The sequence below is a fragment of the Esox lucius genome, chromosome 3 (genome assembly GCF_011004845.1).
Source record: "Esox lucius isolate fEsoLuc1 chromosome 3, fEsoLuc1.pri, whole genome shotgun sequence".
NCBI classification, from domain to species: domain Eukaryota; kingdom Metazoa; phylum Chordata; class Actinopteri; order Esociformes; family Esocidae; genus Esox; species Esox lucius.
Window position 1 is genome coordinate 27,209,045 of NC_047571.1, and position 144,179 is coordinate 27,353,223.

Sequence of the window (144,179 nt, forward strand, 5' to 3'; positions counted from 1 at the left end):
GGCGTTCAGGACCTGGGTCAGGTTCTTCTTCTGCTGCTGGAGGATAAGGTTGTCCATGGAGACGCGGGTGAAGCTCTTCTCCATTTTCGCCATCTGGCCCTCCGTGGCTGCATCTGAAGACCTCCCGTAGACCAGAAAGAGAACCAGACTCACAATGATGAGCGACTGGATCAGGGAAGAGAAGAGGAAGACAAGCCTCATGTAGTAACCACAGCTCTTCCCTTGAGGCTTCTTAATGGTCCTCTTGGCTGCCAGGCCCAATGCTGGCTGGGAGTAGCTGCTCTTGTACATGGCTGCACAGCCACTGTGCATTGGAAAGCACCGTTACTGACTGGACAGAACTAAGATACTTCACGTCTTGAGTACCAAGTGGGAACAGTTATAAACCCCAAAGCAATGAACTGTTCTTTCCCAAATTCAACAGACACAAGATGAGATGTCTTAGGCAAACAGTCCCTGGTAGTGGAGATGTTATCCTGCTTCTGACCTGAAGCAGAACAAAGTAGTAGCCCCGAACAGTAAAGCTCCGGCCGTTTCCTCTCCTGCTCGCAGCGTTGTGTGAGAGTGAGAGGACAGGATTGTGTCTGAGGTGTAAACATTGTCAGGAGTTTATAAACCCTTGCCATACTTCCTATTCTGAGAAACCCTTCCTTCACCCGCCGCCCCCCCCCCCCGCGCCTGGACATCATGTCATAGGTTAGCACAACAGCACGCACACACACACGCACGCACGCACACACGTATGGAACACCAGTCACACACGGGGGGGGGGCTCAGACTAGACCTACACATTGCTTTCACACCTGCCCCGCTGCAATGACTTTGACTTTTGGATTGTTACCCATCATCACCCATCAGCCCGTAAGATGAGACACGGCGGTCCCAGAATGCCGTGCCCCAGTGACAGAGGCCCGAGGAAGCCTTCTGGTATATCAACCCAAAGTATGACTCACCACGGTGCTGAAGCTACACTGTAAGTGTGTAATGGGACTTATTTTACGTAGGTATGTAATGGTTTTTGTAAAATGTATATGTATTTTTATTTATTTTTGCTGTATTACAAACAGCAAGTTTTGGTTATTTGGTAATCCTGCGCTAATTAGATTTATGACATTCTGCTGTATTTTGTAGATTTTAGCATGGTGACATCCAGATGCACACCCCCAATTGTATTAAAAGTAATTTATTGTGTAAGCCAATACATTGAAATAAATGCATTGAATGGAGGTCCCCATGTTAGCTACCTGTCCCAGAAACGTATTTGGCTTCCCTGTAGGAAAATGAGTTTATAGAGTCTGACGCCACTTTGACAATAGCTGCATCTCTGGCTACGGCCGGTTTCAGCTTCAAGGCACTTACAAATCTTGTAATACTTTAAGTGACAGGACAATAGCTTACATTGTTCTCAGCAAGTGTTTGGAGTAAGTGGCTATGTGATGCTCTGCGTCTCAACATGCTGACGTGGGGTCGCTGACAGTTTCTCGCAAGACACCCCAAAACACAGTGGCAGAATGGAAGCCAGGGTTTTTCCTGCCAACCATTGTTACCGTGCTAACCCTGTCTTTAAAGGAAGCAGTAATTCACCAAGGTATTGCAATTGGCCTACTCCAAGTTGTTATCCTGGGGACAGATCTCAGATAAAACTTGGGAACAAAAGCAGGATATCAGGGACAAATACGAAAGTACACACAAATGTCTTCAATATTGAGAATGAATTGGACTGTTTACCAGGAGCATAAACAACCGCCATTCTGGTCCATGCCGTCCAAATAGAAGTTGGGTTTGGACCACGCACTGGAGGTTGTGCAATACCACTGTTGGGTGACAGGAATATGTCACTCCTTCACTCTAAACTTTGCCAACAGTCTTTTAGGAATATGAAAAAATGATGGCCCATTGTTCAACACCTATAATTACCTCCATATTTACCGTTTGCTGATGTCAGAGAGTGTCACTTAGAGCAGTATCAAAACAATGTTTAAACAGGAATATCTGTCGCTTTCAGGTGTCTGCCAATCATGTCAATAACACATACTGCCACCTAGAGGCGACTCCAAGTCCTTCAATCAACATTCTTTAAAACCAATCTATATTTGAGATATTTTTTAAAGGAATCATCACTGAAAGACTAAACTGAAGTAGTTGGTGGAAAATAAATATGCAATTATGGGATGAATTCAAACCCACAATAGAGCTCATGTCAAACGCAGATTTTATTGAATGTAGCTCTAAATATCAACAAAATTATTAAGATGGTAATACATTGAGACACAGAATGGCCAACTGTTATTTTTCTCTACTGTATCTTTCTATCATACAAAGCATTAAAATGCTCCAAAATAATGTGCATCATTAAAAATGAATATTCCTTCTCAGATTTGGCAATGGCAATTCTGGTAAAATAGCATACAGTATAGCAGATAGTTTCTACAAATATTTTTACATTTCAATGTGACATGAAAATGTTGTGCCATTGTTGAGTTTGGATTAATTATTAATCATTTGTTTGCATGGCAATATCAAAACAGGAGTGATTTGTTTTTAAAAGCTGAGTTTTTTTTTTTTTTTAATATGAACTTTTTCTTATTCAACTAGGAGGCAGCCACAAGCATTAATCTAGATAAACAACTGTTATAAAATAAATCACTTGCTATGGTAAGCTCAAGGCTTCTGTAGGCTTGTGATATGACTACTGTATTCTATATATTTACAAGGTCTGGAGGTATTCTGAATGCTGTATGACTACTGTATTCACAGAGTCTGGAGGTATTCTGAATGCTATATGCATATGCCAAACCATGTCTTTTAAGCCTTAGAACCAGAAACTCTAATCGATGGATTTTGGTTTCCTCCAAACATCTTAACTCTCAAAAGACTGATGAATGCCCAAGCTTAATCCATCCACAGTCAGCAGATGTTTTCCTTTGACTCAGACAAAGGACCTTGTTTTTGTTTCCAGGCTTGCCCATTCCTTTTGGGTCAAAGGGGAAGCATGTCTCGAAGACAGAAGCTTTCCCTGCAGGTCAAACTGCTTGATAATCATTGGTGCATGATGAAAATGTCCCTGTTGTGTAAACTGCAGTGGCGTCCATTATCAGTTCATGGCGAAAACCTGGTGCTACCTTCCATATGTCGATATGCTTGAATACACAGCCGCCAAACCCCTGGGTTTCCATTAAAACATTGATTATTGGGAGTGACTGGGGCAGGTCCAGAGTTGCGGGTTCTAATGATTACAGCGTTTTGTTGTGTTGTGGGAGTACTCAGCAACAACAACATATTTTGTGTGGAGGGTTTGTGATGTCAAATCATCAGAGTTAGCCTTAGATCAAACAGAGTAAACTTTTTCTGGAAGGGAACATCAGTGAGTTCTGTTGGCTGCTGTCGGCTAATGATCAGTTAACTGATTGAATCTGCACTAATGGAATGAAGGCGCCATGATAGCTACAGTACATCTCAAATTACAGAGATGTCATTCATGGCTTTCAGGGGCTGTATTTACCCAGGCAGTAATGCGTTGGTGACTAATATCAGCTTGCACTTTTGTATTTAGATACAAGTTTTACTATACTGTACACGTTGGGACCAGAAATCCCCAGAAAGATATTGAAACCTGACAATCGGTTCCCACAAGGTTTTTGTAGGGGGTTCCCACAAGGCAAAAAGGCTATTCTGGCTTAATAGTTTAGAGTAGTATTGTGAGGTCATACCTCCTGCGTTTATATTATTGAGGTTGAGGTTAGGGTTAGGATAACAGTTTTAGGGCTTTCTGGTCCCCACATGGACAGAAAAACAAACAAGGTTGTGTGTGTGGTGTTTGCACCTGGCTGTTGACTCATTGTCAACTGAGCTCGGCAGGCGTCGTTTGCGTCTGACCTCCCACAAGAGCCACCACATTCCTGACGGGCAGTTCAAAGGCCAAGGCACATCATCCTGCACGCACACAAACACACATACCCTAACAGTGTTGAACCAATGCAAACGTTTGAGACATCAAACTAAAGGTGAACATGCATCTCTTCGGGGTTGGTTTCTCGATCTCTAGCAGCTGTATGGGTGTAACGTTGTGAGTGGGAGCCATGTAAGTTACGTGCCGTGTAATGTGACTGTTGAACAAGCACTCTTAGGAATGTGCCAAACCCCTGCTACAGTGGCAGTCGGTCAGCGGCGCCTGTTGGCATGGCAACCAGCCGCTGTGGAAATCCAGGAGGAGTCATGGGTTCAAACGGTTTTAGCTAAAGCATCGTTATTTTGCAACGCAATTCGTGTATCTGCGTGTTTTTTGTGGAGGAGGGAGTATGTGGGTGCATGGGAAGAGTCAGCTTAGACTGCTAGACCACCCTAGGTCACAGATTTTGAAAACACACACACGCCCACACACACAAGGACTCTATTTGGGGAGGCTCCTCTTGACCAACAATAGAGGTCAGTCCACAGACACATTGACTTTATTGAAGGAACTTTCCTTCAGATTAACACACACCTCTGACGAGCCATTTTAGCCACACAATGCGCTGGACAATACAACGCTGTCCCTCGGACACAGTCAGGGAAAGGGTTTGGGATCGGGAATGTCATTGAATTATCTGTCTTATCTAGGTCTTGACATTCCCTAGACAAGGAAAGAAAGGAAAGTCGGTGTGTTGGGAAAATAGCTTTTTATAGTGACAGAAAAATTATTGTCTCGGTTCAAATCCATTCAATATACTACGACCGATATCATTCATTATATTTTTCATCACTCTTTGCCACGGTTATTCCCACCCCCTTCCCTTTATTTCTTAATACACGATGACCCTGGGCTTAGCAAGGCAAGGGTTGTGAAAGTCTTGGTGACCTTTGGGCTAACCTCAGACACAAATCACCATGTGCTGCACAAAGCGAAAGAGTGGGGGGACAGAGAGTCTTTGTGAAATGGCGACAAATTAAATGTGGCGTTTTCTTCAGCATAATAAGAGGGTTCTTAAGCTGTCTATTCATGGGCTACGAGCGGGATCAAAGCGCAAGCTATCATATGCAGGGCTAATGCAAGACAGGGAAAAGATACACTTCATGTCATTGTTATTATCAAGTCAAACTTTGTAGATTAATCAGTGTTGCGTTATCAGGGGGGATTCATCATACTTTTCAATTATTTTAAAGTCAAGTAGACTGTGGAAACAGAGCAAAGAAACAAATTCTGGTGAAAATCCTAAAGAGGCCACCCAATGTGGCCGGAGACCAGACATAACCACGCTAGCTGATAGGTATCTTGTGTATTTGTCATAGGCCTTAGAGTTGTTTGGCATGGTCCGCGTAAACTCCAGCAGTGTGCTAAGAGTCAGGCCTTCAGGTCGTGCCTCTATACAGGGGGAAAAAACGACGTTATTTTTCTGTTTGTGCGCGCGTGCATGTGTGCGTGCAGCCCAACAGCCCACTCTCTGCTCTTTGACTCCAATGTCCATATAAGGAAGCGGGTGCCATAGCAACCGTAGGGCTTGAATGGCAGTGTCAAATCCCTAACCACACACACATGCCCCTCCCCCTCCCCCTGCCTTGTTCCCCATTGCTTGCTCTCTCTCTCTCGCTTTCTCTCTCCCTCCCTCCCTCTCTCTGGTCTCACAGGCTGAGGAAAACGGAGGGAGAAGGAGAAAACACTACGAAAGAGAGGACAGTCTGTGTGGTTGCTCACAACAGCGAGTCTGTCGAGAGCAAAGCCTTCTTTTTTTTTTTTATTCAATTTGTGGACTGTGGAGCCAAAAGGAGGAGAGAAAGGCCCCATCCCATCCCCCTCGCCTCAGCCACGGGAAGCACCCACACGTTCGGAGCAAAGGGCTAGGCCGCAAGTCGTTTGTGGTCAAGCACTGACAAAAGACCGAAGGGTGAGACTAACGCAAGTTCATTGCCAGCCGCTCCTCTGACTTGAGAGGTGGAAAGAAGGCTTTTTCTACTTCTAATCTCATCTGTGCTGTTTATTTTTGGAGGAACTAAATCAGAGACTGATATAGCAACCACCAGAGAAGATATTGCTAGCTGTAGCATAGCCCTATTCAACAACAAACAAGGAAGAGAAGGGCACTTCCTTGAGCAAAATATCGTTTTGAAGAGAGCTACTGTAACTTGGGGCGGGGGGGGGGGGTAGACTGTCGCGGTCTGGACTCGATAGTCGTTATTTCTGTGCCTTGAGGATATAACTATACACTTAGCTACGAAACATTGTTTTGCTAGTGGTGACCTGGAAGGGAGCTCTTTGTCAACCAGAATGTGGTTGGTGCTCAAAGCAGAGGACTGCTGGAAAAGCGGTCTCTTGCCTCGCACTGTCTGTACCCTGACTCACATTTAACGTGGCAGCAAGGGCGATTTCTCATAAAGACGTTGTGACACTTTATGAATGTACCTCCAACGGTAAGCAAGCATGCAGGTTTGCTGTATTTTTTCTTTTTAATGGCGCCATTGAGGTCATTAAGATTACAGAGATAGCAGGACTACTGTAATGAACACATGAAAGCAAATGGCATGACTGTTTAACAAGGGTGGCCACTGCTTCATTTACATAAGTGTGTTACGGGTTACTGTACTCTAGCAAGGTTATTTTTCACACATTGTTGATAGCAAGGAATGAGAATTATATGCCAAGTGCCCGTCAATGGGTTGAGTTGTTTTTTTAGTATTTTTTTTTTATAGATGTTGATTTATTGTTTTTTGTTTAAGGGTCTTTTTCTTGGCTAAAGCGTGAAGCATTCTACTGAACAGCAAGCTCATCTAAAAGACTGCCATCTGAGCACTTGGGCCAAAGGGGAGAGAGGAAAAAGTAAATAATTGAAACCGGAGAAAGAACAAAATCAGGCCTTGGGGGCCAAACGCATGAAAAAACAAAGTTTAAGGTAAAACATGAAAACTATTTCCAGTTCATAGTGAAGGGGGAGGAGACAGAACAGCTGTTCTATTTAGACAAACATTCCCTACAGCACACTGTTTATAAACACCATTTATATTGTTGCATATATGCAATTAAGGTGTGTATTTTGACTATACCTTGTAATGTTTTAGGTTTCTTTTAAAGACCACAAGGCCAACATAATAAATGAAGACTCGGAACCAATATATGCTGACCTCTGAAGGGAGGACCGAAAAGGGAGCCGAGTGAAGTTCAAACGGCAGCAACCCAAAGCCTGCGGCTGTCTCCCATTCTTCCTCTGGTCTGTTGACCAAGCAATGGCCATGGTGAGCGGGGGCTGGGGAGATCCCAACGGGGGCACCAACGGGCTGGGGGAGAAGGGCTACCTGCGGGGCGAGGAGGAGGACGGTTCGCCCCAGGCCGGGGGCAGCGACATGGAGGCTGGGGACGACGACAAAGGGTGCGTGGTGGACTGTGTGGTGTGCGGGGACAAGTCCAGCGGGAAACACTACGGCGTGTTCACCTGTGAGGGCTGCAAGAGCTTCTTCAAGCGGAGCATCCGCCGCAACCTCAACTACACCTGCAGGTGAGAGGCCGGCACATTGTCGCGCCGGCGGTGTAAACAACCGGTCTTGGAGTTGGATGGACAGTTGTCGGAGAGCTCTAAGCCGTTACTATAGAGCACGGCAGTCTCGCAGGCAGTCTCGCAGGCAGTCTCGCAGGCAGTCTCGCAGGCAGTCTCGCAGGCAGTCTCGCAGGCAGTCTCGCAGGCAGTCTCGCAGGCAGTACCGGCGTAGGTTCTCGCCAAATGCCTGTCGTTGGCGGATGTTTACCATGGACGACAACGGACTGTGGCACAGACGTCTCTGTTGTGTGTCACTGTGTTGTTCCACTGTGTTCTGACCTTTTCTTTTGTGGTGCGATGTTCCTTGATTTTAGTTATTTCTCCTCCCAGGTGATGATGGTGACTATTTTAATATCTTCCCCCCTGCTATCTAGCCATCCTTACATCAGCCATTCTGCCCATATGAAAAATCGATGAGCAGTGATGCAATATTAATGCAATGGATCATCTCAGGAATGACTTGGATTTGGTCCTAAACACGATTGTATGGGTGAATCTCCTGAAACCAGTTTTAGTGTGACTAAACTCACTTTTCCGGGTGTTTTAAGCTTATTTAGTTGTTTCTTTCGTAAGCTATTTATTTTGTGAGGTAGAGGCACCTTGCGAAGATTTTCAAATAAAAATGGTATCCTTAAGATACTGTAACTCGACTTAATGGGAGGGGTTCACTCATTTTGTAGACATGCCAGGTGGTGCTGTTAAAGGCTGTGGTAGTTGGAGCGGTTTAGTGCCAAGCAAGTTACTTTGTCCAGCCAAGTTCTACTCACTTTAGCAAAACATGGTACTAACAGTTGATTGATTCAGAGGTGATTAGCTTGGCCCCTGCAAAGTGCTAAGCAAGTTAGCCTGCTAGCCTTTCCTCCAAGTGTTAGTTGGGCTGTCAGACTTCCAGTTTGGCACGCAGTGATGACGCAAGGTTGACATGCTAGTTGGAACTAAGAAACAGACATTTCTGACCTTCTAGTTTGTTGAAGATATGTCTTTGCGTTAACTAGTTAGCAAGACGGAAATCTGACTATTCTAGTTCCATGTTTCTGATGAGAAATGTTGTTTTTTTTCAGGTCGAATCGAGAGTGCCAGATCGACCAACATCACCGCAACCAGTGCCAGTTCTGCCGCCTGAAGAAGTGCTTTCGCGTAGGCATGCGCAAAGAAGGTACTTATCCTGTCCATACATAGTAGCATATTTTTACGTATATGATAGGGCTGTGAAATGCAATAAAGGGCATTTTTCTCTAGTTCTTGGTTTATACACTCCCAGTACAGGCTTTAAGTCACATAGATGTGAATGTGACCAGCATTAACTGGTGTGTTTATATCCCTTCAAACAAAACCGTTTCAGTTGCATATTGCCACCTGACAAGTTCAAGGAGTTTTTTCTATAATATATATCCGCGACCGCGACCCGGCCCCGGATAAGCGGAAGAAGATGGATGGATGGATGGATGGATGGATGGATGGATGGATATATATATATATATATATATATATTTATTTTTAAACGTTTAGCTGGTAATCGTTGTACAAGTTGTAATGAATACATCATATGTTGTGCTTCAGAGTCCTCTGTAGTCCCCTATGCAGAATATTGTTTTATACAGTTCAATCTGAGTCAATGGTTTATTTCCGCCCCTAAAAACAGACCTGTTTAGTTTACACTTTCACCATTAAATTGTTGTGCGCTTGTTGCATGACTGTCGTGGCCCTAGCACGGCTAAGCTCGCTACGCGTACCGGCGTGATGCAGTGTGATTTGTCATTCAATCTAGCGCCTGCCTGAGCAAGTGAGAGTGCTACTGCATGAGCCACCTGTATGCCCAAAAACCAGTCGTTCACACACACACACACACACACATCAGTCTACACCTGTCGGCTATTGTCCAGGCCCAGAGTAATATAACCCTGCACGGTTGGTTGTTTTTAGGGGGCGGCAGATAGCTTAGCGGTTAGAGCATCTGACCAGTAATGTAAAGGTTAAGCCTGTCCTCCTGCTTCTGTCGTTCTGTCCTTACGCTCAACCATTAACCCTCAATTGCCCTGTATGAGAGTGATGGATTGATTCTATATTTGGAAATAGTAATTGAGCAGACCCTTTTATCCAGCGTGATAGATTGTGATGTAAACGGTTTTAATATAAATATTGCATTGCATCTCTTGTGATTTGTTATACTGTTGGTCTGGTTGTATCATGTCGTCTTACACTAGCGTATTGAATCCCTGTACTAACACATTATCCCCTGACATGAGGCTTTATTAGAAGATGAACCGGCTGTGCCCGGGAGCTCAAAGTGATAGACGTTGTCGCCCACGGTGATTCGGCTGGGCTGTTGCACAAAGCAGAGTGGAACCGTGAATGCTGCCTCCTCTGTCTAACAGTGATGCCTTGAGTTACCTGTTCCCAACGTAGGAGCATGTTAGAGGAACTTCCATTTCCCTCTCAAGGTCAAATTACTCACCCAAATGGCTTGATATGTTAACAATGGCTCCGAGGATCCTAGCAGTGTTTGATATGGCCACGCTCCAGTTAATCCTAACAAAGAGACAAAATTATTTCCTTTTAATTTGAAAGCAATAAATCTGAAAACAAAGGCAATATTGTCATCTTTGATCCCCAGTTTTGGTAATACAAATCTTTACATAGAAAAAGATTAACTCTGCCAGCGGAGAATTAATCTTCATGGAAATTAAATTTTAATGGAGATTTTGCCTGTCTTTGTTTTATTCGGTGCGATAGCCTTCACTGTGAGGATTCTGAAAGTTTGAGCCCTCTGTCTCACCCTCTCTGACTAAGGACCCTGTCTTCACCCCATTGTGCCCTCTTTTTAATCTGGAATTATAATCTGGAATTAGATGGCCCTAATCTGGTCACGACGTCTGTTTATAATCTGCCGAGACCTCCTCCTGCCAGAGAGCATGCCAGACTCATTTTCAACTTCTGCCCCTGCCAACCCCAAATCCTAACCCCCCCCCCCCACCCCCCCCGTGTCCCTGCCACCTATTCCCCCCGACCCCCCCCCCTCCCCCTTTGTGCCCCCATCCCCACCCCAGCAGTTCAGCGCGGGCGCATCCCCCCCTCACACTCCAGCCTGAGCCCCACGGGCACCCCGGTGGGGGGCGTCGGCGGGGCGGAGTTCTACAACAACAGCAGCGGTGGCAACAACAACGGCGGTCAGCCGGTTTCGGAGCTCATCTCCCAGCTGCTGCGGGCCGAGCCCTACCCGAGCAGCCGCTACGGTCACCAGTACGGCCAGCAAGGCCAGGCGGCCGGCGCGGGCTCCGCCGTCATGGGCATTGACAACATCTGCGAGCTGGCCGCCAGGCTGCTGTTCAGCACCATCGAGTGGGCCCGGAACATCCCCTACTTCCCGGAGCTGCCCGTGTCGGAGCAGGTGGCTCTACTCCGGCTGAGCTGGAGCGAGCTGTTCATCCTGAATGCGGCCCAGTCCGCCCTACCCCTCCACATGGCCCCGCTGCTGGCCGCCGCCGGCTTCCACTCGTCGCCCATGTCCGCCGAGCGGGTGGTGTCCTTCATGGACCAGGTGAGGGTGTTCCAGGACCAGGTGGACAAGCTGACCCGGCTCCAGGTGGACTCGGCCGAGTACAGCTGCCTCAAGGCCATCGCCCTCTTCTCACCAGGTGAGCCCGTGTGGTCTGTTGGAGTGCGGGTGTGTGTTAAAACGTCTTCAGCGTGGATCTTGGACTTCTGTTTCATGGGGTTGACCTGCTACGTGCCGTGGCTGAAGCGCGGGCCGACGTACAAAGTGTGAACTCGAACGCGACGACCTTCACGCTGATACACGTTGCGTCGTTTTACCTACCCATCTGAAGGGAAACCGTATCTAACCAGGCACCTGTTGACTAAACTATGACAGCCCTGGTATACTGGTAGATTTGAGGTGTGGCACCCCCTAATGGCACAGCAAGGCATGTGCAGAGGACAGATCTTTCGTAGCAGTGTTGTCTTCAGTGGGTAATGTCATTTTTAAGTTTACCATTATTTAACCAGGCAAGTTGATTCAGAACCAATTCTTTCGGCAGTGACCCGGGTATGAATGTTATGGGGGAGGAGCATTTAGGGTGAACTGCCTTTCTCAGGGACAGAAGGACACGGCCTTCGCCTTCGGAGTTGCGGGTTTAGTTCCTTTCGGACGACCAACAGGCCACCTTGCGTCTCTTAAGGTCTGCCTGACGACTCGTCCTAAAACATGGACGCTGCTCGGTATCGATGGAGTCACACATTCAGTCAAACTGCCGCCTTAGAACGGCATTGTGGTGGGTTTCATGTTAAGCCGGCTCCAGTCCAACAGTTTCTGAGACCAATCAAAGTAGTGATGTGGTCACTTTCTAGAGGATATCATGCTGGAAAGCAGCTAGACCCATTTTGGGAAAGAAATGCTGATGGCCATGGTGTCCAGTTGGGCAATGTGCATCTGCATATAATGTATTTACGTTGCATGATCTACAACATTTGATCTACGTGACCTATAAAGTTTAGAGTATATCAACAAAACATACAGACGATGCCGTTTATACAACACGGAAAGGACAAACAACCTTGTTAATCGTCGGTTACAGTCTTGTGTGTGTGTGTGTGTGTGTGTGTGTGTGTGTGTGTGTGTTGGAGCCAGCCAAATGCAGCCATGTCCACTGACATGCTATCGCCCTCCCCCACAGATGCGTGCGGGCTGACCGACCCGGTCCACGTGGAGTCCCTGCAGGAGAAGGCCCAGGTGGCTCTGACGGAGTACGAGCGGATGCAGTACCCGGGCCAGCCGCAGCGCTTCGGCCGCCTGCTCCTCCGCCTGCCCGCCCTGCGCGCCGTGCCCGCCAACCTCATCTCCCAGCTCTTCTTCATGCGCCTGGTGGGCAAGACGCCGATCGAAACGCTCATCCGCGACATGCAGCTGTCCGGAAGCTCCATCAGCTGGCCCTACGTCCCCGGGCAGTAACCCGACCCCCGACGCCAGCGACAGGTTCCTCTGACTCATCCCGATCCATCTGTGTGATCCATGACTGGCGCCAGCTGGACGTCATGCGTACTGTACTCGTCTCCGTGGGCGGAGCTGTTCTCCGTGCCAGCCCGGTGCCAGCTGGGTTTTGGAGCCAGGACACCTACCACGCCCTGTCGTGGCAACTGGAGCCAGCCTGGCCATCTGCATGCCATAGGGATTACTTTACATACGTACAACACTGTCACGCCAGTTGAGGTCACTGGAACCATTTCTCATTTCCCACGTCTCCTCTGCGGTTTCGATACCATGACTTTCAACACCCACAAGGACAGATGGTCGGCTATTAAAAAAAAAAGCTGTGTTACGGAACTGTACTCAGTTGTTGTTGTTTTGGGCCTTTTGCTGAGGGGTCGTCACCTAACTTAGAGGGGTCTTTAGTTAACGTACAGCAAGTGGGAGGACGAAAGGTGTTAAGGGCTGAAATGGAACTAGACCAATGATTCCACCGAAATCTTAAATCGTCCACAAACATTTCACCACTTCAGAGGTTATGAATTTTATGTGTTGGAGTAGATCAGCCAGGGAGCTCAATTAGCAAGGCATATGGACTGACTCCTGACTACTATTTAGGGTGCACTTGAGTTGGGCAAAATTTTATACAGCTACAGTTACATATCTATGGATTGATACCTCACAAGACAACCGAATGCTATGGACTGGACTTCTTAAGGCAACCGCTCTCTCATTGGACGGTTGTTTACCGCAAACCGCCTTCTTTTCAGCGACTGCCTTCCCCGCATTCAGTATGAATGATCTCAAAGATCGATGTTGCTTTTTAAATATGGTCTGGTATTTCCACAAAACGGAAGACGTGTGCAGTCGAAGCGTGTGACGGGCTGATTGTTAAAATGGCTGTTTTCAAGTGACAAAAAAAAAAGTATGTAATCACAAAGGTTGTGGCCAAATGGTTCACCTATTATATGACAATGCTGAAAACAAAAAGCAGTTGGTATTTTTTTTAATGCCAAGAAATCACATTGAAGTCATTCTACATGACACGCTATAAGGAGTGTATATACCGTAAATGTGGAGAACCAAAGGCTTTTAAATGTTTTCATTTTTCCTGGTCAGGTTGACCTGCTGCATGTCACTATTTTGTTTTTGAACTGTTTAAAGCTGTACAAGGTGTTTCATCTTTGCGAAATGGGATTGTAAAGTAAAACAAATTTTATACGTTGACTTCACAGGGGTTCTTTTCAAACATTTACATTTTATGAGAAAATACCTCTACCATCCCTTGAGATGTGTCAAAAAGATGGCGGTGAAAAAGACACTATGCTGGTGCAGAACCAAAGGCTTCTCCAGAGCCGGTTGTGTTCTGAACAATACATCCCAGTTACTCACAGCACAACACTTAGGTTATATGGGAGTTTATTATCATGGCTGCCTGGAGTTGGGTTTGCGCTTAGATGATATGATGCAAAAACATCACACTACCTGTGAGTAACAGAATAGGTCCAATATCCTAGCCGTGACTAGGAATTACCTCATGCCCAGGCCTTCAAAAGATGGTAAATTGTTCTATCTCACACACCATGCCATCAAGAAGATTTACAAAAAGATACATGTACTATTGTTAATGTTTAAATGTTTTCCTGTGTTGCCAAGTTCAGTTTTGGAATTTTATGTGTTTGAAAGCATTATTAAAACGCCAAAATTACAGCATTTGGATTGCTACTGTCATGAGTTGTCAGGTAATACCTGGCGAGAAACATCCCCTACAAACTATAGCACGTGTAAGCTCACGTCACACCTAGGTTTGAATGCCATCTTGTTCTATAGCTCAAAATGTTGGATGTATAGACTGTCGGCAGCACTGTTATTTAGTGTCTGATTGCTGGATTGGCAGTTTGGGGGCTTAGGTTCATGGTTCGCCGCCCTAAAACAATGCATAAATCCATAGGAACATCTGTTGTATGACAAAGTACCACGAACATATTTCTACCGAAATCTAACTTGTAAATTCTGTTTCCTACATCGCAATACTGGTTGCGACGGTACGCCGCCGCTAAATCGCCTTATTCAAGTCTGTTTTACGTTGGTATTCACGTTAAATATATTTCGTAGTACGGAGCAACCTAGGTTTGATCTGCGTAGTTATTAAATGACGTATAAATATGCGGTTTGTTATTGAACGATACAAGATACCTTAAAGCAGCACCGTATGGCAATCTAGCTCGTCCTAGCTAGTTTTACAGACTAGTTTGCTGCGGTATTTTTCCATGAAGAGGACGACTAAGTAAAAAATAAAAAGCTATCGACGATGTATTTAAACCACACAGTGGCAGGAAAAAAATAATGAAATGCTGCAAGTAGAGAACTGTATGATTAATTTACTGTGCGAGATTAGATTTACCCCAGAATATCTGCGTGTTTCTTGGGTGTTTACTGTACATTATTTGGTCCACATGCTTGGTGGTTTTGGGTTTAATTTCATCTGCAACCGCTAGCGAAAATGTCAGATCGCTACTGTATGCTTCAAGCTAGCGAGTAGGAAGGAGGATAGGAATGTGTTAAAAGAACACGTGCTATTTTAGCTCCGTTTTCATGGTAACCCTCTGACCCTTAAAGGGGCAGCTAAAACATTAATCTCACCTGGAGTATTTATTTTAGACTCAGATCATAAAATGTTTGTGACATTTTGATAAAATCTCGCATTACTTGTTACTTGGAATGCATTGGGGAAAGCATACACGCCCCTCCCCCCAACAACATCTCGCTACAATGGAAGTGAAAGTTTTTGAGTCAAGCTTTTATTGCTGTACAAACCATAAAATGAAGAAAATAAACGTCCATTGACTCGGGGGACAATCGGTCCCACTAACATAAAATCCTTTAGGAAACAGTGAAAAGGCGTTGCATCGCCATATTGAAACAATTATAATTTATATTTCCTTACTATCAGTTATACCCTAATTGTTATGCTTCACTAAAACACTCAAGCTGGAACAATCAGAAGCAAAATAACATGCATAAATTAAGCTATAAGACATAACTTAAAATATTATATTGTTGGATACTAATAAGTAACAAATGTCTCAATGTCGGCCTGCAATATATTACCCATGTGTTTGTGTAATCCGTATTTTCCCACTGTAAATAATTCCTGATAAGAGCATTGAAAATGCCCCCGAAAAAGTATATACAAAAATGTTGCTTGTTTTTTCTTAGATCAAAAAGTGATTCCACCAACACTGAGACAATAGTTCCTGTGTTTACATTCTTAACCTGTTGTAGGCATGCTGTGCCTATTCAGACTGGATAGGTACCATAGCCATATGGCATGGTTATTGATGCTATGACCGTTGCTGAATGATCTAACAAAGGCTATTGTCATAGTTTTTCACCAGGTGCTTGATGTGAAATAGTTTCTGTCTCAGCTCCTTGCTCTGCTGCTGCTTTTCCTGATAGCTTGGGCTCTGTGGAGGAGAAATGCCACATTAGAAATATTTAACCATGACAAACAACCAAGCCCTCTAGATAAAGTCAGTGAATTATATGAATCCACAATATAAAAATTATATTTACAAATGACCGAACTGATACCTCAGAGAAGAAAATCAATGTTCCTAAAATAAATGGTGAAAGGAGTGCTAATTCGGTGACTAATAGTAACCTGAGTTAGGCCCCCCGGGGCCCTTTTCACTCACCCGCTTAAGGTCCTTTAGATGATTATATTCATCCGCCACGCCCTGAGATATAGAGAATCATGTGACTACTCAGTTACAGACTGTGGATAGGTTCCATCTAATGGCCAAAGGATGTTTGTGCAAATATAAATGAAATTTTGCTGCTGTTATGTTGATAACTAATTATATTTTCTTGCCTAAAAACTGTTGCATTAAATTACAATGGAAAATAGTGCCCAATCTGTAGTTGGTACTTGCTGTGTTCAAACGACAGCTGGCAGATACAGTGCTGATGACCTAATTTATAACAGCGGATAAGAGCCTAGGGGTTTAGGGCAGTGATTTAAGGGTTGCTGGTTTAAATCCCAAAGCCAAATGCCATGGCTACTGCTTGTTATTCCAATTTCAGTGCAACTGTCGTAACAGGGACATGACCAGAGAACCTAACAGCAGATGCTTTTTCATGCCCACCTGATACGTCGCTGAGCCTTCTGCCAGGCTGTCCAGCTCTCGGCTCAGCTTGTGAATCTGGTCGCTGATGTCATCCATCTCGGCACACAGACTCTTGTAGGTTGCCAGGTCCGAGTCAAACTCCCTCTTGTACTGTCGCCGCTGCCTATCTGATGATATCTCGGGGTACATTCTGAAGAGACATTACACGGGAGCAAACACATGGTCAGTGCTGTGGTCTTGTCTACTGCCAGCTTTACACGCAGATGTAGATAGTCTTGAACCAACAACATTTATTTTATCCTCTGATTTCCCTCGTCTCACAGGCTTAATGAACGACATACAAAGCTGGCTATGTAAGACAACATAAAATGTAGATATTGGATTTGGACTGTTTTGATCTGTGCCCACCCACCTTCCCATCGAACTAACGGCCCACCTGTGTAGACGGTAACTTCGGTCCCGGTCCATTTCGTTGCCAGTGTCACCGCCTGTGGTGTAGCCAGTCTCACACTGAGACTCCTGAGAACAGGGGACAGGGTCCCATTCCCTCTTCATGTGACCGGGGGTCTTCAGGCTCTCGGCCTCCATAGAGGGACTGTGGCTGCCCCTGGTGTCATGGCGCAGGACCCCAGGCATGTGCCCGTTGGTGTTGCCGTAGCAACTGGAGGTAATATCCAACTGTCAGCAAAGCTAATTTCACTTCTATTCATTAGCTGACGGTGGTGTTACAGAACCCTCTTTGATAAGGATAATTATTTCCCTATGTTGACCACAAAGCCCAGCAGGGTGGTCTGGGGTCGAAAACCCTACCCCAAGTACATTCATATCACTGTAGCATGGCTTTGAATACAGCCCACTGCCATTTTAAACACACATCTCCTCTCTCCTCTTTCAATGAAATGGACACAAATGCTTAAATAATGTGGAACGTGGCAAGTTGATAACCACCAAGCAGACAAAATCTTATTTTGATGCATTCATTTCGAAACAGATATATTAATTGGTTTCTTAGTTTTTAGGGTTTGAAAGGGTTTTTTCTGGTAATATAACTTACCAGTATGTATCATGGCTGTTTACGCTTACAAAGTATCTTTGGGTTGAGACATTTTACTCTGGTTCCAGACTATTAAGCCAGGCAAAAGACTATTCACTGTTGGTCAAAGCTATTTAGTATTTACTAAGGTCCCCATTATCTTCTACCTAGGCAGTGGCTACTCTTGTTGAGTTCCACAACCACAACAGTGGATTTAATCAAGACTTTCTCCTCTAGATTCAAGGCAATGAGAACTCACTCTCGGCAGAGGTTATTCCTTGGTCTGAGACTGTCCACTCAGGGTTTCTGTTGATATCCTACTCTCAGCCAAGACTATCTTGAACAGACTGTCAAGCTGGAATGTAATTATAATAATTGTATACTGCAAATGAACCACAACTAAGCCATATAGATCTATAACTTTCTTACAAGTACATAGTCTCTATTCTAATAACATTTTTAGTAAAATTGCTTGAAAATATTGTGTTGTTTCAGCTCAGTTTTAGCCAAATGTCTTGCAATTATATATCCAACCCCATCATGTAACCAACAGTGATGTTATCAAATAACCATGTTTCATTTTTAACAGGGGCTATGACAAATCTGTCAGAAATTGTTGCATGCGGATTAAAAATAATATATATGAAGAATGTATGATATAAAAATGCATCATAAATGCATCACACAAATATTTGATCATAAGGCAATTACTGTGTACGATCTTCTGTGTAGAGAAGAACATCGTTTATGCTTATTCTCCCTGTCTAGTTTAGTGCCTGGTTCTTTTTGTTGCAAAGATTATATAAGAGCTCCTCATTACAACCACATTTAGTGGCTCCTGAAGATATTCATATAGCCATGGCTCTTTGGAGGAAGAGAAAAATAAATAGATGGGTCAAAGACATAAAAAAACAACCTGTTGTTGGTTTCTGCTTTATGGACCTGACTATGCATTGTAGGTCTAAGTCACTCTGATTTCTAGACAATATCAGATCTTACATATAACTCACCCATTGCTGTTGTAGGTTCCTTCACTGTAAATGCTGACTGTTCCAGGCCTGTCTGATGTAACACTGTTCTCTGTCCGGAGACCAGGGACGGGTTTCTCTGAGAGGACCACAGTGGAGGCGTGTCGGGTGTTCTGTCCCGCTACAACATAATCCACCTGAAAGTACATAACATTGGTAATATTTTAAGTATTTCATACAAATCGTTTTTTTGCTACCTCCAAATGCAGTGCTGTGTTTTTCAACTAGAAGGCTGCAAAACAAAAGTTTCAGAAGACCCTCAAGAATCCACTGGAGAAACGTTCCTCGTCCAACTTGAGAGACCTTGAGAGGATCTGCGGAGAAGAATGGGAGGAATTTCCCAAATACATGTCTGCCAATCATGTAGCGTGGTACCCAAGAAGACTGAAGGCTGTAATTGCTGCCAAAGGTGCTTCATCACCTTTACTGAGTAAATGAGTAAGAATGCCTATGTAAAAAATCTGATAGTGTGCCAAGATAGGGGCCTAAAGTGTGCCAAGAAAACATCCCCCACACCATTACACCACCAGCACCAGCCTGCACAGTGGTAACAAGGCATGATGGATCCATGTTCTCATTCTGTTCACGCCAAATTCTGACACTACCATCTGAATGTCTCAACAGAAATCGAGACTCATCAGACCAGGCAACATTCTTCTAGTCTTCAACTGTCCAATTTTGGTGAGCTTGTGCAAATTGTAGCCTCTTTTTCCTATTTGTAGTGGAGATGAGTGGTACCCGGTGGGGTCTTCTGCTGTTGTAGCCCATCCGCCTCAAGGTTGTGCGTGTTGTGGCTTCACAAATGCTTTGCTGCATACCTCGGTTGTAACGAGTGGTTATTTCAGTCAAAGTTGCTCTTCTATCAGCTTGAATCAGTCGGCCCATTCTCCTCTGACCTCTAGCATCAACAAGGCATTTTCGCCCACAGGACTGCCGCATACTGGATGTTTTTCCCTTTTCACACCATTCTTTGTAAACCCTAGAAATGGTTGTGCGTGAAAATCCCAGTAACTGAGCAGATTGTGAAATACTCAGACCGGCCCGTCTGGCAACAACAACCATGCCACGCTCAACATTGCTTAAATCACCTTTCTTTCCCATTCTGACATTCAATTTGGAGTTCAGGAGATTGTCTTGACCAGGACCACACCCCTAAATGCACTGAAGCAACTGCCATGTGATTGGTTTATTAGATAATTGCATTAATGAGAAATTGAACAAGTGTTCCTAATAATCCTTTAGGTGAGTGTATATATGTTTTTAGTCAACATTTGCCAGAATTACCAAAATGTTTTTTGCTTGGCCTTTATGTATTATTATGTGTAGATTGATCAGGGGAAAAAAACGTAGTTCTATTTCAGAACCTAACAAAATGTAGAATAAGTGAAGGGGTCTGAATACTTCCCGAAACCACTTTATTTCTTCAGTGATTTCAGTCATGCTGCTGTATCTGCAATGTTGGTTTGAAATACCAACTTACCTCATTAATATTGTAAACAGACTGGAGTGTGGCAGCCCTATTTACAGCCTCAGTAGCAAATTGAGACACAAGTCAACCAAAATTCAGGTTAGGCGGCAGGGTGAGACATTTAGCTTCACGCCGTGATGTGAAAGCTACCTGTTGTTGTCCTCCTCAGTACATCCTGTTAAGGACATTGACAGTAGTAATTCTGAAGATTTTAAAAAATCTGCTAATTTCCAAAACAAAATAAAATCACCAACCTTTGAGCCTTTGAGCATGTACAACTGCTTATAGCAAGTTTCCAAAGAAGCACTTTCTATAATGCTGAATAAGCTGTTTTCACCAGTCGTTTTGTAGTTCATGAGATTAATTGGGCCAATTCCTCTGTGCACAGAGCTTCTGGAACCACACACATTGTTTTCCAACCTTGCTGTTGCTTTCTGCTCCTGATGATGCAGGAAAACACTCTCTCCTGCGTCACTCACACAGCCCTTTCATCCATGCGGAAAGCAGTTCAGGGGATTTCCAAGCCAGGTTTCTGCGGCTCGCCTACCCCTGAGTGCTTGTGAGTGTGCTTTTCCTTCTACAAATAGGAAGAGATAAAACCTGCCAGGCAAGACACTGATCATCCAAGACACCTGAAGGAAGGGACTTTTTGGCCCGTGTTTGATGAATTTGGGAGGCCTTTTCATTTTTATCCAGCGATTCTCATTAGGACTCAGGCTGTTATAGGACATTCTGTTTGTTTTCATTCAAAAGAGCTTGTGTGTTCAGTGTGTTGTTGAATTGCTGAACAACTGAAAAAACGCTTAGTCCTATGTTGCTTTCATTGGTTTGATCCCAGGGAACACCCAAATGTAAAAATCTATGTTTGTGTAAAGCTTAGCTAACGAGTGGCACAAATATTATCACTTAAAGCTAATGAGCCAGTTTCACATCTCAGTGAGCAGCTCCACCACTTTCTCCAGAGGAGACGGACTCTAAAGGGTGGGCAGTCCTCTTCTGGCAGTTGCCGGGTAAAGATTACAGTAGCATTTGACCTTTTTAGGCCATGTCAATGTTTTTGCATGTTCAGATGGCCAGTGAATCATCGACCAAGGCAGATGGGCTGTGTCTTTAGGCGGAATCCAGATCAGTTGCGCAACCGGGCGGACAAGGACAGGGACGACCAGGCAGGGCTGTGGGCTCTGACCGCAGGAATCATCAGGCAGGGCTTGGGTCCTCATAGTTTTTAACTGGACACCAGACAAATTTGAGAGAGCTTTCCTTGGATCCAAAAAGGGTACCTCAACATATAATTCAGACAGACTTTGGTCACCCGTCACATAATTCAGACCGACTCTAGCACCCCCCCGCCGCCACTTAAACTATTGACACAGAGTGGTCGGAAACACAGCGGCCCCGTCTGAAGATAACCCCTGACAGGGCCAACCAGGCAGGAAGTAACCCCACCCACATTGCCAAGGACCAGACCAAAGGAACACCAATCAGGGAAGGCTGGCTCATATAGGTCACGCCTGTCGATTGAGCTTTTTGGGGCGTCATGGCGCGACACGAGTAAGCCAGTGACTCTGCCCCCACATTGCAATGGAGAGAGAAGAGGCCGCTGGCAAAGACAGCAAGGACGGTTTATCAATCCAGTTCCTTGCCGTTCACCTTCACACCCCTTGGCCAGACTGCACTTCATCATACACACCGCTGAAGAGAACTTCAGACCAAATCCAATAACGCCACATCCACATGCACACCATGGTTACACAACCGTGGAAGACAGCAATGCCTGGAGAAGGACACTGAATGGAAAGAACACTACAAACAGAAGCCTACGCAAACAACAGTGACCAATGCTTTGGTCTCTATGGAGACACTTGGCCACAGTGAGACCGATGAGAGCCACAGGCACCACCATTTAAATCTAACGGAAAACACCACTACAGCTACACGGTAGGGAAAGTCATTCAGATTATGCTAATCGTAAAAGTGTTGCAGACCTGAACAGGCCTCTCATTCAGCCGTGTAACCATGGCTCCTCTGAGAGTGTTGACACGTGACTTGGAACCACACTATAGAACCAAAGCACACGGGGCAGGGCAACCCTGGAGATTCAGTGGCAACTGAAAGAAAAGAAGAATGTGATTCTTTCAGTTGCCACATAAGGTTACAGGGTGGTCTTGTGCGTTGGTTCCCAACCAGAGGTACTAGGACCCCTGGGGGTACTTGGCCAATCCACAGGGGGGCACCTGAGAAAATTCATGAGACCATAGGCTTAGGATTCATTTAATTCCCCCTAAAAGTTTGTGCATTGTCACCAGTTGTGTATGGTTTGCGTATATTTGGCTTTTTCCGGGGGCGGTCGTCATTTTGCGCACATTTATTTATTTTCTAGCTTTCTTTCATTTCACTTATAGTGGGGAGAACAAGTATTTGATACACTGCCGATTTTGCAGGTTGTCCTACTTACAAAGCATGCAGAGGTAATTTTTATCATAGGTACTCTTTAACTGTGAGAGAAGGAATCTAAAACAAAAATCCAGAAAATCACATTGTATGCTTTTTAAATAATTAATTTGCATTTTATTGCATGACATAAGTATTTGATCACCTACCAACCAGTAAGAATTCCGTCTCTCACAGACCTGGTAGTTTTTCTTTAAGAAGTCCTCCTGTTCTCCACTCATTACCTGTATTAACTGCACCTGTTTGAACTCGTTACCTGTCCACACACTCAATCAAACAGACTCCAGCCTCTCCACAATGGCCAAGACCAGAGAGCTGTGTAAGGACATCAGGGATAAAATTGTAGACCTGCACAAGGCTGGGATGGGCTAAAGGACAATATGCAAGCAGCTTGGTGAGAAGGCAACAACTGTTGGACCAATTATTAGAAAATGGAGGAAGTTCAAGATGACAATCAATCTCCCCGGTCTGGGGCTCCATGCAAGATCTCACCTCGTGGGGCATCAATGATCATGAGGAAGGTGAGGGATCAGCCCAGAACTACACGGCAGGACCTGGTCAATGATCTGAAGAGAGCTGGGACCACAGTCTCAAAGAAAACCATTAGTAACACACTACGCCATCATGGATTAAAATTCTGCAGCGCACGCAAGGTCCCCCTGCTCAAGCCAGCACATGTCCAGGCCCATCTGAAGTTTGCCAATGACCATCTGGATGATCCAGAGGAGCAATGGGAGAAGGTCATGTGGTCTGATGAGACAAAAATAGAGCTTTTTGATCTAAACTCCATTCGCCGTGTTTGGAGGAAGAAGAAGGATGAGTACAACCCAAAGAACACCATCCCAATCGTGAAGCGTGGAGGTGGAAACATCATTCTTTGGGGATGCTTTTCTGCAAAGGGGACAGGACGACTGCACCGTATTGAGGGGAGGATGGATGGGGCCATGTATTGCGAGATCTTGGCCAACAACCTCCTTCCCTCAGTAAGAGCATTGAAGATGGGTCGTGGCTGGGTCTTCCAGCATGACAACGACCTGAAACGCACAGCCAGGGCAACTAAGGAGTGGCTCCGTAAGAGGCATCTCAAGGTCCTGGAATGGCCTTGCCAGTCTCCAGACCTGAACCCAATAGAAAATCTTTGGAGGGAGCTGAAAGTCCGTATTGCCCAGCGATAGCCCAGAAAACTGAAGGATCTGGAGAAGGTCTGTATGGAGGAGTGGGCCAAAATCCCTGCTGCAGTGTGTGCATACCTGGTCAAGAACTACAGGAAACGTATGATCTCTGTAATTGCAAACAAAGGTTTCTGTACCAAATATTGAGTTCTGCTTTTCTGATGTATCAAATATTTACGTCATGCAGTAAAATCCTAATTAATTACTTAAAAATCCTACAATGTAATTTTCTGTGACTCACATTTGAAGAGTACCTATGATAAAAATTACAGACCTCTACATGCTTTTTGTAAGTGGGAAAACCTGCAGAATCGGCAGTGTATCAAATACAGTTCTCCCCACTGTACATGTGGATGCTGTGATTGGCCAGAGGATCACACACCTCCCTTTTTCCAAGGCTGATTACCATTCCCCCTTGTTCATTTTAAAGCAGAAGTCTAGAAGTATAGAAGCGCATCACATTTACTGGTAACATTCATATGAGGGGGGCTTCAGGGATACTCTGGGCAGATTAAAATGTAAGTGGTGATACAGTAATGGAAAAGGGTTGGGGACAAATGGCCTAATGGTTAGTTCCCCCGAGCCAGCAAGATTATAATATCTGTTCTTCTATGAGGAAGGTAATTACACACAGGCAAAAAAAAATAGACTTACAAATTTTTTTTTTTGTTCTGTCATTTTATGTTTGGCTCTTTTTGAATTAGAAATTATTTGTAATTGGGTCTGCATCACGCTGTAACCGTGACAGTCATTTTGTGGGTATACAAAAAATATTTAGAATTTTCTTATTACACGAAACATATATTTAAACTCCTTAATTTCTATGTATTTACCTGCAGACTATTATTGCAACCTGTACCAGAATTTAAATGGTTAAACCTGAGATGGCGTCAGCATAGTTTTTGCACCTGAATCAAAGAGGCCAGGGAGTTTGTATTCAGCCGTCCCTGAATGGGGACAGCGCATTGGAAGCATGCCTCTGAAACCATCTGAGGAAGTGGCTTTTCGCCCCAACACACTCCATGATTGTTAGAATATATGTACGCAAGTAAAAACTTAATGGTCCTGTGGAATAAAACCCTGCTTAGGGCAACACTTTTGAATTAATATGGCTTATTTTAATAAAATATTTGTTTACATGGGGCATATTTTATTCATGTAAAAATAATTCTAATCTCGGGCATGATGATTATTTCACCTACCAGACTGGGGTGGTGTTTTCCCATTCACAGGTTGAGCCTAGTCCATGACTGAAATGTCATACCGAGGGAGATTTTCCACTGAGCTTGATTTTTAGTCTTAATCTGTGACCGGAAAACCATGGGTGAATGATTTAGAGGTGTGTGCTGTAGAGGGTTGCCGCAACACAGAGGCAACTTGACACTATAATACATTATACATGACATGTACATTATACATGCTTCCCTGGAAGCCAAGCAGCAATGAGGGTGAACCGAGTTAGGACCACGCAACACAAAGCCACCATATACCGAGGATTTGATACAGACCCCCCTGTGGAGCCATTGACTGCGAATACGTTTCCTAAACGTTTGAGGTCTGTTGCCCGGGATGTAATACATTCTGCCGGATAAAATGGTGCACGTGGGGCCACCGCGGAGTAAATGAACCACTGCTATTCACGCTGGTAGCAGGGTGACGTGCACGGAGCCTATCACTCTGTTAGTGCTCTGGCTTACTCAGTGGGGCAACAGGCTCCCTGTCGGTAATAACTCAACATAATTAACTCTCCAGGCATCCAGACAGGTCACTTATGAAACCGGCTCCTCGGAAGAAGCCATTGCTTCTCTATGCTCCATTACTGGGTAATGGGATCTCAGTGAATTGTCAGTGCATGGGTAATATACTTTTTTAAATAAGGGAATAAGCACACATTTTTCCTCTGTTTTAATTTTTCATGTGGACTTGTGTTTTAAAAGCTTATCGTTGGCTCTTTCAGAGTTGTTTTAGTGATTGCCTAAACACTACCCCAGAAAAGCAAAATGTGTTCATATGGTCGGTGTGTGCCCTCAGCGTGTTTAAACAAACCTGTGCCTGAATTGGCGGAAACCATTTAGTGACCACACATCCGTGAAATGACGAATGCATTAAGTTGGGTCAAAAAACAAACATGGGAGGTTTTATGGGTCCTGACAAAGCCTGTTATCATCCGGCTGGTTAATGATCAGCAGGAGTGAAACCAGGAGTGCCACGGACAAACACCTGATGGCCACTGATAATGGGTACAGCCTCTAAATGTTCACAGTGCATGTGTCGTGGAAACGGACACAAACAATGAAGTCTGTATACTGAAATTGAACCTTTATTAATACAGCAATTGCAGGAAACAGTGTTTGCAGTCTCGTATGCAACACACTGCTTGTTGAATGATGTCCGGACCCTGGCTAAATAGGAGTTACCCAAGCCCCTCCCCCCCTTCCCCAGGACACTAAATTACATTATAAATGATCCTTTCAAGACAGATGGGCTATATACCTACAGAAAAAAGAACAGATACAACCAAGATCTCTTTAACAGATTAACAGAGGGCCCTATGATCTGCTAATGACTTTTACAGATGTGAGCCATAAACAAACGCCAAATTTCTTCTCCCACAATTTCCTCTCCCACACAGGTTTATTCCTCTGACCACAATCTAAAGAGCTGACATCACCTTCAAAGAGCCACTCCAGTCATGTGATCATCTATCTGAAATCTCTTTCAAGCTGAAAAGTCCTACCTTGCAACGCAACCATAGGTAGAGAAGATAAACATAAGACTTAATTATTCTAGCCAATTAAAATTGTTTTCATTTGTGGATATGTCTGATTGGTGGAGTTGTGTCTGAGATAGGGCGAGGTCACATTTAGACACGGTCAGTTTGGATTTTGAGAACAATTTCAAATAGGTGATCATGTGTCCAGAGTGCACCTTTAAAGGCATACTCTAGCATTCTTTTCAACTGATCTCTAAGCTGATTTACTTTATTTTGCTGACTAGGCACCTGAACTGTGTCCTGTGGTGAGGGTAGAGTGAGGTGCTAGCAACAGCAGGTTTACGCGTTCAATTCCCACAGGGGAACAGTACAAAATATTATGACCTTTGCACTCGCTGCTGTTAGTCACTCTGGGTAAGAACGTCCGCTGAAATTCAACGCACCTGGTTTTCGTGGTTGGTTAAAACATGAAGTGTCTGCAGCTCTCCAGTACCAGGATTTCCTGTCTGTGCTGCAGTCCTTGAAGTTTGCAGTTTTTTGAAAGATTTTGCCCAGAACACATCTGTGAATGTGCTGTAGTTCCACCTATTTCTATCTATCTACTAACAATTTCACGGGATGGGACCTTAAGAAAGTGTGTTGTTGAGCGTGTGGTCAAACTGGTGAATTGACTTTGGGGGAGACTACATAAATGGTAAGTACATGGTAATATCAGCCAGTAAAATTATGGATTTGTTTGGGCAAAGTGGTTAAGACAGGACTATTTCATGGTCTTTACCACAAAGTAAACGGTCCACTCACCCAGTTCTGAACGTCATTCCTTTCAGGTGGTCTGAGCAGTGGTCGGTCCCATATCAGGTTGGGTTTGCCGTGGCGCCAGATTTTGCTGCGGGTTTTGTAGGCGTAGTATGCAGCCACACACAGCGCCACCACAACACAGACCCCAAGCACCATGGCCACAGCCTGGAAGACAGGGAATATGAAATGGGTCGCTACAACTACAGACAGTAGACGACAGTATCTACAAACAACTTCTAGCCAAAAACCCATTTCCATTTATCAAAACAGCAATGCAACCGAGAATGCAAAGAAACCCGCCTGCACAGCACGCAGTAGGCAACTATTGAGGTATAGATGTGTATTGAAGCTTGGAGCCACCTCTTCGGGGTCCATGAAGCAGTAGTGTCGGAGGTACTGGTTGTAACCGGGGAATCCCCCGGGGAACCCGGCCCCCACGCTCCCGCTCAGACTGGGGCTTCCCTGGACGTTCCGGCACATCATCAGCACCGGGTTGTACAGTACGCTCTGAGAGCTCTGTGCCGTGGGGTTGACCCCGATCACAAACACAATGTCGATGACACCCTGCAGCACCGCCAGCGCCACGTCGCACACGAACACGCTCAGGTAAAACCTCCGACCCCGCACGGCAGGCGACCGGGAGAAGGTCCCCACGAGAATCCCGAGGGAAACCAGGAAGTTAATGGCCGCCATGGACATCATGGCCGACTTGGCGGAGTACGGCGTCATGTAGGAGCTTGAGTAGCCGTAGCTGCCCCCGTAGTAGCCACCGGTGCCACCGCCGACCCCCACGGACCCCGTTCCGTAGGCCACCATCCCGGCTCCGTGCAGGTCCCAGACCAACGTGGAGGCGACGATGGCAAAAATGAGGAAACACATGAGGACCGTGGCACCCTCCATGGTTTTGACGAGCCCCGGCGCCGAAAACCATTTGTAGAAATGCTGAGGACTCCCTTCTGTGTAGAAGGAGCCCGGGGGAGGTGGAGGGTACAAGTCGACGTTGCTTGCTGGGTACTGCGGGCTCCTGTGGGTGTAGGCTCCATTGGACGCGGCGGAGTAGGGCAGGGCGTAGACGGGCGGGCTGTCATAAAGCCGCGGGTCATGCATGACTTCCGACTGCGGACTCCTGCGAAACAAGAAAACACGTCTCGCGTCACATTAACGCACAGACCAGTGCGTACGTGCGATCCGTCGGCGTTCCCCCGGAACGGAGTGTTCACTTTCGCCTTGTAGCCGGCGACAACGCTCCCTCAGTGAACTGGACCTGAGTAATTCTGCTGTCAGGAGCAGTGGAGTGTTGTGTTTCCCCAGAAGGGCTTCCGCTCTGCTCTCTGCCTCTCAGCGGCTTACCTGTGGTCCAGGTGTCATGTGTCCTATCTACAGGCCTTGTGATTAATATCCAGGTGAACCTGCAATGCTAGCCGTGCACCGACCGATTGCTAATATGCCCTTTAAGGTGGCAGAGAATACTCAACTGCACTTTGCCAATTGGAGAGGAGCAGCGTTTAGTGTACCCTCCAAACGTACGTTCTGAACTTCCTGAAAAAAACCTCCCCAGCACAGTGGTGGCTAGATGCTTGCTTGTTCACCGAACGTCACACCAGGTTGTCATTGACTTATTGACAGAACGTAATCAGTGGGACATACAGTGTGGAAATATCATGAATGGACTTGGGGACTATTGTTTCTTGAACCAGGTTTTTTGTTATAGTAGATTATAGGGCCCTGTGTAACGCAGCTTGGTGCTTACAACACCTGACTTGTGGGTGTGATTTCCTTGGGTTCCAATGTTAAAATGTGTGGATGAGGGCATCTGCTAGGAGACTTCAATGTATAAAAATAGAGATAATAAAGATTAACTTTTTTCCATTCTTTACTTCTATTCAATAAGTTCAGAATACTCAAACATTTTGTGGAAACTGATTACATCAAAATATTTAAGTCAACAAACTTAATTTTGTTAAGTAAGTAATTACTTAAAAATTTAAATTTATTGGAACTTAATAGTTAAGATTATACATTTTTTTATTTCAAGTTCACTGTACATAGAAATTTAGAAGACATGTATTTCCCAATATGCATTGCCCTTTCAAGTGAACTCTAGAGTTACCACCCATGACTGTATTTGTTAATGACAGAGACATGGTTATTGAACACATTTGTTATCTGTTATTATAAAGTTCACTTTATTGACTGTTATGAAATAGTCAACTGTGAATACCTAACATATGCCATAAATCCTTATTTTGAATTGCAACCCACCTAGCTCATGGACTATTTATTTCAAATTTCTTTACTTCTCTTCAAACCTCCAGACCCTAGCAGCCACCCAACTGGACAATTGTTACTTTTTACTCAAAAAGTTTCTGCATGAATTTACTTCAAATCCAAGCTAAAACATTTTCAATTTGACCTTGTGTGTCAATCACGAAATTAGAATTATTGAATATTTTTCAAACTGGAAATAAGTCCAAGGTGGGTAAATATGCACAAGCACACATACATATACACATACACATAAGCACACACACACACACACATACATGTACATACACACACACACACACACACACATGTACATACACACATACACATACACATCTACATCAGGACACCAGAGTTGATTTTCTTTTCACAATGGTTTCCTTTTATTAATCTTAAAAGTATCCCTAAACCCAAAGCTTAACCTCAACATCAATAACCAAACATTTGTGCCTCAACTTGACCTATAGGCCCAAATACCAAACCTTAAATCTAACCACTAATGCCTAACCCTAATTCTGTCTCTAACCACGATTGTAAAGTTTGCCCAAAACCTAAACACTTATAAATATCAAATTAGAAATTTTTTATAAATGTAAACAGTTTGTGGACAATTTTGTCCCGTTTATACAGTTAAGTCAGAAAACACGCACAAACACACACACACACACACACACACACACACACACACACACACACACAACCACCTGCGTTCTATCTCTGATAAGCAGGATACGATAAATAATTCAAGAGCTGAACTGGGCAAACTCATGAAAGGCTGACACATCAAAGCAAGCAAGTTCAAGGCTTCAGTCCCCCAAACACACGATACCGCTATACTTGCTGTCCATTTGTTCAATTATTAATATGAAAAAGAATTATTCCAATTTATAATGAAATATAAAAAAAGGGATTCGCACTACAATAAAAAACACGAATGACTTTCCCAACAAACAGGCGGATGAAGCAAGACGGCAATCATGGAACAGATGTTCGGCTCAAACACAAACTTTTAACTTAGAATTATTACAATTATGTTCATAGATGCTGCTTTAATATCTGTCTTACCAAAACAGCCAATGAAAAACGTTTGTGCCCCTTTTAACTCATAATGTTCACTTACCCTGTAATTGAAGAACGGTCACATTCCCTATTGCAATTGTCTCATTTTGCAAAGTAAAAATTACAGTTGTATTGTAGTTTTGAAAATACAGTAGGCCTCCGTTCAGCATTTGTCTATTTCTCAAGCATGTCCAGAAACTATCAAAACACGACCTCCGGTGTCTGCTCCGATACGCACGCCTGCGCACGTGTATGACGCTCTTCAACGGTCTAACAGCAGTCAATCTAAAGTTAAAGTTGACGGTAGAGATAATGATCATTCTCATCAAATGTACGTTTGACAACAAGATTCGGAACGGGAAAAGTTCAGTAAATGTCCTCTTGTATCACTGAAATGATCAGTAGGCTACTTACCTTTACATTTTTTTTTTACTTTCTCATTATGTTCATATACAATAAAGTTATTAAAATATCAAGTAGGGCTACGTATGTTTTTCCTTCTAAATGTATTTCCTAACAATTAAGTACAGAGTTCAACATAAAACCTGAAACAAAATACAGTGGAGAGAACAAGTATTTGATACACTGCCGATTATGCAGCTTTTCCCACTTACAAAAAGCATATAGAAGTCTGTAATTTTTATCATAGGTACTCTTCAACTGTGAGTGACAGAATCTAAAACAGAAATCCAGAAAATCACATTGTATGATTTTTAAGTAATTAATTAGCATTTTATTGCATGACGTAAGTATTTGATACATCAGAAAAGCAGTAATTAATATTTGGTACAGAAACCTTTGTTTGCAATTACAGGGATAATACGTTTCCTGTAGTTCTTGACCAGGTTTGCACACACTGCAGCAGGGATTTTGGCCCACTCCTCCATACAGACCTTCTCCAGATCCTTCAGGTTTCGGGGCTGTTGCTGGGCAATACGGACTTTCAGCTCCCTCCAAAGATTTTCTATTGGGTTCAGGTCTGGAGACTGGCTAGGCCATTCCAGGACCTTGAGATGCTTCTTACAGAGCCACTCCTTAGTTGCCCTGGCTGTGTGTTATGGGTCGTTGTCATGCTGGAAGACCCAGCCACGACCCATCTTCAATGCTCTTACTGAGGGAAGTAGGTTGTTGGCCAAGATCTCTACATACATGGCCCCATCCATCCTCCCCTCAATATGGTGCAGTCGTCCTGTCCCCTTTGCAGAAAAGCATCCCCAAAGAATGATGTTTACACTTCCACACTTCACGGTTGGGATGGTGTTCTTGGGGTTGTACTCATCCTTCTTCTTCCTCCAAACACTGCGAGTGGAGTTTAGACCAAAAAGCCAAAGACCAAATTTTTGTCTCATCAGACCACATGACCTTCTCCCATTCCTCCTCTGGATCATCCAGATGGTCATTGGCAAACTTCAGACGGGCTTGGACATGCGCTGGCTTGAGCACAGGGACCTTGCGTGCGCTGCATGATTTTAATCCATGACGGCGTAGTGTGTTACTAATGGTTTTCTTTGAGACTGTGGTCCCAGCTCTCTTCAGGTCATTGACCAGGCTGTGTAGTTCTGGGCTGATCCCTCACCTTCCTCATGATCATTGATGCCCCACGAGGTGAGATCTTGCATGGAGCCCCAGACAGAGGGAGATTGACCGTCATCTTGAACTTCTTCCATTTTCTAATAATTGGTCCAACAGTTGTTGCCTTCTCACCAAGCTGCTTGCATATTGTCCTGTAGCCCATCCCAGCCTTGTGCAGGTCTACAATTTCATCCCTGATGTCCTTACACAGCTCTCTGGTCTTGGCCATTGTGGAGAGGTTGGAGTCTGTTTGATTGAGTGTGTGGACAGGTGTCTTTTATACAGGTAATGAGTTCAAACAGGTGCAGTTAATACAGGTAATGAGTGGAGAACAGGAGGGCTTCTTAAAGAAAAACTAACAGGTCTGTGAGAATCTTTGGAGGGAGCTGAAAGTCCGTATTGCCCAGCGACAGCACCGAAACCTGAATGATCTGGAGAAGGTCTGTATGGAGGAGTGGGCCAAAATCCCTGCTGCAGTGTGTGCAAACCTGGTCAAGAACTACAGGAAACGTATGATCTCTGTAATTGCAAACAAAGGTTTCTGTACAAAATATTGAGTTCTGCTTTTCTGATGTATCAAATACTTATGTCATGCAATTAAAATGCAAATTAATTATTAAAAAAATCATACAATGTGATTTTCTGGATTTTTGTTTTAGATTCCGTCTCTCACAGTTGAAGAGTACCTATGATAAAAATTACAGACCTCTACATGCTTTGTAAGTAGGAAAACCTGCAAAATCGGCAGTGTATCAAATACTTGTTCTCCCCACTGTATGTACAACTCAAACCATTTCCATTAAATGAAATCAAGCATTTTTCTCAATTTCTGTTGTTTTAGTTGTTGTTTCTTTTAGTTGTTGGAATAGTAACAATGCCAATTATAATGAAATTAATGTCTAAGCATTCTGAAGCCATGTAAATGAATACATTTACTTGTGTTCCTCTGAGGAATACTTTTCTCTAGGTGATACATCAAAGATATCTACAGCTTAAGTTAAGTGTTGCAGGAACTTGAAAAAGTGTTACAGCTATGAGACAGATCCACAGGTTGTATATTATAATACATGCAATAGTTTGATGTTAACATAATCTAGTATAACATTTTTATGGTTTGTAGGCAAACAACAGATACATATTTTGTAGTATGTTTTTCCCCCAAAACTTTTTTTTTTTATCTAAAAATTGCATTCAGATTTAAGGATGAGTCAGTCCTCAGAATGATACTTGACTTTTGCAGATGCTAAAGTCATGTTTTTTGAGAAACATCCACCTAATTATGCATTTATTTGATGTAAGACTGTACTGGAAAAATGTACACCTCCTGTAGGGAATCTTTGATGGGTTTAGGCATAAATTATTAACATTTATTTTTCAGAATAAAATATTTTTCAAATATATTACTCAAATACAATTATTTTAAATAAATGTTCATAGATTGATGTATATAAAACATAACAAATAACTATAGTATGACATGTCTTGACTAGGATATAGCTTCAGATTTATTGTTGGCACCCAACTGGCCTTTTAACATCTTATTTTAAAAGTAACTGCCAAGTAAAAATTGCGTTTACACATACACATACGTTTACACAACTTAAAACAATGTTTTAAGTTGCCATATATTGAAGTAAATTGGAGGGAAACAAAAACACTTCAAATCCCTGAAACGGAAACTTCTATTGTGAACAGAATGTTTGAAATTACTCAGAGGATTATGTCAAGTTTAATCTGGCCTGTTAAACAATCTAGAAAAGCATGTGCTAGTGGTTCGGGAAGTCTGTTTTTTGGATTGCTTAAACATATAGGAAAGGAAAACAATTGAATTAATAAAAATAGGTCATAATTATAGACAATTTTAAAACATTGGGCAGTTCCTTCTTACATTTCATATAACGATAATATTGTACCTGTTTCTCTAAATTAAGATGATACAAAAAACATTTTGTAAAGGAAAAACTGCAGCTGTTTATCATAAAAAAATAGGTCAAATTTAATAGACATTTTAAAACACTGGGCAGTAACATTTGACTTTTAATATAAAAATAATATTATACCTGTTTCTTCACACTAGGAAAATACAAAAATTTAATAAAAGCTCTCCAACAAATTGATAGTGTATATTCTTGTAAATACAGTTTTACCCAATGCAATGTGGAAGTCCAAAGGTATAACACAATTGCAATCTGTGTTGGTTTATGGGTGCATTCAATCCATGAGCAAAACTCACCTGCAGTATTTTGAGGCCAAGTATTCTACTGTGAAGAACTAGCAAAAAAACTAACAAACATTTACATCTTATCAAAATGTGTGTCCCAAGGATTCATTACAACTGCACAATCTTTTACAACAATATTGTAGCCTACAGTGTAGCAGCCCTGCAAACATAGGACCTCCAATATACATCCAGAGGATTATAACACAACCTTCTGACCTTCCAGGGACATCCTAACAATGAGCAACGACATGTTCTTTGCAGGGAAGTAAGGGGAATACACAATTACTGATTTATACAGACTTTATACAAAAATCTAAATCATCAACACACCCAAGACACAGTAAGTGCTGGCATAACAATCTCCCAGAGAAAGACAATCAAAGATGTGGCAGGAACAGAATACGAATGGCCCCCTTTTCCCTTTAAGCACTATTCCTTCACTTCCGACTCTTTGCCAAGCTCTCCAGGTCGAAATCCCGGATCCTGTTCTTGATATGGCTTAATTTTGCTTTCAGATAGTCACATCGTTCCTTCTTCTCCAGGAAGCCGGTGTCCTGCGAAGTCACACAGAAACAAACACTGTGATGACTGAAGCTCCGTCACCTCACATCTTTCCCAGCGTTGCCTGATTGTTGTAGTAATGTAGATGTGTTAAATTAGCCTTTCTGGAGGCCACATTTCAAAGTGGCAGCAACATTATTCGCATGAACGGACTGCTTTATTGAGAAAGAAAATATTTCCTGGGTGTTTACACAAAAGAAACATTTCTGAATACATCTCAGCTAAACGTTGTGATGATTGCTAAATCCGAGGGGCAAGGAAACGTGCGAGGACTTCAAGAGACATCACTTACATTCTTCTTCTGCTCATACTTCTTTAAAATTTGCTGGATTCTCTTCTGCTCCTACATAACAAAAAATAAATAAATACCCAAGATTAAATTAGTAAAAATATTGCAGGTATATATTACATTTTTATCTGAAGCCTTTTATGCTGGAAATGAAATTTGACACTCATTGATCTCAACAACACATTCTTATCCTTATTTTAAGTGGGGGCTTCTCTCCCAGTCTTGTGTTGTGTAGTGTCCTTGTGAGATCGAAACCTCATCAAGGCTCAAGCCTGGATTTACATCGTTAGAAATCACTCACCTCAAGACTGCCACCATCTTTGACGAGTTTACCCATCATGGCGTCCAGCTTGCTGAACTTCATGAGTGTGGCACCAATGTCTCTGTGAAGGTCCTTGTACTCCTGATACTGGTCATTAAAGACAGCTTTGTATTTCTCCCTGTCCTCGAAAGAGGTGATTTCTGGGTATTTCCTTTAGAAATAAAAGAAGGCAAAAGCCCATGATAGATAACATCACTTTTGAATTTGACATACAATATGATTATTTGACCTCATAGGAATTAACCTGATATGATCACTTCATGCCATTTTAGAATTCAGGTGGTGTAGCATGGCCTAGCGTGGTCTAGCATAGCCTAGCATCGCTAGGGTGGTTTAGCGTGGTCTAGTGTTGTTTAGGGTGGTGTAGCATGGCCTAGCGTGGTCTAGCATAGCCTAGCATCGCTAGGGTGGTTTAGCGTGGTCTAGTGTTGTTTAGGGTGGTGTAGTGTGGTCTAGCGTGGTTTGGTGTGGTCTAGCGTGGCCTAGGATGGCCTAATGTTGTTTAGCGTGGTGTAGTGTGGTCTAGCGTGGTTTGGTGTGGTCTAGTGGGGCCTAGGATGGCCTAGTGTTGTTTAGCGTGGTCTTGCGTGGCCCAGGTTGATCTAGTGTGGTCTAGCGTGGCCTAACGTGGTTTAGCGTGGTCTTGCACAGCCCAGGATGATCTGGCGTGATCTGACGTGGTCTAGCGTGGTCAAGCGTGGCCCAGGACGATCTGGTGTGGTCGAGCGTGGCTTTGCGTGCTGTTTCCGGTGCTTATATATTTGCAGCTTAGACTTAATTTAGCCCACTATTGTACTAAGCAAAACTCTAATTTTAATATTTCTATTAAAATAATTTAATCTAATAAAACATAAAAAATACTAAATATATACAGTATATATATATACTTATTAAATACTGTACATCCAGACAAGAGTCATGATGGTAGACATAGGTCTTCTCACTCACACTCACATGACATAATCTGCGATGACTCTGGGCCTCTGGGCGTACCCTGTGGGTATGGCTCTGTTCCGAGTGCCTGGCTCCTCTTGAGGAAACGCTGTGATGTGGATGGGTTTGGCTGCCCTCAGTGAGCTGTCCATCTCATCCTCAAACACAATTCTCTTTGTCTGTGGGTTGAGAGGTTTTCTCTGGGCCAAAGGGATGGGTCTCAGATGCTCCTGAAGCAAAAGTTGAAGAATTTGGCATCATAGAAACACCTCAGGTTTATTTAGCAACTATAGCGTCAAGTGCAGGGAAAGTAAAAACAACAAAAACAGAATTACAATATGAAAACCAAACAACTTTGCAATGGAGCGAAATCCAAACAATGTGACAACCTACACCAGGAATTCAAGATATGGGTGTACTCACTTTGTCTGTACTACTTTTTCTGTAATAATGCACTCTGCAAGGAAACTGGAACTGGGACAGAAGTTCCCATTTTACCATGACAATGACCCGTAACACAGTCAAAGTGACAGGGAACTAAGAAATAAAAAAGTGAATGTCCTTCAGTGGCCCAGTCAGTAGTAATCAAATGTATAGACTGATTGAAAGATTCCTGTTCATTGACACCCCCAAAGGAAGTTAAAGTTGGTGTAGGCCTTTTGTTGGCATTGAACAGTATAAAGCTCCGGAAAAAAGTAAGAGCACACTGCACCTTTTACATTCCTTTCCAAAAAAGTCGAAAAGGAAGGTTTTGAGTGAGGAACAGAAGGGTTAAAACTAAGAGACCACTGGAAATTGAACATTAAACTCAAAACGTTTTTGGAAAGGAAAGAAAAAGTAAATAAAAAAGGTTTTAAATCAGGAGCTGTATGTCCTTCTATGTGGTCTTCTGTTGTCCATCCATACATCCAAAACATCAAGAATAGTTTCACAGACATCATTTTGGGACCCTAGGCGTGGTTGACTAATTCCCAGATACAGTAACTCTTTCCATGACCTCTAAGAACTGCTTGATCTGACACCATTCCCACAGCAACTTCCTGGTGCCATTGAACAATACAGAAAGCCATGAGTCAGTCTCCTGCAGTAACAACTGTCAAATCTTGGACAGAGGAAAAAGGCAATAAGGAGAGTGTCAGAGTATTCATGGTCAGGGGTTTAGAATAACAACTCCTCCTTACAGAAAAGCTACACTAGACCTACTGAGCTTCAGGCATTGCCATCCACCCTCAGCCATTTAGGAATGTATGAGCAAACATTTAGAGTCAAGGGTCACAATATTATTTTGTTCATGCACATTTTGTTTTGAGGGCCAGAAAAAGCATTTATAAAAACATGTGTAGGTCCATTATAATTTCCACATAATTATAGTGTGGGCTGGAGTGTTTTTAATAACCGCAAAAAACAAATAATTGCTTTTATAATCCAAGCAAACATGGTCCGAATTGAATTGGCTCGCATGGTGCAGCTGGCCCCCCCGGGGCCTTCGTTTCCCCTCCTTGCATTAAGGCATGCCTCCTTTAAAATCAGTGACGGCTGCTATAGCGCTTCTGTCGCGCCCCGTTCAATGGCAGCATCCAAGCTTCACGTGGCCCCGAGGTTCGAATTCTCGAAGGCTAGCGTGCATTCATTCTGTCCAGTGAATGGAAATAAGGAGGGGGGAAGAAACACAGATTTCGGTGGGTTTCTGGTGTAGCTGGTTGAACTTATGCTGTCGATTGCGGGGCAACAGGACGCCTGTGGGGGGTAGGGACTTCAGTAGGATAGCAAGACAAAAGTGGATCAGGGGAACTTTTCAATTTAAGGCGGATCGCCTACCTGGTTCGGGAAGGCCTCCCTCTCCAGGCGGGCCGCCTCGTGCCTCCACATCTTCAAGCACACCACGAAGCCGATGAGGTAGATCAGCATGTTGATGAAGAGGAAGGCCGCGGCGGCCATCTGACCCCCGGCCACCCGACACAGGCTGGACATCATGGGGTTAATGCCGATGGTCATGTAACACAGTCCCCCGCGGTTGAGGTCGTTCAGGTACACGATGCCGGACGCCATGTAGAGGAGGAACAGGGCCACGTTGACGATGCCCTCGGTGAGGGGCCACCAGGGGGAATCCAGCAGGATGGTGCGGTAGTACATCGTCAGCCCCATCACCAGCAGGATGACGGTCACGATCCACGCCAGACCCACCACCGCCAAAACGAACAGAGTCATGGGTCCCTTGTAGGTGTAACCCGGTGTGCTCAGTCCACCGCCGTACAGCCCGAAGGCGTTCGACCACTCGCTGTCCTTGTAGATGTAGGCACAGACACAGGCAAGGACCAAACCACCGAAGAGGAGCTCGAGTCCAGCCAGGAGCCTGAGTAACCCCGGCCAGGATTTCAGGTAGGAGTACTTCAGCTTGTAGACCTCGAGCTTCTCTGCATAGTACTCCGCCGGGTGGATGCTGGTCAGCTCGGATTCCTCTGGGAGGTAAAGGAGCAGGTCGTTGTCCACGGGGCTGTCTCTCAACACGGGCTTGTGAGAACCCTTGCTGGAGGTCTCCAGGGAGTCCTGAGTGTCCCAGTGCCTCCTGTCCCATATGGGGCTGACGGGTGGACTCACCCTGGTCCCGTTGGGGACAATCGTGACCCCCGTGGAGCCCAGGTTCGAGTCTGCTCCACCTTTCCTCCATTTCCGGAGAATACTGCCCCACGATGGGGGGACAAGAGTCCTCAGCCTGTCCTTTAGAGTACCCTCCAACTCCCCTTGAGCACTGTTGACAGAGTTTGTCTTCGAAGAGGAGTCCCTATCCACATTCTCAGGGTCTCCTCTTTTGAATATCTTACTCCAGTTTTTCATACTACGGGCTGGAATACAGAGTGACAGGTCTGGGCTTAGTTAATCATTTCAAATCTAAGAAAGATAAGGTCCATTGTTTTGTGTTTCGGTGTTGTAAGGATGTAGCTTTTTTAAATACTAACGCTGTGTTTTCTCTAGCTTGAAATAAGGGATGACATTGGTAGTTATTTATTTACTCCAATTGGAAATGTTTCTGCTTACTCTCCTTTGTTATGATGATGATGTGACACAAATATGTTATATGTCAGCTATGAATAGCGGTCCACAAGAATGTTTGATCTTGAGAAAGAAAAGAGCCTTTTTTCTTTACAGGACTGAGAAAACAGCATACAACTGCCTCCGTGTCATTGGAGTATGAGGAAAACTAATTAATCACATTGTGCAGTCAATGTCAGAAACAGTTTAGGCTCTCTGTGTTAGCATGCTGTTTCCAGCTCCTCGGCCCCAATCTCAAAAAAGGCAAAAACCAAACTAGCCTTTTGGCGTAAATCCTGCATTTCTACAGAATGTTACTCAAATAACAAGACAAAAGAGGCTTAACATGCACCTTTGGCTCACCATGAACACTTAGCCTTAATGTTCAGACAAATGATCAAACTATAACTGTCATCACAGTAGTCCTAAAGTATTATTTGGTTCACAGTGAAAGTCAGATCCATACAACGTAGTGTGAAAGTTAAAAACACTTTAGAATGTAGACAGCTTACCTTGTTGTTGCTAAGGGCAAGCTTCACACTGGTTAGTTGTGAGTAGCAAAACTTTGAGTTCTGTGAGGCAGAACTGTTCTCAAAATGGCTGCCTAGAAACAGGCCTGACCAGCCCCTCTCAGGTGACTCAGCTATGTTATCGCAGGCAGTCAAACTGAGAGGATGCGCAGCTTAAACATTAAACCTGAACAGCCCTTGTGTTGGAGCTGGCACGGGTACGCTAATCTCTGTGGGAGAGCGTCTATAAATATTTACACTCAAAAGCTAGATGTAGTACAGATCAGACACCTCTGGCAGAAAATTGCTTAAACGTCCATGACAATGTGTTGCATCTCAATGGGCGTTCTGAATGTGTTTTTGGATTAGAACAGATTTCACATTTCCCTATTAAATAATTATTTACTTTCTGGAAAAAATATTAAAAAATGTGTTTATGTCTGGTTAATGCAAAATAATATCTTTAAACTCATAAGCCATCATTCTTACTATATTAATCACATTACAACCACTATCTAATATCTGCAAAATAGCTCATGCCATTATCTATAATTCAATTCTATTCTCAGATCATAAACTGAGCCCTAGGCTGACACTAGATGGCAGCATACTCCGGTACATGGATCCATCGACTTTTCTCCCTTTCAATTTCTTCCAGTTTCTCTCTCTCTCTCTCTCTGGCACTTACACCTTAATCTCTCTCTTTTTCTTTCTCTTCCCCCCACCATCTCCAGCTGCCTCTATCAGCCACTGTCTCACTCAGTCTGTCCTCAACTCTTTCTCCGTCACCCTTCTTCCTCTCTTTTTCCACTCCGTTTTTTCATGTCTTCTCCCATCGCCAGATGCACAGAGAGCACAACACCGGGAGCCATATTCCTGCTTCTCCTGACCGTGTTTCCTCAGAATAAGGGCTTTGGGCCGGATTACACAGCTGTCTTTACTTACTTTCAGCTTTGTCAGGTTCATGATGTGTTCCCCAAATCCCACTGTGCTTCGATCCAAACTGGCAGTCAGTAGCACCTCACCTGTTTCGATTTTTTACCCCCCCCCCCCGGGGATGTAGTGAGCTAGGCTGCTGACGCTGAGCTAACTAAAGCTTGCCTCCCCCAGGAATGCCTACAGTAACCTGATACAGAGAGTTCTGTAATCCTGTGCCTCGTGTTTGAATCTTCGTGGATGTTTTTTTACGAACCGTGACTGTAGAAAAACTCCGGCCGGAGCTGCCTGTGTAGGCCCACTGTGGTCATCCATCCATCAGTTAATCAACCGCAGAACCACTCACAGAGGTGGCTGACGTTCTCTTCCGCACCGTTTCCGTACGGAACACGGTTTCAGAACCCTATTGAAACAGCATGCTTTTCACAATGCACTTGGAGCACTTGAATTCTGTGGCTCTGGCTGACATTCCAGCGGACGTGGTTATCACTGTGGATGACAGAGTGCACTGCGCAGTTGCATTGTTTCATCATCCAGCCGGCTCTTCCTCCACGGTCCACTGTATTGTACATCTGCCCATTGATATGGAGAGAAACCTCCGGGCAAAGGCATTTGAAGTGAATATCCCCAAGCCCCCCCCGCCCCCCGACACCCACCACCTCCCGCCCCCTGAGTAAGCATTGGATTCCCCCGTGGCACCGCCCTCGGGCCTCCTGGTCTGGTCCTGTCCTCTGATGTCCTCTGAGCTGAGACCACAGGGGGCCTACACGGTTGTGCTGATGCGGTAATTATGTGCAAGGTCACAACTGCCCAGAACAATATAAAGAGCAGCGTACATAGAAATGTAACAAAGACGGAAAATGAACAAACGGGAAGTCTATTCCACACCACAGTCCTTCTAAACGTTGTTTGTCTGTAACTGACAGAAAATGTTTTGCTCTAAGTGACCTTCCCTGTTTATTAAATGGTATCGGGATTGCTGACTTTGATCACAGACTAGAGGTTGATGTATTGGATGACAAAACGCCAGACGGCTGCCAAGTGATGTGAGTGTTCGATGTTACTGTAGATGGACACGTTCTGAGAACCAATTTACAAAATTGCATGTGAGGATTTTTTAAAACGAGTAGTGAGATATGATCATGCGAATCTTTGGCCTTGGTTGAAGAGACTGAGTCATATGGAGGACACGCTCAACAGCGCGCGCACACACACACGCACACGCACACATGCACGCGCGCACGCACACACACGCACGCACACACACACACACCAACGTACGCACACACACACACAGTTTCCTGGTATGAGGTCCTGGTGTGGCTCAGGGCACCAGAACAGGCCTCTGTCTCCATAGCCAAATGAAGCAGAGGAGCCATGACAGACTGCTGCAGACAAGCTAATTTGGAATGTTTCATCCCGTTTCTCTGAGACGTTCTCTGGGTGAGCTGGATGATGAATACAGAAAACTGGGACACGCTTGCTCAGTGAAACACGCCCGCAGAAAGCCACTGGGCTCCACCCTCCTCTTGTCGCCACTGTTTGTAAAGAATAGACAGAACATGTGGCTCAAATCCCGTCCTGTTTGATATCCCCCCAGTGCATACCCAACCACATTAGCTAAAAGTGATTGGAGCAGCGTTCGGATATTGCAGCTGGTCGTAGCCTCCGAGTAAGGCGGGGCGAAAGCAGTGGCCACATAATTCAATAAACGACGTCCTCTGCCGATGTTGGCATCCTACAGAGACTTTTTTTCATAACCTTCTGTTGTTGGTGAGGGTTGAGTAATACCAAGGATCGGGGGGTGTGGGGGGCAGGGGGGTACAACATTTATTGGAAAAGAGAGCATGTCACCAACTCTCCAATGACTGACCACTCTGTGTAATCGGCGTCAGGGGACCGTTTTGTACATATAAATCCCGTCGTTAAGCCTGACCAGTGCATTCGTGACCACGGCTCACAGTCGACCTCAGAACCTGGGCTAAGCTGCTGGATAGGTTTTGTTTTATACCAATGTGGACTCAGGTAATGGTGTTTTAGGACTGTCGCCTCTGCATTGTTTGTTGGCGCACGTATCCTGTGACACAGCAACATTCGGCCATTCTGCTGGCTCTTGGCACGGCATGTCCCAGTTTCTCTGCTCGTGGTCGGCTCCTCTCGACAACCAAATCTGGTCATGACAAGTTGGAGGAACTGTCAAATACCGTGGAAGGATTTACAGTTTTCAGAAAATGTGCTGGAAACACAGTTACTTTCATCCACGTGAAGTTATTACATAATGTGTCGCAGTATTGGTTACTCAGAAGCAAAACGATGTTGGGCGTCCCAGAGAGATTCATTTTGTCATTACACCTTATTCTATACAGTCCAAAGACAGGGTGGCTTTTGGCTTAGTGATTAGAGAACTGGGCCTTTAACCAAAAGGTAACCGTCTCAAATTCACAAGTCAGAGGGACATACTGTATGTGGAAGTACAGTTGACCAAGGCAAAAAATAGAAAGAAAATGTAGTGTAGGTGGGATTGCAGATAGTCATTGATAACACACTAAAACTATATACAGTACATTTAAAACCTTATCAAATATTTCTCTTTTAAAATATCAGTAATCTGACTACTGACAAAAAACTAGTGTGAAATCAAAGCAGAAGATAATCTTTAATGACCAGATGTTCTCCTCTTTGTGGCACAACTGTCACCTGCAAACTGAAGAACAATATATATTATATGGAGAAAATACTATCACTGATCGCCATCCAATATAGTTGGTTTATTCTGCTACTACAAATGCATTATTTGGCAGTGTACACACATAACAATGGTATACATCACTTCTCGAGTTTTCATCTTGTTTTACCCAGTTTAAAAGCAGTTGCTAGCTTTGAGAAGCAGCCTGTTCTTTTTCTTGAATGATATAATAGATTATCTTCTTTCCCAGATATAATCATTAAATATATATCCAGTACCAATCAAAAGTTTGGATACACCTACTCATTCAACGGTATTTCTTCAGTTTAGCTGTTTTCCACATTGTTGGATAATAGTGAAGACATAAAACTATGAAATAAAACATGGAATCTTGTAGTAACCATAGTGTTAAATAGATCAAAATACATTTTATGTTATAGGTTCTTCAACGTATCCACACATTACCTTGATGACACCTTTGCACACTGCATTCTCTCAACCAGCTTCCTCATATAGTCACCTGGAATGCTTTCCCATAAACAGTGGTCTTGTTTATTTGTGAAAATTCCTTTCCTTCTTAATGCGTTTGAGCCAATCAGTTGTATTGTATATAGGGTTGCTATACAGAAGACCATCATTATATCTGTACTGTAGTAGTCCATATTATAGCAAGAATAGCTCACATAAGCAAAATGAAATGTCATTACTTTAAGACAAAGTAATTCCTTATGTGTTATTTCATAGTTGTGATGTCTGCTCTATAATTGTACAATGTGGGTGAATTGGTGTGTACCAACGTTTGACATGTATGTACTGAATATATATATATATATAAAAATTATATATATATATATCATTTCCCTTTTTTATTAAAATTAGGGCGTTTTTGGTGAGGACACTATTTTCATAAATCATGGATTCCACTGTATGTTGCTGTAACAGCTATTGGAACAACGTTTGGGCAGTTAGCTTGTAGAAAAAACCCTGGGGTCAGAAGGAACAATTATGTGTTGAAATGCAATTCTAGTATGACTTTAAACACAGATAGCAATACCCTGTCTAAACGTATATTTCTGTACTACTCCAGAACTTGGGCTTCTCTCCGTCGGCTCCTTCTTTGTCCCAGTTGTTCTGTGACATCTACAGTGAGGTCATGTTCACAGGACACCAACTCTTGCTGCTTCCAAAACCCCATGAGGCCCAACGGACATCTGTGGGTAAATGAGTTATGGCTGTAATCTCCCTCTTTGCCTCTCTCTCTGTCCCTCTGCCAGCTGATGTACCCCCACTCCCCGGAGAGGATGTGCAAGCACCTGTGAGGTCTGTGTACTGGTCCTATAACATCTGGACAGGGACATAGTGGGTCCCCCATCTGGAGACGGACACAAGGGTTCCCCAACCTTTCAACCGCACCCCCCCCCACAAAAAAATTTAAATAAAAAAAATAATATGTTTTTAGAGCAATGCAAAAAAGAAATCATAATATTTGTCTATGGAGATGTAGTTTTTCGTGAGGACCGAATGAGGTAATTCTCGAACATTTGAAGAGGTTAACCCTGGTGGGCCTACAACTAGTCAGAGCCCAACTGAGTAGCCCTCTAATCACCTGGAAGGTGTGGAAGCGGACTTCAAGAGAGAGTGTACGTAATGGAGTGATAACCCTCAATTGAAGTGGATGGTTTGAGTGTTGAAGGGCAGTGAAGAACCGTGCTTGATTAACTCAAGTTCAAAATAAAAAGATTCATGCTTGATTAGGTCCTATTCACAGAAAACCCGAACATGTTATTTAACCAAGAGCTCTCTGGACAGCCTGACCACTAGTGGATACTTAAAGATGCAGGCATGTTTGGCGATTAGAGAGATACAGACTATGACATTTTCAGCAGATTTTCTTTGAATGATTTGTTCTCCTTATCAAAATAATTTCGTTTTTACAGCGTTTTCTAGATTGATGATGTAACATTTTTAAATAGGAGGTCAAGATAATTATATTGGACACCTTGTGGTACTTTGCAGCAACTTACTGTCTATAACCATCCAAGTATTTATTTAGTACTTTATTTGTATTCTGTCAGGATTTATTTAAAACAGGGAATGCATTTGTTATACAGTAACACATTACTGCAACTCTAGATTTGCAACTCTAGAAATCCTAGGTTCCTAATAAAAAAAAAGAAATGTCAGTAAAAAAAACAAACCAACTAAAGTAGCATAAAATAAAAATGTAAATCATCAAGCCATCCAAAAGGTTTTGCTCCATCGTCATTTTTGCACAGAACCATGCAAGCAAGGGGTGGGGAGGGGCTGGTTTCTCAGTTCGGTCAGTATCGTGTGCCTTTCGCCATTTCCCAGAAGACAAACCATGCCGTTATCTGAAGACCCGTGGAAGCTCTGATTTGTAGTAAAGTAAAAGGTAGACTACATTTCATAGTTTTGTGTGTGTATGAATGTGCAGCATGGAGCTTGAAGTGAACTCTCAAACATATTCCGTCTTAAGTCTTCACCTTCTCACTAGCCTATTCAGTTGTAGTGGTTAGTACCAAAAGAAAAGAAAAAAAAGGATAAACATTTAGAGTGTGTAATGGAGGCAATGTTATGCATTACATTAAGACAATTTTTGAAGAGGAATGTATCTGAAAAAGGAATGCAATGCTTGTATTAAGTGTTAACATTGTAAAAAACTTGCTCTGAAATTAGTAATTAAATAACCCTCTACTATTTGTACATTCAGGCACTGAAAAATCACATGTCAATATGTAACTAAAAAAGATAGTCGCTCTCAACTTTCCCTTGGTAAGAACAGGGAAACAAAAACTTTGAAGTTGGCATTTGTGTAAATCTTCCTACTCAGTAGTAATGTCATGTGCATCTCCCTTGTTTCTCCTTTTGAGTGACCCCCCCCTCCCCCCCCACCACCCCTTAAGTGCGTTTCAACACTGAACCGACTCAGAGCTTTCAAAGGCCCTCTTGAACCATCACCTTAGCTAATGGATAAAAAACCATGACACTAGTCTTGTAAAAAGAAAAGTCCGCCGTTTTGACTTTTCCTTTCGACGTGGACGCGGGTATCTTCTGTCCTCCCCCCCCCCCCCCCCCCCCCTCGTAGACTGCTCTGACCTGGCAGGCCAGGCAAGCCCAGCCAAACCCCACCCACAGACGGAGATATCTCCCAGTCACCCCCCCCCCCCCCCCCCCCCCCCCCCCCCCCCCACTGGGTTAAGGACTCTGGTGTGATAGCCAGCTCTCACCCCAACAACCCTGAATTCAGTCGGTTTAACTATACAAGGGCTTTTACAAAAAAAGCTAACTTGAACAGCCATACAATGGCTAAAACATAAACCATTATCTCTACTTATTTCGGTTTAAGTCGTTAAGGTTGTCCTTTAGAGGATGTGTCGAAGTTTTCATTCATTCGCAGTGGAGTGGTTTCCGGTTCAGTCTTACCCCGGAAGTTCAGTCACAGCCGTGTTTGATTTGGATGTGACAGCACAGGGTGGGATTGGGGAAACTTTACGGGGCTCCAACAGAGAAGTCTTTATCGTCGGGTGGTGGTGCTGTTTAGGCCAGTTTGAGGCATCTCCAGGGCTAGCCGCTGTCAGAGGAGGTGTGCGGTGCCGTGGAGGGCGAGCGGCGCCGACGGGCGGTGGAGGTCCAGGAGCGCTCCGAACGTTCGGAGCGTTCAGAGCCGAGCGAGGCGGGCCGGAAGCGGTGCAGAAAGCCGTCCAGGAATTCCTGCTGCTGCTGGGTTATGGCTTGGGAGATGAGGCAGGGCAGCGCCTGTAGGCTACCCGTCACCGAGTCCAGCTTGTCTTCCAGCATGCCGATGCGCTTGTCCAGCTCCTCGCTACGCTCCTGCAGCTCCGACACCAGGTCGTACATCACGTTCTGGGTCTGCAAGCAGAGGGGAGCAGAGAGGCGGTTGTGGGACCTTTCATTTATTGTATTAACTAAAAGCATTAATATGACACTAGTCATGAATTTTACAGATTAACCATGACTCCTTAATAGGTAACAACAATGAATATTTACAGTACTGTGCAGAGGTCTTAGGCACCTGAAATTCAAAGTAAGGCCATTTGGGTAGTAAGTGTTTAGATAAAAAAATATAAAAACACATATAATATATAAATATATTCATATAGTATATCATTATTTTTTTGGTACAAATAAACAAGTACTATCCAAACAAATTACTTTAGTCTACCTCAGGATGTCATTTCTATGTCATTGTTCTACCTCAGGATGTAATTTCTATGTCATTGTTCTACCTCAGGAGGTCATGTCGACGTCACTGTTCTACCTCAGGAGGTTACGTCGACGTCACTGTTCTACCTCAGGAGGTCATGTCGACGTCACTGTTCTACCTCAGTATGTCATGTAGACGTCACTGTTCTACCTCAGGAGGTCATGTAGAAGTCACTGTTCTACCTCAGTATGTCATGTAGACGTCACTGTTCTACCTTAGTATGTCATGTAGACGTCACTGTTCTACCTCAGGAGGTCATGTAGACGTCACTGTTCTACCTCAGGAGGTCATGTAGACGTCACTGTTCTACCTCAGGAGGTCATGTCGACGTCACTGTTCTACCTCAGTATGTCATGTAGACGTCACTGTTCTACCTCAGGAGGTCATGTAGACGTCACTGTTCTACCTCAGTATGTCATGTAGACGTCACTGTTCTACCTCAGGAGGTCATGTAGACGTCACTGTTCTACCTCAGTATGTCATGTAGACGTCACTGTTCTACCTCAGGAGGTCATGTAGACGTCACTGTTCTACCTCAGTATGTTCCAGCTGTTCCTGTAGTTGGAGGGATGTCTAGTCACAGTGTTACTAATATGAAATTCCCTAGCCTGTCAATTACGTTAACGAGAGAACACATTTATCTGAGCTCACATGTCTGTCATTAGCTGAGTCATAAACTGTGAGAATTATCTACAAACGACTTCACAGGAAAAACAAAGCACTGCTGTCTTTTTTACGACACAGGGAAGTAATGACATCTGAGAAGGTGAATAACCAACATATAACAGCAGAGTTTAGTAAATGTTTTACATGGCTACCCAGTCCTCTATCCTCTCGGCCTAGACAGACTTCTGTAACCACAGGTCTATGGACAGCAGTGGGGGGCCTGGCAGTCCAAACACACATTAAAGCACCTGCTTCTAAACATTTTAAAATAGACACCTGGAGTGCAAATGCCATCCACATCAATGCGGCAGCCAGGGGCCACATACCGCCCTTTGAAAAGCCTTGCTGCCTGGCCTTTGTGAGCTAGGATCTGCCCTGGGTCTGCTTACCTTAGCCAGGTCCACTAATGTGTTGGCCTGATCGTTGAGTTTCCTCTGCTCCATCTTCACACTGCGCAGTCTGAAAGTGGGGACAGGGGACAGAGTTGGGAGAGGACAGAGTGGACACAGGGGACAGAGTGGGAACAGGACAGAGTGGGGACAGGGTTGGGAGAGGACAGAGTGGGGACAGGGGACAGAGTAGGGATAGAGGACAGAGTGGGGACAGAGTTGGGAGAGGACAGAGTGGGGACAGAGTTGGGAGAGGACAGAGTGGGGACAGGGTACAGAGTGGGGACAGAGTTGGTAGAGGACAGAGTGGGGACAGGGGTTGGGAGAGGACAGAGTGGGGACAGGGGACAGAGTTGGAAGAGGACAGCGTGGGGATAGGGGACAGAGTGGTGACAGGTTTTGGTAGAGGACAGAGTGGGGACAGGGGTTGGGAGATGACAGAATGGAGACAGGTTTTGGTAGAGGACAGAGTGGGGACAGGGGTAGGGAGATGACAGAGTGAGGACAGGGGTTGGGAGAGGACAGAGTGGAAAGGTGGTAGGTGAGTCATCAGGGTGGAAGAGGAAAGTGGGGGGTGGAGTGGGAGGAAAGTGGGGGGTGGAGTGGGAGGAAAGTGGGGGGTGGAGTGGGAGGAAGAGCAACACAGCTTGTCAGGAGAACTCTCTCTGGAAGAGTGTGGAGGAGAGAGCAGCCTGCATGCATATACAAGCATTCCCAGTCCTGGGCCAGTTTTTCAAAAGTTATTTATCTGGATTTTGCCCATTGGATAGGATTTGATGTATAGAAAGAGAATGAACAGAACAAGAGTCCTTATTCAGGCCAGTTATTAGTCAGTTTCATCATTCAATTTCTATGTATTTAATCCTATCCGACAGGTGAAAATCTGAATGGATAACTTTTGAAAAACTAGGCCCCGATCATCGCCATACCAACACATGCAAAAACAAAAATCTATGAGACAAAATAAAAGTCCAAAGCAAAACAGAAGCCCACCCCGATTTTTGTTTCTGTAGAGCCTTCGTTAAAGTTGACATGCCTCTGAGTGACCCCAGCGCACAGCCACAGCCTAAGCCAGGTTGCAGGCCATCATTGGGTGAGATTGCAGTTACTCGTGAGTGACACGTGCATTTATGATGTGGAGGGCGGGTGAGAGGCCGGAGCCACGTAAACGTGGCATATATTGTCCATCTACGCTGTGGCACTTCAAATGAATTCTAGGACACTGATAAAACACCAGAAAACAACTGAGGTTCGTTTGGTTACTTTGTTGTCTGATCTATGATGTTGACACACTAAACTCCCAAACGACCGACGCTGCCTCGCTGATCTGGTTGCTCTGGGAAACGGGATTCCTTATATCAGATTAGGTGAACAAAGGTTAACGAATTTTGTTTAACTTTCAATGAATACGGAAATGCCGTATTGTGGGAGGTTTGTGCGTCGGTTTGAAGTAATGACATCAGTGATGACGTCGCCACCAGTCAATCAAATGGATCAGTGTTGTGGTGACTTGATCTGGCTTTTTCTCAGGTGATGACATTCAAGGACATTCACTCATGTGCAAATGAGGAGATCTCCGTAAAGGCTACATCAAACGAGAGAGGCTTGTATCTTTGCACTGTCTTTGCCATATTCTGCCAGTAAAGGAAATATTATCTAAATTGGGACTTTAAAACATTTTCTCAGGCTACTTCCTGCTCTCTCTCTCTCTTCTTGTCAGGGAACGTGTACAAAACGTCAATGCGTCAGATTTAGTTTAATAGATCATTTTCATCTGTACTTCCTGTTGAGTGAAGATACCGGGCCACTTCTGCTCTTTTTTGTTAGTGTCAGAAACGACTGTGTGTTGAAGGCTATTAAAAATATAAAAATAAAAACACCCCAAAAACAAAAAAAACAGACTTTTCAAACTCTCAAGATACATGTTTACTACAAAATCAGGAGCAAGGATGGGTCTGCCAATGCAGGTTAATATAGACTACATATTGCAGCTATATTAATCATGGTAACATCATAGACAGCGACTTCATTGATGAATGGACTCTGGCCAAGCCAACAAGCCCCAACAAACTCATACTGCTAGATGCTTCTGACTTTCTTCAGACACCCCACTACCATGTTGTCACCAGTGGTTATGTAGATGCTTTTTTTTTTTATCATTCCATTCAGAAGATGGGGGTAAATGGAACAGTAAGAAGGAAACCAAAACAGTCGGCATCCAGCATTTTGAAGGTTCATGCATCTCAAACGCAGATATGGAGAGAGAAAATGTGGAGGAGGAACATAGAAGACTCAACTTACTTCTGAGCTCTGCAGTGATAGAGCAAAACAAAGACAGAACACAGTACAAAGTTTTAAACCCCACAACATCCACGAAACAAGTGAACCATTACACTTCTCCCTGGGTACAGGGTTTGGGATGGGGACAGGGAGGAGGGGTGGGAGGTTTAACACATACACCTGATGTAGTGTACTGTGCACGCACGCACACACACACACACACACACACACAGTTTCACGTTTCAATTGTCATATGAACATGATACACAAGACTAGTTAACTTTCATTGAATGGTCAACACATTGTGTTTCCTGTTCATATGACCATTCAAACTTAAACCTGTGTGTGTGGCCTACATCAGGTGTATGTGTGGGGTGTGTATATCGGTGCATGGGCAACTGTCAAGTGCTGGTGTGCTAGTCTTTCAGTAAACCACCGTAACACGACTAGCTAGCTGAACACACAGGATAACGTCACAGGTACTGGCAGAGACAAACACGGTGCTGTTAAGAGCACTCGACTAGAGCTAAACACCGGTAGAACAGTAGCAGTGCGACTAACGCCATTCCTACCTCCACTGCAGCCTCCACAACAAATAACAGTACAGACAGTAAGACGTATTTAACAACTCTGAACAGGCGGTAGAAAAAACCTTGTTGTGTGTTCGCGTAGGCTTCAGGCATGCGTACAATGGAGCTGTGTCCTCGGGGGAAACGATACTCACTGATGGATGGCCTGTAGAAACTTGCGCTGGTGTTTGCGCACCTTGGCGTGGTCTATCTTTTTCACCAGCTTGGTGTGTTTGTATATGAGCCATGTTTCCCTGAGTACATTGGCGGCTGTGTTCTTGACCTGCGGAACAACGTGGAGATGCTGGTGAGCCCTCGCGCCGAGGCCAGTTGTCCCGGGTAACCCCCCCCTCCCCCGAAATGTAACATTTGCCAAACCCCAAACCATGTACTTTGGGGAACTGACAGTGGTACATTAGGCAAGTTGAACTTTTAAAAATTACAAACGGCATGGCGAGTGGTAAACTAATGTAAACTGATACACGTTACCAGGGACATGTTTTCACTTATCAAAAAGTTTCTCTTTCTTTTTTTATTAGTATCCAGTTCCAAGAGGAACTACATTTCTTGGATTTTTTTATGACTTCCACCTGTACACTGAGAGAAGTATACCTTAACATAGTTCTCATTGGTGGATGATCAGTAAATCCAATAAGACAATAGAGTGGGTGACTCACTCGTTTGCAGAGTTGTGTGTCCATCATAAAGTTGTGGACATGCTTCTCAGCCTTGGTCAACTCCAACTTCCTGGCCACCACGGCTACCACCAGTGCAGTGCAGCCAGCTCCCTATTGGTCAGAAACATTGTCAGGTCCCTATTGGTCAGAAACATAGTCAGGTCCCTATTGATCAGAAACATAGTCAGGTCCCTGTAGGCCAGAAACATTGTCAAGTCCCTATTGGTCAGAAACATAGTCAGGTCCCTATTGGTCAGAAACATAGTCAGGTCCCTATTTGTCAGAAAGATAGTCAGGTCCCTGTTGATCAGAAACATTGTCAGATCCCTATTGGTCAGAAGCATAGTCAGGTCCCTATTGGTCAGAAACATAGTCAGGTCCCTATTTGTCAGAAACATAGTCAGGTCCCTATTGATCAGAAACATAGTCAGGTCCCTATTGGTCAGAAATATAGTCAGGTCCCTATTTGTCAGAAACATTGTCAGGTTGAGAAATGAATTAACCTAAAAGGTGACTGCTGATTCAGTCTGTTTATGAAAGGGTAACTCTGCGTTCTGTTCGATGGGGAGCTTGCTACAATTAAGATTTTTACTGAAATATGATCTTGAACAGACTTAGTTACTTATCCTCTTGTTGGGTAGGTGTGGTGACGTGTCTTAAAACAATGAGAGTTGTTTTAAAAGACAGTGGCCTGCATATATGACCTTTACAAGAAACTGTCAAAATAACGCCTGGAATTGACATACTTCACCACAACAGAGGCAAAAAAAATTTTTTTTTTTAACAATAGTATGTGAATAATGTTTCGGACCTGACCGCTTGGAGCTAAATAGTAAAAATATATTGAGCTCCCCTAGAATCCAGCAGCTTGCAGAAACACAGGACTTCAGATTCCAAACATATTGATCTTTCTTGGCAATAGCATGTCAGTGTAAAAACATGTGTGCAGAACACAAAAACAAAGGGCTAATTTCTAACGACAAGTGACATACCATGATCCCTGTAAGTAGACATACACCCTTCCCACAGTACGTGTTAGGAACCATGTCTCCATAGCCAATGGAGAGGAAGGTGATGGAGATGAGCCACATGGCTCCCAGGAAGTTACTGGTCACTTCCTGTGTGTCATGATACCTGTTGTGAAAAGAGAGAAGCAGAGGGAGACAGCCATAAGTGGAAATGGATACTGTAAATGGAACCTGAGCATGCTGGAGAGGCCGTGAACTAACAGAGGTGGTTGCTAGTGAAGAAGCTAGAAAATATGTGTGCACGGTGTTTCATGTTTCTTCATGCCTGCACTACACATTTAAAAAGCACCCAATAGATGTAAAACAAAATGGTCAGAGATTATGAAGTTGTGCTATCGCATTCCAATCTACCTAGGATTTCATATCAATGCTCTGTGGTCAATGAAGCCTCAATCATTCAATGAGCAGCCAAATTAAAACAATATGACAGGGAAAACCTAATTAGAGTTCAATAATCTGATTAAATGCAGATGGCAGTTTGAAAATCGTCCCGAACAAAACACTGTACATACATATGTATGTATGTGTCTATCAAACGATGTGAGAAAATGGGTGACCTCAATCCAGAAAATCACAATTGAGATGATGTCAATTGAAAGGAATGTAGATGAACCTGCTTCCAATTAGCATAGAAAGTACAACATTATGGGACATGATTGAAATGGTGTGACATACAGCAAGTTATGCAGCTATGGATTTACGTGTTAATCCGCAGGCAATTAACTTTTATGTTTATACTTGTCCAGCCCCGACCCTCCAGTCTAACGACTATGAAGCCAAACTAACTATGTCAATCTATGATACCATTACCATTTTGATTAAGAATAATCCCCAAAAAACACAAAATGAAATACACCTGAATAATTTGCCTTTACTCTATACGAGAGGAAAATATATGTGACCGCCATCATCTTTCTGTTTGAAGAAAGGAGAGTGTAAATTCTCGTTAGTTACAACATGATGGGGTGGGTGGGGGGACTTCAATGTGAGGACATGGAACTGCCCAAACATAGATTTGGTTATGAACATCACCATTACACTGTTTTTACACACATATTTTTTGGGTTGAAAATGGACAAATGCACACATGTTCCTACGCACAAACGCACACACACACATACAAACACACACACACAGTTTACAGTTTGAATGGTCATATGAACAGGAAACACAATGTATGGACCATTCAACAAACCCCCCCCCCCAAAAAACACAGTGTATAGATAAATACAGTGTTTGAGAGGATCAAAACTGCCATGTCTAATGAGTAATATGAGTCACCAAGTGACAAAATAAAAACTAGTTGTTGCTAAAGATGCAGGTGATTTGTAGATCGGTCTGTCGGCATTTGTTTTGATCCCCTTGAACACGGCCAATAACAACACCTCTAACTTCCATATTGATGATCACATTCCAAATCCCTTTGCATTGTTGAAGTTCCAAAATGTCCCTGCCCAGCCCAGCCATCACATCCTACTGCCCTGATTGGCTAAGGAGCTGTCCAGGAGGAGGTAATGTACTGAGGCTCATTGTTCAACAGCATCACCAACAGCCCTCAAATCTACACAGGATGACTGTGGAATATATAACGGATGACGTTTTCTGTTCTGAGAACATTTTCTTATACTAGGATCCCATGAAACACCAATTAGGAATATGCTAATTGTACGATTACTCCTTGGTGACCCAGCCAGTGAAATTAAGCTGGCTGGAAAATGTCTCATAATGAAGGCAGAAACAGTTTAGAACTCTAGGGGCAGATCAACTATGCTGAAACTTTAGATTTGTCTAAAAAGACAGATTTCATGAAAATCTCCTCCTAGACAGTTCACTTTCATTAACAAACTAACCATGCCTTGAGCAGCTGTTGAACTCTTATACGCTTAACTCAACTCTGTTTTCATGCTCAATGTCAGGAAAAACAACGTGTTCCTTTTTTCCTCAGAGTGAACAGTGTGGATTTAAACCACCGTATGGCATGCAAAAAAAGCAAGTCGATACAATATCATGCAGGAAATAAAAAGGTCTGCATCCTGCATGCTGAAAAGCTAGTATATTGAGAGCAAAGACGGCGACAACAGAAAGTCTATTTATAAATTAGAAATATCCTCTAATTTTATGGCAATATTTCTAAGTGGATAGAGGTTAAATATGTCCTCAGACAGTGTTTATCACAAAGGAAGAGAGAGAAAAGACTGTTGGGTTTTTGACTTGCCGTCTCTTATACCTGGGATACATAGACTTTAAGACCATGCTCTCTGACAATGCTTAGAGCAAAGGTATGGTATAGAGACAAATAGCTTATTATAGACTATCTACGACCACAGCTGGTAGACCTTGGTCACTAGAGATCACAAACTGTGTGGAAATCTTGGAGATTGTGTGTGTCAACCAGTTGCCCTGCTTTTTTAATCGCCTGATTAATGCGTTGAATGTGAAGCTGAGTTGTAAAGCGTAGCTGAAATATGTCCACAGAGTTATTTGCTTCTATGTTGCATTAATTGTTTAGTGGTTCATGATGAGTTCCACTCAATCAGCTCGGTTTATCATGGTTGGGTAGATATCTGGTTTACACACTGCAACTCTCAAATTGCAAATTGAATGGAGGCTCTTGGCTGCATCAATTACACCTTCGCAGGAGGAGTAGTTTGAGTTCCATAGTGTCCAAATTATTCTAGGCTGGCGGAAGTGATTTGAGCATGACACAGTACTAGATGTTAGGGTTCCATATCTGCAATGGTAAAGTGTTGCATTTACATAAAATATCTAAATATATATACACACCATGTATATATATATATATATATATATATATATATATATATATATATATACACACACACACCACACACACACACACACACACACACATATACATACAGCAGCTCTCAATATTATTCACCCCCATTGGATTTTAACACATTTTGTTGTGTTACAAGAAATACAAATTTACTTTATAAAGTTTTCTTTTATATGAAGCCACACTGGAGGGGGTTGAAAACAAAAAAGTCAATGTGGGACTGTCCAAATAAACCTTAACCTCCATTTAACGTATTAATAAAGTGTTCAGTGACCTTCGATGAAAGCTCAGACCAATTGAGAATATGTGGAAAGGGTTAGAAATTCCTGTTCACCAAAGTTCCCTATCCAACATGACAAAGCAACTTTGCAAATCATTTTTCAAAGAAGAATGGGCAAAAAGCACTGGGTCCAGATGTCTAAAGGCACCTCCACCAAATATTTACTGAAGGGGGTGACTATTTATGCAATAATTAGTTCTAATTATTCTATTTCACTCCTGTTCCATATCAATGGGTCAAGGGATGGACTGAAAGCAGGTGCAGAAGATTCAGACTGGTGTCTTTGTAATAAAAACAGATGAGATGAGGAATAAGACAGGCTAAGGAGCCTGAAACAAGGTTTAACTAGAAAGAAAAAGGGCACAAAGGCCCATATAAGCCACACAGGACAGCTAAAACACAAGTGACTGAACTAAAGAAAAGTCTTAAAGCAGGATCAACAGAAACAAGCAACAAACAGTGGATATAAAAAGTCTACACACCCCTTGTTAAAATGCCAGGTTCTTGTGATTTAAAGAATGAGACAAAGATAAATCATGTAGGAACTTTTTCCAAATTTAATGTGACCTATAACATAAACAATTCAATTGAAAAACAAACTGAAATCTTTGAGGGGGAAAATGTTTTAACTCACATTAACCTGGTTGCATAAGTGTGCACACCCTTAATCTAATACTTTGTTAAAGCACCTTTTGATTTTATTACAGCACTCAGTGTTTTTGGGTAGGAGTCTATTAGCATGGCACATCTTGACGTGGCAATTTTTACCCACACTTCTTTGCAAAAGCGTTCCAAATCTGTCAGATTGCGGGGACATCTCCTGTGCACAGCCCTCTTCAGATCACCCCACAGATGTTTAATTGGATTTAGGACTGGGCCATTCCAGATCATTAATCTTCTTCTGGTGAAGCCATGCTTTTGTGGATTTAGATGTGTGCTTTGGGTTGTTGTCGTGCTGAAAGGTGAACTTCCACTTCATCTTCAGCTTTCTAACGGACGCCTGAAGGTTTTGTGCCAAAATTGCCTGGTACTACTCATAATTCCCTCCACCCTGACTAGGGCCCCGGTTCGAGCTGAAGAAAAAAAGCCCCAAAGCATGATGCTGCCACCACCATACTTCACTGTGGGTATGGTGTTCTTTGGGTGATGTGCAGTGTTGTTTTTGCCCCAAACATACCTTTTGGAATTATGGCCAAAAAGTTCAACCTTGGTTTCATCAGATCATAACACATTTTCCCAAGTGCATTTGGGGGACTTGATGTTTGTTTTTGCAAACTTCATCCAGGCTTGGAGGTTTTTCTTTGTAAGAAAAGGCTTCCGTCTTGCCACCCTACACCATAGCCCATTCATATGAACAATATGGAAGATTGTTGTCACATGACGCACACAGCCAGTACTTGCCAGAAATTCTTGCAGTTCCTTTAATGTTGCTGTAGGCCTCTTGGAAGCCTCCCTGACCAGTCTTCTTGTCTTTTCATCAATTCTGGAGGGATGTCCAGTATTGTGCCATATTTTCTCCACTTGATGATGACTGTCTTCTCTGTGTTCCATTGTATATCTAATGCTTTGGAAATTATTTTGTACCCTTCTCCTGACTGATATATTATAACAATTAGATAACTCTGATGCTTTGGAAGCTCTCTGCAGACCATGGCAGGAAAATCCTACTAGAACAGCTGAACTTTATTTGTGATTAATCAGAGTCACTTTAAATGATGGCATTCCCAGTTATAAGAGGGTGGGCACACCAATGAAACCAGGTTATTGTAAGGGTTTAATTTTTCATTTTCCCCCTCGAAGATTTCAGTTTGTTTTTCAATTGAATTGTTCACATTATAAGTCACATTAAAAGTGTAAAAAGTTCTGACATGATTTATCTTCGTAAATCACAAAAACCTGGCATTTTCACAGGGGTGTGTATACTTTTTATATCCACTGTATGTAGCAAAATGGGAGACAGAAACGTTGCCAGAAGAGTCACACAAACCAACAGACTATAAAGAAAACTAAGGAAAAAACAGGTGTGCGTAATTATCTTGAGATGAACATTGAGTTGGGAATGTCCCAGGGGAATTGGGTGTGACACAATTGGGTGGCCGACTGGAGTGTTGAACAGAGAATGTCCGGGGGGTCCGAATGAAACAGCAGGATTGCAGATGATAGGAACAGGTGGCCGACAGTCCGGGCATTCGATCTCTGAAGCCGAAGTGAGGTGGCGTTGAACAGGACACAGTTGTGACATATCAATCAAATGTATTTATTTATAAAGCCCTTTTTACAACAGCAGTTGTCACAAAGTGCTTTACAGAGACACATATTCAATCGTTATTTCATGTTGGAACCCAGTAAAATGTGGAAAGGTCCAAGGGGGGGTGAAAACTTTTGAGAGACACTGTATACATCTAGTATATTCTTATGAATCTTCAAGACTGTATGTGTTTGTTGTGGAATGTGTTTCTTTGTCCTGCACTAGTCAGTATGTTTTCACACAAAAACAAACAGAAATAGAAAATAATTGACAAAATGTCCAAATACTACAGTTATATGGGCACTAGAGGGAGTGGATGAAGAACCAATGGTTGGCATCTTGAAGCTCTCAATATACTGTGTAAAGTTTTGGCATGGCATGGAGAAGAGCTGGCACCACTTTCGACCTAGTATGAGACAAGAGGAACCGTCTCCCACCCTTCCAGAACATTCCACAGAAGTAGATTTTTATAACAACCCTGAGTTGTGGACTTGTCATCACTCGTGAAGACTATTCCCTCGTAAGACTCTATTTCCTTACCCTGTCAGCGTCTCTGTTTGCAAATACCCGGAGATGAGAAAACTAGACATGAATTATACCTTTGGCAAAGAGGCTTTGATGAGAGTGGGAACGCCACATGAACCACACGACGGAGAACAACCTAGCATGCGACACATCGGCGTATAGCTACCAGATCAACCAACACTAAAGTGACCATTGTGGAATGTAAACATCGTAAACAATATCACTGCTCAGGCTAATCCTGAAGCACACAACTCACTATCCCAGATGGAAAAGGGTTAACAATGGATGCGGTCATGTGACCATGGGCTGGTTTTCCCTGTTTATTTAATGTGGTCTTTTAACCCTGGCCGTCTCCTCCATCATTCTTTATCTCCCTCCCTCATGGTGCGGATGAGTTCATGCAAGGGAGAGATGGTTGGTCCCGGGGTCATACGGTGGCAATGGCTGACAATGCGTCCAATCAGCCATTGGATGGATGACAAACAATCAGCCATTGGATGGATGAAAAACAAAGGGTCAAATCAAAGGGCCTATCTTAGTCATTAGTGGTCAATGGTCAGTTTACACTTTATTTGGATTGTCCAAAGGTACAAGGTTTGTAGATGTTCAGTAACTGTCAACAGCATTTAATCTAGCTACCTAGTAACCCTAACACCAGCTCTCATAACAGACCCTTACTCTTATCCTAACCTTATCCTAACCAAATAACCCCTTACACTAAAACCAGCACTAACCCTAACCTTTAACTTTAACCTTACCCTCACCCTTATTTCAATTCAAACCCATACCTCATAAAAAGTTTATTGGTTTGTTGATATTATAACCTGGGACTATCCAAGTAAACTGAAACCTCAGTTCAATGTATTACTGAAAAGTATGTTGCCAAAATAGAAATGCTTGAAAAGAGATGTCAAAACCTATTATATTAACAGACAACAATATACAGTGGACAAGGGTTTTTGCTTGTATTACATGCTGCATGCAAGAAGTAAAAATTCATAAAAACTGTTTAAACCAGAATTTGAAAATGCCATTCCATTAACAAAGCAGCGAGAATGGTTTTGATTTGTTTTACCCTGAACAAGCAAATTGTTGTACAGGAAAATTGGCTTCCAGTATAAGCCTCCACCCAAAATAAAGCAATAAAAGTTTTCGTATGCCTTCAATCATGTACAAACATCACTTTTTGACAGTGTGTTATATCAGGCAAACTCAACACATGAAACAAGATTTTAAACCCATAATTAGTTTTATATATATATAGTAATAATTAGTAGTTGATTTAAATGAGAATGTGAGCGGTGGCAAAGATCATTTGGGGGAAAATATGTTTTTTTCAGGGGGGGTGGGGCAAAAGTAAACATACGCAGAAAGGATAAAGTGAACTGGTGATGACCTTATTAAAAAAGTGCTAACTAACTGTTTGCACATACTGCAGAAATGCAAAGCAAAGGCACTCCAGATGGATTTGGAGAGCTAGATGAAAGTCTACATTTACCATTCACTGAACAAATTTTTTATAAAACCTATTTGAAACTATGTCTCAAACTAAGACTTAGCCAATGTAATAGAGATAAGAAAACCAAGTAATAACATCACATGGCATAATACATACTGCAACACAGCTTGTCAATACAAGACATTGTGGCTTAAAGGGATACTTCATTCAATTGACAAAATAACACATTGGTGTCCTTATCCTCTGTGACAATCGACAAGGTATGATATCAATTCACACATTGGTTTCATTTCCATGACATTGTTCCAAATGGTAATGTTTGAGAGTTAGAATTTTTGGCACATCACATACTTTGTAGTTTGTGTGAACTATCCCTTGAAAAGGATAAAACTTAAACACTTATTTTTAGCATTGTGGAAGTAATGTAGTGACTACAAAAGCTCTTGATCCTGGTCAGTCCTTGGATGGGAGACTAAATGCTGCTGGAAGTGATGTTGGAGGGCCAGTAGGGGGCACTATTCCCTCTGGTCTAAAGATAGAATCCCATTGCCCCAGGGCAATTATTGTAAGAAAACTTGTGTTAACCCTGGTGACATGGCTAAATTATCAACCTGGAAACCTAATCCTACCACTCATTCCTAATTAGCATATTATTATATTAGTTAGCTAACACTCCTCGCCTCTTTGCCAGACAGCTTACGTGCGAATTGGTTTCACCAACGACACCAGTGCCGTTTGAACCGGCACTGGTGTCTAGAAAAGCACTAAATAAGTCAAATCAATTACAGTATATACCTGGTCACTTCGTTTAGGTTTGCAGTGGTCCAAGCTGCCCGAGTGAGACACTAGAGCACAAAGACACCAGGAAATCTCTCCCCCTTTCCAGGCGATGCTGGCCAATTTGCATCACTCATGTTGCTTCTCAGCCACTTGTCATAGAGGGGGAAAGTCAAGGATTGAACCTTGGTGGTGCAAACCTTACGGACCGTTGCACTACCTGAGAGGCTTTGTAATCAATTACAGTTATTTATTACTATTGTTTTTTTTTTATTAACATTATTATTAGCAGTATTAGCAGTAGTGCTAGTATAAACCAAATAGTCTTGATTAACCAGAACTGTGTTCATGTCCATTGTCTTTAATAACTACAGCATGGGACATCAATGGTACATAAAACAGCACTGAGAGAAACCTTTCTTGAAGGTCTAAAACCCTCTAACACAACTTGGCTCCAATCCATTTATTTATTTCAACCCTCAAATCAGGGACTGACTTAGACCTGGAAAACCGGGTGGATGCAACTAACAGTGAGGTGGAACAAAAAACCAGCAGGCTCCAGACCTCGTGAGGTAAGAGCTGAGTTCCCCAGAAGGTCTATCTAGACCAGGGGTGGGCAATATTTTTCACTGGGGTGCCACACTGAAAATGCCAGAGAGCATTGTGGGCCCGATTACTCTTTTAACCAACATGCCTAAAAAACACACAACATAGCAAACTCTGTTAACTTGCATATTATATTTATGCATATTTATTTTCCATGCAACACCGTTTTCATAATTGAACTTAATTAACTTGAAAAATGTTTTTTTTTAATTATTTTCTGTTAACAACAAACATTTTGCAACACATATTTGCCTTAAAACCTAACTTTCAACTCAACAGAGTAAGCTACATTACATAAGGTATAGTATATAACAGTTATATAGGTATAATAGTTATTAGGGCAGACATAAGTCTATGAAATCACTTCTGAGGATTTTCACTCAAAGCAAATGTTGCTATAATTGCCGTCATCTAACTTCATACAGTATATTTTTTGTACTACGTGCATTTAACGACAACGATACCAGCAACCCAGACCAAAGAAATGAACTTTTAGGGCTACTCACTCAATTTGAACAGGAGAGCCTCGTATGGGCGTTGACAAGTGAGGTGAAGTCAGGAGTAATTTCTGTTGAAGCAGTGCGGTTCTGTTGAAGCAGTGTGCGTTTCTGTTGAAGAAGTGTGCGGTTCTGTTGAAGCAGTGTGCGGTACTGCTGCAAGATGTTCATCAGTGAGGCTGCATCTGCGCTTGGACTTGTTGAATTGTAGCATCGGGTGACAGTTTTTGTATTTCGCTGCATGCTTGCTCTGAAAGTGCCTCTGCAAATTGTACTCTTTAAAATCTGTGACGTTAGCTTAAAATATTAAGCAAGTTGCTTTACCTGCGACGTGCTAATAAATATTTTTTTAAATACCCTGCTTTCGTTATCAACTTTTCTTAGGCTAATTTCAAGAGATCGCTAGCCATCAATTGCGTATAGTAGGTACAAATGATAACTTCCGCGCGTGGATTCTGGTGCTGGTCCCTACGTACCATAGGTATTTATCATAGGTATTTAAAGGTATTTTAAACAGACAGTACAATACTACTGTACTTATTACTGGGAGTGCCACGGGACTTTTAATTTGAAAAATAAATAAATATGCAACAGTAAATAAAGTAACGTAATATGCGGACCTCGTCAAGTATTTTTTATTTTGTACGATTTAAAAAGTTTTGGATGTATCGCGGGCTGGATAGAATGACTCAACGGGCCGGATCCGGCCCTTGGGCCTTATCTTGCCCAGGTCTGATCTAGACCATCTGTCACACAGCAAGTACAGACTAAATTCACGCTGAGTAAGTTAAATTTTATATCCCAAATTAATGGTAAAAAACTTTTTGAGACATGAAAGTCAAATTTATCCATCAAGTAATTGTTTTGTGGAATATAAAGGTTTTCAAGGCACGGCTCTCCATACTGGTTTCTGAAAAAGCTACCACTCTGTAGCGCACCTGATTTAGAAAGTTACCCGACTGAATCAGTTTAAAAAAAAAATTGGTTGGGGTAAGAATCTGCTGGAGGGTATCACTCCAACAAAAAGGTTGCGAGAATATATCCTGTTGCCTACTTTATTAACCGCCAAATCTGAACTTGCACAATAAACACCAATACACCATTTACACAAATATTTCAGTTGGCATAAAAAGCTGAAACATGCACATACTCAAATTAGAATTCTGTTACTCGGCAAGTAACTGGATATCAGTGAATAGCTAGGTATTGGTGAGTAACTGGTCAGTAACTCAGTGAGTCCCACCTTAATGCTGGATTTTGGGCTTTTCTTTTTCATTTGTGTGTTTGGTCCGCAGATTTTGAGCTGTACCAATGGATTTCATATTCACCGGAAACATCTTTGAAGCTGTAATGCTGAGTTCTCTATGACGCGCTCATAAGTTACTCAAGAGTCTTTAGAATCTAAGAGGTTCTTCTACATAGAATATTGTGGGAAATTCCAAGACAAATGTTATGTTAAAAAAATACAAACAGTTGTGCACCTACAGCTTTCATTTAAATTAATTTGTATACATTTATATACATTCATATTTGTCAACAAAACTTGCAACTTTTGTGAAATTATAATTTGTTCTAGCGCTGGTTCAAACTAGTGCTGGACAGATAAAGAAACACATTTTTGCTGGGGTCTTGGGATACAGTCAATCTATACTGAAGGAAATGCCCCTAACTTTACAAAGTCTTTACAGAACCACAGTTCCTTAAAGAGAAACAACAGTTCGCATGTAGCCTCAAAAAGGTTTTTCTTTTCAGAGAGGGAGAGAAAGAGAGATAGAGGACAGAGAACTGGAGATGGGACAGGCAAGGCATGCAGGTGGATCTGAGATCTGCCTGGATTAGGCCTGCTGGTTATGGCGAAGAAAATCTACATAAATGGGGGAGTGGGAAGAAAAAACTGCAAGCATGCCAAGTTAGATATAGTAGGGCTTCAACAAAGAAATATGAGGTAAAAGGGAGGGAGTTTGAGAGGAAAGCCAAAAGACTAAGGATCTGATATAAATCACTAAGTTAAGGAGTTGTATTAAGGGGTGGGGGGGGCAGTGACCAGCATTGCTTCAATCGACTGTACCATCACAGTTCCTGCCAACTCCACCACCCAGCCAAGCACTCTGCACACTGTGTGTCTTCCACTACCCCCTGTCTAGGCTTATTCCAGACAGACTCCGTGCTCGTCCAACCTCACATTGCATTCTCCCCTTTGGCTCGGGAGCATGGTCGATGTAACAGCGCATCAGCAGATTCATTTCCAAACTCATACAGCACTTTGGAAAAAAAGCATCTCTTTTCTTTTGGTGTGCGTGTGTGTGTGTGTGGGGGGGGGGGGCTGGAGTGATGGGATCGAGAGTAGTAAACATGAAGACTCCCATGCTGTTTCACTGTTTACTACAGGTGAGCACTCAATCCATGTTATGAAAACCTCAAACTGGAGATACTGCATTTGCCTTGACAAAAACAAACTCCTCATAACTCCATTTTGGAAAGTGTGCTAGAATGGATAGCAACACCCTCGCTATTCACCGATACTAGATAAAGAGCTTCATATGTTGAATTTTTACAAGTTTGGGGCACTAGCATAATATTGTTAAAGGTTTGAACTTTGGTTAGAAAAACATTGTCGAAATCAAACCCAAATCCACATTAACGATTTTGTACCAGACAAATGAATTGACATTTCCTTTCTCCCAAAAATAAGCTTGGATGTCTTGTATGAATATGTATCTCAAATAAAATTCCTTTGCTATGTCTGGAGCAAACTGAATCAGCTGAGGAAGTAACAAAAGCCAGAAGAGTTCTTGAATACCTAACCATTATGACATCATTCAATCAATTCTGCGAGGAAACACATAATGGAATGGTAATGTGTGTGAACACAAAGGACTAAAAAGCTTTTGTTCTGATCAGCAAATCTTTGAAGTAGATGCTAAAAAGAGTGGGTACATTATGGATCTATAACAATTGCATAAGGAAAAATAATAAAAACAGAGAATTGCCCTCAGGCCTACTCGTGAAGGTGACTTGAAGGAGCTGCTCCATTTTAGCACAAACTCCCTCCTTCTTGTTGCCGCAAAACAGTTTAGAAAGAGACGCTTGATTCAAAGTGCTGCTCAAAAACCATAGGTCTGTCTTATACTCCTATAGCCACTAAAAGTCTGGATGCATATATATGTATATATTTATTATCTATTATTTTGAGGACGGGTGACATTCATGCCAACAGGGGGAAAATACCTAGTCTTCCTTTTCCATAAATCTTTTGGGAAAGGATGTTTTTTTTTCGGGGGGGGCTGCCCCTCCCCCCACACCCACCCCCTCCCTACCCCACTCAGGGCAGCAGTGGCGCCAGCTCGGTGCAAAATGATAGGTTTTCCGCGTCTAGAGAGCGAGGACTCACATGGTATCCCTATGGAGCAGCGTAGTTGGGAAATAGAAAGTACAACATAACATTATAGACACACGCACGCGCGCGCGCACACACGCACGCACGCACACACGCACACACGCACGCACACACAATACATGTAAACACATACACGCACAGCCATACACATTTGAATTGAAACCATAACTGGACTGCCTCATAAGACATGCACTGCCGCAGATCAGTCTGGCAGGGATTGAATGCAAGTCATATCCTTCTGACCCAGTTAACAACCCTGGATGCTTGTATCTGAGTCCGGACGTATTTTGGCTGCCGAGGGCCTGGTTACAATTACTCAGTGGCTCTATATGGTTTTCCATTCTAGCGGTTGATGATTAACAGGGGGGCAACATGGCATCAGCAATGACCTCCTGCTTTGCATTCAAGGTCTGTATATTGTCTGTATTTCGGCAGCACCCGGATCTGTTGTCGTTAAATCTAAGACAATTATGTCACATCGCTGATTTCAGTAGGCACTGTGCAGGCGACCTTGTTAAGACAAGAATCCTTCCTCTAACTTATAAGTAAAGGTGTTACTTCTGTTGAAAGTGTGCCAGCAACGTTTTTGGTTGAGTTGCACCACTCTCTCTACTGCCTTTCCTGTTTCAAGCGGAGTAGGACCCAAAGGTCAGACACTACTGCCTTTCCTGTTTCACGCGGAGTAGGACCCAAAGGTCAGACACTACTGTCTTTCCTGTTTCACGCGGAGTAGGACCCAAAGGTCAGACACTACTGTCTTTCCTGTTTCACGCGGAGTAGGACCCAAAGGTCAGACACTACTGTCTTTCCTGTTTCACGCGGAGTAGGACCCAAAGGTCAGACACTACTGTCTTTCCTGTTTCACGCGGAGTAGGACCCAAAGGTCAGACACTACTGTCTTTCCTGTTTCACGCGGAGTAGGACCCAAAGGTCAGACACTACTGTCTTTCCTGTTTCACGCGGAGTAGGACCCAAAGGTCAGACACTACTGTCTTTCCTGTTTCACGCGGCGTAGGACCCAAAGGTCAGACACTACTGTCTTTCCTGTTTCACGCGGCGTAGGACCCAAAGGTCAGACACTACTGTCTGTGCCGACCGGATGTGGTTACATGGTGCAGAGGAAGTGGTTAGTGAGGTGTTAACAGAGACAGGAAGTTGGAGGGTAAAGGAGAATGTGACAAGCAGGCAAGACGAAGAAGAGCGACAGACGGGCCAACAGACTGACTAACTGACCGAATGACTTATTGACTGACAGGCAGATTGGCAGCGGGCCTCCCTAATGACAGACGGCCTTCTTTGTGACTCCGTGACTTACAGAGCAGGCCTGTTGTCTTAATGAGCCTCAGAGGAGTTGACGTCAGCCCAGCCCACCGTCCCTGTGAGCTCAACAGACAACGCGGCATCAAAGCAGTGGTAAACTTGTAGTTTCCGCGATCTTGCCTGCCGCCTCCCCTTTTCTCTGAGATCTGTGAGAATCCCACACCAACCCCTTGAGGTGACGTCTAATGTGCAGTTTTGAAGGGAACGGGGTCCTTGGGGCTGCTCAGCATTATCAAAACAAACCATTCAGCTAACAAACAATTAGACACTCATGAATTATGGAAAAGCTGCTAAAATAGCATCAAAACAAGGAGGCGGAACTTGTGGTGATCACTGGGCTAATGAAACGCCTTTTATTCTCACTCAGGTAAGGGGGGTGTGTGTGTGTGTGAATGTGTATATCTGTGACACACGTGCCAGCGTGTGTGTCTTTGAGAGGGGAAGGAAAGACTGAGACATTCCTGTGGATTAGTGAAGATGAACAGAACCCGACAACACAACAGGACCCCAAGAACAAAAGGGAGAGAGAGAAGGGGGAGTGAACAGAACCCCGACGACACAACCGAAACCCCAAGAAAAAAAGGGAGAGAGAGCAGGGGTGGTGCCTTCACACGGTGCACAGTAGTGGGGCGCAGGCGCGCGCGTGCGCGTGTGTGCGCATGTGTGCGTGTGTGCGTGTCTACGCCGACCGGCTGTGGTTTTCCCTCTTCGGGGGAACTCCCTGGCCGCTGTTTACCTCTCGCAGACGCGCACCGTCCAGGCGGCGATGATCCAGGAGGAAATGCTGAAGACCAGCAGCACGGTGCCAGGGCAGATGGTCATCAGGGTCTTCATGACGAAGCGCGTGTTGAAGTTGATCTTGTTGAGCGCCCCGATGCTGCGCGACGACGCGTCCGTGAACAGCTTGCTGTGCAGCAGCATGACGCGGCCTATCAGGTACAGCCGCAGGAACATGGGGATGGAGAGGATGATGTCCACGTCGGCGTTGGCCGTCGACGGCGTGTAGGTGAAGGCGATCCGGGCGGTCCACGTGAAGCGATAGTGGCCCGGGATGGGGTGGATGGCGCAAACCAGGAGCTCCAGCACGATGAAGAAGATGCGCTCGTAGGTCATGGCTATCCTCCAGTCGTCCGCCCCATTGTCCACCATGAACAGCTGCGGGGGGGGGGGGGGGGGCAGAAAAGATCTCTCATGCTTCATTACAGGTTCAAGAGACTACTTAGGGTTTGGTGCCAAGATTTAGCCACAGGCTGACTTTTATCAAAGCTGACGGTCTGTGGGATGAAGTTCTCCGGGAGGGCCGAAACATTTCTTAATTTTTTTTTTACCTCTAAGAAAATATTAATTTAAACCTGAAATTTTGGGGTCTGGATGTGTAATATGTTGTTACATAACGTATAAGGAGAATCACTATCATACCTCAGTCAGTTTAAAAGTGGTTGTGAAGACATGTTCGTAACACAGTACACAATTTCAGGGACCTGTTCTGGCTTGAGAACGGCTATTTTACAATGAGTGGCCAAAAATTCCGGAATGCATCTTTAATTTCCCTCACCCGGTATCCTAGGTCTGAATCATTCCCTGATAACAAAGAAAAAGTGTTTCGGCCCTTCTGGACCAGAGTTGAATAACCCTGTTTCCCTGCATCCTAGTTCATGCATTTCAGGAAATCACCACGCCAATCCGGAAATGACAGAATTAGGAAATGGTTTTGGATCGTCACAAGCTTCCACAGCCACGGTCATAAACTGGCCTAGTTCGACAATTCGTCTTCGTAAAAGCAAATATCAAACCTACCCCTTAACTTTAACTCTGACCGTAATGAGACTGTTAACCTCACGCCCAAACCTAAAACTAAGATAAAGATTCGTTTCTGGCTGTGGAATCTGTGTGTGTTTCTGAACAATGGGAATTTGCGGCTACAGAATCTAGTACATACCACTCATCTACTCACCTGGATTTCCCGGGCATGGTACATAATTATCAGACCAAGGAGTATAACAGTGGAAAGGCTGATAAGGCATTTCAGTGCAAATGAGTACGAAGATTCCTGTGTTGAGAGACAGAGACATTGTTTAGAGACACAATAGCACTGAGGATAAAATATATAGCATACAAATATATTACGAGTACTATTTTGAATGACTAAATACCATGTAGAACCTGTGTGGACCTTCAGAGGAGCAGTTACACCTGTACTTCACCTCACCACCGTATGAGTGAGTTCATTAAAGCAAGCCTACACTGCCAAAGAAATCTTCAACTGAGATGAACTAAGACAGTCAAGAGGTCTTCGTGATTGGTAAAACATGTAGATTTTAGGATTCTAGCTGGAAGGAATGAAGAAGACCAAAACAAATCCAGCTAACTTCTATCATCCGGCAGGAATGCAAGTCACTGTAGTAGCTGAGAAAAAAACTGTCAGAACAGCTGAACGAAGGAAGACAGAGAGTGACAGCAAACTGGTGAAAACAGCAACTATTATTGAATGTCAAATCTAACTCTGAGAAAGGGAGTTCAAACCAAAACAAACTGTTCAACTGCACAACAAAGCGGCGTCTTAAGAGAGATCAGTGGCAGAAAGTAGAGCTGAAGCAGTGCCTCTATGCAGTATGCAAGCTTTTAATTCATCATTACCTTTCACAAAGTGGAGAGATATGTTCAATCTAGCAGTAGCCTAGACTCAGACATTTTGTGCATCTCTTAGCGTTAGCAGGAAACAACCCCTGAGTGATACCAGTGATGAATTGGTCGTTTGGATGTTAAAGCTGCAACGTGGATAAAAAGGTCATAGATCTTTGAAATGAGGACATTCACTACTTGAGATGCCTTCAGTGGGTAAAAGCAATTTGATAGATCAGCTGTAATAGCGGCAGGGAATAAAATGTGTTGTTATGGTAATGATGATCCCGAAAACGGCGAGGAAAAAACACCAGCAGATCATCGTTCATAATCGTCACAGGCGATTGGGAAAAGCTGCCATTACTCTGTTGTCAAGGCCTGCAGACGTCCAGGTTGTTGTTACTAGATATTGATATGGTCTCTTGGGGTGGGGTCAAATAAGCATGCATTAGAATATGAGCTATTACATTTAACAGGCCGCCAACTGACATAGTAACAGGCAAAGAGCCAATTAGTGAATGTATTTTTAGCAATCTACTAGATTGCTTTGCCCCTCTGTCTCTGGCATCTCTCCGGACACGCTGATGTCTGAAATCATTTTGAGACGTCCCCGGTGAAATAACACTGAGTAAACTAATTAATCCACCTGCCAGACATTCAAGGATGTTTAGTCCCAAAGCCTCACTCGCTTTAACACATTAAAGGTACGGAAAACCTTGACAGACTCACATGTCCATGTAATGTGACATGGTAGATTGAAATTGTCCTTATTGTGAATAGTTCTGCGATGGGGTCAGTTAGATTTTAACTCTGGTGAACACTACAATGAATCTAAATTACTTGAAAGTAAAAAAGAAATGTTTTAGAAAACTAGAGGCCTTATTAAATTGCTCAATTAAATTAATCCAATTTACTGATTTGGCTCTACTCCACTAAACTTTGCTACTTAATTTTACATTACCTCATGAAATATACAGTAGCTGTTCCAGCTATTACTTAGGACAATCAATGCTGGCTCGTAGAATTGACCATGTGGTGACACTAGCCAACAGTGTAGCCTTGTAAACATCGGGGCCAAATCTTTCCCTAAGTGCACTGTGACAAATTGTACAAAAAGCAATGCCCAAATCCAAATGGATTGGTTGATGGAGTGAGCGTATGATGGTTTAGGGAGTTGTGATCAGGCCAGGGAGATTGTGAAATGACAGCAGCCTGCCGATGTGTTGGGTTGTCCTGACACTCCCACAACTCTGAGATACGGTCAGATACTTTGAAGTCCCTTTCTCTGTCTTGATTACATTTGGGTAGCAATGCCTTCGGCTGCAGGGCAGGCTTTTGAGTGACTCTCAGAATACTAGCAACCACCTGGTGAATAAAGCCTTGTGGCCAAGCTCTGCCCACTGATTCGCCAGTGGTCCTCTTTTCCAGTGTAATCAAAGGATACAAAAAGGCCATCCTCATACTGTAATGTTCAGGCAGGTTTTTGTTTGAATCACAAGAATTGTCATCCCCAGTATGTCAATGTCTCTATAAAGTTCACTGTGTGCTCCCCATATCTAGCATGCCGACTCTACAAGGATTCAAGGAGCAAATACAGCATCTAAGAAAAATATGGGCACGCACAAAGAAACATTAGAGCAAAGGGAAAACTAGTGGCTATTAAAGGTAGAACATTTTTCCTGTTGTACTGGTGTGCCTGAAATAAAATTCCAGTTAGTAAGTTGGTGCACTCTGGTGGCCTATCTCTACACCTAGCATATTCTGAGTCCATATTCACTTCATAAACACCTACAGCCAATAATGGGGGAAAAACTGTCACTTAACCAAATTATTATTGTTTTAAAACAAACTTTTGCATACTTTTGATAACAGAATAAAAGCAATTATAAATTTCAGTCTTTTTTCTGCTTTGTTTCCCCCACAGTGAGAACGTTTTGCATATCGACTCAGAGTACTGGAGATATTCAACAACAAAAAAAGACACCCACACTAATTACCTTGCCGTAAACTCCCCAGGACAGTTCGGTCTCCGTCACCATTACAACAATCCCGAACATCCCGAAGATAAGGGCGTAGTCACTGAGTCTCTTCCGCTTCTCAAAGAGTGCCCTTCGGTGGCCGAGCCTATAGCCGATGTCTTTGTTCTTCTTCACAGGAGCACCATTCCCGTCCCTAACCAGGCTCTCGTTGGACGCCTTGCTGGGGTCCTCACCGTTGCCCTTGGACACCACCACCTCCAGGCCGGAGCTGTGCAGTGTCTGGAGGGGCTGTGTCTCGGAGTCAAGCTCTGCTAGGTTGCGCCGCGACGACGCCAGGCTGCCCAGTGGTCTCACTACGCCGCCATTGTACTTGCAGGTGTTCATGGCTATCTGAGGGAGTCGGCCGCTGCTCTCGGAGAGGGAGGGCTTGGATCCAGCATGGCTCAGCTTCTTCTGCTCAGTGACTGCCTGGTGGACAGAAAGGTAAGATGTTAGTGAAACAGAAACCGACCAACAAATCCATTCAGGTGTCAGGAAACCACTGCAGGGCTACTCCTCTACATTTTTGTCCGGGAACCGGAACCAGAAATCCTGCTTGGCACTGTTGGGGCCTAGGTTTGGCAACTGGATCACCGTGAAGTGTGTTCTTGTATACTACACTTTGACTACATACGTCTCAAGAAATATGTCTAGATCCACAGGGCAAAAACACATGAATAATAAATGGGAATAGATTTATGACTAAAGCCATACACTGTAACTAATAGTGGGCCCTCTTAAGTACGACATTATGTAATGCTTAAAAACAAAAAATACTATCAATATATTCAAAGATATTTGGCAGCAGAAGTGCACTTTAGTTCCAGTCCAAAAGATAATTATGTGAAAATTATACATGCACATACTGTAGGAATGAGTAAGCTGCTGTCAGTTGGATATCCTACCCAAGGTATAAAAGCAATATCTGGATAGTGGGAGTAACATGCCAACATTATAAAATCAACCACCATATGCTATATTTGTTTTAAAAATGAGGAAAAGACAGAGTTTGACAGTTTGTCAGGCCCCAAGTTGCCCTTCAATCTGGCACTGCACAAATGTCCATGAGACATATGTGCAGCGCCAATAGAATGACAGAGTAGCACCTCTTCAATCAAACAAGATAAACAGAATAATAAGTTAATGCAGGTGCAAAAAGCACATGCACTTGGGAAGCAGCACAGGTACTTGTCCAGGCATTTGTGATCTTACATCTGGATTACTGCAACTCACTCTTAGTCTGGCTCCCGTGGTGTGCAACCAAACCCCTGCAACGCATTCAGAATGCAGCGGCCCATCTGGTTTTCAACCTTCCCAACTTTACCCATGTCACCCCGCTTCTAAACTTGTTTCCAGTTGAAACTTGAATCCGCCTTCAAGGCGAAGCTTCTTGCCTCTGCCTACAGAGCAACAAGAGGAGATTCTCCTCCGTACCTTAAGGTAATGGTCAAACCCTACTTCACAACCCGGACTCTTTGTTCAGCCACCTCTGGGCTTTGGCTGTCCCTTCCGGGCAGTTCTCGATCCACACAGTCACAACTCTTCTCTGTCCTGGCACCTCAATGGTGGAACAAACTTCCCTTGGAGGCTAGCATAGCGGTGTCTCTTTCTTCAAAAAACATTTGTTCCAAAAGTTCCACTTCCACCACCTCTGTATGTTGTCTTTTGTCAACTTTTTATGTTTTATTTTTATTATTTGTATGGTCCAGCACTTCTATCTAGCACTGACCTTTACTGATAACGAATTAATTGATTAGAATGCACTTACTACTAAACTGTGAGGTTGTTTTAAAACCTACTGCAATTCTCTCTGGATAAGAGCATCTAAAAATTACTTATCCCATTTTGTTTGTCAAAATTGTGTCTAAACTGAAACCGACACATATGCAGACCATCTCCTTCCCATTGGTATAGTATTGCAGTGCTAGTTCAACAAGGCAAGAGTTAAACTGGAATGGAAATCAGAGAAAAGGTGTTGTGAGGATGTTGGAAATGCAGTGAAATATCTTGCCCAACACATAGCACTACATCGGCCTGCAATCCTGTGGCATCTCCAAAGCTCATCATGGATTTCACTCTGATTATCACAATGGCTTTTAAAACTTTTCCAGGAAAGTGGGGGTGTTTGACAATTCTGCCTTTTATCTGGCTTGAGTGAGCTCCCAAATGCCTCTAAATGTGTTTGCATATAAAGTCTGATTGCCTGTAATGGAAATGTACTAAGTCCGGACCGGTGACGCTATTCCGTAGCAAAGATGAGAATAAAGGTTAAGGATTACAGGGGGCCATAGTGTTCTAATCCCCTTACTGTATTAAATAGCTTCATCATCAGAGCCATTAACACTCCTCTTTGAAACATATCTCAGATAGTGGTACATTCCTATTATAAACCTAGCACCAATAACGGTTGCTGGACCCAAAACAGGAAGACATCAAACTTCATTAGATATTAGCACCCGCCCTTTTAGCAACTCATCTTTCGCACTGAAAGGTGGAAACCTTTTAGGGTCTATAGAAATGGCTAATTGTCATCCTTAATTTACCCAATAATATTACCATGAAGTATAAGAAACTAAAATGTAATGACAAAGTTTGCTCTGTTAAGCGATTAAATTGCAATTTATCTCAGAATGTGGGCATGATTTGTCTGCCATATCAAACCACAGGAAATAAGCAAAAAGCAGCCATGACAGGTTATTCCAGAAACATAATGAGGAGGATTGATGGAGACAGATGGAGAGATATGGCAGAAGATACTTCTCCCTTTGGCTTCAGTCACCATTTTGGATGATTATGCTACAGACTCTCTACACATACTGCTGACTGACTAACTGCAAGATGGGTGTGTTCATACTTTGCGGAGACAGTACAACAGAAACACAGAAGGGTCACATGGATATACAGTAATACATATTGTTTCTCATCAGGTCATCTGAAAATAACAAATACTGTAAACTGTCATAACTAACAACACATGATACTTTAACTCTGTTAACATACAGTAGCTGACATTTTAGCTAGGCCAACTATGAATACATTTCTGAATGAATGTATTTGCGATTTAGATGCATACCCAAAGGCAACAGCAAACATGTTCTACACCACAAACTATGCAACACCCCCCAGCCCAATCAGTGTAATTTTGGAAATGCTCAATGTCAATGACAAGACGCATCATTCACGTTTAGTCAACATCAAGCCACTGGTTTCTGAGATAGTGAATGAGTTAGTGTCCCTAAACATTTGTGCGAAATACCATCACTCAAACAGATCAAATGGCCTATCATTTTATTTGTTATTGACCCATAGTGTGGTCAATATTAATTTATATGCATATGCTGAAGATGCATTGGGTGATTTCTGAACACTGGTTGTAAAAATCACTTTTGCTAAATTTTATGAAGGGTGCCAGTACGTGTTAAGTTCACAGTAAATAATCTTAATTGCACTAATAATAAAAGTGTTCTGCAAACAAAATGTATCTCCTTAAATCAATTCTCATATAACTGAATTACGAACAGTAAACTGAAATTTAATTATCTTTGATATTTATTCCAAAGCACTGAAATTCAAACACAACTGTTGTAATGTGAAACTGGTTTTAAAGAGATAGTTTGTCCAAAATGTATATTTTTGTCAAAGTTCACTTCCCAAGAGATAGCCCAAAAGGCTCACAGAGTATTGTTTTTTCAAACAATCCATTATTCAGCTCTGTCCTAGTCTGTAATAAGCGTTATTAGCATTGTCCAATTTCATGAATGGAAACTTTTTGTACCATAATCGCAAAGTTGCATTGCAAGTGGAAAACTACTCCAAAACACTTCAAACTACATTCAGTAATCTGTAAAAGAGTTTTTTTAAACTGTACACTGACGAAACAGCTGGGGGAATTGGCTGAATTCAAACTGGCACTAGCGAACTATTTCCTATAGCCACCATACACAGCTTCCGTTCTTTGGCAGTTATGTCATCGAGGTGAGCATGAACTTTAATCTCAACAAGCTATGTGAAGAGCCATGTCACAATAATTTCATTGCGCAGGAGGATGCATTGTTATTCGGTGCATTTGATAAATAAACTTTGAACTTCTGGATTTCCTTTGTTTGTATTGATGTCGACTTCTGCCTGCTCGTTTGCCTGCTCGTGGATCTTGAGTTAATTAAATTCTACCCTCTCTGCAATTGGGACAATACCTCTGCCTCTCCCCAGTCATTTAGTGGGAGAATCAATGGAAAAACTTTGCCAATGAGACATGCAATTTTTGCAAGAAACATTTTAATACAGACCCACGTTCACTTAGAAGAGGACAAAGGCTAATGAAATTCCATCAAGTTACCCAGTTCAACCCGTGGAGACAAGACAGATTGTATGTAATACTTCTAATTGCCTTGTTATAATACACAAAGTACACATTGGCTCCGGATATTCTGGGCAAGGGTTGGGGATTAACGTGTTCACCATCGAAAATTTCTTCCTGCTCGTATTCAGAGTCAGACATAATATAAATGTCTTTTCCTTTCTCTCTCAAGCAAATAAAGCCTGACTGTCTGAGGGGAAAATCCAATATCAAACTTGCTTTCTAGCTAGCAAACACAAACTTTCGTTTACTGTGTATACACTTACTCTTCCCGAACAAACGCGCATAATGATACAATTGTGAACAAAACTGACCCGTAAACACAGGAACTCGTTTGAAATGAGAATTATATCATTACATTTTTAACTTTATTTCGAGGAATACAACATTGTCATGTTCTTTGAGGTAAACAACACCACTTGTCTTAGTTTGGACTGTGTTAGAATAGTTCAACTGAATAATTGATTGTTTTTAAAAAATGACTCTATGTGCCTGAAGGAACAACTGGGGGTAAGGGGACTGTCACCAAAATATGTTTTCTGGATGAACTATCCCTTTAATTTGGTAAATATTTGTAAGAAAAATGAAAACCTGAAATATTTTGCTTGCTTATTAAATATTCAACTCCCACACATTACATATTTGGCAGAGCTGCCTTTCACTGTAACAGCTGTGCCACAGATTCTCAGGGGGATTGAAATCAGGACTTGTCTGGGCCACTGCAGGACATTCACCTTTTTTTTCTTGAGAAAGTCCAATGTTGCTTTGGCCTTGTGCTTGGGATCGTTGGCTTCTCTCACAAGTCTTCTTCTTGTTTGACCACTGAGTTTTGAGGGGTGGCTTTACTTGGCAATACCCGGGTGGAGTGATACTGCATCCACTTCTTGATTATTGATCCAACTGGGGTCTCCAAACACTTGGATGTTATTTTGCATCTTTGCCTTAAACCATCAAATTATTTATATTTCTTTATCCCTAACATCTGTGAGATGTACTTCGGTCTTTATCTTCCTTGAGATTCACAGCCTGACCAATGAAAATGTGACAGCTAATTTTATGGTTTACAGGTGGAGGCCAATGGTAATGATATATTTCATTTACACATATGCAAGCAGCATATTTCAGTAAAAAAATTTCATTACGAAAAATGTCACCTTTAAATAATTGATTTTGAGATTATGTCTTGTAAAATATAATATCAAACTTAAAAGCATTATTAATTCAGTAATTTCAGAATTGTTCAGAGGTTTGAATACTTATAAAAAGAGCAATGCTTATAAAAGAACAGCAAAATCTAATACTATAAATTATAATTAATTTTATAATATCTTGCTCTAAAACGTGCCTAACTACAAACCCAATTCCCAAAAAGTTGGGACCCTGTACAATTGTGAATAAAAACAAAATGCAATGATGTGGAAGTTTCAAATTTCAATATTTTATTCAGAATACAACATAGATGACATATCAAATGTAATGAAAATGTATCACTTCAAGGGAAAAATAAGTTGATTTTAAATTTCATGGCATCAACACATCTCAAAAAAGTTGGGACAAGGCCATGTTTACCACTGTGTGGGATCCCCTCTTCTTTTTATAACAGACTGCAAACGTCTGGGGACTAAGGAGACAAGTTGCTCAAGTTTATTAATAGGAATGTTGTCCCATTCTTGTCTAATACAGGCTTCTAGTTGCTCAACTGTCTTAGGTCTTCTTTGTTGCACCTTCCTCTTTATGATGCACCAAATGTTTTCTATGGGTGAAAGATCTGGACTGCAGGCTGGCCATTTCAGTACCCGGATCCTTCTTCTATGCAGCCATGACATTGTAATTGATGCAGTATGTGGTCTGGCATTGTCATGTTGGACAATGCAAGGTCTTCCCTGAAAGAGACGACGTCTGGATGGGAGCATATGTTGTTCTAGAACTTGGATATAACTGTCAGCATTGATGGTGCCTTTCCAGATGTGTAGGCTGCCCATGCCACACACACCCATGCAACCCCAATACCCCATTAGACCGGATGACATGGCGTCCCAGTTTTCCAAAATGAACTTCAAATTTTGATTTGTCTGACCACAGAACACTTTTCCACTTTGCCACAGTCCATTTTAAATTATCCTTGGCCCAGAGAAAACGCCTGCGCTTCTGGATCCTGTTTAGATAAGGCTTCTTTTTTGACCTATAGAGTTTTAGCCGGCAACGGCGAATGGCACGGTGGATTGTGTTCATCGACAATGTTTTCTGGAAGTATTCCTGAGCCCATGTTGTAATTTCCATTACAGTACCATTCCTGTATGTGATGCAGTGCCGTCTGAGGGCCCGAGGATCACGGGCATCCAGTATGGTTTTCCGGCCTTGACCCTTACGCACAGAGATTGTTCCAGATTCTCTGAATATTTGGATGATATTATGCACTGTAGATGATGATAACTTCAAACTCTTTGCAATTTTTCTCAGAGAAACTCCTTTCTGATATTGCTCCACTATTTTTCGCCGCAGCATTGGGGGAATTGGTGATCCTCTGCCCATCTTGACTTCTGAGAGACACTGCCACTCTGAGAGGCTCTTTTTATACCCAATCATGTTGCCAATTGACATAATAAGTTGCAAATTGGTCCTCCAGCTGTTCATTATCTGTACATTTGACTTTTCCGGCCTCTTATTGCTACCTGTCCCAACTTTTTTGAAATGTGTAGCTCTCATGAAATCCAAAATGAGCCAATATTTGGCATGACATTACAAAATGACTCACTTTCAACATTTGATATTTTATCTATATTCTATTGTGAATTAAATATTAGTTTATGAGATTTGTAAATTATTCCATTCCTTTTTTACTCACAATTTGTACAGTGTCCCAACTTTTTTGGAATTGGGTTTGTAGGAACGTCTGCCAGCAAGAACTTTATCTACCGCTTTGCAACTCTCACCTGACCATTGCATTTCTTTGCCAGGGTCGCCTACTAACAGTTTCTTTGGTCTGGGATAAAAAAAAAATAGACAAGTTGAATGAATAGACAGCCGTGAAAACGACATGCAGGGTCAGACTAACCCTTGAGAGATGACTGGTGTGACAGCTTGTCAAAGAACTCTCCACACACTGACCAGTATTTCCAGCAACCAGGAGCACTCCTCACACTGAGTGAGCAGATAAACAAACAAGGAATGTAGGTTGGTAGCACAGGCAACAAGCAATGTCATTTGAATAAACATACTACAACATGCACTTCTGTAATACTTGCAGTGAAAATAAAAAGTCATGTCTAATGTAAGGGGGCCCTAAAATATTTTCATGGAGGCAAACAGGTTGAGAACCACTGGTTTAGATCACAGTGAGGCTCCCAACCATATCTGAGTACTAACCCCTAAAACCTGGATGCGGCTGGTCAATTGCACCACCCTTTGTTGGAGCCCCTGGGACTATCCACAATTAGGACTTAAACTCTAATCTTGCAATGACGCCGCAAATGTTATCGTGGCGCACAATACTAATATCCATGGCTGATTTACACACATTAACATACCATATCACAGCAAAAAAAATATATGACACGCAGACTTATCAGAGACTGTTCCACAGTTCCCTACAAAATGTTATCAAGGGGTAAAATAAAACAAGAAATGGGCCCAACATTGGATTGTGAGATTGACTGTGGTACTGATGTCTAAGACAGGGTGCGGGTGCCATAAGACAAGGTGAGATCACCTTTTTAAATGTTTTAAATTCTCGTATCACTTATAAACCAGACCAGGCCTAATGTAATAATGTCCACTTCAAACCAGACCCGGGCTCTATGTAATAATGCCCATCTGAAACCATTCCAGCTCTTTGCCATGCAGTGTGCTCTCTCCCATTTGCCAACCTAGACAAATAGTGCAGACCAATGCTTCCTCTGGAAAATATTCTTGCTATGGTCTGATTGTTGTTGAGCTTGGGGGGGGGGGGGGGGGGGGGGGTGAAAGAATAAAGTAATATTCCTACCGGTTCAGCTCCTTGATGGGGGGGCGTAGAGGGAGGGGCACATGCAAGTAGCTAGATTCCTACCTGTTTGCTCCATCTCTTATTTCCTTATTTACATAACACTATTGTCAGTCTTTCATCAGAATAGCAGAACTTACTTAACACTATATTGTGCCTGCTCCCCCTTTCTCTTTTGCTTTTTCAACGTAAGAAAGAAAAATCGAAAATTACTACTAACTAGCTTGGTAAAATACTACTGTTAGCTAGTAAAATGTACCTGGCCTCTCATTGTTTCTCAATTTAACTGGGGATACAATTGTGGCAGCAATATATCGCCACATCTAAACCGGGTGAGAATAATTTGTGTTTTAACTGAAAAGTTAGCTCATTAATGTAGTCAGGCAAACAAACGGCTGGTACCTTCGACGTGTTCCTATGGTGATCTCCTTCCTTCAGCGGAGGAGTAAACGGCAAAATAATGTTTTGCGCACCGCGCGAACAAAAGTATTTTCTCGCGCTGTGCTCACAGGTGGAAAGACTGTCGTTTCGAACGCGGTGAGGACGTCTATTCTTCTTACAGTTTGTCTGCGTAGAGCGTACGGCTATTACTATGACAGTGCAATCTGTGTTCCTCAAATCGCATGCAGAAAAAAAGCACAACAAAGCTAAATACACTTAAAATGTTGTACCCTGACAAATTATTTGGCCAACAAAATGTTTTGATTATTGTTTTTTTCTTGACGTGGCGGTAAAGATCTTGCCACGGTAAAATGAACGCAACGGAATCACTTGTGCAGGCTAAATGACACACTATTATTATAAAGGGGACTAGTGAAAATAGCCCTGATGGTGCACTATTTTTCCCCGAAATCCCAAATGGCCCTGGTCCAAAGTAACACTATATAAGGCATGGGAGAACACTGGTACACGCGCACACGGTGCTCAATGAGGACCACAACAGTCTGGTTGCCCTTGTCCACTGATTCTCCTTCAAGAGGAGACACGGGACGGCTGCCTGTCCCGGCGAACACTTCAATTTCATTCTGAACCGCACACAGCATTCAGCCCATATGAAATGGAGCCTCCTGATCAAATTGAAAAGCCACAGTGCAGAACAGTTTAAATGAAGCGCTGCAACACTGGCTATCTCCTCCACTAACTCGCTCTCCCTCCCACCCTCCCTCCCTCTCCGCTTCCCTCCCTCGTTACTCTCTCCATCCAGCCGGCTCCAATCCAATAGAATATCCTCCATGTTTTGGACCCGATGGAGCTGCTGCGCCGCAGTAGTTTTAAATGCCCACACAAAGCCCTGAAATTGAAATAGTGCATTGCACAGCCAACCGGCGTGTTTGTCCGTACGTGCTGTGTGTTTGTCCGTAGGCACTATGTGTTTGTCCGTACGAGCGGTCTGTTTGTCCATACGAGCTCTGAGTGTTTTTTCTGACGCGCAGTGTGTTTGTCCGTACGAGCTGTGTGTGTTTGTCCCTACCGCTGTGTGTTTGTCTGTACGTGCTGTGTGTTTGAGTGTTTGAGCGCGACTGCCTGTGATCACACAAGCATGCATGAACCAGAATAATATGTGTATTCTGAGATGTGGCCAGTGTGTGGAGGGAAAACTGAGGGAGGGGGGTGGGGTCGTAAATAAAGAGAGGACAGACCCCTGGGGATCTCCTCAGCTGGCCCCTGTTGAGATGGAGAGCTGTAGACTATAGCTGCTGATTTGTCACGTTGCACAGACGCTGTCATGTTTCTATGACAGGCCCATAGGCACCGGGGCCAGACCACCCAGAGCGCCAGCCCCGGGTCTCAGTGTGTCTGCCCAGTAGAGATGGACCACCACCTATTCAAACCATATGAAACAAAAACCATATGTTTAAAAAAAAAAAGTGAGGTTATCTGTGCCGGCATTTCAATCGATAGTCAATATTCACACATTCTGACCTCAAGCCACAAGGCACAGTGTTGAGCACCATTGTCGTCAGCCCTGGTGAATTGTCCATATACCACAAACCTTGAGATGACGTGTTTCTATTCCAAACTGTTACACACGCAATTAGAGCATGCTTTACACAGAAGCCAAGGGCGTATGAGTGAGTTTCATGATGGGGGGGCACATTTAAAATGTTTCCAAAATGTTGTTATTATTGTGAGGGGGATCAATTGATTGGCTTCTGTCCCCCCTGACCCCCAGCTCCTACTTCCTGGCAGATTCTCTCATCAACGCAGGTTTCTGCTAATCAGCATTCAGGGACATTTATACTGAATCCTGCTAAGAGAGTACAATTCTTAGTAAAACCATGCCTCTGGTACACAGGTACTGGTGCATCATGGGTTACATTCCGGGCCCAATGCTATTTCAGTACACTCCGCTATCGCTTTTCTCTATCCATAAGAAGCACAAAATCCACAAAAATGTATAAATAAAAGAAAAAGGAAAAAAGTGAGTGTAATGCTACTGTATGTACAACAGTCATTGTGCATTTCCCAGAAGAAAAGAGAACACAAGGGGAGTTTCCTCAGTGGAATCAGTTTGGCTTGTCCTTTGAGCCAGCCTGTGCTTACAATGACGGCAGTTTGATAACTGGCACAATTACAGGCTTTCTGAAGTGGCATTATCATCGTCTCTTTCCCCTTGGAGAAGGAAATGTGAATTATGGCTAAAACAAGACAAAGAGCCCACGAGTCGACAAGGGGGGTATATTGCCTGTGTTGACTGGTCATCGCTGGGGCCTAATAATGTTCAGCGGCGCCACTATTGTACACTAATTAGAACATGCAAGGTGTCCTTACAAAGAGGAGACACTGTACAGAGAGTCAAAATAAGAGTGTGATTAGAGTGTTCTAACTACGGATTCGTCACTCTCTCGGGGGAACCACGTATACAGTTAGACCTCATTAGCAGCATGGTTTACTCTTTCAGGGCTGGAAAACTCAGATAATGAATTGGAATTCAGTTCTTGGTTTTTTGAAAATTGTGCGTTGTTCTATTAGGTGTTCTCATGAACAGCAGAGCCTAGACATAAATTTTTCTGTATTTGATATTTAACTTGACACCCGAAATGTGTTCAGCACTTAAGATAACAATGCAATTTTATGCATAGTAATATATACAGTATATTAAATATAATATATAGGCTACTATATAAAAACATACAGCTGCAGCCCAAAATATTGCATTGTTAGCATTGTAATGAAATCATGGAACTGTAGTGAACTGCCGAGGAAATGCAGTTGACTTTCTCAGCCCGAACCCGACATGGCCTGACAGCCGGGTCCGACAATGAGTCGGCTGGGCCAGGCCAGGCCAGGCTTGCAACACAGTGATAAAAAAAAAAAAATACAACAATATTTATTTTAAAACAACAACCAGGAGGGCATGCAGTCAGAGAAGCCAGAATTCCCACCAATATCCCTGTGGAGTTGAAGAGCTGTTATTCAGTCACAGAAATGTTCACTTTGCAAAGTTTCCTTGCTCTATTTCATGTGACACTTGTGTGCTGCAAGAAATAAAACTAGTTTTATGTGCAACATTTACTAAACCTTGTCTTTATTTTATTATGATAAACATTTTGGTACACATGCCATTTAGCAGGGTTGTGCAATCTGGTGACACAAAGAAAATAAGCATGTAAAGTCCCCATTGACTGACCCCAACATACTCATGTTTGTCACAGGCTAAGTGAAATGATACGGTGAATCTACAGTTAGGTATCTACAGTTAGGAAATATTTGGACGGTAACACAATTTTAATAAGTTTGGCTCTGTACGCCACCGCAGTGGATTTGAAATGAAACAACCGAGCTGCTGTTGAAGTGCAGACTTTCAGCTTTAATTCAAGGGGTTGGACAAAAATATTGTAAGAAATATTATGGGGAACATGTATGGGGAAATATACAATATTTCCCCATACACTCCAGAATTAATCCGGCTGCTTCTGTCTTCTGTCACATCATCAGTAAACACTAGTGACCTAGTGCCATTGGAAGCCATGCATGCCCATGCCATCACACTGCCTCCACCATGTTTTACAGATGAAGTGGTATGCTTCGGATCATGAGCCGTTCCAAGCCTTCTCCATACTTTTAAATTCCCATAATTCTGGTACAGGTTGATCTTAGTCTCATCTGTACAAAGAATGCTGTTCTAAAACTGGGCTGGTTTTTTCGGATGTTTTTTGGCAAAATCTGACCTGTCTATTCTTGAGGCTTTTGAATGGTGTGCACCTTGTGATGAACCCTCTGTATTTGCTATCGTGAAGTCTTCTCTTTATGGTAGACTTGGATAATGATATGCCTACCTCCTGGAGAGTGTTCTTCACTTGGCTGGATGTTTTGAAGGGTTGTTTCTTTCCCATGGAAAGGATCCTACGATCATCCACCACTGTTGTCTTCCATGGACATCCAGGCCTTTTTATGTTGCAGAGCTCAACCGTGTGTTCTTTTTTTCTCAGAATGTACCAAACTGTTGATTTGGCCACTCTTAATGTTCCTGTAATTTCTCTGATGGATTTATTTTTTTGCAGCCTAAGTATGGCCTGTTTCACTTGCATAGAGAGCTCCTTTGACCACATGTTGAGTGTTCACGGCAACAGCTTCCAAATGCGAATGCAACACTTGGAATCAACTCCAGAACTTTTACCTGCTTAACTGATGAAGAAATAACAAAGGAATAGCCCAGACCTATCCATGAAACCTCTTTCGAGTCAATTGTTCAATTACTTTTGGTCCCTTGAAAAAGAGGGGGCTACATATTAAAGAGCTGTAATTCCTAAACTCTTCCTCCAATTTGGATGTGAATATCCTCAGATTTAAGCTGAGAGACTGCACTTTAAGATCATATCCATCATTTAACTGTAACTTAAATATATTTTGGTAAACAGCCAAAATAACAAAACCTGTGTCAGTGTCCAATTATTTCCTGAACTAACTGTATGTCGCTCTGCGCTTACAGTCAAAGCTAATAGTCAAAGGCACCTGGCTTTTCACTTTCTAACTTGCGGACAGACGCCACTTACTAAACAATGCATCGTCCGTTCAACCTTGTCCATTTTTTAAGATACAGTTGGTATCATAAAGAAATATAGAGCACTTGGAATTAGCAGTTCATTTGGAGCTGGCCACAGTCTTGGTGCCCTCGTGGCGTGCTTGGCCAGCTTGCCGAAAAGCAGAGGATGCACAGCGGTCTGGATGTCTCTGGAGGTGATGGTAATTGCCCACTAAATATAAAGTATAACTAAGGATAATGTGCAAAATAAGGATCATTACAATTTGTACTGTTAAAATGTTCACCTGGCAGAGCCGGAAGAGGACTGGCCAACCCTCAAAGCCTGGTTCCTCTCTAGGTTTCTTCCTAAGTTTCGGCCCTTTAATGGAGTTTTTCCTAGCCACTGTGCATCTGCCATGTTGTTGCTTGCTCTTTAGGGTCTTAGCCTGGGTGTTTTGTGAAAGCACTTTTTGACAACTCCTGATGTAAATAAAGCTTTATGAAATAAATTTGATTGATTAAATTCATTATTATTATCATTATTAATTTAATGGTTATTGACCTAAGTCAAATAACAGGATAACAGTGATTAGATTGGGGGCATATTTAGCATTGTGCATGTTATATTATGTGTAACAGCATGTGCTGTCACTATGTTACAGTAGCCTATTTATATTCTTCTAGCCATTTGGGAGAGTAAAAACAACCCTAGATAAAATGTATATAATATGAACGGTCTTAACAAAATAAATTGAACAGGTTTATTACAGGACTTTTCAAAAGGAGCAGAGCACAAATTAAAAAACAGGCCAGAGACCTACACGATGTGCATGAGTTCAAATTAATAAATATTAAATTAAATATGCAACAAAATTATAAAGCACAGCATATTTAACAGTTATCAAAATGTAGTTTTCATTTATTTTAATTTCCTGGTTTCCAGGGTTGCTGTCTCATTGTGTTCAACACCAGTGTACACAGTTAACTTTTTCATTATGTACACACTGTAACAATGTAATTATCTTTCTTTTTGTAGTCAGATTTTTTTGGGGGCCGGAATTATTTATTTTTTATAACATTGGACCAGGATTGGGCTCTGGCCTCATCTCAGCGGGCATGAATTTTCAGGCCTGTTGACAACTGAAGTGGTTGCAAGAAAATACTCAACAGCATGTATCGTCTATAGCTGATTTGAGCGGTTGACAAAGCAAACGTCCTGCAGAGTGATAAAACAAAATTGGACCTGTCTGACAAATTAGATCAGCGCCATGTTTAAAGACGACCAAATGATGCATTCAAAGAGAAGAACTTCCTGCCTACAGAGAGGTTTGACAGAGCTGTGTTTCCTGTGGTATCATAAACTCAGTTGATTATAAAGGTGTTTTAGAGCACAGTGTTACTGTAGATTATGCTAGCGCACAATGTGACATGGTATGATATTGCACATTATGCTAACACACAATATCTGGATATTAATAACGTTGGCTGGTTAGCAGATTTTACATTGGTCAGAATGTATAATATAAAAAAGACATGCCGGTGTTTAAAACCCCCGACAGAAAAAGTTCTGAATTCTCTCACTAAACACTGATGTGTGTCAAATCCTGTTGTGACTCAGTACCTCTGTTCCATGTGTAAACGGGGCCAGCATTATAATGTCCTTATCGTCTCCAACAGGTTCTTCTTTGTTTTGGCTCATGTGCGCTATTGGTCCATTTCCCTCCATCGACTCCAATTACCGCTTCATTGCTTGATTGATGCTTGATTAATGTAGATAAAATCTGGATTAGGTGTAATACATGTTGAACACTCACACACACATGCTGCCTCTCCCACTGTGAGTCAGACTCAGCCTCCATACACATACGCACACACACACACACACACACACACACAAATTCAGGAAAGGGACACACATTCCTGAGCTGGCACACAGAATTGCACTTATCCTCACACAAACACATCCTTCATAACAATAAAGGCTCCTCTGCTCTCACACGTACAAACACTTCGGAAGACTTCAGACTATCCTATTATGGAAGGTTCTCCCCATGTCACAGCATAGGACTATCACGTCCTGGCAGGCTTTCGATGCCAGCAAGATCCAATGCCCTCTCTCCCTCATTTGGAGCAAGCACACCTGTTTAGGTTCGTTTGTCCCCTCACCTGTGCTCCGGATCACTGGCCCTATTTAAATTCCTTCTTCCTTCTTGTATTCTGTATATCTTTTTGTAACCTTTTTGAGTTTTAGTTTCTGTTTTGTTACGTCCTCCCTGTGCCTATATCCTGCCTCCTGCTCTCAACGTTACTGAATGACAGACCATGGTAAAGGACACAGCTGTTCAACAGAGCACTCAGGAGAGAGAGCAAGTGACTGTTCAGTGGATAGCTCCCCCTTTTTTCGGTGGCGGTGGGGGGGGTCGCTATGGCGGTGGGTGCAATGCAATGACACCCCCATAGAGGCGAGGGACCCCCACGGAGACGAGGGACCCCAACGGAGGTGGATCCAAGAGTATGAAGATGGCTCCATGGGCTTCTCGCCTTCTCCTCCTTCCATGGCTCCATGGGCTTCTCGCCTTCTCACGGGGCTGGGAGACTGTCACGTCCTGAGACACCTGTTTGTTGTTATTGTTCTCACCTGTGCTCCTGATCAATGTCCCTGTTTAAATTCCTCCTTCCCTATTGTGCCTTGTTGGTCATTGTTTGCTTTCATCTTTATGCAACGATGTTCTGTTCTGTTTTCGTCTTGGTTATTTTTATTAAAAGTCCTCCATTCTCCCTGCGCCTGTGTCCTGCCTCTTGCTCACAGCGTTACACTGACAGTCATAAATTCTATTCTGAGATTATTGCAGCAGGCAACAGCCTTTCATTGGTATAATCTGACAACTTTTTCTCACAGCACAAAATTCACGGCCTCAGAATGCAACGGCAGGGCACAACGCCAGTCCAGCCGGCGTTGGTTTTGAAGGGTGTGAGTCACTCTTAGAACGAGCCTCTACTAAATCCTGTCAGAGGCCATTTCTTTCATTCCTGAGGCAGAAACATACATTACAGGGAGAGTGCCCAGTACCACCTATAGAATGGGACGGATCAATATCACAACAAACTCAGGAAATATTGACTTGAGAAGTCGTCGGACATGTCCAGCCTTGGATTTATAACACGAGGATGACAAAACAATAGTTACAGCTTGGCCAGTGAGTAAGACCGAAACGGACAGAGGAAACCGAGCGGGAGACGCACAGTGTGTGTGTGTGTGTGTGTTGGTGTGTGTGAACTCTGCTCTGTCCTGAGATGGAAGAGTCTAATTATAGAAACTGTCCCTTTCAAAGAGCAAGGCATTAATGTGGAGTGTAGACCCAGACCCAGACCCAGACCCAGAACTCAACGGTGGCTCTCATTTGTTTCTGGAGTAAAACTTACTCCAATGACTTCACAATCACAACACATTTGTTCTGCTTTTTTCGTATTCTATATTCAAGTATCATGCATGAAAAAAAACTGTTGCAATACCTTAATAGTCCAGGGAAATCCCAGAAACCCACCGACGAAACAAGATATCTGTCCTGCAGGCCTATTCTAGGAGAAAGCCCTTACAAAATGTCACGTAACAAGACTCTGACTCCGGCAGAGCCCTTTCCCCGTAGAAACTAATTGAATTTCCTTATCTGTTTTATAACCCTCTCTTTCTGCTAAATGAAACAGGAGCAGTTTGGAATCGTGGCACATTTGTATTCACTCTACCCCCCCCCCCCCCCCCACCCCCCCCCACCCCCCAGTCCACTAACACGATGTACTATTCATTCAACCCACCGCTGTTTCGAGGTTGGGAGGCCCACATAAAATAATACAAACGGCTATCCCTGGATGCTCTATAGAGTTCTGCCCATGCGTCTGACACAATAAAAGTTCAGGGAATTCTGCACACAGCCCCCAGCTACAGTTGCCTTCTATTATGTTTTTTATTTTTTCATTTTTATTAAGTGCTGCGGTTTTTAATGCACCCAGGGTCCATTAGTGTAAATTGATCCTATTAAAAAAAAAAAAAAAAAAAAAACGATTTTTCACTTGAGAAAAGAAAAGAGGTGACTAGGGAGAAAGCGAGAGGGAGACCAAAGGGAAGGGGGCCGTTAGAAAAAGGAAGCCGGAACTGGCGATGAAAGGGTTGATTAAGAAGCTCCTGCGGTGACAAAAGGAGCCTGGAGAGAGTGCGTGACTGGGTTAAGAATCAGATGGCCATAATGGAGGTCTATGCAGCTGTATGTACCACAGAGACGCGGAGTGGAACCACACCAGGGGGCTTTTGCTAGAGACACAGCCTGGGGTTTCCGTACTCGTCTCACCGCCACTTGGTCTGGTGTCGCACTTCACAACATGGCCTCAGAGACAGCAAGGTCTACAGTCAAACTGACCACCCTCACTGACTCATTGTTCATGATGTCTGTGTTATAAATAACAGCTTGCGTCCACCGCTAAAAGTATCTAACTTCATAGCTATGTACACCGTGGTGCCAGATTGTACGCTAGTGCCTTGTGTTTGTGTGTGGCGGTGCACATTCGTCTGCACGCGCATATGTGTCCAAGACAATGACACCGTTTTAGACCATATTGCTGTTAGCATCATGACGGATTCTGCTGTAAATCCCTCCCCTTTGTGAAAACATGCCCAGAGATGCATGTTGAGGTCTGGGAACTCTTCCCAAAGAGGAAATGCATCACAGTGTCACTGTGGAAAAAAACAGATGTTTCAAAACACTGCAGGGAGCAACATATTCCACATGACCACCAATGGAAGAGTGTGTCAGGAAGACCATAATGGTAAACAGAAACTAACACAATAAACACTCATCAACTAACTCATTCACTAACTCAATAACTGACCCATTAAATAACTTACTCATTAATTAACTCACTCACTTATTAGGTAACTCATTCACTAACTAATTAACTAACTAATTAAATAATTCTGCCACTCATTAAGTCATTCACTAACTCACTCATTGACAGATTCATCTAATCCCTCGCCAACTTATCTTACTCATTCAATCACTAACTTATTCACTCACTCTTTCACTCTCTCTTCCTCCCTCCCTCCCTCACTCACTCAGCCACCCACCCACCCACCCACTCCCTCCCTCCCTCCCTCCCTCCCTCCCTCCCTCCCTCACTCACTCACTCACCCACCCACCCACCCACCCACCCACCCACCCATCCACCCACTCCCCCCCCCCTCCCTCGCTTATTCACTCACTCACTCACTCGACACCACCCCATCCACTCAATAATGAATTCCCTCATTCACTCGCTAACTCACTCTCAAATACTAGGAACACAACTATTCTCAGTTATTCTCTTACTGCATCTGTCATGGACACAGATACACACACAGACACGCATATAACTGATGAGAGGTTTCCTGAGTGGCCCAGCGAATCAGTGGAGTTTTATGATAATGATGATGATATTTTTACTCGATTGCTGAGATTGTTTTAATAAAACTAGGGTACAGTTGATCTTCATTACAACCTAATGGGCAGAGCAGTATACATTTTCAGTTATTTGTCATTGCTTTTGCAACAATGTCAACACTACGCCCATTTTCTGCAAAACAGTAAACACAACTCTGTAAAAAGAAAACTCAGTTGAATAAATCTTGTCAAACAAAATGAAAAACGTTTGGTCACAGCTGACACAATTTACTCCCTTGAATGTGAACCTCTTCTGCACATAAACAAAATCTCTTAGCACAACAGTTCAATCAGCAATCAGTCCTTTTTCATGAACAGAAGAGGTCAACTATAAGTTCCTATTTGCACGAATGGACGACACAAGGGGGCGGGCAGATGGGTACAGATGGTGGCGGAGTGGCTCAAAGAGGAATACAAAGGACTACAGTTTTAGATGAAATGTGTGCCACAATGTTTTGACCATGTTGTCAATCACTGCCCAGCGTGAGTCTGGGTAGTGGGTCCAGCCCAAAGTCATTAAATCAGCTATAGCTAGAGGTACACTGCCTCTGAAATGTTTTCACCCCCCTTGGACTTGTCAACAATGCCGGCCCATTTTTTCTTAGCCAAATTGCTCAAGTTGGACGGGGACCTTTGGTGAACAACAATTTTCACATATTCTCAATTGGACTGAAGGCCTGGTTTTGACTCAACCACTCAAGGACCTTCAGTTGTTGTTGTTGTTGTCAGTGCACAGGACCCCAGGACCCCCATCTTCAGGTCCTGTGCACTGTGAATCAAGTGTCCTTCTAGGACCTCTCTGCATCGTTCTCCATTCATCCTTGCCTCAGTCCTGGCCAGTCTCCCAGGCTTCCACCGTGTGTTGTGGTGTTGGAGTTGCTGCTAGAACCATGTTTCACAGTGGGGATGGTGTTCTCAGTTGCCATTGGCCTCTTGGTGGCCACCTTGACTAGTGCCTTTCTCTACCCAGATACTCTGTTTTTTGAGACCTTTTCTATTCCGATTCACAGTTGGGCCATATTCTCTCCAAGTCTTAATAATACTTCACTGTGCTCCAGGAGAATAGTCACTGCCTTGGAAATGTTCCTATACCCTGAATAACCTTATTCCAGGTTTGCTTTGAATGTTCCTTTGTCATCATGATGTTGTTTTTGTTAGGAACTATAGAAACTAACTGTGGGAACTCCCTGAGACTGGAATGTTTAACTTGTAATAACATGAAACACCTGAATTGTAAGACCATGGTGGACTCCGTTCCACAAAAGACAACTGGTTGCACCACAGCTCGTTCGGGTGTGTCATAATAAAAAGGTTGAACACATACGCAATCAATTATTTCCTGTTTTATATTAGTAATTCATTTAGAACCTTTAGCAGATTTTATTTTTCACTTGATGTTGATCGGTGGCAAAACCTCCTAATAATATCCATTTTGTAACACAACACAATGTGGAAAGGTCCAAGGGTGGAGAATATTTTTCAGAGGCACAGTAAGAATATTTAGAAATGAGAATAGGTGGTTAGTTACAATGCTATACCACACTATGTTTCAGTATTGCTGTACTGTATACAGGACAGTATGTGTTTATAATACAGTTTTGACATTGCTTGGTTTTTGCAGTGATTTGTTAGCTTGGTGTAATTCAATTCTATTCTCTAAATATACAGCATGATTGAATTTTGTGGGGTCTGAATACTTTCCAGTTGCACAGTAAATGGCTCATAGACCATACAATGAACGTTTTACAATGTCCAACCCCATCCCATGACCTAAAACCACTTAAGTGTTTACTTGCCTTTTATGTTGCACACTGTAATTAAATAATCAACAAATGTCACCAACATAAAACAGAGGACTAACTATGTTAAGGTATATTGATAGCTGTGGTTAGTATTTATTGAGCCATTGTAAAATAATTTAATAAAATCATGTGCTTATGTACTTATGTAAAGTATTTCTGTTTTTTTATATGAATTTACCACACAGTAAATGGTTGCACAGTAAATGGCTCATAGACCATACAATGAACGTTTTACAATGTCCATCCCCATCCCATTACCTAAAACCACTGAAAACTTAAACTTCAAAAATGCTTAAAAATTGCTAAAATTCATCATATTGCAGAATTTCTGATCCCTTCAGGTAAGATTTACCTACATCTTGTAAATGTACCTGCATCTTGGTGTATTTTAAGTGATTGTCTGTTTTTGTTGGGAAAATATTTTGTTTCCCTAAAATTATTTCTCTAAAGATGACCAATGCAGAATGTCCAGTGAAGAGCATGAAAGTCCAGAAACAAGCTTTACAGTATTTTATCTTTGTCCTTTATAAATTATGTATATGCAGAGAATAAAACTAAAATGTCAAGCTAAGAAATCAGTGCAAAGCAATTTGTAAAATTTATTTTACACATGTGTAACACGTGTACACTCTACAGTGTGGTACAGCATTCTAACTTACCTATTCATATTTACTACTGATGCCACAGTTGAGCTGCTGAAATTGGGCTGAACCTTCTTCTTAGCCTCTATTGTGGGAAGGGCCACAATTGACAACAGGGTCAATAACTGTGGAGCCAATTTCAGCTATTTAAAAATGCATTACAATGTTTACAGCATAATGTGATGTGGATCTACGTAGAGCATTCAGTTGCAATGAAGTTGTCTCTGTATGGCAATTGTCTGCTTATGTTCAGTATTGTGTCTTGTTTCATGTTTTGTGTGGACCCTAGGAAGTGTGACCATAATAGAATCCTGAGTCACAAACTGAGACTGTTGATCAAGACCAATTTATATGACGTGCAAAGAAGAACCAGGCAAACAATGACTCAAAAACTAATATGTCTTATATTAACATATTCTTTAAGTTAAGCCTTCGATGGATACATAAATAGTACAGTATGTACAATTATTTGCAGACTAAGTTCTTCACCTTTGCTTTCTATGAGTAAATAAAAATATATAATAAACAACACCGAGACTGTATTCAAACTCCAGAATCATATCATACATATTCACTGTGTATAAGCAGTTCAAATATAACACAAAGACCGGAAAACCTGCTACTATCATACGTCTCGGTGAAAACAAATGTCACACATTCATATTTGTGTTGTTTATAAGCGGTTTTCACGCATTAAAATTACTCTCTTTCAGCCGACGGCAACTTTTGTTCTACACTGAATATTTATTAATCCGCCCCAAGGGATTTTCATGAGGTTGACCGAAGCAGCGTTGTGTTTAATACGGGAGAAAATAAAGTGGTGTGTCGACTTGAGAATTTCCATTGACACGCAGACCTCAGACTGCCAGGATCTTAGCTGGGGTTAGACCGTTAAACCATGGGGTGAAACACAGTGCCTGCATATACAGGGCAGTCAGAGAACCAGAAGGAGTCTGAAAAAGGTGAAGTATTCTGAAATACCTCGTACACAAACTGCAGTCCGCTATTGTCAGACCCTGTAGGATCTAAAGCGATGGCCCTAACAGGGTAGATTAAAGGTTCAACCAAGAACCTAAAAGGGGTTCTCCTTGGCACCAAAACAAAAGGTCCCCTCAAAGGGACACCCAATAAACCTTTATAGAAGCCTTCATTCCACTGTGTCTCTACTATTTGGTCAATTCTTACACTGTATGACATACATTACAGAGAATTGCAAATTGTTATAAACTACAATGGCATTAAAATAATTTTAAAGGAACAATTTTAAACTTGCGTGGTTCTACTATATAAAGTGCTGAGCAACGTATTCTACATACACTACCATTCAAAAGATTTGGGTCACTTAGAAATGTCTGATTAAAGAAGGAAAAAACTGGCCTTCTTTAGACTAGTTGAGTATCCGGAGCATCAGCAATTGAGGCTTCAAGTTAGAACGACTACTTTGAGAAACAGACACCTCATTGGTCCTCAACTGGCAGCTTCATTAAATAGTATCCCCAAAACACCAGTCTCAACATCAACAGTGAAGAGGCGACTCAGAGGTGCTGGCCTTCTAGGCAGAATTGCAAAGAAAAAGCCGTATCGCAGACTTAACAAAAAAAATAAAAGATTAAAATGGGCAAGACACTACACAGAGGAAGATTCGAAAAAAGTGTTATGGATAGACAAAGATTGAGGTAACATTTGTGACAACATTTGTGAGACACAGTCCAAATGAAAAGATGCTGGAGGAGTGCTCGACGCCAACTGTGAAGCATGGTGGAGGCAATGTAATGGTCAGGGGGTGCTTTGGTGGTGGTAAAGTGGGACATTTGTACAGGGTACAAGGGAACTTGAAGAAGGAAGGCTATCACTTCCTTTTGCAACCCCATGCCATACCCTGTGGATGGCGCTTAATTGGATCCAAATTTCTCCTACAAAAGGACAACGACCCAAAGCACAGCTCCATGTATAAGGCTGTGTCTAAGTGACCCCAAACCTTTCAACGTTAGTGTATGTAAAGAAACAAATCACAATGATTACACTTTAATGCCAATTACTAGTCTTTCCATTCTCAATATCACGATGAATGTTCAATATGGAACTGCAGTAGCATTATTAACAATATTCCGGTTCCGGTCATCAGACACAAAATATGGGCAAGATTCACAACATAATCAGCCACAAGTATATGTATGGCCTGTAATATGTTACATGGCTGACATAACCTGGATACGATCAAACAAAAATTACCCTATCACAAACACAGAGCCACTTGCTACGCAAAGCTCCACGTGTGGACATGGTAAAAAAAGATCAAGTGAAAAACCAGCGGAAGAGATCCAACATGTATGTGACAGACAACCAGTGCTGGTTCCAGGCGTAAGCGACATAAGAGGTAGCTTAGGGCCCCCGACCACGAAGGGAGAGGGGGCGCCAAATCAAATTTTGCCTAGTGCCCCCAAAAGGCTAGAGTCAGCACTGCAGACACATGGGTGACCGCTGCGATAACATGTCGAGGAACGAAGGGCTACAGCAGCACTGCTCTGAGCTACGGAGGAAACCCCCTGCTCTTTGTATTTAACTGGACTGCACGTAATTCAATGCACCTCTCCTTGTGCAAAATCACTCGACGAAGCGCAAGAGTACCTTGTCAACTGTGCAAGTGGAGAGGACAAGAAAGCCATCTCCTATTAGAAACACTGTAGCAGCTCCACAGTGTGTTGTGTGTGAGTGTGTGCGTATGTGTTATGTCTGTGTTTTGTGTGTGTGTGTGTGTGTGTGTGTGTGCGATGTGTGTACAATGTATGTCAAACCTTGTAGGCCATTTGTTCCCTTTATTCTTTGTACGTAGGCAATGTAGAGAAGCTATACAATGTCAGGTTTTCTTCTCCATAGCAACAAACACGGAACACTAATCTATTTCAGTGTGTGAGCGTGGAGTAGCAGCAGCTATTTTTTTATAAAACACCGATATATTATTGAAGGCCTTTAGTACTCACTCCGTTCTTTACGCCGAACACACTGGAAAATGATGGTTCTCATCCAGCCTCAGTACAAGGTGATATGAGCCTTCACACAGCACAAGGCTCACTCCAAGCCGGACGTGGCCCGGTTCCACCCAGCTAATGAATGAGGGCGAGTCACTGGTGTGTGTTTACCTTCAAGGTGTTGGCCACCCTGAGCCTAAGGACAGGGAGGTAACCAGTGGAAATATTTAGGGCACGGCTGCACGCCTGACTGGGCTAAAACAAATGTTGTGCAAGGGGACTGGCGATGGCCTACAGAGAAAGTTTAAATTAACAAATAGGTTTCTTCTGGCAACAAACGGGGGGCCTTGACAATCACCACTAATCATAACAACACCGGGAATCTGTCAACAACGTAGGGTCTTGGCTCACACAATAGCAATTACCTAAGTCTAATAGCACACCCAACAGAAACGCCAGCCTGGCAGTGACAGACTACTCTGGAAAAAACATGTTTTGATGAACCTTTGTTATTTTGTGAAACAGCACCTTAAGGAAAATAATAAACGCGTAAACAAAAAGAGAAAAACAAAGCCAACCGGTGTGCCCTCAGCTGCACAGCGTCGTGCTACACGCGTACATTCACGTGAAACGGCATCAGTCCAGTGTTGGTGGCACAGTGGTGCACGGTGGTGCACGGTGGTGCACGGTGGTGCACGGTGGTGCACGGGGGTGCACGGTGGTGCACGGGGGTGCACGGTGGTGCACGGGGGTGCACGGTGGTGCACGGGGGTGCACGGTGGTGCACGGGGGTGCACGGTGGTGCACGGGGGTGCACGGTGTGTCGACCTCCAAAAGCTCACGCAGGGGCGGTTGTCACTGAGTCTCATTCCAGTGGGGCACGACCAGCACCAAAGGCTTTACAGTGACCGTTTGATAGTTTCACCCTCCGTCTCGTCATCCATCCCTCTGATGATACATGCCACCCCACAATCCCGTTAGGTACACATACATACACATACACATTCACATACATACATATACACATACATACACACACACACACACACACATACACATATACATACATATAAATATACACATATACACACACACACACATACATATACACACACATACATATACATACACATACATATACATGTACACATACATATACATATACTGTTTCTCACAAAAGTGAGTACACCCCTCACATTGATGTAAATATTTGATTATCTGTTCATGTGACAACACTGATGAAATGACACTTTGCTACAATGTAAAGTAGTGAGTGTACAGCTTGTATAACAGCTTGTGTAAATTTGCTGTCCCCTCAAAATAACACACACCGCCATTAAAGTCTAAACCGCTGGCAACAAATGTGAGTACATCCCTAAGAGAAAATGTCCAAATTGGGCCCAAAGTGTCAATATTTTGTGTGGCCACCATTATTTCCCAGCACTGCCTTAACCCTCTTGGGCATGGAGTTCACCAGAGCTTCACAGGTTGCCACTGGAGTCCTCTTCCACTCCTCCAAGACGAGATCACGGAGCTGGTGGATGTTGGAGACCTTGCGTTCCTCCACCTTCCATTTGAGGATGCCCCACAGATGCTCAATAGGGTTTAGGTCTGGAGACATGCTTGGCCAGTCCATCACCTTTACCCCCAGCTTATTTAGCAAGGCAGTGGTCGTCTTGGAGGTGTGTTTGAGGTCGTTATTATGTTGGAATACTGCCCTGCGACCCAGTCTCCGAAGGGAGGGGATCATGCTCTGCTTCAGTATGTCACAGTATATGTTGGCATTCATGGTTCCCTCAATGAACTGTAGCTTCCCAGTGCCGGCAGCAATCATGCAGCCCCAGACCATGACACTCCCACCACCATGCTTGACTGTAGGCAAGACACACTTGTCTTTGTACTCCTCACCTGGTTGCCGCCACACACGCTTGACACCATCTGAACCAAATAAGTTTATCTTGGTCTCATCAGACCACAGGACATGGTTCCAGTAATCCATGTCCTTAGTCTGCTTGTCTTCAGCAAACTGTTTGCAGGCTTTCTTGTTCATCATCTTTAGAAGAGGCTTCCTTGGGACGACACCCATGCAGACCAATATGATTCAGTGTGTGGCGTATGATCTGAGCACTGACAGGCTGACCCCACACCCCTTCATCCTCTGCACCAATGCTGGCAGCACTCATACATCTATTTTCCAAAGACAACCTCTGGATATGACGCTGAGCATGTGCATTCAACTTCTTTGGTCTACCATGGTGAGGCCTGTTCTGTGTGGAACCTGTCTTGTTTAACCGCTGTATGGTCTTGGCCACCATGTTGCAGCTCAGTTTCAGGGTCTTGGCAATCTTCTTATAGCCTAGGCCATCTTTATGTAGAGCAATAATTGTTTTTTTCAGATCCTCAGAGAGTTCTTTGCCATGAGGTGCCATGTTGAACTTCCAGTGACCAGTATGAGGGAGTGTGAGAGCGATAACACCAAATTTAACACACCTGCTCACCATTCACACCTGAGACCTTGTAAAACTAACGAGTCACATGACACAGGGGAGGGAAAATGACTAATTGGGCACAATTTGGACATTTTCACTTAAGGGTGTACTCACTTTTGTTGCCAGCGGTTTAGACATTAATGGCTGTGTGTTGAGATATTTTGAGGGGACAGCAAATTTACACTGTTATAGAAGCTGCACACTCACTCCTTTACATTGTAGAAAAGTGTAATTTGATCAGTGTTGTCACATGAAAAGATATAATCAAATATTTACAAAAATGTGAGGGGTGTACTCAACTTTGTGAGATACTGTATATAGGCTGGGGACAAGAACCGGTCTGCAGCCGGAACCAATGAGGCCCATCTACACCAGTAAGTGGCAGGAATTAAAAGTACTTACACCAGCTTCACAATGGGGCCGACGAGGTGACTCTGAAAGCACCAGTGTTACTGAGGCTGGACAACAACACGACGCTGCTATCAACCAGGAGCAGCTATTGGGTTTCCGGGTGTGTGGCAGGATACTGTAATTGTATACACTTTATCAGTCTCGCGCTGTCACAATTGTTTTGTTTAAGGGACTTCAAATGGGGGGAGCCAGCCTCATTAAGGACAAGTCAATAAGATAGAACCATGTAGCTTGAGGGAAACATGAATAGATAATTGTGCGAGTGTGTATCAGAATTCTTGAAGTAGTTTGTTCACATGTCTAATAGACTATAGAAAGGGGTTTTACTATGGACACAATGTAATGTTAATAATCCAGTGATCATTACTACTTTGGTTCTGGGAACGTTATGATGAGGCAAGGTGCCTGCAGAATATGATAATTCCCAAATGTTCCAACATGTTTTGGGTTACCAACACATTTTAGCAGATATTGATGTGGGTGTAGCTAAACGCTGGGGTACCTGTGCTTGAACGATGCAGATGGTTTAAAACACATCTAACATTAAACGGAAAGAAAGTCCACACAAGTATAAATTACACATTTATATATATTACGTATGAACAATAAACATTTGATACTGTGTGAGCATGTCTGTCCAAGCAGCAATTTTCATAAACGCTTCCATACTCCTTTATTTTTGTCCAAGTGACTGTTGTTCACAGTGTACATGGGAGAGCAGTGTGCACTGCTTATGTGTATCGCTGTGTGCATGTGTGTGTGTGCGTGTGTGTGTGTGTGTGTGTGAGAGTGTGAGAGAGTAAGTGAGTGTGTGTTCATTGATTGAGAGCGTACACGAGAGAGGGAGAATGTGTGTGCATGGAGAGTCTGTGAGTTTGAGTGTGTGCATTATCAGTGCGTGTGAATGAGTTTGACTGGGTTTTGTGTGCTAGTGTCAGTGTGAAAAGAGCTCGGTGGTGCAGACAAAGCGATGCTATACACGTTCAAGAGGGGTATTATTTGAGATGTATTATAATTTACTGTTAGTCTATTATGTCATGAATTGACTTTGGCCCAGTATATGCATCCAAACCATTCATTCGTTTGTGCATTGCAGTAAACAGCATCCACCGAATATCTGTAATATTTTGCTTAAACACAAAACGTTGTGTCATAACTGTAGCAACAGAAGCATACTGTGAAGGTGCAACAGTTATCTCTGGCTGTGAGTGAATATATTTACATTTTTCAACACGCAGAAAATGACTTGTTCCTGCAATGTGGAACAGGTGTGCGTGCGTGTTTGTATGAGTGTGTGTGTGTGTGTGTGTGTGTGTGTGAGAGAGAGAGAGAGATAGCTTACTAGAAATGAGGGGGAGAGTATGAGAAAGAGAGCTCGTTCGTGCGTGTGTGCGTGGGGGGTGTCATAGGTTACATGAGTGCTTTGAAGAAGCAGTCGCAGTTATTTAGACCCTTTCGAATGTTACCTGGGAAACAACGTGCACTAACGCAAACCGATCCATCGAACCAAATATCCCATATATAGCGCTGTTATTACACACAGAAAATCATGTGACAGGCGTGGTCATGAAATGGAAACGTTGTATTGACAATTTAATCGCTTCACAGGTTTCAAGACCATCCAAATGCCAAACCGCGACGGCGCACGAGCAAACAGAAATGTAGGCTACCTGATGATGATCGATGAGTATCCTCTCTTCTCCCTTATGCGGGCTCTCGGGCCACAGGTGATAGCTGGAGCCGTAGTTAGCGCTGCTCTTGCTGCTACTGCCGGCTGCAGACGAGTTCCCCCCGTACGGCTGCGTCGGTGGGTTTACACGGGAGTCGCGGCGCGGGCGCTGCAGCTGCTCGGCTTGGTTTGTCCTCTCCGGCTTATTGCGGTCTTGGTCACAGTGCTGCGGACGCTGGGGACATAGCCCCAGTGCGTCTTGCTGCTGCTGATGCCGTCGCAGCAGTGGTGCCTGGTTATTCCTACATAGCTCTCCTGAGCCGTTGGCGCAGTAGTTGATGGGCAAACTGCTCCCCACCAGTAGCTGTTGTTGAGCTCGCAATTGCGGGAGTTGCTGTGGCAGGTCCTGAGCACCGGACTTGAAAGCTCGCCGATTAGCCTCGATTGACTCGCATGCATTTATAGTGTGCCCTTTCTGCGAGTTCGCTCGGATTGCTTGAGGGGAGGGGTCCCTATGTTGAAGTCCGCTGTGCAGCTGCTGTTGCTGCTGTTGCTGTTGCTGCAACAACTGCTTCTGGTCTCGGTGTCCTCCTCCTCCTCCCCTGCAGCGTTCCACGATGTTCGCCCGTTGGTAATTGGCACTGCTTTGGAAATGATCCCCGCGATTAGACTCTCGCAAAAACAGCAGAGAGGACGACGTCGGCGGCAAAGATGGGGAGGGCTGCGGCGGGTGAGCGAGGGGCTGGCGCTGATGAGGAAGGCTCGCCTCCTCGGAAAAACTGCAGTGGCAGCTCTGAAAAACAGGCTGCTCCGACTGCGGCTGCGAGCCGGCTGCGGCCCAAAGGTTCTGCTGCAGGTGCTCTGGCTGCCCGGCGGGTTCACAGACCAGGTGTGAAGGTCGCTGGGCGCTGTCGTAGCTTGTCAAAGGCGGGGGTTCGCCGTGTTGCGTCTGACAGGCATGCACACCTCTCCGCGAGGGCTGGTTTAAACAAGGCAATTGGTGGTGGTTCTGGTAGTGCGAGGTGGTAGCCGAACGCTCTCTGACAGACGGAGGAGGGGGCGGCAGACTGAAAACTGGAGCGACTAGGTTTGGGTCTGGGCTGTTCGCGCTGCCTCGCTCTTCGTCGGGGATTTGGTGCTGATAGACAGCTCCCGCGTATCGATGCCGCATCCCCTTAATAGCCGCGTCTTGCTGTGGTTGCTCCTTTGCCTTGTACAGCTCCGACACCCGTTCATTGCGATCACTCCCAGCAGAATAGAGCGGACTCGTCTCATTGGTAGGTTTGACCAGGACCTGCCTTATAACGTCACCGTACGGCCAAAACACCGCCTTCGTTAGAATATTGGTAGGCTTTAGCCAAATAGGCATACAGGTTAAGTATGTATACAGCTTTAAACACATCAGTGCGCTCAATAGATGAATCTGATAGCCTAGGCGATATAACTAACAAATAGAGATGAAAGTGTTAAAACCCTTTTCTGGCTTGATCTGTGCTATTTAGCCAATAATTTATAAATGCGTCTTGACTATCGACGTTTCACTTGAGTCAAAACCATCGGGCATATCATCAGACAATCACTTTTCCTCCAGCTGAATCTGCTTTTGCGGTCTCCACTCAGCGTGTAGCTCCTCATATATCATACGAGCTATGCGCATAGGCTGCCCATTGCGAAGGTTTATAGGTCTATTACGTTGTTCTATAAACCTCTCCGTTCATCCATTCAACATAAACATGAAATGAAAGAGCTCATTGAGAAGTAGTGCAATAAATCCTATAGCGTCTAACCGGACTTAACACAACATTATATCTATTCACACCTGGTCCACGTAATTAGTCCATTAAACAAAAATGTTTTCAATAATCGTCAAAAACCCTCCAATTACTTGAGACTTGCAGGTCTCTGTTTAATATTTAAATAGGAGTAGACATGGTTTTGGATTACCAGGCATAAAAATTCAGCATAATAGCGTGCACAACCTGCATAGTCGAGCAGAACCAAATGTGTAACCAGAGGTGATCACAAGGCCTATAGCGTCTGTAGTATTGTATTACACACAAGGCATAATTATGATATTTTGCCGTCTTGTAGTCTGGCAGCGTGGTATGATTTGTTGTTAAGGCCTATATCATTACAAGACAACCTGCTGGTAGATCCGAGGGAGAGAAAGAGGAAAGGAGAGAGAAAGTGTGTGTCTGTTTGTGTGTATGTGTGAGCGAGAAAGAGGAGTTGGGGGTGAGAGCGAGGACGCGCTGTCCATCGTTCTGAAAGTAAGCGAGCGATAGAAATTGGGAGTCAACTGCATGAAGGACAGCCCTCCAGGAGGGGGGAAAGAAGGGGGCGGGCTGAAACCCAAAATGATCTGGGAATGACCGATGGAACGACTGAAATGGGGGGGGGGGGGGGGGGGGGGGTTATTTCGAAGGGGGGAAAACACTTTTAAAAATAAAACAATAGCCTATAGGCCCATCTTTTCATAAAACAAAAAAATGACATTTTGACAGTTTCTGTTGGAGCGGGAGAGTGTGGGAAAGCAAAGAGGGAGGAAGCCAACCCTCTTTCAACATATATTAGAAGTACTTCTTAATAAGTAATACTTTCCAAAGCTGGCTCAGCCATTTTGAGTTTTGACAAGGCTTAGTCTGTAGATGCAGACTGCTTCCTCAACATTTGGTAGGAGGCTTGGGTACACTCTGTTTTACAGCTCCTGTAATAGACTGCAGGAGGAATTTGGAGTAGCCTTGGCCAGAGGCACATTAGAAACCGGATCATTTTCATTAAGTAATTGGTTGATGTGACCTGTGTGGGTTCCTTAGATTGAGTTTCATTTGCGGGTTTGGGAAGCAACGTTACCGCTATCTCATAAATAATTAAATTAAACTTAACAACTCTTACACGAACACTAATGCACAGGAGCACAAACATTCACATAAACACACATACACATGCTTGCTTAGCTATCTAAATGAGGACACCAAGGCACCCTAAAAATATACTACTCTCACTAATTCTAACCAAAACCCTAAACCTTACACCAGCCCTAACAACAAACTCCATCTAACTTTAACCTCAATAAACTAACAGTCATACCTAACTCCAAACCTTGCCCTTATGCCTAAACCTAATTCTAACTCTAACTTTTAACCTAACCCTAAACACATAAGCCCAAAAAAAAAGAAACATTTTCAACATGAGGACGAGAGAAAACTCCCAATTTTCTGATTTAACTTCCCCACATTATAAAGTTAAAGGGGCACTGTATAGAATCCTGCTCCTAACGGTTACAAGACTGAATCTCACAACTTGTCTCCGCCTCCTTTTCCCTTTCCAAACAAGATGTGACTAGTATTAGCTAGTCCAAGTTGGTTTAGGGTGGGGCGATAGTACCATGAGTGTCTAAAGCAAGTATGAGGCCAAGAAGTCAATGCAAACTGATAGACGGGCCGATGAGAAATATCGCAGGTACTCAAAACAATTTTGAAAAAATGATTACACTTTAGGTGAAAACATTAACTGCAGATGTCTTCTGGTCATTTATGCAAGTAGTATAGTAAAAATCTGACATTTGGCCCCTTTAAATCGGAAACATAAACACAACCAAATACCACTCCTCCCATTCTCTATAGCAAAACACAAAGGTCATGTATATACAGTTGCTCTGCTTCTTAGCTATGCAATAAGATGCATATTGTGTGCCTATCCCTGGTGACATCCTGTAAAAACAACAACAACATTAAAACCCAGAAGAAGCTAGTTGCACATAAATGGTTGTGTTGAGAATGTGCATGACAGGAGAGGGTTATACAGAACACAGGATGCAGATAACAGATCTGTTATTACCATGCAAGGCAGAAGGAACCGAGAAAACATCTCTTTTGCAGAGCAATGTAACATGGAAAACATTTTACTGAACAAAACTACGTTGTTTTTGCTGTGGTCAAAGTGGTGAACAGGCAAATGTTGTGCAATGCAGCTGTGAGGAGTCAGTTGGAAATATTAACATAAAATTCCACCAATGAATTTTCAGTATTCTCTTTTGTGTATGACAGGTGGGTATTCTGTAGGATTTCTATAATAAAGCAATTTGGTAGAAGAGGTTGTGGTATATGGACATTATACCAGAGATAAGCGCTATTAATCGTCACGATGCAATGCAGAGTGTCTTGATACAGCCATGGTTTATTGGCCAAATACCACAAACCCCTTGTGCACCCCTGTGCCTCATTGATTTTATAAAATGGTTAAGGAGAAAATTACAACAGTAAAAAGTATACAGTGGGGAGAACAAGTATTTAATACACTGCCGATTTTGCAGGTTTTCCTACTTGCAAAGCATGTGGATGTCTGTAACTTTTATCATACGTACACTTCAACTGTGAGAGATGGAATCTAAAACAAAAATCCCAAAAATCACATTGTAGGATTTTTAAATAATTAATTTGCATTTTATTGCATGACATAAGTATTTGATCACCTACCAACCAGAAAGAAATCCGTCTCTCACAGACATGTTCGTTTTTCTTTAAGAAGCCCTCCTGTTCTCCACTCATTACCTGTATTAACTGCACCTGTTTGAACTTGTTACCTGTATAAAAGACACCTGCCCACACACTCAATCAAACAGACTCCAACCTCTCCACAATGGCCAAGACCAGAGAGCTGTGTAAGGACATCAGGGATAAAATTGTAGACCTGCACAAGGCTGGGATGGGCTACAGGACAATAGGCAAGCAGCTTGGTGAGAAGGCAACAACTGTTGGCGCAGTTATTAGAAAATGGAAGAAGTTCAAGATGACGTCAATCTCCCTCAGTCTGCGGGTCCATGCAAGATCTCACCTCGTGGGGCATCAATGATCATATGGAAGGTGAGGGATCAGCCCAGAACTACACAACAGGACCTGGTCAATGACCTGAAGAGAGCTGGGACCACAGTCTCAAAGAAAATCATTAGTAACACACTACGCCGTCATGGATTAGGTCCCCCTGCTCAAGCCAGCGCATGTCCAGGCCCGTCTGAAGTTTGCCAATGACCATCTGGATGATCCAGAGGAGGAATGGGAGAAGGTCAATGTGGTCTGATGAGACAAAAATAGAGCTTTTTGGTCTAAACTCCACTCGCTGTGTTTGGAGGAAGAAGAAGGATAAGTACAACCCCGAGAACACCATCCCAACCGTGAAGCATGGAGGTGGAAACATAATTGTTTGGGGATGCTTTTCTTCTACATGCTTGGTAAGTGGAAAAACCTGCAGAATCGGCAGTGTATCAAATACTTATTCTCCCCACTGTATATATTTTCGTTATTCATGATATACATTACCAGTCAACAGCTGGACACACCTACTCATTTAAGTGAATTTCTTTGTTCTTACTATTTTCATCATTGTAGAATAGTAGTGAAGACAAAACTAGGAAATATAACATATGGAATGATGTAGCAACCAAAGGAGTCTTAAACAAATCAAAATACATTCATAGGTACATTTAATGTAGCCACCAGATTTACACACTTTGCATTCTCTCAACCAGCTTTATGGGGTAGCCTAGATCTCACAATAAATATCAGATAAATCACCTGGCTTAAAATGTTTAAGGTACCAATGTCTTTCTTTAACCACCAAGGTCATATTGATATTTCCATCTCTTTTCATCTCAAATAATCCCTGGCCAAGAAAGCGCCATATACAGCAAAACACAAGACAAAACAACCACAAACAGGACCTGTAATAAAGCAAGTACTCAGGAGAGTAAACAAAACAAAACAAGCAAGTAAACAGTTTTTTACCAAGTAAGTATTAAGAACATATTCATAATTTCCGCCACAACATGTTAGCAATCAGGGTTAATTGTCTTGCTAAGGGACAGAGTGATTTTTAAAATTTTATTTCACCTCTTTAGTTTGTGGATTTCAATCGACAACCATTTGTTTACTGGCAACTTTGCTCTCGACCACTAGGCTGTCCTGCCAGACTTTAGTCTGCACATGTCAGTAACAAGGGAGAGGGAAAAGGATGCTGTCTACATTCAAAGAAACACATCACATGATGGCTAACCTCTTTTAAGGTTTGGCCATCATGTGATTAACAGGAGTGACGGCAGTTTTGTGTTCCTCTGCTGGTTTAACGTTAACTTTGGACCACTTGCAATGACTTCTCTGTTGGGCAAAATGACTAACAACAGGGATTCTTGGGAGAAGGGGTGAGAGGTCCTGGGTGTAATTTTATGACACAAAGGCAAAGGGACATCCAGAAGAAGGAACACATTTCTACATACTTGGTGCCAGTAGCACAATGAATTGGCCCTAAACTCTGAGACGTGAAACTGTGACTCAAGCAGGCTTGCCTATCAAACCCCACACACCTGCAGCAAGAAAAGCACAGAGAGACTGATCAACAGAGAGACATGGAGTGACAAGGAAACAGAAGGAGAGAGAGATAACGGGAGAGAGAGGGAGTGAGAGATAAGCATAGAGATAAAGGGAGAGAAACAGAAAGAGACGGAGGCCTGACCACCAGGCAGGGAGGGGTAATGGCAGCCAACCGCCTCGTGATTGGATAGAATTTATCCCCGACAGCTAGGTCATCAGTTTGATTTGCTCTGGCTACTCAAATGACTAAGCAGCCAGTCATCATTCAGTGTGAGGCAGGTACATGGCAAGCTGCTGTTAAATATCCGCTCACGTGTTAGAATCCAAGCCCCTGTAAATTAATGGACCAGTGCAGGACTCCGATGCTGTTTTACTTTTATTACAGCCACAAACAAGTGGGCCACCGGGAGACAAAGTGCCTTGAGCAGGGCTCACAGCTGTAGGACACCACGCCAGCCCACCCGAGACCAGATCCTGTAATGGGATACACTGAGGAGCACTGTGGTTCATTCACCACCATGGAATTCAGTGACAGCTTTGTGAGAGAGGCGGCGGGTCCTGTGTGACACAAATTATGCCAGTGTAAAAATAAGGTACCAGTTAGACTCCATGGAAGAGGGGTCACGTCCTCACCGCTACACTACCTGAAGGGGTCATGACTTCTTGTTTGGCAGGGGTCACAACCTCACTGCTATACTACCTGACAGGGGTCATGACTTCTTGTTTGGCAGGGGTCACAACCTCACCGCTACACTACCTGACAGTAGTCATGACTTCTTGTTTGGCAGGGGTCACAACCTCACCGCTACACTACCTGACAGGGGTCATGACTTCTTGTTTGGCAGGGGTCACAACCTCACCGCTACACTACCTGACAGGGGTCATGTCTTCTTGTTTGGCAGGGGTCACAACCTCACTGCTACACTACCTGACAGGGGTCATGACTTCTTGTTTTGCAGGGGTCACAACCTCACCGCTACACTACCTGACAGGGGTCATGACTTCTTTTTTGGCAAGGGTCACAACCTCACTGCTACACTACCTGACAGTAGTCATGACTTCTTGTTTGGCAGGGGTCACAACCTCACCGCTACACTACCTGACAGGGGTCATGTCTTCTTGTTTGGCAGGGGTCACAACCTCACCGCTACACTACCTGACAGTTGTCAAGACTTCTTGTTTGGCAGGGGTCACTACCTCACCACTACACTACCTGAGAGGGGTCATGTCTTCTTGCTTGGCAGGGGTAACATCCTCACCCCTACACCACCTGATTGAGGTCATGTCTCCTTGTTGGGCAGGGGTCACGTCCTTAACGCTACACTGCCTGACAGAGGTCATGTCTTCTTGCTTGAGCAGGGGTCTTGGGTTGGTGTGCCCAGGAACAACATAAGTTGAGTTTTTGAATAAATGGATGGATGGAGGATGGTGAGAGTCAGATTATAACCTTGGCTCTAAAGCCCAAACCACGGAGACTGTAGACAATGCGACAACTAGGCGCTCGTCTTACCTCCGATCACTAACGCTCCTCATGCCTTGACCATCCACGGCTAGCGTCTAATGCTTAGCATTTCGTCTTGTTGAATCGTGGGTCGCTAAAAGCGAGAAGAAGAGGTTATTTGTAGCACATGCGCAAAACATATTGTCTACCTGCCTGAGAAGTAGTCAGTGGGAACGGGAAAATTGCTAATTGGGACGACGTGCAAATTGTTCTTGTGTGTGAATGCAGACCAACCGCCTGTGTGCCCAAGCCTTAGAGCAATGCAGTGGGATTCGTGTTGCCAGAGCAGAATGTACAGCACTCTAACTTGACCGTGAATAACGAAGAAGCTCCCTGATGGACATTGGATGATTTTCAGCCCCCCCACACCCCGGGCGGCCAAATCATCAAATTACCACAACTTGAGCCAATTTTGGTGGCAGAGGAGCCGTCCAGGACTGGAGAGTGGACATGTTGAATAGGGCAAGGACAATAAAAGACAAGGCCATTGTGGAGTGGGTCTAAGGCTGGTGATGTCAGAGATGGCCATGACTGAGCTCTGTACACAAGGCTGCTTTGTAAGTGTGTATTGGTGGAGAGTGTGTGGGTGGAGATGTCCGTGTGCAATAGAGGCTAGCTGGGTAAAATATGGAAATGAGAGGTAGAGGAGAAACTCATCATTCATGCTAGGTTCAAAGACATCCCAAGCCTCTCATCCCTGCCAAGCCAAAACACAAACACAAAAAGAAGAGAAGTGACCACAGCCAGCAAGCACTTAGAACTGTGGAACTCTATCGCCTGCTTGGCCATTGAGAGTAAATAACATCTTCTCGGCTCCAAGTGCTACACGTTCAGTCCCCAGTGCAAAATCATATGCCAAGCCTTGAGGGCAAAAACACTGACACTACTATCACACATGTCCATTCAGTATTTTCCCCTCAAATAAGGTGTGATTTGTCATGCATTTCCTTCATAACACATCTCTTTTATTTTAGTTAAAAGGCAATGTAATTTATCGCAGTAGATTGTTAAATAAATACAGCTTACCTGAATATTCTGTGCTTTGAGCAGGCTTTCCCTGGCGGAAGATACATCAACGGAGATTTTAAACGACTGGAAGAAAATCAATAGCCTACTTACCTAGATACTTTGGCGAATAGGCTCTCGCTGATAGTCTCTTGTCGCCTGTGCCAATGAGCTCTGGGGAAAGAACCCGGCAAAACAGTGCAGCCAAGAAGTAGGCTGTTTCCTTTCACTTCGTTGGACAGCGTTATTCTGAACATGGATGTTTCATTTTTTCTCTCTCCTTTATTTCCTGTCATTTACTGGTTGCGCCAAGTGCATGTTTGCGCTTAGATTACTACCCTTGTACGGCAAACGCTTGTTTTTCTTTAATTGTGGCGCGTGCGTGTGTCAGTTAAAAAACATAATTCCTAACGTCTTGACGTTAAATTCAATAAATGGGGCGTACTGTGTGATTAAAAGGAAGGTGTATATATATATATTTTTACCATTACAAGTTTATTTAAAATTCGACAGCTAAAAGCGTTCTCTTAAGGAACCGATGACAGTTGAGCTGACATGTCAAGAGACAGGAGGTTTTGCGACCTTGTGACGTTCCTCTTCTAAATTGATGCGGGGATTCCTGGTTCTATTTTTAGGTCTTGGCGATGGAGAGCGGTGCGTGGGCGGATGAAGAAGGGGGAGGGGCGCGGGGGTTCCCATGCAGGCAGACTCCAACTGCAGCACGAACACAAAGCTCTACCGTGAGGCTTTGAATCGTGACCAAGCAACCGGATCAAAATGGAAAAGCAGATAAGGGCGGAGTGTCAGTTTCCACACAGAGCATCTGCCTTGTTTGCCGCTGACATTGTTTCCATTTAGCTCGTTTCCATTTGTTAAAATGCTGAAATATTGTAGTTCATGCTAAATGTCGAAATGCATGCAATATCTAGGCTCGACAGAATTTTTATGATAGCTGTCTTCAAATATAATTGTGATTATTATTATTCTAGTTTGCAAGGCAGTAACATACCAATTACATACACTTTAGCTGGAAGATCAGATTGTTATTATGTACGCCTAAACCGCTGGAGTGAATGTAAAATTAAAATGATAGGAGATACAATTTTAATGTCTTTACTCATAATCACTATATTTAATTTAGGCTAAAATGTGAACGTTCCAAGTAGCATCATGGCAGTGATCACAGTATTTCACCCCTCATGTTTCTCTCCAACAATGCTGAACACACCTCAGGACTGTCTGGAAAGATGGCCATCGGGAATAAAAGACAGACAACAAGCTCAACACCAGAGCAGAAATACACACATTCCTCAGCGTAAAACTGCATTATATTCTGTATTTGCAAACGTCGTAGCTTTGGTAAAAATTAATGATTACAAATGTACAATTGGTGCTTTCTTTTTCATTAAATATATTTCCCTGTCTGCTTTGTTTGTACAGATTTGAAATAGGATAGAGAAAGTCGAACTCCAGAATTGCGTAAGTAAGCGAGGCATGAGTTTATTTGGCCGACATACCACGGCGGAGGTGCCATGGCTCATATAAGAGTGCCTGGGTATAGCTCATAGCCGTGGTATATTGGCAATATATCACAAACACCGGAGATGCCTTATTGCTGTTATAAACCGGTATTAGAGTAAAAAATGATGTGACGTCAGACCCGTGGTGTACAGTTACACATACTATCAGCTTTCAGAATTCAATATTCGGGGTTTGTAAAGTCTGATGTGTCACGGCTTTCAATCAGACGTAGTTTCAAGGTAAAGAGCCTAATAGGTAACTAAGGCTAGCAATACACACTGAATTGTTTTTTTTATTGTGCGTATGTATATGATATTATGTTATGTTGTATATGATATTATGTTGTTTATGATATTATTTTGTGTATATGATATTATGTTATGTTGTGTATATGATATTATGTTGTGTTTAGGTATATTGTGTATGTAATCGTGTATTAGCGCTTTGATTTATGTTGGGACTCCAGAAAGAGCAGCCATTCCTTCATCTACAACTGTAATGGGAATCTTAATGTAATACGTACTAAGAAAAGATTCAAGACCAAAAAAAAAAAAGATGCACTCTCGCTTCATTGCCACGTCCTGACTTAAAAAGCTGCACTAGACCCTGTGTGACAGACAGCCAAAGAGTAGGGTGAGTGGAGAGGTGATCTCACCAGCGGATTATGTTTTAGCTCAGCTGCCGTCTTGGCACCGAGGCTCTCCGGGCAGACTCGGGGCAGGTTTTCCCGTCGCCTGCGGAGCAGCACCGAGGGGGACTTCCCAGCATATTAGCAGTGGCGGGAGATAAGTAAACAGATTCTTTTTTTTAAATCAGAAGTCGTGTTACCTAATTACCAGGTAGAAACTGAAATCACGACTTTAGGAAATACATTGTGCGTGACTAGACCACAGCAGTAGGCCTATGAAGAAATACAAACGACGGAGTCCTGAAAGTGTGGTGTGTGTTGTCTTTGGAAGATGTGACGAGAGAAGGAAACGGGGTCAATTCGTCATCACATTATCAAGTTCATTTCTTTATTGCCCTGTGGTTCAGACGCCCTGTCATATTAAACCGTGTCACAATGCTATTGTATGAGTCACCTGAAAAGGGAATATAACGTGTATTAAATGAATGCATATCTAGAAGTCACATAATTCTTTCGATTGCATGGAAGTGGTTCGATAAGCCTAAATGAAAGTAGCAATTTGCACAGGTACAATGTATGTTACACAGGGGCTGGACTACCTCATTCGAGGTCCCAGTGGACCCACCAAAGACTTGGCCACTTACAATTTTTGGGTGGAAAACCGACAACTTCCTTCATTTCAACAAACGTTTCCATTGTGCAGGAAAAAAAGAAAGTAGCAATTTCCTGTAAAACGAAACTATTTTTGCATGGGGCATAAAAAAATATGTAGTGCTTTAGTAAAGCTCATCGATTGATGTCATTTGCCTTGTTCTATTGAGCTAAGAGACATGGCTGTTTCAAAGCAAATATCTTGCAATTCAAACATTTTTGCCGTCATATTGTATCGCGAGCCCGACTTCTTATTTTGGGGTCCCATGGAGGTTGAGGGAAATCTGGAGACCATACAAGTGCCCTGCTTGTCCTTTTGCCAGTCTTGCCCTGATTATACAGTGAATCGACTTTTTCTTTTAAGTAGCTCACGAACAGTTAAACTTTAATTTATCTTAATTTAACCAATATAATTGTATATTTATTCTACAAATATTTATAGTTTTCAATTGACTACCAATCCTTAAATGTGCAAAGGACACCTTTGCAAAAAGGTAACAACTTGAAATTCAGTAGCTAATTTCAAAATATACCTAAAGCAAAATATAAAAACTGATACACGAGAAAATCTTCAAGCTTCAGTTTCGGCAAAACATTAAAATAATACCTTCGACAGGGTTCAAGTGAGACACACTTTGGACAGAATGAAATGGAGGGAAAGAACAGGCCCAGTGAGTTAAGGAATAATAAAAAAACAAACAAGAGTTAGCCTGGTAGAGGAGAGAGGAAAAAACTGATTGTATCATAAACGAAGGAGGAGAACGATAGAAAGGAGGGGGTAAATTCAGATGTTGTGGCCGATAATGCTGCCTTACATCCTAATGAAAACCCCCAGATCCTATCTGGCCCCTGAATGCTTTTATCCTCTCCGTGTGGTAGGGGCTGCTGGGCGCTACTCCTGAAGGGTTTGGCTGAGTAATCACAGTGGAGGATTAGCAGGCTCTTTGCTTTAGTCTCGTCAAGCTAGTCTGCCGACTGCCTGTTTGCCTGAGAAACTGACTGCGCTGCTCGACGCTTCAGCCCTGCTACTCCGCAGCACCGCAATTAGAAGCACTCGCTGTTCTGTCCACAGGTTTAATGTTTGATTTTCTGCTTTTAAAGAAGAAGGGGTTGTGGTGGTAATTAGCGACTGGGGCTTAGGGTTTCGACAAGGTCTGATCATTTGATTACAGGACTTTAAGAACTGATAAGCAGGCACTGTTTCGTAGGGAGTGTCCCAATGGTTTGCACAAATTGACGACGGAATGGCCTGATCCATTGAGATCCCATTTGATCACTATTCTATTGCCTCGTCCATAATCTGTGTTATAGGGTCACTGTCAAGCCAGGCTGGCATTTGACAGCCTGTGTAGCATTATGGGTGATCAGTCAAGTATACTGCCAAACGAACTACAGTTTTGACTATATGGCAGGAGCATTAGCCTGTAAAGAGATAGCTAATGGACTAGTAAATGAGAAAAATGACGTTTAAATATGACAGTAATGATCATAACTAAACTGTAGGTGTGAGTGTACAGGCCCAACTGACATGTACCTAATCAAGCTCTCTCAACCTACAACATATTCATTTGCCATCTTTCGTTGAAACAGCCCTGTTTCCCTTTAAAAAAAAGGCGTGTTTCATCTTCATTTTTTCCAACCCTTTTCTCAGAGGAGTTAAATATGATTTCACAGGACATTAAGTGGCTGCGATCTGTGGGAAGGGGTTGATCTGGCCTAATTGTCGATGTTGGTGACTTTCTCCTGGAGTGTGAAGGGCAAAGGGAGTTCTGCTCAAATCACAATCCCCCTGACTTTGGAAGGAACAGGATTAGTCTAGCATTACCCGGAGCGTCCAAGCATCGACTCCCGCCGTGTCTGTTTAACCCCATCTCCACTCAAAATACTTTGACTGTAAAAGAGCATCAAGAGTGTCCTTCACTTAATGAGGCCAAAACCTAAGCCTGACTTAAATACTGTATAATGCAAATGAGTCAGATCGCCTCTGCGAGGGACCAAATATTTGCCCCTATTGTAGCTATATGGAAGAGATTTCAACCTATACTTCATAACGGAGACAACCCCATGTTTTCTTAATGGCTCTGAACCAAGTGTCATTGTACTGCTGAGTAAAGACTAGCCCAGCCGGCCATACACAGCCGTCCCTTCCACCTGACAAGCCCCAGAGACCAATTACCTCTCAACCCCTCTGATGCCGTCCCTCAGGCGGTGTGGGAGAGGCAACTTCCAACAAAGGTCAGAAGGAAAGACACGACGCCGAAAAAACAAACCATACCATTCAAGTGACGGATGGCGGTGAACGGACGCATCACCTCTGCTGAGGTACAGGGGTTGGCGCGAGGAGAAACCAGCTCACGCCCAGCGGAGGCGCTCGGAACCAACGCTTGATTGATGGCACAACATGGCAACCTCTCGTCGGGGGGGGGTGGTCACGCGGAGCAAGGGTGCCGCATGGCGCGATGGGCGGACGACCTCAGAGTGCCGCAGGAAAATTGACCGCGACGCGTGACACGTTGCCTCAGTCTTTTTCGAACCCTAATGCGGGTGAGAGAGATATGTTTCACGATGCATTCCAGCGCAGACAGTGATGGACGAGGGAGGGCTGGAGGGAGAGAAGGGGAGGAGGGAGCTTTGTTATTGTGCGTGGACGACCCAGGACAGACCGCGGGTATTTGAGTAAGGAGTCCCCTGTTGATTCACGCCACTCACCCCCCCCCCCCCCCCGCCCCCGCCACAACTTTACATCTCCGACAGACTCTCACTTTCTTGTAACGTGCATTGCTGTCTGTCTCTCAAACACCAATGTTACCAGGAGGTGACGTGAAATGTTAAACTCTCTGTTTCTCCGTGTGTGCAGGAGGGGCTTGGTTCACTTCTTATTTCATTTTTTAGTTTGTTCCTCAGAATTTAACTTTTCCTTTGAAACCATGTTTTCCCCATCGGGTCTCCTAAATCAACACAGAGTACGGGGCGATGTATGAGGCACCTGTCATGTCCGTGTGTCACAGTGACACCGGCGTTTACCGGTCTGCTCCGGGCCTTGGCGTCCGTTCGCACGCCCGAGTGAAAACACGAGGGGCGTTCATTACACAGGATTTATGCTAATGGGACTTGTTTACATCGAAATGGTCATACACTCAAGCACGCGCGCACACCCAAGAGCCAGCTACAGTACACACACACTGACTTTCACACGGAGAAGCGCACACACACACACACACACACAAATACAACGCCGGCCCTTGAGCATTGTTAGCCAATCAAATTGATTACTTGTCAGGAATATCCCAGCAGTTAATAAATATTAGATAGGAAGCGGATAAAGCCTCAACCAGGGGAGGCAACCCAGGAAGACAGGTGGTGATGCCCACTCAGCAGTGAAGCGTTGCCTGCTGGGAGATTCCCCGCCAGTTAAAAATCCCCTCGCAGTATGTCTCGTGATATAATTGTGGGTGGATGTCATGAGGCTGAAAGAGATGTATTCATCTGCATCTCCGTGAAAACTCCCATTGGATTTAACAGCAATTGCCTTCTCATTATCAGCTGTGAAGGATTTCATTGCAAAGCTTCAACTGTAAATAGGGATTTCAGGGCTTAAAATTAAGAAAAAAAAACTTCTGTAAGAAGAGGGAAGCAAACAGCAGAGATTCATACTGCGTTTATCTGAAAAAGGAAGAGTGAAACTGCGTTCGCATCTCAATTTATGATTCTCAATTTTATTAGGATCTCCATTTGTTACCTCAAAAAGCAGCAGCTACTCTTCCTGGACTCCACACAAAGAATACTATAAAAATACAAAATATTGAAAACCAAAGTAATTATGTCCTCATGGGCAGAGTCCAATCATTTCCACGTCACGGGTGTAATTCCAACTAGGCATAAATCATGCTATGATGTCAATAAGATATGAGTGTAAAAATTGGGAGATTACACATTAATCTCCAGTCAGCAGTCTGAGTGAGTATGCCAATGTTTAGTCCTAATCTCCAGCATGTCTCTGTAGATTTATATCCAATTTCAACCTGTAGAAACAGAGTTTGTATATACTGCATTAGCTTAGTATAAATCTGTGAATCCTTTGATCATGTCATGCTCCATAACTATCACTTCAATACGTCAGCAGTGATTCAAAAGCCTGATGTTGGCTAAAAGATTTGCGGAATACGAAAACAATACTTGAAAATTATCCCGCACCAGAAAGTTACCAGAGTTTTGAGTTCCTACCAATCCACAACCATTCATTTAATACACCATTGATATTCATAATGATAACTTTCAGTAGGACATTATTGTTCTGAATTTCAGCTTTTCAGAGTTTCTCAGTTTAAACTGGATGAGGTTTTATTTCATCCATGTGGCACAAGAGGGTGTTTTATATGGAGCTGTCCTTAGGCAACTACCCATCCACCCCAGGCAGCACTGAGCCAATCTGCCCCGCCCTCGGTCCGTGTGCCGTGACTGGGATTCCGACTCCTGGCCGCAGTGACGCAGCTACACAAGGATGCAGTGACTTACTCCGCAGCGCACCTCAGAGGGCCGCGGTTTACTGATCTAATTACATTGGTAAGCAGTTTATAATAGCAATAAGGCACCTCGGGGGTTTGTGGTATAAGGCTCATACACCACATCTGAAGGCTGCGTCCAGGCACTCTGTGATGCGCTGCACATAACATTAGCACTTAGCCTCTGTGTTCTGGCTGTATAACCATGCCGTTGTGCCTTATTGCTCACTATAATTCCTACAGTAATATCAACAGAATCTATTTTTTATATATTTTTTTAAAGCCACAGCCGCATGATGAATGGCTGAACTGATCGGCAGGGCCTTGCTGCGGTAGCCTGCCCAGCCCGGTCCTCCCGTCACCTGCCCAGCCCGGTCCTCCCGTCACCTGCCCAGCCCGGTCCTCCCGTCACCTGCCCAGCCCGGTCCTCCCGTCACCTGCCCAGCCCGGTCCTCCCGTCACCTGCCCAGCCCGGTCCTCCCGTCACCTGCCCAGCCCGGTCCTCCCGTCACCTGCCCAGCCCAGGTCCTACGTCACCTTCCCAGCCCAGGTCCTACGTCACCTGCCCACCCCGGGCCTCACGTCACCTGCCCACCGTGGTCCTCCAGTCACCCAGCGGTATTGGGTGGGGCTGTGTTTTAACATGATCGCTTAAGCAGGGAGGTCCGGCTCTACTGTACATATAGGGGAGGGGAGAGGTCTCATGGTTTTGCACTTGCTTCGATGGCAACCACCACCACTGCAGAGAGAGAGAGAAAGAGGAAGAGAGAGAGCGAGGGGAAGAGAGAGGGAGTGAGAGAGAGAGAGAGAGAGAGAGAGGGAGTGAGGAGGGGGAGGGGAAGAGAGAAAGAGAGCGCACCTCCACTGTAGCCTTAATTATGCATAGCAGTCGGAGTATGCAAGCATCCACCCACGCAGGAGAATGGGAGGGGTGGAGGGGAGACGAAGGGCTGGTATGGGGCAGGAGGGGAGAGGAGGGGTGGTAGGGGGCAGGAGGAGAGAGGAGGGGTGGTAGGGGGCAGGAGGGGAGAGGAGGGGTGGTAGGGGGCAGGAGGGGAGAGGAGGGGTGGTATGGGGCAGGAGGGGAGAGGAGGGGTGGTAGGGGGCAGGAGGAGAGAGGAGGGGTGGTAGGGGGCAGGAGGAGAGAGGAGGGGTGGTAGGGGGCAGGAGGGGAGAGGAGGGGTGGTATGGGGCAGGAGGGGAGAGGAGGGGTGGTAGGGGGCAGGAGGGGAGAGGAGGGGTGGTAGGGGGCAAGAGGGGAGAGGAGGGGTGGTATGGGGCAGGAGGGGAGAGGAGGGGTGGTAGGGGGCAGGAGGAGAGAGGAGGGGTGTTGGTTGGCATCTGAGGGTGGTGGTTGGCATCTGAGGGTGGTGGTTGGCATCTGAAGGTGGTGGTGAGTGCTGGACACATATAGATGTCTTGCAATGTAGCCATAGGTGATACAAGCCTTAACAGCATTGACTTCTAAAAGAATATATGAACACCAGAATCATAAATATGTTAATGGTGCCCATATTGCCCATTCATATAGGATTGAGGCATCCAGATTTCTCCCAATGCATTTTGCAGAGTTTACAAAACAGATGGTGTAAAACATTAACTCGGCTCCTCTGCAACGGCCCATTTTGATCAATCTGACAAACTTTGATTTTGGGCCCTACCCACCCGTCAGTGTTTGAACCCCCAAGGTTTAAGGGATCTCGCTTTTCTCGCACACCCTTGGGTCTCAGGTCGGGCTATATCAGCGGTACACTACCCTAAATGTGCTTCTGTTCCTGCTGCAGCACTGTTGGGCAATTAAACTGGCTGAGTTACACGAGGAGAGACTAATTAAATGGCACGTATAGAACGGACTGCTCATGTTTTAACGGTATGGTTTCTATGCTGAGGATGGAGCTGACAAGACAGACACGAATACTAGGCTCTCAGAACATAGTCATATACTGTATAGAAACTGTCAAAAAATGCTTTATATGGCAACATATAGAAAATACTAAATATATCAGACTTATTTCTTCATCTCAGACCGTTCGCGGAAGTAGTGCCGATATTACTTTTTTAGTAAGATAAACCGTGGCACTGAGTGTTTGTATTGCCACAGTGAGTGTCAGGTGTAGTTAGTGTTATGGTAATAAGACTGTCATTTCATTCCAGGTCTGCTTGTCATGCAAAAGAAGAAACCGACTAAAAATAGAAAAGTGACATCAACTAAGTGTTTGAAGGTTTGTATTCAAACGATTTCACTATTATGACACTAAAAGAGGCAGACAGACCAAATGAATATTAAACAGCAGCAGCTAAGCACCAGCATTCAGGAGGATTTTTCAACCCCCCTGTTGGCAGTAAACAGTTCATGTTACAGGAGAGACAGAGGGAGGAAGGTGCAGTGCTGCAATGGGAAGCAGCTGGGCTTTCTCTCATCCTTCTCCTCAATTTCTCCTCCCTCTCTCATCCATCTTCCTCATCTCTCTTAACCCTCTTTTATTTCTATGACTTTTATATCCTCTCTCTCATTACACTTACTCATCCCTCTCTCATCCATCTTCCTCATCTCTCTTAACCATCTTCTATTTCTATGACTTATTTATCCTCTCTCATTACCCTTACTCATCCCTCTCTCATCCATCTTCCTCATCTCTCTTAACCCTCTTTTATTTCTATGACTTTTATATCCTCTCTCTCATTACCCTTACTCATCCCTCTCATCCCTCTCTCATCCATCTTCCTCATCTCTCTTAACCCTCTTCTATTTCTATGACTTATTTATCGTCTCTCATTACCCTTACTCCCCCTCTCATCCCCCTCTCTCATCCATCTCTCTCATCCGGCTCTCTCATCCCTTGCTATATCTCTCTTGTATCCTCTTGTCCTTCCTACATGTCGTCTCTTTCTCCTTTCTCTCCTCTTACTCCTCTCCAGCCTCGCTTTCAACGTTCCTCTCTCATTCCTCTCCCCTCCTTATGTATCCACCCTTTCCTTCCTCTCCTCCCTCTCCATCATCCCTCCCGGATCCTTCCCCCTCCTTTTGCCGTCTCTCTCTCTCTCTCCGACCCCCCCCTCCTCCCCTCTGCCTCCCCCCTTCAGTCTGTGGCAGGTCACATCGTGTACTGGGAGGTGGAGGCATTTCCCTGGCCCGGGTGCCCGCCGTTGCATCCCAGGGCAGATATGTGGGCACAGCTGAGTCTGTGTGCCGGCACCAATCAGTATCAACGGCAGGCCCCTCGGAGAAGACACCCACCACGGCATGAGGCATTAGAGGCATGAGGCATTAGAGGCATGAGCCATGAGGCATTAGAGGGAGCATAGGGCCGGGCAGTAACTGCATCACGTTAAGAACTGGCGCTGCCTAGTAAAATGGCATCAAGTCTTGAGTTATCACAGCGTATGGCACAATAGCATCGCCGTATAGTAATCACAGAGACAAATACAGATGAGGGGAGGGGGAGGGAGGGAGGGACAGCAAGAGAGGGGGACAGGGAGAGACAGGAAGAACAAGAGATGAAGAGAGCGAGGGAGACGGAGTCTGAAAAAGTGACATGGAGATGAGAGAGACAGACAGAGAGACAAACGATGAGAATGAGATAGAGACAGAGATAGACAAGTTGAGAGAGACAGACAGAGAGACAAACGATGAGAATGAGATAGCGACAGAGATAGACAAGGAGAGAGAAAGACAGAGAATGAGATAACAGAACAATAATAGAGATAGCATCGGAATGATAGTTTGGATACAAAAGCAAGGCAAGAGTAGCAGTCTGTTTACCATGTCAGAGATTATAAAGATATATATATATAGTATATATTATTAGCTATCAGTTTACCATGTCAGAGGTTATAGAAATATATATATATATATATATACAGTATATATTATTAGCAGTCAGTTCACCATGTAAATAAAAAGCAGAGAGTGATAATGACAACATACTATGCTGTGTTCTAGTTGGAGTTGAAAAATTACTTTCAACAAATTCTCTACTTCTCCAGAAATCCTGGCTGGAGGCTTTGGATGTCTTTCTTATTCCCCCCCGAATCAGGGAATCCTCTGAAAAAGAGGAATTAATTGAACTTTTACAGAATTTCACAACTGTAGTTCCAGGACAGAATAGCCCTGGCTCAGCCTGTCCAGTATCAGAAACACCGGAGGATGAGTAGCAGCGGTAGATTGAAACCAAATTACAGCTCCTTATCGGCTAGTTTGTCACGAGAGGCCATGGAGAAGAATACACACGGAAGCTAATTACATAAAGATGATTAGAACACCGGCCTATTAGCATTACCCCAGTCCATAAGTCATTCAGGACACGAGTGTCAGCCAAGCAGCCGGATAGCGTACCCTCCCATGCCCTACAGTGGATTCAGCACAGGGCAACAGCATCACATGAGTCATGAGGCAGCAAGGTGCTTCAGCATCCTATTACAGACCCGGTCCAAAGCAAGCCTGCAGTTACAGGAGGCTCTCCTGCCGCTGCCACACACTGCCCTCTATCAGCTCCGGCTGTTATTTCAGCCTCGCCACCTCCCAAAGGTTGCCCCGAGGCACCGGGAATGTCTGTGTGTGTGTGTGTGTGTGTGTGTGTGTGAGTGCTCACACGTGCATGGGTTCCTGCGTGCGTGTGTGTCCCAGCACTGCACTGACCTGCTTCAGGAGTTTTAGTGACGTGAATATAGATGGACATACTTCTGGGAATGGAAGAGGGATTAAGGTAGTTCATTAATCTACTGTGGTGCATGTAGGGGCCTGCGTGGGGCGGCGTGTACGGTCTGGGAGTTAGTTAGACCGAGCCTCTTACACTCGTTGAACATTGAACCTCTGAGATCCATAGACGTCCACCAAAAAATAGGCAACCATTCTTTTTGGACTACACTGAGATGAATCCCTTTAATTTCTTCACTTGTGTTTAACCTGTATTGTGTGTGTGTGTGTGTGTGTGGGGGGGGGGGGGGGGCATATTTTTTGAAAGAATATTGCTTGTAAATTTCTTCTTGACTATGGCACAAATGAAGCAACCGTTCCTCCATCCTGGGCTTTTAGGATTGCTGATCAGGCAGAAATGTGGCCAGCTTGTCTCACTGAGACCCAACAAGGCCACTGGTGCCAGCCTGTTATCAACATGTTTGTGTTGGCCAAGGATGGTTCGTTGTTTTTCATTTTGGGGTGTCTTGTTTTATCATGTCTTAGTTTTTATGTGGATGTCTTTTTTTCCCATAAGTTAAAAAATTAAGCGTCCATTCCGTTTTTATTTGTTTATCTATTTTGTATTTTTTTTCAATAGGACATTTGAAACATGAAGTGTGTATTAGGAGTTCAAAACAGCGTTGTCAAATGGACGCAGATGACAGGATTCCTCCAGCCATCGGCGCCTATTAAAACGGCTTTAGACAGGGTTTGAAGCGACCCCATTCTGCTGTTCTCTGGCGGCTGCGGAGGACATTCCCATGGGAGACTAGATCACAGGATTGTTTTGACTGTTACCGGTCATGGCGTCTAACAGTCACTACAGAGCACAGAGCCTTGTTACAGACAGCAGAATTCTATATATGTTTAGCCTATATCTGTGCATGCAAATGCAAACACATTTATACACACGTACGCACGTTATCTAACATCTCTAAACCCAGACACTTTTACTGTTGGAAACCGGAGCCTCGTGAGCCATTTCATTTACATGCAAATTGACACCCACCAGCACAACGCTCTCCTGGCTGCGTGTTTTCGCCACAGACGGTGGGCACCGGGAGAAAGTGCTGTTCTCGCAAGCAGCTTTCCTCGTCTCAAAAAACTGGGACAACGTTATGTCTTTCGATTTAACAAGTTTAGTGTTAGATATCTTAACTGGGGTTAGATGTATTATGTACAGATAAGTCACAGAAGGCTCAATATCAGAGAATAAAAGGGTTATCGACCACTCACTATTTGTTAAGAACTATAGAAGTATCATGGTGAAATGCAGGGAACGATGTGTATCGTACAAAAGATAGCTAATGCCCTCTGCTGGAGGATAAAACTCAATGCTGAAGTCTTTCCTGTCAACAAACTGGGCTAGCTGAAATTCCATTTAACCTCAGTCATTTTATGACATGGAATATATCTAGAAAAAAATATTCATATTTCTCAAATCAAACTTAATGATTTTACAATGTTAGCAGAAATGCTGCTTAAGGGTTTAAATTACTAAAGTTCAAGATTTCTCCAGAGGCAACACCTCAATGTGTCCCCGTGGAAGACGTTGGTTTATCCCATAATTTATGGGGCACCTTCGAAAGTCAATGTGCAATTTGAGCAGCAACTATTGGCGAACCATTTGAACGGTGATAATTAGCTATTAGTCTGATTTAATTAATAAATTCAGCAAAATCAGTAACCTACTATAGGTAGTCAAAACCAACTATTTCCATGTAGCTGCTTCTAATGGACATTAAAATAAAGGTACTGTTTAAACTCCTTTCCTATTTAATACAAATTATAAAAAAAAAAAACTTTTTGGGGGATATTTTCTTATCGGGGAGCTTGGCCCCCAGCCCGCAATTCCCCAAGGCTGTTCAGAACAGCAGCATTGCAGTATAGTTCTAAAGTCTGTCACTACCAGCCGGTAAGCTGCAATTAGCATTTTAACTCCTGTTCACTGATCAGCTGAACTGCAAGGCAAGTGAATTTGGGAGCTCCTCTTTATTTGTTTTTCCCCACTCAAAAACCTGGTTATTGTGCTGTGTTCTCCACTCAGCGTTTTTTTTTTTTTACAAGTTATTACCAATCACAAACACTATTTCGGTACATTAACATGGTTGTACAGTGCTGAAGCAAAGTTTGTGGCCAACAAGCTCTATCAACCATGAAGTCAAAGTGAACACCTTGCTTTCTAGGAATAATGTTGCAGTTACCTGTTGTCAGAGTCAGAGGTCAACATGTGGGTGTGATCAGAGCTCAGTGGATTTGTGGAAATATCTGTCAGTTTGCGCACAAGGCCCAACCAAGATTTGGCTTCTGCATTTAACCTTAATCCTCCAGACTGGAGACGTGCAAAGAGCAATCATAGTGAACTACCTGAGTCAGGTACAGAATGACGGTGTCCATCTACAGCTTGTGGATTTTAACTAACAACCTAGCTGGACCCCGACTGTGGAGCCGAAGACTTGCAAGATATATTAGCATTATCATTTTATTATAGTCTGAGCTCTTGGTCGATGCCCTCAACCTGATTCTTCCTTATCAAAGCACCAGCCAACTGGATTCACTACTTAGATAGAGTGTGATTTGGGAAGCGTAATCTTGCTGCAGCCATATTGACTTTCATTTTTCAATTATGTACCCTGATGAAGATTGTGGTGAAAATGGACATTTCTTAGTGTGAAATGAGAGGACAGACTGAATTTGAATGGGATTTTATTCTAACTGGACAATGTATAACAACAATTTGTTTTTTGGTGATCGTTAATGATTTCAAATGTCACTAGTGACTGTTTTCGTATAAAAAAAAATTGTCATTTAGCTGGCTCTCATATACAGAGCAAGATTGTGCTAAATGCATACATTTTGTCCAACATACCCACAGTATCATGTTTTAAGCTGCTTTCAATATTAATTTAACAGAATATGAAGGTATTTCCTCCAGAACCCCAGTGAAGGGTGATTGTCTACTTGAAACCAACACTCACTCAAGGATCTTCAAAAGCTTTATTATAATGTGATTAAGATGAACAGAAAGAGTTCTTGACAACTATGCAATTCTTTGTTGTCCTTCATTGTGCAAGTGCAAGTGCGAATCAAGTATAATATGATTATACGATATATAAATTATAATTATAAATAAAAGTAATTTTGACAACACTCGATTTTGTAGATACACAAGTCATTCAACAACATTACCCTGACAACTAAATTCACGATTCATGATGTCAAGAAAACGACATGGACATTTGAGTACTAACATAAAGGATCGGCAATTGCAAACCTCAAACATCCAAACAAACGCTGCCAGTAGCTGACCATTCCAGTAGCTGACCAATCCCTCATCTGACGGTCCCTTGTGAAATGTGTCTCTGGCCTAGCATTAGTTTAGCCTTAGCTTCAGCTCAGCAGTACTGGACCAGCTCGCTCAAGGTGCAGCCGGACCTGCAGCACACCCCGGCAGGCCCCGCGTCTCGACGGGTACGAGAGGGCACGGTGTACACAAGGGGGATGGTGGAAGACTCCACATCCCCCTGTAACTGTTGAGGCATGCTGGGAAACCCTAGGTGGGTCAGCTGGTCTCCATTCAGACCGCCGGTGGTGTCCTGGTGGTCTCTCGGTGTTGCCACGTCTCTGACGACTTCTGTCTCTGAGGTCTTCATGTTGGCAAACTGGTCGCTGTTCAGCCAGTCTAGAATTGTCCCTGTAAATTGAAAAACAAAAATAAGACATAATTTACAGTTTAGGCTAATTCAAATCTGTCGGCCGTCAAATGTCTGAGAAGTGGATTCCATTCTCTCTCTGAACTCTACTCACATGCTTTTAATGTAAAAATATCCTGATGCATTTCAGATTCAAACTGAACTGAACTCAAGCACAGTGTCGTAAGAATGACATTGGAAACAAGCGTTATGCCCCTCGAGAGTTATACTCACGGTGCTGTCCGAGATCTGGAGTTGAGCGCTTCAGTCGTGAGCTCCCACAGGATGTGACCACCATACGGATGAACTCTCTGCCACACAGCTTCACCCTGGCGTCCTGCCCCTGGGTTGCATGCATCCCGAGCCCGACGACGACCACGAGTGACAGCAGACACTTAGCGTCCATGGCGTTGACGGTGGTTTGCTCCAAGCCGATGACACAACCGAACTGCAGGATGAGTTGTTTTGCAACGAGCGGAGGAGGGCTGCGATGTGTTGTTGGTTGTGGGAGCCTCCCGGGGCCTTATATCATGCCCCACCGTTTACGCACAGCCTGTCTCCCATTAGGAGCCTTACGGCCTTGGCGAAGGAAAAGGATGTCCTGATCTCGAGATCCCCACTGCAGTGTCAAATGAAGTTCTTCTCAAGGCTGGAACTCTCGTTTGAGATTAGTTGATGTCAAATGATGATCTATGGCATTTTCGGTTGATGGTGTGAATGTGGGGGGGGGGAATGTACTTTCAGATGAGCTGAAATGAGTTTCATTGTAAACATTTTGTTTACTGAACTATCAGAAAAGCCCCTTACCGTGAGACAATCCTTACATTGACCTCACGGATAATAGATCAGTTGTCATAGGTAGCCCAGCCGCTGAGGAGTTGGAGCTGTGGCCACACCTTGCTCTAATGCCAAGCCTGGTTTTGGGGAAACTAATGGTGGGTAGATCCAGCAACCAATAAAGTCTATTTCATGTATTATATTTAACATATTTCATATTTGCTAAATCTAACAATATTTTACAACTTAACCCTGACGAACATCCATGTCACAGCATGTAGTATATCTACGCATTTATGACCATTTTCGTAAAATGAGAATGTTGACATGAATAAATATTTTCTGTGTTCATATGGCATATTTCCTTGGAGACAAGTGTTATTTACTAACCGTGGCTAATGTGTCAGGACTTATCTTGAAGAATGGACACTAATAAAACTGGATGCATGTGCCAAACAGCGTCAAGGTTATGGATAACGACTTCACCAAACGTTTATTGAACACGCACATTGTGCCATATTTGGCATTCTGCTATTGGGATACATCAAATATTGTTCGCTTCAACGACTATCTTCAAACAATAAAACGGTGTCTACAATACAACATTCTGGTCACATGTAGAATAGAAATGCCAAGGAATTCCAAGGGGATATCAGCGTCGACACGCAGTGCACACGTGTGTGCGTAGCCTTGAGTCTCTCCTCTCTTCCATACTTGGCCCCAGGTTGACACTAGCAGCCAACGCCAGACGACTGTCAAAAGCTCTTGACTTCTCCCTGCTTTAGTTGACGTTGAACATAGAAACCATTGCCATCCATTGGGTTCCCTTATCCCTAAATCCTATTAGACAGCTAGTCAGCTTCTACAGCAATGTCTGAAGACTTGTGATCTTGGACTCTGGAGCAAGCTACACACATTTCAACCTTTAAAAGCCAAGCTCAGTCCTGTTTTTAATGATATGTTTCCACACATGGGGTCAAAATAACACTCTTAAATTGTGAAGGATGAAAACACTCTTTTTGTGTAAGGAGCTATTTAAAAAAAAACTGGTTGGAATGTCAGCCTGTTCAGGTGGCATGGAACTTTGGCACACTGTGAGGTCAGATATGTGATCTGATTATATCAGGCCAATAACTGTTCAACTGGGTATGGGGATAGGTTCTAGTCAGGACCATGGTTCCCAAGCAGGGGGACATGGCCCCTGGGGGCACCTGGACTATCCACAGGGTGTACTTGAAAAGAATAATGAGACCATAGGCTTCCTTATAAAATTCAGACAAGTGAAAATTTCCTTCAGTGGTCCTCCAGGCAGATCAACCTTTATTTTGTGGTACACATTTTTGGGGGGGAACCAATGCCCTACACTATTCTAGAACCTCTTATCAGCCAACAAGGGCTACGAACAGTATACATGAATATCTCCAGATTGGTTTGACCCCCAGAGTAATTATTTCATTGGCTAAGATAAATACTTTTATCTTAGCCCATGAAATACATTTATTAAACCAGGGTAGAAATAAATGTAATTATTTTTACCCTAGTAAACCAGTAGAAATACTTTTATTTCTACCCCTGGTTTACTGGCAAAGTTGAATGAGAACACATTTTCATAAACCACATTAACCCGGGAGCAATTTAGGGCTAACTGCCTAGATCAGGGCCAGAATGATAGGTTTTATGCCTTACCAGATCAGGAATTCAATCAGCAGACATGTGGTCACTGGCCAGATGTAATAAACAACATACACAGGGATTAGTTAGGCTATGGGGCTTTGAGAAATTAATCGCTCTAGATGAAAAGTATAACAGTTAAGATGGAAGAACTTGTATAATTGGATACTAATCACATGGTCCGTTAATTGAAAGTAGGTTCTGCATGCAGTAACATATAATACTGTCAAATTGTATACAATTTGACAGTTGGTTCAGTTTTTATAGTGTTAGCTTTAACTGACTACTGCTCTTAACATGTATGGTAGATATATAAGTACCTTGTAAGGTACTATGTCAAATTTGGTTTAAGTTCTCTTAATGAATTAAAGATACCCTACATTTTTCTCGAATGTGACATTAGTTGAATGTTGTTTTTCTGTCTGGAACTAGGAAATAACTGCCTACTGAAAGATTATTCAGTCTGCTATAGTGTTGTTTGTCACATTATAGTAAAATATGTATCTCTAATTGCATGTGTTGATTATAAAAGTGACAGCCTGCAAATGTTAAAGATATAGGCACACTAATCCCCTATTCATTGGAACAGTTAGAGGCCTATTTCCCAGTATCTTTTAGCTCCTGCCCAAGTCAAAAATAAATTTTTTAGAAAAAAAGGGCCTTATAAAACCTAAAAGGGTTGTTTAGATGTCTCCATAGAAGAATGCTTTGGAAAAATGTTTTGGGTCCATATAGAACTTTTTGCACAAAGGATTTTACATTAAACCATAAAGGGTTCTCCTATGAGGACAAGTGGAAATTTTTAAAATATTTTTATATAGTGGTTTCTACAACATAATGACAGTTCATTACTAACTCTGAGTCACCATGTCAAATCTTTAGCTAACTCTTGCAACAATTCATTTAGCCCATCAGTGTTCAGCCAAGCAGCATGAAGCTAGCTAGCTAGCCCAGCAAAGAGCTAGTTTGATAGTTTGCCGCACATAGCCTGGGGCATTTATTAAGGTCTCTGATATACCAAGCCTACCTTGCTGATATTTGTGACAAGTTACTGTGTTCACAAGTGAAAACATTCTAAAGGCAAACTTTGGAAACAATCCAAATGCAAATCTTGTTTTCTTGATCTGAATATTTAGCCCGCTGTTCACTAACATTCTACAACTAGCTAGTTTCACGCTGTCTTTTGGATCTGAACTAGGCTTTGGAAACCGATGTGTGATGAATCCCGTCCATCTGACAGAGTCGCCCTTTGCGTGCCACATCTAAAGCTAAAGCTTAGGGCTTACTCTCCGTCGGCTCAGCCGTAATTCTCCCCTCCGTTGCCCGATGTTTTCTTTCCTAAGTACGCAGGCTTGGAACACAGTCAGAGGCAGATTGGATCTTCCCAGCGCGAGGGTGAGAAAGGCATTTAAGGTTAGCACGGGGCGTTAGCATCAGAATCTCACTCATCGCTCACATGGTCCTGATTGCGGCTTGAATAGTACACAGTGTCACAGTTGTCCTCAGAGTCGTCCGACGGCTGGGGTTCGAAGCAGCCATCGCATTTGCGCCTCAGACGTTTCTTGAGCTGAAAAGTGCGCACCCCTGGCCCTATGGTCTGGGTGTACTCCTGGGCCTTGAGCTTGGCGTAGTAGTCGGAGAACTTGTTGAAGAGGATTGATATGGGCATGCCGTTGAGGATAATGCCAAAGGAGATGCAGCCAAATGCCACGCAGCGACCCATGTAGGAGATGGGCACCACATCACCATAGCCCACGGTGGAAATACTCACCTGCAGGACATATTGGAAAAGGAAACATTTCAGTCAGACCCACGTCCATACAGTAGACCCAGTTTCCTAGCTGACATAACTGGCAGCACATGCTGTATTGGATCTTGAATCAGAATCCAAGCAGGTGACTGAGACAAGGCAAAGGAACAAAGCTCACGATTAATCAAATCTTGCTGTATTTTATGGCATTGTATATGTTCAAAGCCCTTTTTAGATCTTCTAACCAAACACATATCACACACTTGGGAGAAAACGAATACTAATCTGGGTGAACATGCTTAGAAAAATAATGTCCTTAGGTTTTGTTTGTTTTTTGTAAATGGATATTGTTTTACTCCCCATAACTGTTTTGATCTTCAGGAGGCTTCTTTATGGTTTTGGAAGCTTTTCTGGAACCTGAAGTGTTCTCCTTAAAACCTTATAGTATGTGTCTTTCATTTAAAAGAAAATATGTACTGGCCCCCTGTGGGAACCAAATCCAATGGGAATCAAATCCAAGGGCTTTGCTCTACCAACTGAGTGACGCAGGACCATGTGCTCTAAGTAGAGTTACTGATGTATTTCATACTACACAATGATACACGTGATACATTTTCTAAAGAAACGTTTTCTAAAGAGAAAGTTTTCCAGTTTAGATGATTGGGTTTACACAGTCTTCCCCATTCTAAGCAGTCAGAATGGTGGTTAGCAGATGATTACCTGTAAACCTGGAGTTTATTTACTTCATCTTGTTAGGGTATACCTAGACTCTCAAGAAAGGCTTTGCAATGTATTGAAATAAATAATATAAGGCTAAAATGTACCGTACAGGGTAGAACCATTTAGTAGAGGTTCCATGAAAAACCTCTTCCCCAAACTAAAGAACCCTGGTTTGACCTTTTTTTTTTATAAGAATCAAGGTCATGACTATTGTTGATCATGATGTTAGTTAGATCAATTAGTTAGTTAGATAAAGAAACATTTCTGAGAATACCAAGTACCAATTGAATCCCAGAGAAGCAGGAACCAATCCAACTTTTCCAATCAAACTGAATAGCATGGCTAGAAACGAAAGGCATTACACGGTATTAGACGAGATTAGACACATACAAGTTAACAGCTGCAGTGGGATAATGCCTTTAATGTCCTCCAGCAAAGAGAAAGACACCACACAAACTGTGTTGCTATGATGCACTAACACAATGGCATGCCCAACATTGGAAGTAGTGAATAAATCAAATTAAATAAATCAAATTACATTCTATCAGTGAAAAATGCAACCAGTTAGAAAACCATTTTTGTTATGTCTCACAGTCGGGCTTGAAAAGTCTTGTGACACTTTCTTAATGATAAAAGTAAACAAAAAAACAGTAAAATATATTTTTGGTGAACTGTGAATGACAGATGTAATTAATAAATACAGCTTTATAAATGAAACTTAGATGGCAGAAGATGTCCACTCACCGCGGCCCACCACCAGGCGTCCGGTATGCTGCTGAACGGTGTTCCTGGCTGTTCCATCTCCACAGAGTGCATGAGAGCCGAGAAGGTGAAAATGCCCATGATAATGAACAGGAACAGGCAGCACACCTGCTCCGAGCACTGTCGGATGGTGAAGCCGAATGCCCTCATCCCGGTCGAGTGCTTGGCCAGTTTCAGGATGCGGAAGATGCGCATGAGCTTGACCACCTTGAGTACTTTGCTGACCTTGCTGACCCGGGCCATGGTCTTCAGGTCCTCCTGGGCAGCGGTGTCGTCAACATCTGTGAAAATCTCAAAAATGATCTGGATGAAGTAGGGCATGACAGCCAACAAGTCAACAAAGTTCAGGGCACTTTTCACAAAGTGTTTGATGTCGCAGGTGGTAAGCAGCCGCAGGAAGTACTCAAAGGTGAAGAAGACTATGGAGACGATCTCCACGCACTCCATGTAGGTCTTGCCGTAAAAGGTGTACTTTTTCAGCTCCTTCACCGTATTCAGGGTCATTGCCACGATGGAGATGAGTACGAAGAGGCTGGAGAACACGGCAAAAGCCTTGGCCGCTAACGAGGAGTAAGGGTTCTCCATCAGATCCCAGAGGGCCTTACGTATCCCTCCTAGAAACATGGTCTTGAACATGGCCTCCTCGTTCCCATGGGCTGGCTTGATCTCATCGATCAGCTCCTGGTTGACCTTCAATTGGTCTTTGATCTCGTCCACTTTCTCCTCAAATAAAATGCGGCAACACCTAGGAGTGTCCCCCATTCGCAGACCCCAGAAGTTCATCTCCTCCTCGAAATTGAGCGGGCACAAACTTTCCATCACCCACATGACATTGCTGCAGTAGAAGTGGAATATGTGGTGGAAAAAAGTGGGGTCCCGATCAAAGAAGAACTCATTTTTGCGGACTGAGTAATCATCGCAGAGTGTCAGCCTTTTCACAGGATCAGTACAGAGGGCTAGAGAGCCAATCCTGGTTTTAGGGTAGCGAAGAACCAAATGGACTGGTATGTGAAAAACCTTCCCACCCACATTGATGTTGACTATATTGGATTGTCTAGCGAGAGACTTTTTGACCACCTCCTTTTTCTTCTTGGGCCCTTTTGCTTTTGGGGCCACTTTCTGAGGGGTCGGACCATCCAGGTCATCCATAGACGTCCACGCTTTCACAGAGCTCTCCTGTGCAAAGGGAAAGGCAGCTTCCGGTTCCTCTTTGCTCTGGACAAAGCTGGTGTTCAGCTTCACACTTGCGAACAAACTGGAGCGCCGCTTTCTCAACTTTTTTAGGTGGTGCATGTTTTTTAAAGGCACTTCCATTGTGAGGATCCAGGGAGAAACAAGGAACCTGGTTCACCCAGTGAGGGTTATTTCAGTAAAGATGATTCCAACAGATCCAATGTTCCACAGGTTTTCCATACCTTAAAACAAAGAACAACAAGAACGTTTTCTTCCTTTTCCTTGTTTTACAAATTCAGCAGGGAGAGAAACAGCTACACTGTGTTTGTTTCAATGTGCAAGAAGATCATGAGTTGAGAATTCATCCTCCTCCCTGATTCTCTAATCCCATTGCTGTTCTTTCTGTCCCAACGGGAGTTAAAAATACTGTCCGCGAGGATTAGTGTTGTGATCTAAGGATTTGGTGCTGGGAGGAGGGAATGGCAGAGCAGAGACAGCAGTCATCCATTTGTGACAGGGCTATTAAAGGCTTACAGGTACATGCAGTTCAATCTGGACAGAATTTAATAGTAACAACATCATTATGCATACCTGAATATTTTCACATCTATTCCACATCTAATCACTACTATACTGTAATCAATCCACTTTTTCACAGGACTGGTAGCCATTTTATCCTGCAGATCACTTCCCTGTAATTTTCCATTAGTTACAGTGGACTATAGACAGTCTTTACCCATATTTACATATTACATTTTCTTCTTGATATACTCATATTTACATTTTCATCTACACATTGTGAGAAATACTTTCAATGAATTGGAAGAAGCACAGCTTTTAAAATTGCAGCTCCATTCTGAATAATGATACTTCGTTATAGTCAGGCAAGCTCTACTCTGACATCTAGCTGTCAGTATTTAGTGTTGTATTACCACAAGAACAAATGTATAGCTAGATATAGTGTAGAACATCTAGTTTTACATATAATTACATAAGTTTTACATTGGTTGATCTACATATTCCATCATACACAACGACTCAAAATAACTGGTAGATTAGTTATACAGACCAATTTTATTCATTATACATTGTCTTTATGATCTTCTCGGATACAGCTAATACTTCTACCAGAGCTGATAGATTGTAATGTTCCACCACTGGCCTTTTACCTTTTCAACCAAAAGAACACAACAATCTTTAGCAATAAACAAATACATTTAAAATATTTATTTTACATCACACCCCTAAAAGTAATGTTTAACCATAATAATATTAATAAAATAATATACTTATAATAAACGTATACAATAATATTTTTTTGCCATTTGGTAATTAGAAGGCCAAGTGTGTTTGAATCTTTTGAAGAATTTTAATGGAATGATTTGTGATCATCAAATGACTACTTCTCTAGATGATGCATAAGGGGTATTATAACAATTTACAAAAAAATTTGTGTTTACAAATAAAACGTTTTAAAATGATTGATTTATCTTCTTAAGCACAGAATAATATTAGAGTAGCAGATGTTTATGAGTAAGCTAAGGTAGAGAATTTAACCTTAAACTAGTATATCAAACAAACTACACTAACATATTATGTGTATTCGTTTAAAAAAAAAAACTATAAATTGAACCAAGGATTTAAGGTAGATGTATTTGGGGTGAAGATTTCTGGGTAAAACCGCACAGCCTTCGGGGGTGTTTTTTTAAATAATACCCTTTCCTAACAATTACTCTTCGGCGGGTTAGGGTTAGCACAATAAGTAAGTGTCCAATCCATCATAGTTTTGGAATTCAATTTGCTACAGAAATGTTCAAACCCGGGCGTAAAACATCATGTGCTACTTCCCAGTTTTCTATTTATGGCAAGCATGTGAAGCTAGTGTATTTTATGAGCTACACCGCTGCATAAATCATGTTGGAGAACATCATTACAAAAATGTTACATATTTTAATTATGCCGCAAAATTTTTAACGCAGAATGGATTACTATAAAACCAAAGATGCATTATCCTGGTTTTCCCACCCCGGAGTGAGATTAACCAGAACACCGGAACCGGAAACGTATTTGTTTTAAATAGTCGATCTTTTTTATTCAGGAAAGTAAATACTTTCATTAAAATCACGAATAATAAAAAGTAATAAAATGTAGATGGCGTAAATCCATTACAAGTGTAAAAATATTTTGGATTGCAGTTTACATATATATCCAACTCACACCACGTGACTTCCTTTCCGGTTTAACCTGACAATATGGATGCCAGCCGCGTGCAGCCGATCAAGCTTGCTAGAGTAAGAAAACTCTGTATTTTGTGAAATATTGTAAATAAAATGAATCTGTTCATTCATAAATATGCAGTCTGTAATTTGACCTCATTTACAAAAAAGTTATTGCCGTTGTTATTGTGTACGGAGCATGGGGCCTCATCTCTTGGTGTCCTGCGCGTGTTGGCACTGCTACTAGGGTTACAGCAGCCATTATTAGCTTGCTAGCCGACTCTTATTAACGTGTTAAAAACACGGTGGTATTTCACCACCTTGTAAAACCAATTTATAATTTGCTGTTAACATTTCTTTTCCAGGTCACCAAGGTGCTCGGGAGAACCGGTTCCCAGGGCCAGTGTACCCAGGTACAATTGTATAACGTATTTTATGAAAAAGCTAACGCGTTAAAGTAGCTACAGCGCTAACGCTGTGCCTCGTCAATATTGGTTAGCCAATTTACTAGTTAAAAATGTAGGTGGCTGGGTCGTGTTGATACTGTGTTAACGCATTTATGTTTTTACATTTGTCTATTTCATACTGACATGTATCCGATATAAGATTAGTTTGAGATGTGCGTTACGCATAGTTGACCACCAAGCATGCAGGCTCGATACACCCAGGTAATGACACATGGTAGCTTTAAAATTCTCTGGAATTTACTACTGTGGTCATTGTCAAAACTACTATTACTTGTTTAACTATTCGAATTTTTAGTATTTGCTGTTCTGTTTTTGCTAGTCACAAATGTTTTCAGTTTTTACATTTAACGATACAGGGCCCTACAGTTAAGGTCAAAAATATTTAAAGTTTAACAAACATGTTATAGTTACTAGTGCTTATTCATAATAGTGACATAATGGTAACTTGGACTATCTTATTTTTGAAGTCTCAATTGAAAACAGATGCAGTATACTTATACTAATATCTTTTGAAACTGCATGTTTCCTCACAGGTAGTCAGTCCAAAATAACCTGCAGTTAGCAGTCTGTCTCTTTGTAAGCTGGCTTAGCTTGTTCCTGAGTAGTTGAGTTTAACTTAGCTAACAAATCATATCCTTGGTTAAAATATACTGTTTAAAAGGACCTGTTTTGTTCCCTGAAAACGTTGATTAGAATGTCAATTGGCACTGACTTTTCAACCATTAGCCGAACGTTAGTGTAGGTAGCCACATGAGGTATACGTTCAATAGTCTGAAATGCCTTTCATAGGTTGTGATGCATCTGTTATTGAAACCACTCGCATGAGGTCTGCTTTAAGGACTATTTGGGTCCTTGTCTTTATTTGGGATGAGTCTGATTCCTGCTGGTCCCTCAGGTCCGTGTGGAGTTCATGGATGACAGCAACCGGTCCATCATCAGGAACGTGAAGGGGCCCGTGAGAGAGGGCGACGTGCTGACACTTCTTGAGTCTGAAAGAGAAGCCAGGAGGCTGCGATAGAAGGTGAATATAATGCTGTTCGTGGGGTGTGGTGTTTAATGTGCTCTTATAAAATGGTGTACCTGGTTTTCCTCAGGCCTAATCAGTCAGTTATTCAACATTTTGAAATGTGTAGTTGGTTAGGGCGAGTAAAAGATTCTTCACATTAATGTAATTAAGTAGTTCCTGACGTTTTCACACACTCCTCTGCAAATGTCGTGTAGCCAGGACTGTCAAAATGTTCCTGAGACTATTTGAATATTTGTCCATAAGTATGGACTATATGAATATCAATATTGTATGTGTTGAATGTATTTCAAACTGTTTGCGTGTGTTATCCTGTTTTAGTATAAGGTACATTACCCAACACATTAAAATCAGGGAAAAAAAGCTAGGTAATTCATGTAAGTTTTAGCCTTATAGGCATACGTGCTTAAAATATACTTCGTATCTGATGTTCCATTGGGTCGATCTGGACTTCCCAACCACTTGGCCAAATTTGCTTTATTGGTTCTGACAAGTATTAAAGTTGTCGATGGTGCTTTGCTGCTGTTTTAATTCAAACAAGGCTTTCACTTGTTGAAACAAACTTCAGATCTCGTTGTGCACATTACATTGACTCCAACCCAGTGGCTTTAATATCAGCTCACAGAAAATTTTTCAGACCAAATAGCCACTAAACCACATTCAGAGTTGATATGAAGAGCTGAACAATTAACACAATGCTTACAAGGCAGATTTTAGGACTGTTGCACATGAAACTCATAAATTGGACTGCTCTGCCAAAAGCTAAGGAAACTCCAAAGCACTGCTACTATGTGGTTTCTTCAGCAGAACTCAATACATCCATACAACCACTTGTAGCTATAGGTGAACTGATGTCTTTTCAACTCTTGATACCCTAGGGACACTGCAATACGACTTCTATACAATGATTGCCTCATCGCTGGTAGTGGTGTGTGTAAATTAACATTCCCACTTCTTTCCTTGCAGTGTACGGAGACGATGTGAGATGAACCCAATTTGTATGTTATCAAGCCAACGGCAAACACCCAAGATGACACCACATTTCACTTGTGCAAAGTTTTTGGAAATAAAATGTTGTTCAGGCTGAGTATTTGTCCCTTTACTGTTTAATTTCCTTTTGCAGTTCAGTGGTGTGTTGACATGGCAATATTTAAATATACTTAATTCCTAGGTCACTGTTGATGTCAACTAGGGCTGTCAAAATTACTCAAAAATAACATTTGAATATTCCCTCTAAAAAAACACTATTAGAACTATTCGAACCTGGTTGCGCATGCACATTTTGTCAATGACGCGCATTACGTCAATAACAGGACAAATTAATACAAAGAGACATAGACTACCTATACAAGTAGTTAAGTTTGAACCTATTTGACAACGTATTACCTACACAAAAACAAGTAAATAAAATGACCAAGACCGCAGACCTCACGCTCGCTCAAGCACTTTCTCTCGCCCTCACGCTCTCTGCGCAATAACTGTTTAAAATGAACAACAATAAACACATTTTGAATGCTGATCAAGAGTTTTGTGCAAGCAATATAAGGTCGTGACTATTGTCCCAAATATAGCAGGCTTCATTCAGTGATTAAAACAAATATTAACATTATTTGAAGTTTCACAGTTGTAGAGTATCCAGTAGAACCTAACCTTTGTTGAGCTGAAATGAAGACCGATTCAGCAACTGCATGACCTATTTCTCGCTTAAAACGTTTTCAGAAACACGTTTCAGTGAACGAATTTTGTAAAATACGAGATCGTATTCTCAACGAGCCGCCATGACACTGTTGAAATACTCGAGTAGCCAGACCCACATCACGCGTTCATCCAATCAGCTGCTGGTCAGGGGCGTGGAGCATCAACCATGGCTGTATGACGTCGCGACACCATGCTTCATTTGTGTCGGACACATGGATCTGTACCTTATTTATACAGTCTATGATCTGTACCGTCAGGCGCGCTAGCGCGCCCACTCGCAAAGCAGACAACCTCTGCTACCGCGAATGTTTTTTTTCCAAATAAAAATAATTCGAATATTAATTTTCACCTTCGAAATTCGTTTTTTTAAAACTATTCGAACATATATTCAAATTTAGAATATTCGTTGATAGCCCTAATGTCAACCATTTTGCCATGTGCTAGACATGTAGAAAGAAATGCAGCTTATGAGCAAATGTTTTCATTCAACCATTGCTTGCAGCACAGCCAGATTTCTAATATTCATGCTCATCCACAGGATTGTGTAGCAAATGGGGATATCCAAGGGTTACCTTTAGTGGGGCTCCACCTGTTGGGACATTGAGGCGTCTCGAGCTATTGATGTCTGCAATTGTCCCTAAACTAGCCTGTTTTGAACAAGCTCTAAGATGTGATGTTGACAATCATTGGCATACAAAAAAGGCATGTTGTGATACCATGCAATTTTAGGGCTGCAGATCAACTGATGGTCCAGTTTTGTGTAAAAGCACATTGTATGAGGGAATGTGTAGTCTATCAAAGCACTGGCAACCAACCAGTTCCTCCCTGTTTTCTGTCCTGTTTTTGCTATTGACTTTCACCAGCCCAGATGTTCTATTTTTGGAGTTGGCCTTCATTGCCTTAAAAACCCTTTCTGCTTTAGAGCTCTTTCACTGATCCAGAATTTTAGGTAAAACGTTTCATGGTCAAATCTTTTTGATCTTACTACACTCAGGTCTCCTGATTCTCATGGGGGGACCCATTTGAAATTGTATCCAAATTATGGGGCAAATTTGTTTGTTCAGGCTGTATGATGCAATAACATTTTGTTGCTCATGTCCAGTAGAGGGAGGCATTGTTCCTCCTTTTCTCATGGTGACATCATTCAAAATGGAACATTCAAGCTGCTCCACAAAAGTGGTTTTTGATCAAAACACATGCAATATAGATTTGGGTAATTTCCCCCACTGAACTGCTTCGAAAATACTGCACATTTGGAAATTATTCATATTCCACATTTTATTACAGCCTTATAAAATGTGTTCAATTTATTTTTGGGGGTCCCTATACATACAGTACACTATAAGGACCAGGCAAAATGAACATTTATAAAACAAATGCACTCTAGTGTGGTTTAACTAACGATATATTTATGCATGGTAGGGTGGAATCCCAACCTCAACAGGAATGTGTAAACAATATTTTAGACTATAAATATCTGATCACAAAAGGTCAGGTCGGCATGAGTGGTGTACTGGTGTAAGCTGCAGGGTCTGGCATGCATGGATGAGTCAGCATTTGTTTTGAATCAGGCTCCTGCCATTTAAATTCTGAACTACCCCCCCCCCCCTTAAATACCTACTAATAAAAAAGGCAGGTCAAATATAGTTGAAATCCACTGGGTGATGTCAAATTATACCTTTTACAGCTTGTGCCTTCAGAAACCTGTTGTAATTCCATAATGCAAGTTGTTGTGTAAGTTTATCACCGTTGTTTCTTCAGAAGAGGCTGTTTTAATAATGTGGAAACATTAAAAGGTAGGTTAAAGCATTGCCTGAGAGGATGCTTGAAAGTGTGCTGCTGTCTAACTGATCAACAACAATGACTCATAGAAATCCAGTGTTCTGTTTCAACTCTGCACTCAAAACGACAACCATTTACTTGCAAGAAAATACAGTCTCTTACTGGCATCCGTTTTCAAATGGACTGAATCAACCTTTCCTCCGTTATGCATGAACTTTGAATTGGGTAAAGCACAAGCTTTTGCGTGATTTGTGCTGTCATGGGATTCTCATGACTGGATGAAATGCCAAGTTCAGGGTTGTCTTACTCAACAATCACAACCACATTTATTATGTTAGGTTATGATACCATGTTTAAAAAGGAAAAAGGAACCAGAACAGTGCTGTTGTACTGAGTCATTTGGACAATTGTACTATTCGGTTGGCAGCATTCAATGTTGTTGTCCTCATAACAACAGGGTTTGAAGACATTAAATCTTAATGTCCTCTGATACACTGTACTGGACTATTGATTTTACTGTGTACTATCACGTAATGTAATCTGCTGTTTTTTTATTGCGCTGTGCTGTCTGAACTTGTAATAACATGAAAGCAAGGCCGATCCAGAACCCCCCCCCACAAACTTAGTGAACATTATCTCATGAACCGAATGATATTGTTGGACTCGTGAGGCGTGATCTGATAAGCGATAGACCTTATTTAGACCTAAACATGTCACAATCAACTTTGACATTTGGCGAACAGGACTAGATCTCCAAACTCCCCTCCCTTTTTCCCCACTGTCCCTGGGGGATCTGTCCATCTGGGGCCTCTGCGCTACAGCCCAGGTTAGCTTGTCCATTTCAACGATTCGTTGGCCCTTGGAAGCGATGAAATGGAGATGTAGGACTTGCTTCATCAGGCCAATTCATCTTAATGAGATCTTTCCAAACACAGCTGGTGTAGTCATACTCGGTTCTCACAATGCAGACACTTGGAATAAGGTTCCGTTAGATTGCAATAATCAGCACGGTATAATAAAGAGGCACCCACAAGTCATTGCAGAAGAACAAATACAAAGGCTGCTGTGAGGGCATTTTGAAAGGGACAAATGGCATGACAACCAGGCTGGCTTTGGGACTAAAATTAGACCTTGTGCAAATGTCCCATGCCGTCTCAGTGACCCTGTGGACAAAAAGGGAAGCCTTGAGACATTTGCCTCAGAGGTAACTAGAGGCCGTTCACTGGTTCTCTGAGCTTCAGTGCACAGTTGACGCTAGAAAAAGGCCCTGTGAGTCAGTTTGACGCTAAATTTAAATTGGTACTACCTCTTCCATTTCTAAAGTAATCCTGCCCTATTTTTCACTAACTAAATTTTAACACACATGTAGTTGGACTGTTACAACCAGTCACTCTTCAACCAGGTTGACGAAACCCGACATCCCAAATCCTCCATTAGTCTCATATTGACTGTGCATATTAGGACAGACCATGGGTTTTTAATGACCACTGTTTGAACTAGGCATGCTTAGTCAGATAGCCAACCCTAACAAAATAATCAAAAGGCTATTGTTTTATTATTTTTTTTATCCAATGTTACCCGAGAGTAATAAACACTGTCAGAACTGTTAGAATTACTGTTGGTCAAAATGTCTCCTCATGACCGAAATAGGGTTCTGCTTCTAACGCATCCTGGCCTTTACTAGAACATCCATTTCCGGACACTAATTGCAGTCCAACCAGGGGAAATTAAGCTTGGGCGCTTTAGCAAAGCACATTGTCCAGCTGAAACGACACCAGGAACCAAAATAAAAGCAGGAACATTTGCACTGACACCATGCACCCAGGCACTTCCTCATTGGAATATGCTGAACGTGCGCTAACTCCATTACCTGTAAACAACATCAGCCTAAAGTTTCCGACTTCTGTCCTGCGCTGAACACGAACAACAGTGTGACCATGGGAAGGACACGAGGAATTGGAAGAAGAAAGGGAGAACGCCCTTGAACGTGTGTGAGTTTGGAAGACAATTTGGAATGAGGAAGAGTGCGAGAACAACCTCAGCCGCTAGACATGGAAACAAACAAACCTATTTCCTCAAAGCATTCAAACTTTTTGTTTTCATCAGAGCATACGAATAATAAAATGGCCTTTTTTGAAGGCTATTTAATGTTTAAGTTGTCATCTCCCACATCATATATCAGTTGTTTTACAGTATCTCACAAAAGTGAGTACATCCCTCACATTTTTGTAAATATTTGATTATATCTTTTCATGTGACAACACTGAAGAATTGACACTTTGCTAAAATGGAAAGTATAACAGTGTAAACTTACTGTCCCCTCAAAATAACTCAACACACAGCCATTAATATCTAAACCACTGGCAACAAAAGTGAGTACACCCCTAAATGAAAATGTCCAAATTGGGCCCAATTAGACATTTTCCCTCCCCGGTGTCATGTGACTCGTTAGTGTTACAAGGTCTCAGGTGTGAATGGGGAGCAGGTGTGTTAAATTTGGTGTCATCGCTCTCACACTAACTCATACTGGACACTGGAAGTTCAACATGGCACCTCATGGCAAAAAACTCTATGAAGATCTGAAAAAAAGAATTGTTGCTCTACATCAAAATGACCTAGGCTATAAGAAGATTGCCAAGACCCTGAAACTGAGCTGCAGCACAGTGGCCAAGACCATATAGCCGTTTAACAGGACAGGTTCAACTCAGAACAGGCCTCGATCAAAGAAGTTGAGTGCACGTGCTCAGCATTATAGCCAGAGGTTGTCTTTGGGAAATAGATGTATGAGTGCTGACAGCATTGCTGCAGAGGTTGAAGGGGTACGCCGCACACTGCCTCAAATTGGTCTGCATGGCTGTCATCCCAGAAGGAAGCTTCTTCTAAAGATGATGCACGAGAAAGGCCGCAAACAGTTTTCTGAAGACCTTATTTGGTTCAGATGGTGTCAAGCGTGTGTGACGGCAACCAGGTGAGGAGTACAAAGACAAGTGTGTCTTGCTCTACAGTCAAGCATGGTGATGGGAGTGTCATGGTCTGGGGCTGCATGAGTGCTGCCGGCACTGGGGAGCTACAGTTCATTGAGGGAACTACGAATGCCAACAGGTAATGTGACATACTGAAGCAGAGCATGATCCCCACCTTCGGAGACTGGGCTGCAGGGCAGTATTCCAACATGATAATGACCCCAAACACACCTCCAAGACGACCACTGCCTTGCCAAAGAAGCTGAGGGTAAAGGTGATGGACTGGACAAGCATGTCTCCAGACCTAAACCCTATTGAGCATCTGTGGGGCATCCTCAAACGAAAGGTGGGGGAGTGCAAGGTCTCTAACATCCACCAGCTCTGTGATGTCGTCATGGAGGAATGGAAGAGGACTCCAGTCGCAACCTGTGAAGCTCTGGTGAACTCCATGCCCAAGAGAGTTAAGGCAGTCCTGGAAAATGATGGTGGCCACACAAAATATTGACACTTTGGGCCCAATTTGGACATTTTCTCTTTTTGTTCTCACTTTTGTTGCCAGCGTTTTAGACATTAATGGCTGTGTGTTGTGTTATTTTGAGGGAACAGCAAATGTACACTGTTATACAAGCTGTACACTCATTACTTTGTAGAAAATTTCATTTATTCAGTGTTGGAAAGATGGAAAGATATAATGAAATATTTACATAAATGCTCACTTTTGTGAGATACTGTATGTCATTGATTCCCACAATTTCCACTCCTCAACAAAGCAGCAACACTAGCAGGTGCAAAGAGTTGACACAAGTCAAGGTCAGATACATGCTGTTGTTGTTAGCCCTGTTTTTGAGCGATCAGGGGGTGGTGGGGGGGTCAATGAAAAAGAGCTAGGACCTCCCTTTTTATGTAAACAGTGCTATAATGAAGCTAAACTATGTTCTCTGCTGTAATGAAGCTAAAGTGTGTCCTCTGCTGTAATGAAGCTAAAGTGTGTCCTGTGCTGTAATGAAGCTAAACTATGTCTTCTGCCATGGTAATACTAAACAATGTCCTCTGCCATGGTGAAGCTGAACTATGTCCTCTGCCATGATGAAGCTGAACTATGTCCTCTGCCATGGTGATTCTGAACTATGCCCTCTGGCATGATGAAGCTGTATTATATCCTCTGCCGTGATGAAGCTGAACTATGTCCTCTGCCATGATGAAGCTGAACAATGTCCTCTGCCGTGGTGAAGCTGACCTATGTACTCTGCCATGATTGATGCTGAACTATGCCCTCTGCCGTGATGAAGCTGAATTATGTCCTCTGCTGTGATGAAGCTGAACTACATCCTCTGCCATGGCGATACATATTATGTCCTATGCTGTGATGAAGCTGAACTATGCCCTCTGCCGTGATGAAGCTGAACTACGTCCTCTGCCATGAGGATACAGAACTATGTCCTCTGCTGTGGTGAAGCTGAACTATGTCCTCTGCAGTGGTGAAGCTGAACTGTGACCTCTAGAGTGTCGGAACCCAACCCAGCTCCACCACCATAACAGCAATTTGGAAGTTAAAAACAAGGACTCTCTTGGTTTGGCATTCCAGTGACTGTGAAAATACTTTTTCCAGACATATTTTAGACATACTTTTGGTGGGATTGGTTTGAGTGTCGCTGAAGAGACATAACTCTGTGTCTGGGAACCTTGTTTTTTCTCTCAGTTGCAGTGTTCCTGACTGACGGCCATGCAGTACAGAGAACAATTGTAAATGAAACAAAAGAAAGCAATGGAAATGCATTAGCTAAATATTTGGGGTGTTAAGTTCTCAATGTTGGACTAATACAGCGATTGCATG

The 144,179-nt window shown here is 43.1% G+C and overlaps 8 protein-coding genes across 18 annotated transcripts in view; 2 read left to right on the forward strand and 6 right to left on the reverse strand.

Moving 5' to 3' along the window:
- The window catches only part of plvapa (plasmalemma vesicle associated protein a), a 7,978-nt gene extending 7,409 nt beyond the window's left edge, over positions 1-569 (reverse strand). Inside the window, exon 1 of the mRNA XM_010894030.3 lies at positions 1-569. This exon is cut by the window's left edge and continues 99 nt beyond it. Coding sequence (XP_010892332.2) covers positions 1-312 — 312 coding nt within the window. The 5' untranslated portion in view covers positions 313-569.
- A 4,992-nt stretch (positions 570-5,561) lies between these two features.
- Positions 5,562-14,178, forward strand: nr2f6a (nuclear receptor subfamily 2, group F, member 6a). Of its 3 annotated transcripts, none has more exons than XM_013133009.3 (6): positions 5,562-6,384; positions 6,691-6,863; positions 7,030-7,463; positions 8,564-8,658; positions 10,550-11,137; positions 12,176-14,178. In XM_013133009.3, the coding sequence occupies exons 3-6, from the start codon at positions 7,195-7,197 to the stop codon at positions 12,448-12,450; spliced, it is 1,227 nt and encodes a 408-aa protein (XP_012988463.2). In that variant the 5' UTR covers positions 5,562-6,384; positions 6,691-6,863; positions 7,030-7,194; the 3' UTR covers positions 12,451-14,178. The 3 variants fall into 3 exon arrangements, with proteins under 3 accessions (XP_012988463.2, XP_012988462.2, XP_010892352.2); XM_013133008.3 differs by having other exon boundaries at positions 5,562-5,861; XM_010894050.3 differs by having other exon boundaries at positions 5,562-5,861; positions 10,553-11,137.
- A 60-nt stretch (positions 14,179-14,238) lies between these two features.
- zgc:154006 (Occludin_ELL domain-containing protein) lies at positions 14,239-30,817 on the reverse strand. Of its 2 annotated transcripts, none has more exons than XM_010894073.3 (8): positions 30,644-30,817; positions 27,619-28,384; positions 27,262-27,423; positions 18,639-18,793; positions 17,032-17,256; positions 16,614-16,785; positions 16,164-16,205; positions 14,239-15,932 (listed from the first exon to the last, which is right to left on the reverse strand). In XM_010894073.3, the coding sequence occupies exons 2-8, from the start codon at positions 28,363-28,365 to the stop codon at positions 15,831-15,833; spliced, it is 1,605 nt and encodes a 534-aa protein (XP_010892375.2). In that variant the 5' UTR covers positions 28,366-28,384; positions 30,644-30,817; the 3' UTR covers positions 14,239-15,830. The 2 variants fall into 2 exon arrangements, with proteins under 2 accessions (XP_010892375.2, XP_010892365.2); XM_010894063.3 differs by having other exon boundaries at positions 17,008-17,256.
- A 3,359-nt stretch (positions 30,818-34,176) lies between these two features.
- ocel1 (occludin/ELL domain containing 1) lies at positions 34,177-40,132 on the reverse strand. The gene is made up of 6 exons (XM_010894084.3): positions 40,023-40,132; positions 38,299-39,323; positions 36,502-36,710; positions 35,527-35,698; positions 35,229-35,279; positions 34,177-34,929 (listed from the first exon to the last, which is right to left on the reverse strand). Exons 2-6 carry the CDS (start codon positions 39,313-39,315, stop codon positions 34,813-34,815), a joined length of 1,566 nt encoding a protein of 521 aa, XP_010892386.2. The 5' UTR covers positions 39,316-39,323; positions 40,023-40,132; the 3' UTR covers positions 34,177-34,812.
- A 6,702-nt stretch (positions 40,133-46,834) lies between these two features.
- On the reverse strand, positions 46,835-102,038 carry kcnn1a (potassium intermediate/small conductance calcium-activated channel, subfamily N, member 1a). Of its 8 annotated transcripts, none has more exons than XM_034291441.1 (11): positions 100,801-102,038; positions 72,025-72,474; positions 69,360-69,455; positions 68,142-68,560; positions 66,080-66,088; positions 53,461-53,602; positions 52,469-52,579; positions 51,947-52,074; positions 51,244-51,252; positions 48,943-49,012; positions 46,835-47,532 (listed from the first exon to the last, which is right to left on the reverse strand). In XM_034291441.1, exons 1-11 carry the CDS (start codon positions 101,968-101,970, stop codon positions 47,227-47,229), a joined length of 2,910 nt encoding a protein of 969 aa, XP_034147332.1. In that variant the 5' UTR covers positions 101,971-102,038; the 3' UTR covers positions 46,835-47,226. The 8 variants fall into 8 exon arrangements, with proteins under 8 accessions (XP_034147332.1, XP_034147330.1, XP_012987477.1 ...); XM_034291439.1 differs by having other exon boundaries at positions 72,016-72,474; XM_013132023.4 differs by lacking the exon at positions 66,080-66,088.
- Positions 102,039-124,630: 22,592 nt separating this feature from the next.
- On the reverse strand, positions 124,631-126,472 carry insl3 (insulin-like 3 (Leydig cell)). Its single transcript, XM_010894110.3, has 2 exons — positions 125,577-126,472; positions 124,631-125,344 (listed from the first exon to the last, which is right to left on the reverse strand). Exons 1-2 carry the CDS (start codon positions 125,746-125,748, stop codon positions 125,046-125,048), a joined length of 471 nt encoding a protein of 156 aa, XP_010892412.2. The 5' UTR covers positions 125,749-126,472; the 3' UTR covers positions 124,631-125,045.
- Positions 126,473-127,411: 939 nt separating this feature from the next.
- si:rp71-39b20.4 (potassium voltage-gated channel subfamily V member 2) lies at positions 127,412-132,727 on the reverse strand. The gene is made up of 2 exons (XM_010894122.3): positions 131,005-132,727; positions 127,412-129,561 (listed from the first exon to the last, which is right to left on the reverse strand). The coding sequence occupies exons 1-2, from the start codon at positions 132,334-132,336 to the stop codon at positions 129,232-129,234; spliced, it is 1,662 nt and encodes a 553-aa protein (XP_010892424.1). The 5' UTR covers positions 132,337-132,727; the 3' UTR covers positions 127,412-129,231.
- A 1,676-nt stretch (positions 132,728-134,403) lies between these two features.
- On the forward strand, positions 134,404-136,989 carry rps28 (ribosomal protein S28). Its single transcript, XM_010894134.2, has 4 exons — positions 134,404-134,486; positions 134,777-134,824; positions 135,774-135,899; positions 136,869-136,989. The coding sequence occupies exons 1-3, from the start codon at positions 134,448-134,450 to the stop codon at positions 135,894-135,896; spliced, it is 210 nt and encodes a 69-aa protein (XP_010892436.1). The 5' UTR covers positions 134,404-134,447; the 3' UTR covers positions 135,897-135,899; positions 136,869-136,989.
- Positions 136,990-144,179: the final 7,190 nt, after the last annotated feature.

Excerpts from the sequence above, each read along its gene's own strand:
- nr2f6a (XM_013133009.3), top strand. The coding sequence starts at position 7,195 with ATGGCCATGGTGAGCGGGGGCTGGGGAGATCCCAACGGGGGCACCAAC. Across the intron at positions 7,464-8,563 it reads AACCTCAACTACACCTGCAG|GTCGAATCGAGAGTGCCAGA; the intron begins GTGAGAGGCCGG and ends GTTTTTTTTCAG. Across the intron at positions 11,138-12,175 it reads CATCGCCCTCTTCTCACCAG|ATGCGTGCGGGCTGACCGAC; the intron begins GTGAGCCCGTGT and ends CCTCCCCCACAG.
- rps28 (XM_010894134.2), top strand. The coding sequence starts at position 134,448 with ATGGATGCCAGCCGCGTGCAGCCGATCAAGCTTGCTAGA. Across the intron at positions 134,487-134,776 it reads AGCCGATCAAGCTTGCTAGA|GTCACCAAGGTGCTCGGGAG; the intron begins GTAAGAAAACTC and ends TTTCTTTTCCAG. Across the intron at positions 134,825-135,773 it reads CCCAGGGCCAGTGTACCCAG|GTCCGTGTGGAGTTCATGGA; the intron begins GTACAATTGTAT and ends CTGGTCCCTCAG.
- insl3 (XM_010894110.3), bottom strand. The coding sequence starts at position 125,748 with ATGGACGCTAAGTGTCTGCTGTCACTCGTGGTCGTCGTCGGGCTCGGG. Across the intron at positions 125,345-125,576 it reads TCCAGATCTCGGACAGCACC|GGACAATTCTAGACTGGCTG; the intron begins GTGAGTATAACT and ends TTCAATTTACAG.
- kcnn1a (XM_034291439.1), bottom strand. The coding sequence starts at position 101,970 with ATGCGGCATCGATACGCGGGAGCTGTCTATCAGCACCAAATCCCCGAC. Across the intron at positions 72,475-100,800 it reads TACTCATCGATCATCATCAG|GCAGTCACTGAGCAGAAGAA; the intron begins GTAGCCTACATT and ends TCTGTCCACCAG. Across the intron at positions 47,533-48,942 it reads CATTAGTGGACCTGGCTAAG|ACCCAGAACGTGATGTACGA; the intron begins GTAAGCAGACCC and ends CTCTGCTTGCAG.
- zgc:154006 (XM_010894063.3), bottom strand. The coding sequence starts at position 28,365 with ATGCATGACCCGCGGCTTTATGACAGCCCGCCCGTCTACGCCCTGCCC. Across the intron at positions 27,424-27,618 it reads GCTTCATGGACCCCGAAGAG|GCTGTGGCCATGGTGCTTGG; the intron begins GTGGCTCCAAGC and ends CCTGTCTTCCAG. Across the intron at positions 16,206-16,613 it reads AAGGCTCAGCGACGTATCAG|GGCGTGGCGGATGAATATAA; the intron begins GTGGGCATGAAA and ends TCTATATCTCAG.
- ocel1 (XM_010894084.3), bottom strand. The coding sequence starts at position 39,315 with ATGAAAAACTGGAGTAAGATATTCAAAAGAGGAGACCCTGAGAATGTG. Across the intron at positions 36,711-38,298 it reads GGGAGGCCTTCCCGAACCAG|GAGCATCTGAGACCCATCCC; the intron begins GTAGGCGATCCG and ends CTTTTGCTTCAG. Across the intron at positions 34,930-35,228 it reads AGTATGAGCAGAAGAAGAAT|GACACCGGCTTCCTGGAGAA; the intron begins GTAAGTGATGTC and ends GTGACTTCGCAG.
- si:rp71-39b20.4 (XM_010894122.3), bottom strand. The coding sequence starts at position 132,336 with ATGGAAGTGCCTTTAAAAAACATGCACCACCTAAAAAAGTTGAGAAAG. Across the intron at positions 129,562-131,004 it reads ACGCCTGGTGGTGGGCCGCG|GTGAGTATTTCCACCGTGGG; the intron begins GTGAGTGGACAT and ends TATGTCCTGCAG.